The sequence below is a fragment of the Anomaloglossus baeobatrachus genome, chromosome 4, assembly GCF_048569485.1.
Source record: "Anomaloglossus baeobatrachus isolate aAnoBae1 chromosome 4, aAnoBae1.hap1, whole genome shotgun sequence".
Classification (NCBI taxonomy): domain Eukaryota; kingdom Metazoa; phylum Chordata; class Amphibia; order Anura; family Aromobatidae; genus Anomaloglossus; species Anomaloglossus baeobatrachus.
This window is the reverse complement of record NC_134356.1, coordinates 347,706,722-347,816,288: the sequence shown is the minus strand read 5'-3', so window position 1 is coordinate 347,816,288 and position 109,567 is coordinate 347,706,722. Positions and strand designations below refer to the sequence as shown.

Here is a 109,567-nt window from a genome sequence, read left to right as displayed (position 1 = left end):
AGATGCTTTGAGATCAGGTATGCAGAGGGAAACACAAAGGGCACAGGGAACAGAAGACAAGACCGGAGGGTGAGGAGACACAAACACGGGAAGGAGGATGAACCAGGATGGGTAAACAACTGACAGGAGCGGGAAGTTAGGGACTGGGACAGACGGACGAATGGGGGTGGATATAGGTCAGGGCACGGTAACAAAGAGTCAGATCAAACAGGAAATCTCACAAGAGCCAGTCACAGGCTGCAGAGCAAAACTATAACCAGTACTGGACTGCTGATGCAGCAACCAGATATACTGCCTCCTGAAACTGGAATGAGGCTGATGGGAGTTAACCCCTGACATGACCAGGCCGGGTCTGGGAAACTCAGGAGTGGGGAATACCAGTCCTGGATCATGACAGAAATGCTGTGAGTCACCTTGTCATAAATGTGGATTAAGGTTTATTTTACACCTGGAAATTTGGGTGTTCAAGAAGGGTTCAAAGCAGTCATTAGATACAAAAGTACTTGTCACACCAAAATGAATATAAGGACTTTATTGTACAGGCAATCCCCAAAAAATGTTTACACCTCTATATTTGAGTCTTCATCAGACACAATTGATTCTTGTATAGGGATATGACATTAAGATGGTGATAGTGTGAAAATCACCATGAGATTTATAGATAAATCAGATTACGGTACTGTATAGATGTGATGGCGCAGTATGGCAGAGTAAAATATCTGAGATAACATCTGTGAATCCAAGTCCCTCATACATATACAGATTTAGATTTTAATTATTTTGGTAAGATGCCCATTTCTAATTAGTTTAGTCTTGTAATTGTTTATCAGGCAGCACAAGAACCCTTGAAGCTTTCTATTAGTCCTTCAATCAAATGTACAGATTGACTATAGTATTCTACACATATACCATATGTTTCTTTTAAATATGCCAACTTTCCTATGTAAGCATGTGTGAGATTGACTTTGGCCAATACTTTATTAGGTTTGGACACTAAAACTGTCAGTTATACTTTTTATTTTACATATATAAATATAGATATGTTTCTATTTTCCATTATATAGTAAATAATAATGTAATTAATAATAAAATTAACAGAAACATTATTTTTCTATATTGACTCATTGTTACAGGGAAGAACACAATCAAATCAATAAATAGGTGATCAGGGTACGGAAATCTGCACGTAATTCTCTAGTGCATATAACATCCATAGCCATAGCACTCAGTATACAAGGGAGCTACTAAGCAAACTCGATAAACCAAAAATGCATGTGTGGAGTCTTCTTAGGCTGGGTCACAGGTAGCATCACGGTTTTGTGTTGCAAAGTATTAGCCACAAGGTTTTCAAAGCGTTTCCCAGGTATAAACTGCACTGCCAAAAAAAAAAATCACAATTAACACAATTCATACCAAAATATACTCAGTTTTGTCACATAGCACGCTACTGATCTTGACAAGAAGTAACATACAGCACTTTCAATTATTTACTGATTTACTTAAATGGTTGTCCAATACAAGAAATCGTGCCAGCACACATCGCTCTAAAATCTTCCACATTTATTACATTATATAGAAATCCACATAATAAAGGCTAGTTATAAGGATAGGTTTTCAACAAGTGAAAGGGAACGCGTTTCTAACGTCTTGGAAGATTTTAGAGCCACATGTGCTGGCTATATTTCTTGGGTTGAACTTGGTTGGAGAGTTATTTATGCTGTGCACCTAATAGGTGATCTCCTTTGCCAAGATAATCCATCCACCTTAGGGTACCGTCTCACTAAACGACGTACCAGCGATTCCGACCACGATATGACCTTGTCAGGATCGCTGGTGCGTCGCTACATGGTTGCTGGTGAGCTGTCAATCAGGCAGATCTCACCAGCAACCAGTGGCCAGCCACCAGCCAGCAGCGACTCGTGGAAACGATGCTGCGCTTGGTAACCAAGGTAAATATCGGGTAACTAAGCAAAATGCTTTGCTTGGCTACTCGATATTTACCCTGGTTACCAGCGCACACCGCTTAGCGCTGGCTCCCTGAACTCGTAGCCAGGGTACACATCGGGTTACTAAGCAAAGCATAGTTACCCGATGTGTACTCTGGCTACGTGTGCAGGGAGCCAGCACTGGCAGCCTGAGAGCGGCATATGCTAGTAACCAATGTAAATATCGGGTAACCAAGCAAAGCACTTTGCTTGGTTACCCAATGTGTACCTTGGTTACCAGCGTCCGCAGAAGCCAGCTCCCTGCTCCCTGCACATTCAGATCGTTGCTCTCTCGCTGTCAAACACAGCAATGTGTGCTTCACAGCGGGAGAGCAACGAGCAAAAAATGAACCAGCACTGTGTGTAATGATGAGCGATTTCACAGCAGGGGCCAGGTCGCTGCTTAGTGTCACACACCGCGAGATCGCTGATGAGGTCACTGGTACGTCACAAAACCTGTGACTCAGCAGCGATCTCGCTAGCGATCTTGCTATGTGAGAAGTACCCCTTACACATGTGGCATATCAAGATGCTGATTAGACAGTATGATTGCACAGGTGTGCCTTAAGCTGGCCACAATAAAAGGCCACTCTAAAATGTGCAGTTTTAAGACACAGTACAATGCCACAGATATCACATATTTTGAGGTATCATGCAATTGGCATGCTGACTGCGAGACTATCCATTAGAGCTGTAGCCTGTGCATTGAATGTTCATGTCTCTTCCATAAACCATTTCCAAAGGCATTTCAGAGAGTTTGGTAGTACATCCAACCAGCCCCAAAGCCGCAGCCCATGTGTAACCACACCAGTCGAGGACTTCAACATCCAGCATCGTCACCTCCAACATCGTCTGAGACCAGCCATCCGAAAAGCTGCTGCAACAATCGGTTTGCATTACCAAAGATTTTCTGTACACACTGTCAGAAACCATCTCAGGGAACCTCATCTGCATGCTTGTCGTCCTCATCGGGGTCTAAACTTGACTCCAGTTTGTCATCATAACTGACTTGAGAGGGCAAACGCTCACCTTAGATGGCGCCTGGCACGTTGAAGAGGTGTTCTCTTCACGGCTGAATCCCGATTTTTGCTGTAGCAGGCAGATGGCAGACTGCGTGTGTGGCATTGTAGTGTGAGCAATTTGCTGATGCCCACGTTGTGAATAGAGTGGCCCATGGTGGCGGTGGGGTTATGATATGGGCAGGCATATGTTATGGGAAATGAACACAGGTTTATTTTATTAATACCATTTTGAATGCACAGAGATACAGTAATAAGATCCTGAGGCCCATTGTTGGGCCATTCATCCACGACCATCACATCATGTTGCAGCATGATAATGTACGGCCCCATGTTGCAAGGATCATCCCATGGCCAGCATACTCACTGGACATGTCACCCATTGAGCATGTTTGAGATGCTTTGGATCAACAGTTCAAATTCCTGCTAATTTTCAGCAAATATGCACAGTTATTAAAAAGGAGTGGACCACATTCCACAGGCCACAATAAACAACCTGATCAACTCTATGCAAAGCAGATGTGTTGCACTTCGTGAGGCAAATGGTGGTCACACCAGATACTGACTGGTCTTCTAACCTCACTCGGACCACCCAATACTGTAAAACTGCACATTTTAAAGTGGCTTTTTATTGTGCCCAGCTAAAGGCACACTTGTGCAATAATCATGCTATCTAATCAGCATCTTGATATACCACACCTGTGAGGTGGAAGGATTATCATAGCAAAGACTATTGACTAACACTTGTCGGATAGCACTCGCTCCAAAGCTATACTGTGAGGCATGAGAATAAAGCGCAGCATGCTGTAAGTGTCAGCATATAATGGACGACGCACACCATCAAAAGTCTATGAGTGCATGCAAAACATTGGACTGCATTTGGATGGCATCCGAGTGCAGTTCGATGTACACCGACACAGACAAGGGAGAACGTGGAAAAATTAGGTTCTCCATCTTCTCCTTTCCTGTTCTCCAATTCTCGCATACAAGAGAATCTGATTACAGTAAACTGACACTCAGCTCAAACTCTGATCATAGTTTGAATAGAGTGTCATTACCAAAATCAGCTCGGTTCTCTTACATGGGAGAATGTATGCCAGTGTGAAGGAACCCTTAGGGGTACTTTACACACTGCGACATTGCTAGCATCGGCTAGCGATGCCGAGCGCGATAATATCCGCCCCCGTCGCACATGCGATATGTGGTGATTGCTGCCGTAGCGAACATTATTGCTACGGCAGCTTCACATGCACATACCTGCTCGGTGACGTCGAGGTGACTGCCGAAATATCCCTCCTTCAAGGGGGAGGTGCGTTCGGCGTCACAGCGGCGTCACCGCAACATCACTAATCGGCCGGCCAATAGCAGCAGAGGGGCGGAGATGGGCGGGACATAACATCCCGCCCACCTTCTCCTTTCCGCATTGCCGGTCGGACGCAGGTAAGGAGATGTTTGTCGCTCCTGTGGGTTTACACACAGAGATGTGTGGACCTGCAGGAACGACAAACAACATCGTACCTGCGGTCGACCCGACATTATGAAAATGTCCGACGCTACACAGATCACCGATTTTCGACACTTTTGCGATTGTTTATTGGCGCATCTAGGATTTACATGTTGCGATGTCGTTACCGGCACCGGATGTGCGTCACTAACGGCATGACCCCGACGATATTTCGGATGCGATGTTGCAGTGTGTAAAGTACCCCTTAGTGTCATTTCATTATATCAGAATTAAAGCCCCGATTCATCAAAGCATTTTCACCAGAATTATGGCATAAGTTGCTTTGAAAAGTGGCAAAATTTTGGTGCAACTCAATATAAATATGAATCAATAAATATTATTATATGAGCACAAGTATGAGATTTGTATACTTCTGACCACATTACGACTAGACATACTCATCCTTGCTGAATTTATTTTCCTTGAGTGAGGCCATGCAATATTATAAGTTATGGATTCTTACATGTGTAGAAGATCAGAACCAATAGCAGCACAAGAATATATCACCAGAACCACCAGCAGTACAGAAACACAGCATCACAACTCTCAACACTTCAGAAATACATCACGTGAACGACCAGCAGTACAGAAATTCATCATTACTGTAGAACCACCAGTGGTATGCAAACTTCTCATCAGAACTACGAGCAGTACAGAAACTCATCATAAGAACCATCAGCAGTACAGAGATACATCCATATAACCTACAGAAGTACAGAAACACAGCATCAAAACCCTCATCAGTACAGGAATACATTACAAAAACTACCATCTGCACATGGTGCTTCAATTGTAATATCAGGTCAGACCCATGTACATTTGTATCTCATGAACCTATAACTCCCAGTGTGTCTTTAACAGTGATAATAAGATACTGGGAGTTGTCATCAGTCATCATCAGACTGCAGTCCATACAGGAACTACAGTGCTGATGAGAATTAGTCAGTATCACAAAAATACATTTGTATCCAAGTATCTTATAAATAACATTGTTTCAGATCAGAGTCATTCTCTTTATTTTCTTCATCCTGTCCAGATGCCATGATCACTTTTCACATACACAGCTCGTCTCTGAAGACTTCCATTTTCTCCCATCTTGTGCAGCATATCCCGACACGATGCCCTTAAAAATAACAGACTGATGAGTGTAGTCGGTTATATGCAGAGACAGACCAGACATTTGAGAAGATGGAGAAATTATGCTCTCAATCTTCTCCTCACCTGTGCTCCAATTCTCACACGTGAGAGAATTGGACCACAGTTGAATGACACTCGGCTCACACTTGGAGCAGAGTTTGACTCAGGTGTCATTAGCATATCACATCTGATGATCTTGCATTGGATGTTGTATGCCAGTTTCTCCCCAGCCTTACCAATATACCCCTTACGACATTTCACCACATTGGAATACTAGAAAGGTTGTCCTTTTAAAAAAAGCTATTTGTATGTTACAATGATTACCCAAAACTGCCAATTTTACAACACATATTTTAGTATAATGGAGCCATGACAATCATTTCTACTCCTCAAGGTTGACTGTGCATCTAGAACCATTGGTAAACATGACAGATACCACCCAGCAATATAAGGACATTTATTCTGTTGTGTGTTTAGCTGTTTCAAGGTTGAAAGTCCTCATCAGAATGCCATGAAAATCATATTTCTGTGTAGATATGTTTGAGAAGCAATTATCTGTGACAACCATCTTCCTGAACCGGCTTAGCTGTTGGTCATTTTCCTGGAGCGGCTTCACAGGCGGGTGAGCCGTCATTTTTGCAGCAGATCTGCCATCTTTTTTTTTCTTTACTTCAAACTATAACTAGCTGGCAGCTTCTTAGCGGAGCCATCCAAGCGATGAACATTTCACTTCTTTTAAAAGTTTACACACTAAACATGGAACATTTACACAGTAATGTTGTTTTGATATTTATATGCACTTTGTTCATTTTGTGTGACGTTCCTGGCAGATGCTATGTGCACATATCGTAATAATTTTACCTGTTGAGCCCAAGATGTCCAAGTCTAACACTGAAAACGATGTCATGGTAATAATTTTGGATGTATAGTTAAAAGAATTTCCTACCAATCACATTTATTATTTTAGCGGACAGGTAATACATTTCTGAAGGCTGGGGACTATCTTATAAATAGGTGGTAAAAGTAATTGGTGAGAAAGCCTTGTCAAACAAAATGTAAATAGGGCCTAAAACCATCTGTTGGAAAAAGGCAATAAGCAGGAAATTACACATGGACTGTGCTTTATACAATTGTATTAAATTTCCTTGTTGGACTTTCTAGGTATACATAATTCTCTTCTACCCGCTAGATGGGAAAGATAAATCCCGTTCTTCAAAGGGTGCTGTTTTGGTTTCCTTGACTTATTCTTTTCTTTTGATGGAGACACCATTTATGACCAGTGCTTATGTCTAGTTCACCCTGGTTAGTTGCTCATATTTCATCTCTATTGATTTCAATGACAGATTCATGGACAACCTTAGATATTTCACTGTATGCCATAGAGCTTAATTACCTCATTTTCCAGAGCACAGCCCAAATTCAACAAATAGTTAATAACATGTATAGAACATGAGTAAAATATATAGGACCAAAGGTTCACTTTGTTATACACTACATTTATCACATTTGCCTCCAATTCATCAAGACCAGCATTGCACATCAGTATTGATAGTGGGGCATGTTGGATACAAATGTGCCTAATTCTTTAAGAGGACTGGAGTAAGATCTCATCATGAATTAGATGAGAGGGCATTGACATCCTGCTCCCAGTCTGACCCTGCTCTACCCTTTATTCCAAAATGACAAAAGTTGCCAATTTTTGCGCAACTCCGCATTGTGAAAAAAATCATGACTTTTTCAAAATGCTTGCTGTGTAATCGCTTTTGATGAATTAAGGCTTGTGTGTTCATTTTATTAGACTATATGTGATGGAATAATCCATATATTATTGTAATACTCATACATACTGACTTCACTTCTGCAAGGTGATCGTACTGATTTGCTATACAATGCATACAAGGTTTTCTTGCACTGACATATGGCACTTTTACTTTCACATGGACCAATCTTGAAGCACGACTCGGCAGACTCAAAGATGAAGTGTAGAGTTTATTTTTGTATTGTATTTTCTAATAACCTAATTTTTTATTTTAACAAATAAAACCATACATTCAGACTAAAGGTTCTGTTAAAATAGCAGTGCTTACTCTGGCAGCATTGTTGTAATAATGCAATTATCAAAGATCAAATACAACACTGCAGCAATAATGCTTTACAAATTATATCAGTACAACTGTATCACAATCACAACCTGTCAGTTTGGATACCATTTTCCCCGTGTTTACTGACAATCGTGTGTTAGTAGATGCTGTTGTTATTAGATTTGATGGCTATTTCTGCTACATAATAATTATACAGAGGTAGAAGTAGATTAGTGTTATAGAAAATGTATTATCTTATACTACCAATATACTGTAATGTTATGATTCTAAAGAATTTATCTATAGATAATACATTATTCTTATTATTATTATTATTATTATTATATGCAAAGTTATTTTTCAAAATAAAAGTTGCTGTTCAATTACACTAGTATGCTTAATAATATGCATAACAATAGCTATCAATAAACTTATTTCTTACAATCCGTATGTGTTTGATTGGATTATTATTTCCCATGTGCTATAAAAAATACATTAAACATCTATATGTTCTTTTGGAATTTAAAAAAGAAATGTCTATATTGTGGGAAATTATTAATAAACTATGAGTATGTAAAATGGAGTAATCTAAAGGTTGGACATAGGAACAAACTTAAGGGTGCTTTACACGCTGCAATATCGCTAATGATATATCGTCGGGGTCACGTCGTTAGTGATGCACATCCGGCGCCGTTAGCGACATCGCAGCATGTGACACCAAGGAGCGATGATCACAGAGCGCAAAAACGTGAAAAATCGTTGATCGTTGTCACGTCGCTCCTTTCCCAAATATCGTTGCTGCTGCAGGTACGATGTTGTTCGTCGTTCCTGCGGCAGCACACATTGCTGTGTGTGACACCGCAGGAAAGATGAATATCTCCTTACCTGCGTCCACTGGCAATGAGGAAGGAAGGAGGTGGGCGGCATGTTCCGGCCGCTCATCTCCGCTCCTCCTCTGCTATTGGACAGCTGCCGTGTGACGTCGCTATGACGCCGCACGAACCGCCCCCTTAGAAAGGAGGCGGATCGCCGGCCAGAGCAACGTCGCAGGGAAGGTAAGTCCGTGTGACGGGTGTAAGCAATGTTGTGCGCCACGGGCAGCGATTTGCCCGTGACGCAGAACCGACAGGGGCGGGTATGCTCGCTAGCGATATCAGTACCAATATCGCAGCATGTAGTAACATAACCCTTGATAAAGTACTTCTGTAAAAACGCATATGTTATGAATGTAAAAAGGGGCGCTGTTGCTTAAAGGGAATATGTCAGCAGTTTTTTGCTATGTAAGCTGAAACCAGCATCCTGCAAGGGTTAACACAAAAATTTCAAGCATGCTTGTTTTGTCACAGTCCAATCTTTTATTTGCTAAGTTTGTTTAAGCAGCAGGATCCTTATCTTTATAGGACTAGAAACTCACCTGCATGACAGTGTGACACGCCTACTGCTGTGATTGACACCTCACTGTCAATGTACCATCTTTATAGAGAGCCTGGTGCTGGCATGGACAGCCCTCTGGACTCTGTTACATGACTAACTAAAACTTCAGATTGTGTCAGAACGGCTGCAGCCCGTAACCTAAGTGATACATTGTTGGATTCAGAATCTCCTTGCCTACATCATGCTGTTCTCAGAAAAGTAGCAAAAACCTGTGAGACAAAGTACGGGGCACGACAGGGTGAACAAAAAACATAGACACATGCATGTGACACATGCATAAGAATGCAGAATGTTACATACATTATTTTTTCTGCTGGATTGTTTTAAAGGCTGCTAAAACTGAGGGGGAACAACAGGACCGTTCCAGAAGTCATATTACATATATATGGCATACATGTACAGCAGCAGGAGAAGAGCTCAAAGGGTGAAACAAGTCAAAACTACGATAAGATAAGATACAATAAGATTTTAACACTGTAAACCAAACTTGTGAATATTCCTGCTTGTTTTAGAAATATATCATTATTTACATTTTGCTCTGCTCATTATTGCAGGCTTCAGACTTCAATTTTCAGTGATATAATTAGTTATAAACTGTCACTCCAGCCCTCTGCTTCATTCATAGGAAGAGGAAAGCTGACAATACATTCTCCCTGAGGTTGATTGCATCTGTTCTTCCCCACATGTATCCTCATGTGACCTACATTCTGCTTCCATTACAGAATGAGTCACTTATTCTATACATGTTTGGATTGTGTGCAATATTGGGTTTCAACGACATGTAAGCTCTGTTAGCTCTCGTCTCTGTTTTATTAACAGTAAACCGAGTGTGTAGACACATCCTCACTGACAGAAGAAATAGTAACACCCAGTTGTCAAATGATTTATAAATTTATAGGAGGAATAACAGATGACATGGGCCAACGGAAGAAAAGTTGCTACAATATTTTTGTTTTATGGAACATGCACATATGGATTACGAGCATAATTCGTTCCGGGAGTGAGCTCTTAAACCAAGTTACTCTTATATCAAAGCAAATTTTCCCATAGCAAACAATTGAAACACAGACAATTCGTTCCACAACCCAAAAATATTTTCTGTATTTATACAAATTTATTACAGTAATACAAATTAATTTATTGTATTCATATAATCTTATTACAGTACACTAATACAAAATACTGTGCAGTACAGTAAAAAAAAACATAAAAAATTAAATTGCACTTTAGCTTACAATAAAATTGTTGGTGTGCGGGAGGTACAGTATAAGCAATGTGCTGCACTGGTTAGCAGAAAGAAAGTACAATACTGTATCCACAAATGCAAATGGATAGACATGTTATATAGTATATACTGTACTGTACAATGCTATATTGTGTACAGTATAAAGAACATATGTACAGAAAGTTACCTCCAGAGCGGGTCAGAGCGTGGTGAAAGGACAGAACCAGACATGTGCACGGTGAGTATTTGCTCTTATTGCAAAGCATTGCTCTTAAACCAAGTTACAAATTTGTAAAAAGCTTTGCTTGTCTTGCAAAACGCTCTCAAACCAAGTTACTCTTAAACCAAGGTTCCATTGTATATTCTAAAACATGTGTCAGGAAAGCATGCTTTTTCTTTATTATATGAAATGACCTAAAATGTCACAACTAAAGAAGTTATACAAGATTCTCCAGGCAATTATACAACAAAAATCATATTTAATAGTATATATGGGGCAACTCCCAAAAAGACAATTGAGAGCAAGAAAAAACCTGGAGTTTTAAACATCCCTATGGTATCAAAGATCATATTGAACTGTCCTTATAAGAATCATGAGATGGTTCTTTAATAAAAAACAAAACAATATCTTTATTAAGCAATTTTACATAAAAAAAATTCTGAACAGACATACAAAATTTACAATTACAAAAAATAATGGCCTAGGAAAAAGTGAGGACGAGAAAACCCCCCAGAAAGGACATCCACAGAGTAAGACTTCAATTGAAGTCAGAGTAGCAACAGCCAAAACAAACAGATGACTAGTGTATCACAGGAAACCTCCATATAAGAGCATTTAAACCTATATTCACTATTCACCACGCGTGTTTTGCACTTGGCTTTCTCTGGCGGCCCCCAGAGAAAGCCAAGTGTGAAACACGCATTGGGGCGCATCCTGGCACTGTGCACTTTATGGATGAGTAGCTATATGGCTATGTCACGTTGTTGTTTCTTATCCTCCATAGGGAATATTGTGTAACAGCATTGTAAACCATGGGCTTAGATTGCCTTTGTTAGTGTTAGTTTAAATGCTGTTATTTGGAGGTTTTCTGTGAGCTTCAGGCAGAGACTGAGCCGTCATCAGCGGTGACATCATTCAGGTAAGTTGTGGGCACAGCTGGAAGTTCCCACGGTCCTCCACCTGTGACTGCAGTTAGCCTGACCCAAGGTGACCTCAGTGACCCCACCTCAGGTGGAGTCACTGAGTTTAATGAATCACTAATGATTCCTCAGCACCAAAATAACAAAAGAGTCCATGTATGTGAAAAATATGAAAAGCAGTATGCAGTCTGTATAAAAGTTCAAAATATTATTTTGTATTATTAATTAAATCCGCCAAATAGGAATATATCCCTTGCTATAACGAATTATTCATATGAAAAAAAATTTAAACAGCAATAAGGTGCGACATTTCGGCCTATCTTTGGCCTTTGTCAAGCGCTGTTCAGGTGATGAGATTCTATAACTTGGATCTGTGGATTATGGCAGCAGGGTGTGCGGCGTATGGTCTAGATGGTGTCAGGCGTGTGTGGCGACAACCAGGTAAGGAGTACAAAGAGAAATGTGTCTTGCCTACAATCAAGCATGGAGGTGGAAGTGTCATGGTTTGGAGGCTGCATGAGTACTGTCGGCTGTGAGGAGCTACAGCTCATTGAGGAAACCATAAAATCCAACATGTACTGTGACTCCCTTCTGTGTTCCAGAAATTTTTATTAATTTTAAAGGGGTAAGATGATACAGGAAAGAAAAGGAATTATCCGTTAAAACACATTTTTCCAATAAACAAATTCCTTGAAGGGCAGTGGGTGGGAAAGGAAGGGGGGATGGGAAGAACTTTAATAAAGGATGGGAGGAGGAGGAGGAAGATCCCCTCTCTTCTGAAACTGGGCCATAGGGCAGTATTCCAACATGATAATGACCCCAAACACATCTCCAAGATGACCACTGCCTTGCTAAAGAAACTGAGGGTAAAGGTGCTGGACTGGCCAAGCATTTCTCCAGACCTAAACCCTATTGAGCAACAGTGGGGTATCCTCAAATGATAGGTAAAGGAGTGCTATATATTAAACAATCACCAGCTCTGTGATGTCATCATAGAGGACTAAAAGAGGATTCTAGTGGCTCCTGTGAAGCTCTAGTGAATTCCATGCTCAAGAGAATTAAGGCAGTGCTTGAAAATAATGGTGGCCACTAGCGATTGGTGAGCAGTAAAATGCTTGGTAATCGAGTAGAGCAGGTCAGCCACTCTGAAAGGGCTCAACTTAAGTAACGATTATAATGGAAGTCAAAGATTCAGCTGTTTGGCTCCATGCACACATACAGCCAGCCATAAAGAGAGCATTTCGAGGCAATTGAGTTTGGGATTTTTTTTTGTTTTTTTTCTTTTGACACACTACATTTGAAAATGCTGTTTTAACCCCAGTGAGAGCCATTCAGAGACTGCAAATGGCTTCCACTGGAGTGCCTGCTGACATCATGCAGTAAAGCAAGCCTGTGCTTTGTGGTTGCTTTTTCTTGGATGACACATCCAAGCACCCGCGATACTTGGCCAGGTACCAAAGTGACTGAGCACCCATTTCTCAATCGAGTATCGAGGAGTGGCGAGCACTTTTGCTTAGCATTAATGGCCACATAAAATATTGACACTTTTTGGCAAAATGTGGCTATTTTCTGTACTCACTTTTGTTGCCAGTGGTTTATAAATTAATGGTTGTGAGTTATTTATCTGGCACGCTAAATTTTTACTGTTCTACAAGCTGTACACTGACTACTTTACATTCACCAAAGTGTAATATCTTCAGTGTTGTCCCATGAAAAGATATAATAAATTATTTATAAAAAATGTGTACTTACTTTGTGATATACTGTATATAAAGTGCCTTGGCATCTTTTGTGTTTTGCTACTTCACAACCCCAAATTTCTCTGTATTTGTCATGATTGACTCCTGGCTCAGCTGGAGCTGAGCCTTTTTTTTTAGTTTCACTTCTGATGCAGGTCACGTTAGGGGTTAATCCTTTCTGCCTCGTTCTGGAGGTCAGGCTACTTTATTAGGGCACTGTTTCTCTGGACTTCGCCAGTGATACTTCTGGCTCTGCTGTGTTCTGCTCTTGAGTGACCTGTTGTCTGCCCTGCCCCCTCCTGACCTCCGTGTTCACCTGACCTGTTAACCTCCTCTGTTGTCTGTTTCCATCAGTGTCTCTCCCGCTGTCTCCCTGTTCGTTCCTTATCTGTTTCCTTAATTCTGTCTTGTCTTCCCACTCCCCCTCGCTTCTAGGCTCTGATTTCCCGGCTACTGACTATTTGCTTCCCTCTGACTACGTTTAGACTTTGCCCTTGTGTACTTACAAGACCTCATGTTGTGACACGGCTTTCTGATGATTCTATTGCCATCTGGTGGGCTTGACTAGTATTACCTCTGCTAGGGAATTCCCTGCTCATACGTTTCCTCCACTTTTACGCCCCCTAGTGGTTTACCAGCTAACTACCTTCTCAGATAGTTTCAGGAATCCTCTCAGTCCCACATTACTGCGCTGTACTGCTATTGTACATCTTAAGAGTACAGCGTGATATTATCACTGGCCCTTACATTTTTACCCCTATGGATCCGTTACGTATCCTTATGGATCAGATGTCTAATTTGACTCAAATGATCCAGGACTTATCCATTGAGCATAGAGCCCTAGCCTCTTCCCATACTCAACTCCAGGGGGAGCTTGCTGCTGCAGTAAAGGCTTTCCAGGGTTCCATGACTCAATCACAGCCCGGTCCCGTAGATGTATCATTCCATTCTCCAGAACCCACGCTCATGCTCCCAGATAAGTTTTCCGGAGAGAAGGAGAGGTTTCACACGTTTCGGGAGAGCTGTAAATTACTTTTTTCTCTTAGACTCCGTTCCTCTGGGGATGATAGTCAGCGGGTGGGGATAATAATTTCCTTGCTTAGGGAGGGACCTCAGACTTGGGCCTTTTCTTTACCTCCGACAGCCCCTGAGCGTATGTCTGTGGATAGGTTTTTTGACGCCCTAGGACTTATTTATGATGAACCAGACCGGGTCATGGTGGCAGAGGACAGGATCATGGGTCTCTCTCAGGGTAGACGCACTGCAGAGTGGTATTGTTCTGAGTTCAGGCAGTGGTCTACGACGGTTTCCTGGAATGATTCTGCTCTGAGATGCCAGTTTAGGAGAGGACTCTCTGATCATCTCAAGGACGCTCTGGCCCTTCATCCTCCACCCAGTTCTTTGGAGGAGGCCATGACCCAGGCAGTACGGATGGATCGGAGGTTGCGGGAGAGAGGAGTGACCCTGCGGGAAACCTCATTATGCCCGGTCAAAGCTGAGGTTGTTCCACTTGCGGAGCCCATTGAGGTTAGTGCCACAGATTCCAAGGAGAAGGAGAGGAGACGACGACGGGAGTGGAAATTGTGTTTCTACTGTGGAAGTCCAGGACATTGGAGGAAGGACTGTCCTACCTGTCCTCCTGCTACTAAACAGTCGGGAAACGCTTAGGTCTGGGTGATGTTCGAGGAGGTCACCCAGACCCTCAGGTACCCTTTTCCTCTTTCCAAAAAATTTTGCTTGAGGTGGAACTTGTAATAGGCGACTGTTGTATTCCAGCCTCTGCTTTCGTGGACTGTGGTTCCTCCATGAACTTCATTGACTCCAGTCTGGTTTCCAAAGCTAAGATAGGGACAGTTAGGCTAGAGACTCCGGTTCACATTATTGCTACTGATAGGACACCATTGTCACGAAATGTGGTTGAATTTGTCTGTGGGGAATTTTTGCTTAAAGTGGGGTCCCTTCATCAGGAACTTATTTCATGTTATATCATGGATAATCTCCATGCAGGACTGGTGCTGGGATTCCCCTGGTTGCACATGCATAATCCTGTAATTGACTGGGACTCTCACGATATTGTTAAATGGGGTCCTAAATGTTCTAATGGTTGTCTTATCACTGTTCAGGTGTCTTCAACTAATCTGGAGGGTATTCCGGAGTACCTGAAGGATTTTGGAGACGTGTTCTCTGAAAAAGAGGCTGAGGTCCTGCCACCACACCGTCCTTACGATTGTGCTATTAACCTGTTTCCAGGTGCCAAATTACCCAAGGCCCGTTTGTATAATCTTTCTGGCCCGGAACGCACTGCCATGAAAAATTACATATCCGATAGTTTACGTAAGGGACACATCCGTCCTTCTGTCTCGCCTGTTGCTGCTGGGTTCTTTTTTGTTAAGAAGAAGGATGGTGGCCTACGCCCTTGCCTCGATTTTCGGGAACTTAATAAGATCACGGTGAGAAATACCTATCCACTTCCACTCATCCCGGACCTCTATAATCAGTTATCTGGAGCTAAATGGTTCTCCAAGCTTGATCTTAGGGGAGCCTATAACCTCATTCGCATTCAGGAAGGGGATAAGTGGAAAACGGCATTCCTTACATCAGAGGGCCTTTTTGAAAACTTGGTCATGCCTTTCGGCCTTACTAATGCAACTGCAGTGTTTCAGAATTTTATGAATGATATTTTCTCTGAATTTATTGGCCGTTTTATGGTTGTGTACCTAGATGATATTCTTGTCTTCTCGTCCAACAAAGAGTCTCATATTGATCATGTACGTACAATACTTCATAGGTTACGGGAGAATTCCCTATTTGCTAAACCTGAAAAATATACTTTTGTCCAAGAAATCACCTTTCTAGGTTTTATTCTGTCTGCTGATGGTTTTCGGATGGATCCCAGAAAAGTACAAGCCATTTAGAATTGGGTGCAACCCAGAGACCTCAAGGGTCTGCAGCATTTTCTGGGTTTTGCCAATTATTACAGGAAATTTATTAAAGGGTTTTCTCAAGTGGTCAAGCCACTCACGGATCTCACTCGCAAGGGGGCTGATCTTAGGGAGTGGTCACCGCAGGCGATAGACGCATTTCTGAGGTTAAAGGAATGTTTTATGACTGCTCCTGTACTTGTTCAACCTGACCTCTCTCAGCCGTTTATTGTGGAGGTTGATGCTTCAGAGGTGAGTGTGGGGGCGGTGCTCTCCCAAGGACCCGCTACTTTAACTAATTTAAGACCGTGTGCCTTCTTCTCCAAAAAATTTTCTTCTGCTGAGAAGAATTATGATGTGGGGAATCGAGAGTTGTTGGCCATAAAGTTGGCCTTCGAAGAATGGAGGCATTTTTTGGAGGGGGCTGTTCATCGGATCACTGTTATTACAGACCCTAAAAACCTGTGTTACATCGAGTCTGCTAAACGGTTGACTCCTAGACAGGCTAGGTGGTCACTTTTTTTTTCCCATTTTCACTTTTCCATTACTTTTTGGCCCGGTTCTAAGAATGTTAAGGCAGATGCGTTATCTCGCAGTTTGGATCCGTTTTCGCCTCCCGAACCTCCTTCCTCCATTCTTCCTCATGGGGTAGTCGTTGCTGTTTTATCCTCCGGATTGGAGGCTGAGATTCGTGTTGCACAGGCATTGGCCCCTCCTTCATTGCCCGATGCCAAATTGTTTGTTCCTGTCCAGTTTCGATTACGGGTCCTCCAGGAATTTCATGACTCTGTGCTTGGTGGTCATCCGGGGGTCTCAGCTACTCGTAAGGCTATTGCCAGGTTGTTTTGGTGGTCCTCTATGTACTCCGATGTCGCCGTGTTTGTGTCTGCTTGTGATGCGTGTGCACGTGCTAAAGTTCCTCATAACCGGCCGGCCGGGGAATTAGTGCCCTTACTAATTCCGGATAGGCCCTGGACTCATTTGTCCATGGATTTTATCACCAATTTACCTGTTTCCGCTGGCAAGACTGTTGTTTGGGTGGTGGTGGACAGATTCAGCAAACAGGCGCATTTTGTTCCCTTGTCGAGATTACCTAATGCTGAGACTCTGTCCAAATTGTTTATTGAACAGGTGGTTAGATTGCATGGCATCCCTGTTAACATTGTGTACGACAGGGGGGTTCAGTTTGTTTCCAAATTTTGGAGAGCATTTTGTAGACGGCTGGGTATTGAGTTGTCCTTTTCTTCATCTTACCATCCCGAGACCAATGGGCAGACTGAGAGAACTAATCAGTCATTGGAACAAATTCTGCGGTGTCTGGCTACGTCTCAGCAGGACGATTGGTGTTACTCACTGCCTATGGCTGAGTTTGCTTTCAATAACCGGGTCCATCAGTCCACGGGTACTACTCCATTTTTTTGTAACTATGGATACCATCCCCATTTCGGTGAATTTTCCAGACTTGATTCTGGGTGTCCTGGGGCTGATTCTGCAGTTCAGCAGTTGGAGGAGGTTTGGAGGGAGGTCCGGCATAATGTTGAGGTGGCTTTAGGGCGGCAAAAGCGCTCTGCTGACAAGAGACGATTGGTAGGATTTAATTTTCAGGTGGGGAATAAAGTTTGGTTGTCTACCGAAAACATTCGTCTGAGAATTCCTTCCACTAAGTTGGGTCCAAAATTTATTGGTCCATATGAGATCATCGAGATTGTCAACCCAGTGGCTTTTCGTCTGCGGTTACCGCAGTCCTTTCGCATTTCTAATGTGTTTCACAAATCTTTGCTCAAGCCATTGGTTCCTTCTGTTTCCGAGTGTCCTCATCCCCCTCCTCCCGTTTCGGTGGATGGTCAGATGGAACACGAGAATGAGCGCATCATCGATTCTCGGCGGGTCCGTAGTTCGCTTCAGTACTTGGTACATTGGAGGGGTTACGGACCGGAGGAGCGATCCTGGGTTCTGGCACGATCTGTCCATGCTGACCAACTTACTCGTGCCTTTCATAGAAGGTTTCCTGGGAAACCTGGGGGTCCGGTGGCCCCCCTTGAGCAGGGGGTACTGTCATGATTGACTCCTGGCTCAGCTGCAGCTGAGCCTTTTTTTTTAGTTTCACTTCTGATGCAGGTCACGTTAGGGGTTAATCCTTTCTGCCTCGTTCTGGAGGTCAGGCTGCTTTATTAGGGCACTGTTTCTCTTGGACTTCGCCAGTGATACTTCTGGCTCTGCTGTGTTCTGCTCTTGAGTGACCTGTTGTCTGCCCTGCCCCCTCCTGAGCTCCGTGTTCACCTGACCTGTTAACCTCCTCTGTTGTCTGTTTCCATCAGTGTCTCTCCCGCTGTCTCCCTGTTTGTTCCTTATCTGTTTACCTTAATTCTGTCTTGTCTTCCCACTCCCTCTCGCTTCTAGGCTCTGATTTCCCGGCTACTGACTATTTGCTTCCCTCTGACTACGTTTAGACTTTGCCCTTGTGTACTTACAAGACCTCATGTTGTGACACGGCTTTCTGACGATTCTACTGCCATCTGGTGGGCTTGACTAGTATTACCTCTGCTAGGAAATTCCCTGCTCATACGTTTCCTCCACTTTTACGCCCCCTAGTGGTTTACCAGCTAACTACTTTCTCAGATAGTTTCAGGAATCCTCTCAGTCCCACATTACTGCGCTGTACTGCTATTGTACATCTTAGAGTACAGCGTGACAGTATTTTTTAATGCTTTCATCAGCTCATGTCAAGAACATGCCTACAACTGTGAATATTTGGTTTTCTTTTTATTGTGAAGCAAACAACAAATAGGACAAAATAACTGAAAACGTCAATGTGCATAACTATACTCCCCCCTAATGTCAGCACTTTTTAGAGCCTCCTTTCATGGCAATTACAGCTGCAATTCGCTTTGGATAAGTTGCTATGAGCTTTCCACTAGGATTTTTCCTATTTCTCAAGGCAAAACTGCTTCAACTCCTTCAAGTTAGATGGTTTCCTCTGGTTAACAACAATCTTCAGATCTAACCTCGGCTTCTCAATTGCTCTGTGTTACGCGGGAGGACGGTTAGAGCAAAACTAATAACAGCTCAACCATCTCCCAAGGTCCTCTGGGCAGATGACACAGCTACAGATGGACAAGCGGCCGGACGGCACAACTTCAAAGGAACACAAAAATAAAAAACACCATCAGTGGTGTTAGCAGCATACCCACTGAGTACCTGACCTCCCCTGTTAACGGCACAGGGAGTCCTGCGGGAAACTGTCCATGTGCGTAGAGGGCAGAACAGGACAGTATGTGCAGCCCAGTTAGACTCACTGAGCTGCCACAGTACGATTGGAAGGGTAGGGCGGATGCTTGATAACTGGCCCTGGCTGTGCCTCACCGCGAATCTTGGCGCGATGGGCACCAGACGCCTAACCCTGCCAACCACTTCCAGAATCACATGCAGCCCTGTCACAAGCACTACAGGGCTCTTTGGCACAATGGCCGCTATATGGCTGCACTTCTCTGTGCCACAAAAACAGAATGACGCTCGCGCAGCCATGTGCGTCATCCAGGGTCTTTTAAAGACTAAGCCCTGCCTCAAGCCAAGCACCAGATGACAATGGCACTGGCAGCGGCCACTCAGTGACTGCCACATCACTAATGACGTCATTGATGGACAATCAGCAGCCGCCACGTCACCGTTGACATCATAGACGGACAACCAGTGGCCGCTGCGTTATCGGTGATATCAGCATCGGCCAATCAGTGACCACTGCGTCACCGGTGACATTTCGCGCATGCGCTGTAGCGTGAATCCCGCACTTAGAGCCAGGAAAGGCAGCAAGAACCCGCTCATGCGCGGTAGGGCAATACAGGGACTTAGCCTTAGAACGAACAAAGACCCTGGACATCTAACACTTAGCAGCCAGGCGCCTGGAGCAGTGGACAGGAGGTGCAGATGAGCCAGCCGACACCACAGCCAGAAATGAAGACTCAAGGGCGGTTCGAGGCTCGGGAGAACACCAAACCATAACAGTCTGGACTTTAACTAGACTACTCCAATACATTTACGTGTTTCCTCTTAAACTGCTCGAGTGTTGCTTTAGCAGTATGCTTTGGGTAATTGTTTTGATTGGAGTGAACCTCCATGTCTGTCTCAAATCACTGACAGACTGAAACAAGTTTTGCTGAAGAATATTCCTGTACTTCACATCATCGATAATCTCCTCGACTCGGACATTTTTCCCTGTCCCTACTGCCAAAAAACATCCCTAAAGCATGATGCTGCCACCACCATGTTTCACTGTGGAACAGTGTTCTTGGGGTGATGAGCTGTGTTGGTTTGGCACATAGCGGTTACCTTGGTAGTCAAAAAGTTAAATTTTGGTCTCATCTTACAACAGTACCTTCCTCCATACTTTTGGGGATTCTCACACGTCTTTGGCAAAATTAAAACGAGCCTTCCAATTTTTTACTTAAGTAAAGGTTTATTTCTGGACATTCTTCCATAAAGGACAGCTCTATGGAGTGTATGACTTATTGCGGTCGTATTGACAGATACTCCAGTCTTTCCTTGGGAACTCTGCAGCTCCTTTTTAGGGTTATCTACAGTTTCTGTGCTGCCTCTCTAATTAATGCCATCCTTGCAGGAGCTGAGAGTTTTAGTGGGCATCCCTCCCTTGGCAGCTCTGTTGTTGTACCATTTTCTGATGATAATGAATTTGATGGTGCTCCAGGAGATCGTCAGAGATTAGCATATATTTTAAGAACCCAACCCTGACTTGTACTGCTCAACAACTTTGTCTCTGACTTGTTTGGAGATCTTCTTGGTCTTCATGGTGTGTTTGGTTAGTGGTGCTTCTTGCTTATTGGTGTTGCGGCCTCTGTGACCTTTCAGAAAAAGTGTGTTTTTACCGACAGACCATGTGACACTTGATGGCACACAGGTGGATTTCATTTCAGTAAACATGTGACTTATGAAGGTAATTGATTGCACAATAATTTTTTAGGGTCTTCATAGCAAAAGGGGTGAATGCACATGGCAATTTAAATTTATTTTATCTCATAAATTGAATTTTTACATATATTTTTCTCGCATCACTTCTCACAAATCGGATTGTAAAAATATTTAAACACAGATTGTAATGTAACAAAATAGCTAAAAAGCCAAGGGTGTTATTGAATATTTACATATAAATGTAAGCTCAGACAGAAAATCTCTTTAATTATGAAAATCACCAAACAGAAATGACCATTCTGAACGCAAAAGAAATTTTAAGCGTCATTTTATTTTGTTGTTTACGAAAAATGACCAATGCCCAATGATTTTACGTGAGCAGAATTAGGTTGGAACAATATTTGGCAGCTGATTTGTTATTTTAGTTGCCAACAAACATGATAGTACAATACCTACAATCTGCATCAATGCTAGTCCAAGGGCAACAGTAGCAATGAAGAACATGTTGTCACTTACAAAATCACAGACTTTCTTGAAGCAGCCCTCTCTATGGATAATCAGGGCTTCCTGTAACAAAGGACTATTGCGGCATCCCTTGCGGGTCTTGCAGCAGCTGCTGGGTACTGAACCATTTTTGTGTCCAAAATGCGTTTCCTGTTGCTCCAGGGACCATGGTGACTCAAACCAGTCATGGTAGCTATGTACGCCACAACAATGCAATGCCCTTTGTAGTGCATCCAAAGCATCTGCTTTCTCCTCATCTTCTGAATAAGATAGCACTGCATTCTGTAATCCACTTTGAAAACCATCTGCAATGTCCCTAATGCAGGATAGATAAATAGATATGAGCAAATATTCTATCATATTGTATTCACCAAAGTATAAAAAAGTGTCTTTCACTTGGATGACACATTAAAGGGAATCTGTCAGCAGGGTTTTGCTAAGTAAGCTGAGGACAGCATGCTGTAAAGCTGGTGTCACACATAACGACGACGACAACGACGTCGCTGCTACGTCACCATTTTCTGTGACGTTGCAGCGACGTCCCGTCGCTGTCGCTGTGTGTGACATCCAGCAACGACCTGGCCCCTGCTGTGAGGTCGCCGGTCGTTGCTGAATGTCCAGCTTCATTTTTTGGTCGTCACTCTCCCGCTGTGACACACACATCGCTGTGTGTGACAGCGAGAGAGCGACGAAATGAAGCGATCAGGAGCCGGCACTGGCAGCTGCGGTAAGCTGTAACCAGCGTAAACATCGGGTAACCAAGGGAAGACCTTTCCCTGGTTACCCGATGTTTACGCTGGTTACCAGCCTCCGCTCTTGCTGCCAGTGCCGGCTCCTGCACTGTGACATGTGGCTGCAGTATGCATCGGGTAATTAACCCGATGTATACTGTAGCAAGGGGAGCAAGGAGCCAGCGCTAAGCAGTGCGCGCGGCTCCCTGCTCTCTGCACTGTGACATGTAGCTGCAGCACACATCGGGTTAATTAACCCGATGTGTACTGTACCTAGGAGAGCAAGGAGCCAGCGCTAAGCGCGGCTCCCTGCTCTCTTCACATGTAGCACAGCGACGTTATGATCGCTGCTTCTGCTGTGTTTGACAGCTAAGCAGCGATCATAACAGCGACTTACAAGGTCGCTGTTACGTCACCGAAAATGGTGACGTAACAGCGACGTCGTTGTCGCTGTCGCTTAGTGTGACACCAGCTTTAGAGTTAAAAACAAAAAGCAACTGTTCTTCTCTTATCTGTGAGCTATTAGTTATGTAAGCTAATGGTTTTATTACCCTGTGATTAACATTACAAGACTACAAACTGGCATGCAGGACAGTCTAACACGCCCCCTGCTGTGATTGACACATCGCAGTAAATGCACAATCTCTATTGGGAGCCTAGTGTGGGTGGGACAGCTCCCTGGGCCCAGCTACAAGCTTAAAACTCAATTCTTTGATTGTAACAGAACTGCTGTACCCAGTAATCTATGTGATACACTGTTGGATTCAGGATCTCCTTGCCTACATTAAATTGCTGTCAGATGAGGTAGCAAAAACCTGCTGACAGATTCCATTTAAAACATTCACATGTATAAATATCATGATAGAGTGAAAATAATGTAGATAATTATTAAAGGGTTCTAAAAAATTTTTAAATTACACAACAGTCTAAATGGTTTATTGGTGACTTTATTCATGAATTTGTCCTATCCAGGTGATTGATGTCTTCCTAATTCTGACACCATTAAATTAACCATGTTCATATATTACATTATCCGTTTATTCCAAGATTGCTTACCTTCATAGCATTTATAAATTGAGGCTAAAAATTAACCTGGAAACTAAAGGTCATTCATTTTAACCTCTAGTGCAGGGGTCAGGAACCTTTTTGGCTAAGAGAGCCGTAAACGCCACATATTTTGAAATATAATTCCGCGAGAGCCGTACAATATGTTTAAAGGGCCATTGACAGATCAATCGCTCCAATGTTCACTTAGTACAGCAAGGAATGCTCCTCCCTGCTGTATAAAGCCACAACTGGACTGAAACAATGGTAATTAGCAGTAAAAAAATCAAATAAATAACTTACATTGTGAACTTGCGATGCATGACATCAGTCCAGCAGTCTGGCTTCTTCTTTTTCCTGCGCATGACTGGAAGCTGGCATTCTTCCCACCTGATGTTGAGAGAATGCCAGCTTTGAGGCATTCGCAGAAGAAAGAAGCTGGAATATTGGACATGTCACACAACGCATTGTCAGTTATGTCAATTATCTATTTTATTATTTTACAGCGAATTATTGTTTAGGTCCAGCGGTGGCTTAGTGCAGCAGAGAGGAACACTCCTTTGTGTACTAAGTGACCGCTGGAGCAATTGTATCTGTCAGTGGCCCAGACACCCTGCTTCCCATACAGCCTGCACCCCCCATATCACACACACACACACTGCTTCCCATACAGCCTGCACCCCCCAGATCTCACACACACACACACTGCTTCCCATACAGCCTGCACCCCCCAGATCTCACACACTACACCCCCATATGTCACATACCCTGCTTCCCATACAGCCTGCACCCCCCCATATCACACACACACACACACACTGCTCCCCATACAGCCTTCACCCCCCATATCACACACACACACTGCTCCCCATACAGCCTGCACCCCCCAGATCTCACACACTACACCCCCATATGTCACATACCCTGCTTCCCATACAGCCTGCACCCCCCCATATCACACACACACACACACACACTGCTCCCCATACAGCCTGCACCCCCCATATCACACACACACACTGCTCCCCATACAGCCTGCACCCCCCATATCACACACACACACTGCTCCCCATACAGCCTGCACCCCCCATATCCCACACACACACTGCTTCCCATACAGCCTGCACCCCCCAGATCTCACACACTACACCCCCATATGTCACATACCCTGCTTCCCATACAGCCTGCACCCCCCCATATCACACACACACACTGCTCCCCATACAGCCTGCACCCCCCATATCACACACACACACTGCTCCCCATACAGCCTGCACCCCCCATATCACACACACACACTGCTCCCCATACAGCCTGCACCCCCCATATCCCACACACTACACCCCCATATGTCGCATACCCTGCTCCCCATACAGCCTGCACCCCCATATCACACACACTACACCCCCATATCTCACACACCCTGCTTCCCATACAGCCTACACCCCCATATCTCTCACACCCTGCTTCCCATACAGCCTGCACCCCCCATATCACACACACACACACTGCTCCCCATACGGCCTGCACCGCCCATATCCCACACACACACACACACACACTGCTCCCCATACAGCCTGCACCCCCCCATATCACACACACACACTGCTCCCCATACAGCCTGCACCCCCCATATCACACACACACACACTTCTCCCCATACAGCCTGCACCCCCCATATCACACACACACACTGCTCCCCATACAGCCTGCACCCCCCATATCCCACACACTACGCCCCCATATGTCACATACCCTGCTCCCCATACAGCCTGCACCCCCATATCACACACACTACACCCCCATATCTCACACACCCTGCTTCCCATACAGCCTACACCCCCATATCTCTCACACCCTGCTTCCCATACAGCCTGCACCCCCCATATCACACACACACACACTGCTCCCCATACGGCCTGCACCCCCCATATCCCACACACACTGCTTCCCATACAGCCTGCACCCCCCAGATCTCACACACTACACCCCCATATGTCACATACCCTGCTTCCCATACAGCCTGCACCCCCCCATATCACACACACACACTGCTCCCCATACAGCCTGCACCCCCCATATCACACACACACACTTCTCCCCATACAGCCTGCACCCCCCATATCACACACACACACTGCTCCCCATACAGCCTGCACCCCCCATATCCCACACACTACACCCCCATATGTCACATACCCTGCTCCCCATACAGCCTGCACCCCCATATCACACACACTACACCCCCATATCTCACACACCCTGCTTCCCATACAGCCTACACCCCCATATCTCTCACACCCTGCTTCCCATACAGCCTGCACCCCCCATATCACACACACACACACTGCTCCCCATACGGCCTGCACCCCCCATATCCCACACACACACACACACACTGCTTCCCATACAGCCTGCACCCCCCAGATCTCACACACTACACCCCCATATGTCACATACCCTGCTTCCCATACAGCCTGCACCCCCCATATCACACACACACACACACTGCTTCCCATACAGCCTGCACCCCCCAGATCTCACACACTACACCCCTATATGTCACATACCCTGCTTCCCATACAGCCTGCACCCCCCCATATCACACACACACACACACACACACACACACACACTGCTTCCCATACAGCCTGCACCCCCCAGATCTCACACACTACACCCCCATATGTCACATACCCTGCTTCCCATACAGCCTGCACCCCCCATATCACACACAATACACCCCCATATCTCACACACCCTGCTCACATATCTCACCCTGCCTGTACCCCAACTTACCCCTCTCAAACACTCTGCACCCCTTCACATCCTTCTGTCACAGTCTGCAGCCCTCATATGCCCCTCACCCTGCAGCCCCCCTCACCCTCATGTCCCCTCTTTTCTTATTACCAGTCATGTGTCCAAATCTCCTTCAGGATTCAGTTCTCTTGCTTTCTGCCCGGCCTCCTGTGTCTCCTCCCACACAGTCACATGGGCGTGACATCATCGCTGGTCCTGCAGGATGGCGATTCCGTCTGCTGTGCAGGTCAGGACTAGCACTCCTGCAGCTCAGACACGGCTGGTGGCCTCTCCAGGTCAGGGGCCCCTCTACTGACACTGGGCTCCCCTGACTCACAGGCCGGCCACTACACAGCAGCACTACACATAGACGCAGAGCGGCTGCCGGGCCCCTATGTGTACTAGTGCCGCTGTGTAGTGGCCGGCCTGTGAGTCAGGGGAGCCCAGTGTCAGTAGAGGGGCGGCTCACTTCTCGTTCCCCCGCTGATCCGGTCTCCTCGGCGCGTCGTCCATTGCTGTCGCTCGCTCTGACCTCTCAGCAGGCGCGCAGTGATGACGTCACCGCGCTCGCTGCAGAGCTGTCAGAAGAACGCCGACAGTCACAGCGGGGAGAATGATAAGAGAGAGAGCGCGCCGCTCACTCTCTCATCATTGCTCTCAATTGTGCTGGCGCCGGCCCTGATCCTTCCCATAGACAGGTAGGAGCCCTGTCTGCGAGCCAGATACGGCCATCAAAAGAGCCATATCTGGCTCGCGAGCCATAGGTTCCCGACCCCTGCTCTAGTGTGATGAAAATCTTTGAGGGTTTTCTAAGAGACGCTGTCCTGGAGTATCACAATAAAAATAACATCATTAGCATCAATATGGATTTATGAGACCTGTCAATTGTCATACTAATATGATCAGCTTCCATGAGACAGTAAGTTCCATAGTGGACCAGGTTAAGGCCATGGATGTCTTCTGACTGAACTTTTCAAAGGAGTTTGATATAGTGCTACGTAAAGGTTGGTCACACGCTGTACAAAGGCTAATAAGGCGTAGTACAGCGTAATCCCCACTAGATGGCAGCAGAGTAGTGAAGGAGAGACAAAGAAACACTAACGAAAATTCAGCTGAAGTACAGCAGACTAACTTCAGCAGGCAGTAAACATACGAACCACCAGGGGGCAATAGAGTAGTCAAACAGTCAGGGTCTAGCCAAGAAAGTCGAGTCACTGCAAAGGGAGGATCAATATTTAAGTCAGAACACAGAACCAAGTGAGAAGTTGGGAGATCAGGAATGCAGAGGGAACATAAACAACATGCAGGAGAGGGAAATCAGGGACTGGGACAGGCAGGTGAACGGGGGAGGGTAAAAGTCAGGACACAGTAGCAGGGAGGCAGACCACATCGGGAACACTCACCATAACCAGTATACACGCTGCAAGACAGAAATATCACTGGCACTGCCCCGTAGGTAGAGAGGCAATATATAGCGTTCTGAGATCCAGAACAAGGCAAGGGAACTTAACCCCTGACATGACCAGGCCAGAGATGGGTGTAATCAGCAGAAGGGAAAAGCCGGCCTGAATCATGACAGTTGGTATATAAAATGATAGCAATGGGGCTAGGGGAAATGTGTATAATATTAGGAAACAGAGGGTGGTTATTAATGGAACACAAACTGAATGGCTGACAATTAATAGTGAGTAACACAGGGGAGAGTATTGAGCCCTTTTCTTTTTAAGATATTTATTAATGACCTTGTAAAGTGTATACAGAATAAAATTTCAATATTTACAGACGATACTACACTCTGCAAGTTAATCAACATGGAGAAGTATAGTTTAACATTACAGAGGGATTTATGTAAACAGGAGGCTTGTAGATAAAGGTAGATGTAAGGTCATGCATGTGGGCTGAGGAAATATGTACAAGTAAGTTCTAAATCGTAAAACACTGGGTAAAACTGTCACTGAAAAAGACGGGTGTACAGTTGGACAGCAAACTCAACAGCAGCTGTCTGGCACTACTCATTAAAGTAAGGTCAAATAAAATAATGGGATGCATGAAAAAAGCATAGTTGTTCATGACAAAAACATAGTTTTGCTTCTATAAAAGTCATTAGTTAGGTGTTAGGTTACCCTTGGAATGCTGTGTATACTTTTGGGATTTAATGAATACGAACAACATAGCTGAACTAGGATGGGTGCAGAGAGGAACAAACAATGTTATGAAGCGAATAGGTGAACTACAATACTAAGACAGGTTATCAATCTGGGGTTTATTACATTTGGAAAAACAAAGGCTTAGGGGCTTTCTTATTACAATGTACAAATATAAGAATGGACAACATAGAGACCTTTCTAATTACCTTTTTGACGCTTAGCGACGATGACAAGGGGACATACTCTACGTTTAGAGGACAGAAAGTTTAATTATCATCACAGATGGTGATTCTTTACTGTAAGAGCTCTGATATTATGGAACGTTCTGCCACATGATGTTGTAATGGTTGATTTACTAAAAAGAAATTAAAGGAGGCCTGATTCTTGAAAAATACAATATTAACGGTTATGGATACTAAATTTTATGATGGACCTTGATCCAGGGAAGCAGTCTGATTGCCATATGGAGTGGTGGTAAGGATTTTTTTCCTCTTATATGGGGCAGTTAGCATCTGCTTCATGGGGCTTTTGCCTTCCTCTGGATCAAAATGTTAAGTTATACGTTGAACTCAATGGATATATATCAAACTTAAAACCAATCAAAATAAGGAAGTTTTCAATTGAGTTACTTTTTCTATTTGCTTTCATTCTCCTGTTGTTAGATCTTTATCTTACAAAGAACTAGTTGCCAAGTAGATCAGCCACCATAGCTTTGTGAGTATGCACAGTAGATACAGTGCAGGACAGAAGTTAACTCTTGAAATGCCAGCCACTTATCTTCAGTTTATTGATTTCTATACAGCAATTAGCTGCTCACTTTCCTTATCTTCCCTGTCAGTTCTTGACCTGTGATCTGTCATGCAAAATCACCAGAAAAGGTGAGGTTTTCAGAGCAGTTCTCCTAATTAATGCTCTGAGGGGTACTTCTCACATAGCGAGATCGTTAGCGAGACTGCTGCTGAGTCACAGGTTTTGTGACGTACCAGTGACCTCATCAGCGATCTCGCTGTGTGTGACACTAAGCAGCGACCTGGCCCCTGCTGTGAGATCGCTGATCGTTACACACTTCTCTGGTACATTTTTTGCTCGTTGCTCTCCCACTGTGAAGCACACATTGCTGTGTTTAACAGCAAGAGAGCAACGATCTAAATGTGCAGGGAGCCGGTGTCTGGAAGCTGCGGACACTGGTAACCATGGTAAACATCGGGTAACCAAGTGAAGCGCTATGCTTGGTTACCCGATATTTACCTTGGTTACTAGCATACGCCGCTCTCAGGCTGCCAGTGCTGGCTCCCTGCTCCCTGCACACGTAGCCAGAGTACACATCGGGTAAATAAGCAAAGCGGTTTGCTTAGTAACCCGATGTGTACCCTGGCTACGAGTGCAGGGAGCCAGCGCTAAGCGGTGTGCGCTGGTAACCAAGGTAAATATCGGGTAACCAAGCAAAGCATTTTGCTTAGTTACCCGATATTTACCTTAGTTACCAAGCGCAGCATCACTTCCACGTGTCGCTGGTGGCTGGTCACTGGTCGCTGGTGAGATCTGCCTGATTGTCAGCTCACCAGTGACCATTTAGCGACGCACCAGCGATCCTGACCAGGTCATATCGTGGTCAGAATCGCTGGTACGTCGTTTAGTGAGACGGTACCCTTACTTTCTTTAGTTAAATAGAAGTGCAGACTTCAGAACAAGCACTGACATACCTAAGTGTAGCAGGATAAACGGAGCACATAGATGAAGCTACTGAACCAGAACCGTCAGTCAAGGGGGAGTATCCACCCCTCAAATGACAAGGAAGAGAAGGGATGTGCAGCACTGTGCTGCTGAACACACAAAATTAAAAATAACCCTTTAACCACAGCATTGAAGAGCTTTACCAGTTGAGATCAGAGTTATTTCCTCAATTAATGAGATTTCTTCATTCAACTCACTGCTTAATTGTAAATTTACAGCTTATGACAAGAAGGGATTAATATTAAAAAGAAGGATCCTTGACCCCAGACACTGTACCATTTGTAACAAATATATACAATAGCTCCTGTTCCAATTGTGTTTTAAATATTCTTATTTTAGGACGTTATTTCAAATCGAACAAGTACATTAAATGTTGCTGAGTATTTTCTTAAACAAGTGAGTTAATAATAAAGACAAAAATAGTAAGTAACATGATAATATATTTTACCTATGTAAATGTTTTTCTCTTTGGTGGCTTGTTATAGCCACCAAACAAAAGGGTAGATTTTAAACTCATAACATATACTGAAACATATCGTGTTACTTCACATATCACATAAGGCATCAGGCAGCAGTTACAAACATTGGAAGTGATAATCATATATAGCAGTCAAGAAAAATCAGGCAACATTTCACTTCACTATTAAAAAATTAAAATCAAAGAATCTTGACACAAAAGTTTGACTCACTACAGGTTTGCAATACTAATATTGTAGTGCTACAGTTGAAAATATTTTTTTTAAATGTAGCAACACTTAAAAAATGAAAATCAATTGAATCCCAGACAGCTGTGAACATGATGGGATGGGGTTAGCAAACAGAGTGATATAGATAATGGTTACCTCCGATAGAACAGACCCGAGAGTCCGGCAGCAAGTCCAGCTAACAGCACTGCTAACTGAAAGAGACCATAGGTGCGTAGAAGGCATTGCTTCTCTACTGCAGCACTGATGCATCCTAGAAAGCCCCATAGCAGCACAGCGGCCCCGCTCACCAGCAGGATGAGTGCAGTGTTTGGATAATTGTTGGTGGATAACACCAAGTATTCTTCTAAGGAGATTTTTGCCCAGATTCCTACTGTGAGCATAGCCAAACCTGCAGCCCAAAATATGAAGCTGAAAGCCATTAGTGATATCTTTAATAAAGCCATTCTACTTTTTGTGCATCTCTTGTTACTCTGCTTGGGGGTCACCAAGGACCTAACAAGGTTGTCATCTTCATGATGTATTCCTACTGCTACATTGTGTGGTGAAGTAAACTGATCTTCATCATCTAGTGGATATGCAGGGAGCATCCACACACCATTTTGGTTGCTTCTCAAAGGAATCTCAGTAACGATGGAGATTCTTCTGTCCCCACGTACTTCCCAAATTTCATTTCCGACTGCAGAAGGTTTCCTTGGATGCACCAGCTCTGCTATTCCATCCGTCATGGTCCTTAGCCTCTGCAGATTTTTACAGCCTCCCCCTCTTATCACCTCTATAGAAAGCTAATATTTCTCCCTTGGCCCAGCAATAAATGTCATATAGTAGACTCCTATTCGCAAGATGTATCAGCTTTTGTCTCCGCCTGTTTAAATAGAAAAAGCAGCTTTATATCTGTCTTACTAATAAAAATACATTTATCCAGAGATGCAATTATTATTTTATATTTTCATAATAAGAATCATAAAAGTACTGCCATATTTTAATGAATAGTTCAATTATAAAATACTTTATATGTTGTAGAAAAAAAACATATATAGTGTAAAAACACCAACTTTGGCTGCTAACAAATGTCAGGAGCCTGCACAATGGGAATAAGTATCCACATAAAAGGATAGCACAAAGAACATTGCAAAGACAATCTGAACTTGCTCTTTTATGTACTTGCTTAGGATGAATTTAGGCACCTTTAAGATCCATTTATAGATCAAAGCAAGGTGTGCATTGTAAGGGAACAAACTCTAATCCATGGTATAAAGAATTATATTTTTTGAATGCAAAAAAACAAACATTAGGAAATATTTAAAGCGTACCTGTCGTTTTAGATGATTTTTCACAATAAGCTATAGTTTGTACATGAGGATTAACACTACTTAAAGCCAATAGATATCTTCTACCCTACATTTTTCTCACCATTGTCCCCCCATATAGTTGTCACGGTACAGTGATGTAGGGGACAGAGGCACGTGGACCAACTGTTCCCAGAACCAGGCTTACCCTGAGAGGAGCGTGACTAAGTGCTTACCCAGTCTTCACCAGAACTTATGATGGTGAGGATGGACTTGTCTGGCAACAGGTACCACTCCAGGGCAGCTACTGATTGACATGCTTCATTAAGGTCGGTGCAAGGCAAGACAAGAGAAAGGATAAACTGCCACTAGGGAAAGATAGGGAGGGGCAATCCCTGACACTTGCCCTCAGCAGCCCTGAACTACCTGACGTACTTAGACAGGTTCTTTTACCCCGAGCGGCGATAACATTCCTATCTCTGTTTTTTCCTAAACACAACTCTGTACTGTGGAGGGCAGCGGAAATGCTAGTACTGCTTAAGGTTAGGCCCTTTCAGACGTCCGTTTTTTAATCAGGTACAAGACAAGCGCATCGGTATGGTCATACGTGTGTCATGTGTGTCACACGTGACATCTGTGTTTGCATACATGTGACACGTCCTTGTGAAATAAAAAGATTTTCGAAATTCACCTTTATCCAGGGCTGTTTTCTTTGGCTCTGCTGCCTCCTGCTTCTGACCCCCGCTCATTATATTCATTGATTATTCACTGCACTGAGGACCTGGAAGCCGGAGCATTGCGGGAACAGCATTGCAGGGACAGCGGTGACAGGTGAGTATCCAGTCAGCAGTGTGTGTGCAGTGACGTCCAGGAGGGTCATTGGACACCTCAGTATTCTTCCAGTAGATCCCCAATGCCTCTGAGTACCTGCAATAAGAGTAGGCAGAGGCTATGTCCTTGGTGTAGAGACAGTAATATGGATGCAGACTTATCTAGGTACTTTACTGGTATTATAATTTCTTTTCCTTACACTTCTCATTCCCCATGTTTGGCTCCATTAAAAGAAAAAAGCTTGTATTCACTTCCTGTGCCAAGGCCATCTCAGTGATGCTGGCGCTCGCGTTCCCAAGGCCCACATGAGGTTAATATTATTATTTATTATTATAGTGCCATTTATGCCATGTCGCTTTACAGGTAAAAAGGGTATACATAAAAACTAGTACAATAATTATGAACAATACAAAAGAGACAGTTACAGGAGGAGAGAGGACACTGCCCGCGAGGGCTCAAAGTCTACAGGGGATGGGTAAGGGTACAGTACGTGAGGACAGAGCTGGTTGCGCAGTGGTATATCAGACTAAGGTTTACTGCAGATTGTAAGCTTGTTGGGAGATGTGGATCTTCAGGTTCCTTTTGAAGCTTTTCACGCTACATGAAAGTGTGATATGTTGTGGTAGAGCGATCCAGAGTATGGGGGAGGCGCGGGAGAAATCTTAGATGCGATTGTGGTAGGAGATAATAGGGGAGTAGAGAATGAGATCGTGAGATCAGAGGTTACGTGCAGGTAGGTATCGGGAGACTAGCTCATAGATGTATCGATGAGACAGGTCGTGGATGGCTTTGTAAGTCATGTTTAGTTTTTTGAACTGGAGTCTTTGGACAATGGGAAGCCAGTGAAAGGATTGGCAGAGTGGTGAGGCCAGGGAATAGCGAGGAGACAGGTGGATTAGTTGGGGAGAAGAGTTTAGGATAGATTGGAGCGGTGCAAGAGTGGGGAGACCACAGTAGGAGGTTGCAGTAGTTGAGTTGGGAGATGATGAGGGCATGCACTAGTGTTTTTGCTCATTCTTGGTTAAGGAATGCATAAATCCAGGAAATATTTCTGAGTTGGAGTCGGGAGGAGGTGAAGAAAGCTTGGATGTGTGGCTTGAAGGATAGAGCAGAATTGACGGTTACCCCGAGGCAATGAGCTTGGAAGACTGGGGAGAGTGAGCAGCTATTGAGGTTGTGGTGATACGCGCGCCCCGCGCCCAATCACCAATGGCTTTCCTTTTTCCACTCTGGACTTATGAGTAATCAACAAGTGAGTGTTGCGGCTGCCACACGCTTTCTGTTGATAATGCATACATCTTTAGGCGAGGAGAAAGATAGCGGTGATTGTGCATGGGACTCACGTTTCGCCACATCCTCACGTGGGTGCAGGGAACACGAGCACCAGCATTGCTTGAATGGCACATGCACGGTGGAGTATAAGCTTTTTTATTTTAACAGTGCCAAATACTGGGAATGAGATGGGGTTTACTAAGTAGTATACAACCCCTTTAATAAGTCTAATAATAAAACACATACAGAGAAATCTACAGTGTGACACAACAAACATTATTAAATAAGCCATACCTCTCAACCGTCCCGGATTCAGTGGGATTGTACTGATTTTAGGACTGGCTCCAGCAGTCCCGCTGGTGACTGCTATTGTCCCGGCTCCTCCCCTCAGTGTAGTAAATAAATTAACTCAAGACAAGCAGTGCATAAATTAGGTTCTCATCTGCTCTGATTTATCAGGACGGGGATAGACTCAGCAGCAGCTCTACCATGGAGCCACTGCATGTCCTGAGAGGCATAGGAGAATTTGGTGATCTTGACCTGTGTTGCAGGCACAGAAACCAGAAGCAAATTATTCAGCTACACAGAGATATAGATAGATATATACTGCACCACTATGTTGGTAGAACAACAACAAAAACAGCGTGGACATTCATTTTTAAGTGTAACGGGCACTTCCCCTATGCATATACATAGTTTATAATCAGCTGGCAAAAAAACAGGGGAAATTTAAATGGCCAATATATCTACCCCCACTATATACCAGTAATAATCAATCAGGAATTGTTTATAAATAATTGCGATTTTTATTAGAATAGAAAAAAGACAATACACAATGATAAAATTTATCCCCAGTGGGGTTACATAGTAGAAAAATATTGATATCACAAGCAAAACACTCAAGATAGACAAAGAATCGTGAGGACTACAGAAAAAGCCCCAAAACAGACAGCACACGGGGACCCAGGTCGAGCACAAAAAATTACCAGAGGGATGTTATATATATACTGTATATATATATATATATATATACATATACATATATATATATACATATACATATATGAGGACCATTCAATGGAGTAAAGGAATAGTGTACAATAAAAAAATCCAACCCTAGGAGGCGCTAAAATAGTGTCAAAACCCTCTATGTAGGTGAAGGAAAAATTCAGATTCTTTTGATGCTATAAAACTACTATGAAGAAATGGAAAAAAAAAAAAGAGAAAAGCATAAATTTATTTTCAGCCCCATGAAATCAAACCAGTAAGTTTCATACACTTTACAGCTGCCCTGGCTGTTAAGCCACAGGCTCTGCTGGCACATGAGAGAGGATTTTATACAGCTAAAGCAGCAAAAACTACCTCCACGTCTAAGTGTGGAGAGGCGGCTAGGGCACATTCACATGCCGATTTGCCCCAGCCAGGGCCTATGTCCAGTGTTTCGCCTAGTGAGCATGCTCAGCCTGTCAGCCTGATAGTGCCATTCATGGGGCTAAGTCCTCAGTTCAGGCTACTGAGCATGTGTAAAAGGTTCCGCTATGATACAGGACAGATGAGTTTTCTTGAAAACGATGGTAAAACAATAACAAGATTTATTATCACAAAACTCGCCCCTGTTTGTATGGGGAAGGAAAAGAAACTAGTAATATAAACAATGAAAATCAAACAACTTGTACAAGTGAATTATGTTTCTCGTTTTCTTACCAGAACAGCCACATACTCTTGGTCCCTAAAATGAGATGTCTTCCCTGGGGCCAATAATACCATCCCCTCCCCTAAATATGTCTGGATCTACACAGGGTTAGTTCCAAAGGGGAAACTGTAATATGTGTCTTTTCTGCTGGATCACAATCTTAACACTATCCCCAATCAATAAACTCCCTGGGATCCCAATATGACCAAACTCAGCTGTACAGCTAAGCTGTACAGCTGTTTACCAACCAAGTTTACCAACAAGAATAACATATAAAATAAGTGACCATATTAAATTTCCATTTACAAGAGATACAAAGATTAACAATTTCTTTTGATTAACATGCTCTGCGAGACAATCCAATCCAAGCAGTAGGGTGCCTTGTGGAACTTCACCATGGACTGTGGCCTTTCTGAACTTCGCACCCTGGTATCATCAGTCGTTGAGAAGATGAATACAGTTTGTGCCTCACTAACAATGTCCCATAGAGACCAGTTATTTAGGTAGGTCCAAACACCTAGCTAACCCTAGCTAAACTCATTGGACCGGTCAAGGAGAATTTAAAATAGAATGATGAACATGAGGTACCTCCTCCTTGTTATGGATATAGAGTGCTTTACCCATCCACGGGCACTGTGTCACACTTCACAAATTGGCCGTCTCTTTTCAATGACCTTCCGTTGTTGGTTTTCTTTCTTTTTCACGCTCTTCACCGAACGGAAATTGAGGATTATTGTCCCAGACGTCACCAGTCACAGGAACACACAAAAAACACAGCTCGTCTCAGCTTCGTCACCATGGCAACCAACCAACTTCTATTCACAACAAAACTTTATTCGTCCTCAACTTGACTGACGGAGCAATTGTGCAATAAAAGTATTTTATAAATCAAGCCTCAAAATCGCATTTTGACTGCATAGTTCGGCTATTATTTACATCACAGTATTCACAAAATTATTCAAGTATTATTTTGTTAACACTTAATAAAATTTAGAACAGCGAGTGTCGCTGATATCTAGTGGTCAGATGTCATCGTTACAGGTGTGTCTTTTGCTCATAGTCAAGACCAACACATATCTCTATACACTCTCCTACACATGCTCACACAGTGCGAAATGCCTCTTTGCTCGAGTACGTGGACTTCGTTCTGTGTCCAAGTCCTGTGATGTGCCTACTGAGCATGCTCAACCATGATTTCAAAGACAAAGTCTGTGGTTCCAGCTACTGAGCATGCTCAGGCACTTCGTGCATTGGAGGCTAAGTCCGGTAAGGACTTCACTGGGCATGTTCGTGAGGTGGCAGGCCCTGATAGGCTGTATAGCATCAGGTGTCCTGCTGATGTGGCCACTCCGGACTGGTTTGCGAAGGCCCACCCGTATGACCTGGCACCTCATCATTGGTCATCAGACGATGACTGGTAGGGTGTTTGGGGCGGTGCTGCCCATGTGTCATCAGTGATGTGGCGGTTCCGGATAGCCCGCTGGTGACGTCACTGATGATGTGGCAATCCGCTATTGGCCTCTGGAGGCGCCATTGTGGCTCACCCTGGGTTTGGGGCGGACCCTAGGTGATAAAAGGGTTTGGAGCGTGCACCATGGTGCGCAATCTTCACACATGCTCATCCAAGTTCTATTGTTTGAGCCACATTGCAGCCTATAGATTGAAATGCTGTTGGGTTAAAGTTTTTGTTGTTTTTTGATACAAAAACTTCCCATCTGAGGAAAAAGAAAACAAAATATATAAAAATAAAACAAAACAAAACATTGCAGCCTATAACCACTAGTTCTGGAAGCGGTAACTAGGGTTAGGCGTCCGATGCCTGTCATGTCAAGATTTGTGGCTCAGCATGTTAGGAAAGGAAGCGCGTCCCCTGACCCTATCACTCCAGTCCTGTTGTAGCAGCCCAGTGGAGTTAACTGGGCTGCGGCTGCTGCGCCGACTGTCCTGGTGTGCCCCCTATGTAAACGGACAGTGTACCCCAGGACCCCTGTGGTGTTAACAGGGGAGGTCCTGGTTGGGGGTGTGTGGACCCTGTTGCGTGAACAGGGATCAAAGTTATCCTGATCCAAGTAACGTTTAACTCAGATCAGGTTGATGTTATTTCAGAGGCACCCAGTTCTGTATTATCCGCCTGACCTACGGGTTGCCAGCAGCTCCTTTACCATCTTGGTGCGCGGAGGACCCCGACTGGCGATTGGGATATACATCACCTTTACCCTAATGCGCCAGTCCCCCCGTAACAATTGTTATTGTCTAATTTGGTGCAGACACCTGTAGAAAACAAAAAACACAGGATTTCTGTAACGTGTCGACACTGTCTTAGGCCCTGTGCACACACTGCGGTTTTTGCCATGGTTTTCGCAGCAGAAAAGGTGCGGTTTCTGTTCCTAACCTTGCTGCAGTCCTTCCCCAGCAAAATCTATAGGAAAAAAAAATTGCTGTGTGCACGCTGCGTTTTTGTCCCCCTACAGGTTTTGCTGCAGAATTTCTGCAGCAAAAAGAATGAGCATGTCACTTCTTTTCTGCAGGTACCTGCGTTTTTTGCCATAGAAATGGTAAAAAATCACAGGGAACAACCCACGGCAAAACCGCAGGTACGTAATTACTGTGGTTTTTGCCCCGGGTGCGGTATTCTGCCAGAGGGTGGGGATTTATCTTAAGAAAAAGTTATTTTTCAGTGTGCACAGGGCCTTATAGACACAAAAAAGTAACATGTCTGATAGTGAGGCCACATAAAGATGAGAAACTTCTGGCTAATATGACTATGAATAAAGAGTCCGGGGCATCTACTCAATACCCCTCACTGCCAACTGGGTGTGGCTGTGGGCGTGGCCAAAATTTACTGCTGCGCGCACCGCATGCTTTATCCCTCTGTTTTTCAAAAGTTGGGAGGTTTGCACCAGACCTAGTGCTGCCTGTCATGGTGCTCCCTAATAGCAGAGGCCTATTAGCAGCATATACTCAGGACTGCACCAGGGAAGAGTACAGCGTGTGTGCTCCGTCCTGACCTCGGCCTGTGCACAGGGCAGTGCCGTGTGCTGTCACCTACAGGTGCAGGGCTGGCTGCCTGCCTACTGGTACACGTGACTGATCACATGGTCATGACATCATCAAAGGTCCTTGAGCTACTACCGGTAGGATCCTCCATGAGCTGTCAGCCAGACAGCAACGTCATCACACACGTGACCTTGCAATTCATTTCCCCACCTATTTACTCTACTAGTCCAGCTCCGCTTCTGATTGGCTGCAAGTTCTGCTGACAGCACCATCTCTAACTGGAGGCTCCCTACAGCTGAGGCTGCGCCGCGAGGCATTCTGGGTGTTGGAGTCTTGTCTAGCTGATATATATCTCAGAAGGATGAGCACTTGGGCTGTGTAAGGACTACAAGCCCCGTGAAGCTGTGCGGCGCCGCTCCTGGCTCCCTCCGGAGAGATGACTAGTGCAGCATGTTGTGCCGTGCTTTAGCTCCAGCTGAGTGCCTGCCCGGGGATCCCACAGAGTGAGCGGAGCGGGAGCAGAGCCCGGATCCTCTGCCTGATTCAGTGAGTCTTTTGTGCGCTCCCTTATGGCTCTCGTGGAGACTCCTCCAGTGGCGGCCACAGGTGTTGTGTGCTGACCTCAGGGGCGGTGAGGTGCGGTATCCGGGGCTGAGGGAGTTCTGTGGAGTGGTGGAGAGCCCAGGCACAGCCCACAGTCCGCTCCTGCCTTGCGGCTTTCTTACAAAAGTGATGTCATGGAGGGAAATGGGCAGAAGTTGTGGCTCCTATGGCGCAGACACATGGGCGCAGGCTGAATAACTGCTTCCACTCTCCACCTCTGTCTCAAGGGGGATAGAAAGCGGAACAGCTCTGTTACAGGGGTTGTCTGCTGGGACTTGTAGTCCTCCAGTGCCACTCTGATGGCTGTGTGATACCACAGTGGGAGCAGTCGTGATGCTTGGATAATCTCTTACTCCTATCTACTCACAAACCATGGGTAAATGGGTAAAAACTGTTCTATAAATACATACCCCAGAAGAAGCTGTGATGGCGAAACCACAGGTCACGCCGGAGCCTGCCACGCCATTAGGATGCCCTTCTTTGTATGGTTTTTTTTTTTTTTTTTTTTTTTTAGCACTATGCATGTATATGAATAAATAACCTCTTATCCAAGTGTGGCTTCTACTGCCCAGTGGTACTTTGCTCAATACACACCCAGGGCTATCAGGATGGGACTACAAACCCCAGCGGACTACCATTTTAACAGATCTGCTTTGGCGACCTGTGTGTGTGTGTGTGTATATATGTATGTATGTATGTAGCAAGTGGAAACCGCTCTTTAAAAAGACAGTTTGTGCCAAGTGAGCCGCAGCAGGACCACTGTAGTCCGATTGCACATTGTAAGTGACTGTAGATGTTCTTGTATTTTCTCTGTTGTTTCATTGTAATTTTTTAGCTTGATTTTAGGTGGGTTTTAGCTTCATTTAGGTGGGAAAAAGTGAATGCCGCTCTCTTTTGGCCATAACCTGGGGGTGACCCGTGTCTGCAGTTGTAAATTTCCTGCTGGAATGATTATCACAGGGCAGCCAGACCATGGAATTAGTACACACAATGGCCAGTGGAGGTGCTGTCTGCCACTGCCCTCAGAACACTTTACAGCAGCCTGTATTCTGCATGTATTGGAGGAGAACCATTCAGACTTCCCGTTTTTTAGAAGTGTCCTCTCTGAGGATCTGACTCTAATCTAATTTGGCTGAGCCTGAAAGTGCCTGTGGGTACCCTGCCCCTTAGATGATAATGGATGGCTCCAGCTATGGTGACACCAGTGCTGCATGCTTTTGCCAGTCTAGGTAGTCTGAGCACTTGCCCATTTTTGGACCGCCCATGGGGCACTGTCAGCAGGCCGCCCCCAGCAGCGCTGACAGTCTTTTTATATACATGCCCTGACCTGCCCCATTGTTACATAGTGGGCAGACTGTTAGGAGGGTGACGGGTTCTGCTGTACTCCTTTTTCTTTATTAGCCGTTCAGGTTAACGATTTTTGACTTCAGATTTCCATATGTTTTTTCTTCTAATTGGCCGTAGATGGGCTTCAGTAAGCGCAGAGCAGTGTTACCATTTACTGCTCATTTTAGAACATTGCATATAGTGTTCTACGCTGTTGGGTAAAGTGCCCTCAATGAGGTTTTGGTAACTTTTCAATATTGCATATTTTTGATGCACAAAAATTGCAACATGTCATTTTCATGACCATGACATACCAAAGAGACAAATCGCAGTGTTAAAAGCACAAAGTACATGTAAAAGAAAAGTGCAAGTAACTTAACGGTTGTCCACTACGTTATCATTGATGGTCTATCTTTAGGATAGGTCATTAAAGAAGTGGTTCACCCATAATATCGTTATAGCCAATAATAAAGATGTTGAGAAGCAAGGCTTCTCTCAAATACCTCGTGTTGCTGTTGCAGTCCGCTCTTCCCCCATCGTGTGACCTCTGATGTCCGGTGATGTCTCGTCAACTTCCTGTTCACCTCACATCCCTGCCGCCGACCCCAGCCTCCATGAGTGACTGGCCTGTGGGCTGAGTTTCACCGCTCGTCACAGGCCAGCATCGCTCCTGCTTGCAACGTTCTGCAGCGAAGGAGGAGTGAGCAGGGAGGTGCTGCGCTGTGACGAGCAGTGAAATTCCGCCCATTCACTCACGGAGATTGGTACCGGTTGTGGTCAGGTCAGGTGAACAGGAAGTTGACGTGACATCAATCGATTCCCCCGAGGTCACAGAGCCCAGGGGTCAGGTGATGGGGAAGAGTGGACCGCAAAAGTGACGCTCACAGGTACTAGTGGCAACACAAGGTATATGAGAGAAATCTTCTTTCTCAACATATCGTTGTGGCCAATAATGAGTATGGGTGAACCACCCCTTTAATGTCTAATCAGCCAAGGTCCGACATCCCACACCCCTACCAATCAGCTGTTCACAGTGCCAGTGCGCAGCAGGCACCTGGAAATGCTCCATTCTGGAGCTGCTCAGTCTTCTGATTATTGCCAAGGCGGGGTACTGCACAGCCGCCTCCCATTCAACACAATAGGAGACGGATGTGGAGTAACCGGCTACGACCACTATCCAAAGACGGGGCAGCTGCGGAACTGAGCATTTCTCTAGTCCCTTCCACGACAGCATAGGAGGTTGTCTCTCCACGCCCTAATTGGGACAGGAAGTTCAAGAGGTTTAAAAGGACCCTCCCACAGCCAGTGTCTTTCCTGTCCCCATGGGGCATGGAGAGGTTTTTATTTTTCTCCTATGCTGTGGTGGCCGGCGAACTACAGTATATATTTTTTTATTTTTTTTTCTTCTTCCCCTGTTACCTTAAGCCGGACAGCATCGGTCGGGCCTTCACCGCTCCTCCCTTGCTGTTCCCTCACGCTGTTGGGGACCGCTGCTCCAGCCTTCCGGAACCTCCTTAGGGGTGATGCAGGCTGTTGAGCTCCCCGGCCGGCGTCCTCCCTGAGCCGCCGGCCGCTTCCTGCATGCACGCTGCCGGAGCGATCCGGAAGTGCTCCCGGGGGCGGGACTTCCGGTCTTGCGGACTTCCGGTCGAGCGCTTCCGGTTTGCGGAGGCAGCGTGGAGGACACGCCGACGGTGACACGGCCTGTCCAGGACCGGATGCGGGAGGCGGGGAACGTTCACCGTCACTGGGGGGGCAGGCCCTTTTGCATAAGGGCTGCCACGAAGACATCAGATCATGGTAAGCAACCGTGCTCCCTGTCATGTCTTCCGCTGCAGCTGCATCTGCAGAACCCAGTGTGCCCCCTACTACTGTAAGTATGGAGGGGAATGGTCCCTTGGACATAGGTCTCATCAGATGATTTATGGCTCTCTGGTCTGTGTTTTCTAGGAGGACAAGGCCACCAAGAAAACTGACAAAAATGAAAAGTCAGAGAAGCCTGAGAAGTCAGAAAAAGCTGACAAGTCCGATAAGCCTGATAGACCTGACAGAGTGGAAAAAATTAAAAAATGTCCTATCTGTATAAAGAAGCTCCCTGCAGTATGGGATAAAAAGCTTTGCCAGCAATGTACGGACCAGATTATTAGGGCCGAACAACCGTCCCTGATAGACGAGTTGCGGTCCATGATGAAACAGGAGATTAGGGCCTCTCTGGCCTCCCTTCCTGCTCCTGGCCCTGCTCCTGGCCCTGCTCCTGGACCCTCTCCTCCAAAAAAGAGGAGACTCCAGTCGACCCCATCTGATCAGGAGGACGCTGATTCCACCTCTGAGGGTCCTGATGAAGGATTTCCCTCTGGGGGGTCTGACCAGTCCTTTCTGTTTCTCTCAGAAGAGTTGGGGGATCTTATTGGGGCAGTTCGGAGCACTATGGGATTAGAGGAAGTGCAGTCTCTTCCCTCAATCCAGGACGAAATGTTTGCTGGCCTGAAGTCAGTCAAACAGTTGGGATTCCCAGTTCATGCCAATGTTTTGGATATTGTCTCTCAGGAATGGGAATTTCCTGAGAGGCGGGTACGGAGTGACCTTAGACGCCGGTTTCCTCTGGAACCTTCTGGATTACATTGGGAGGTCCCAAGAGTAGACGTTCAGGTGGCTAGGGTAGCTAAGCAAACGGCTCTTCCCTTTGAAGATACTTCCCAACTGAAGGATCAGATGAATAGGAAGGTAGAGGGCCTGATGAAGCGATCCTGGGAGGCATCGTCTTCTTCTATTCAAGCTAACATTGCCTCCACCTGTGTATCCAGGTCCCTAATTAGGAAGGCTACCTGTTTTCTGGCAGATACCTCGGTGGAATCTGTCCGCCTGGCGGCCAGGACCTCGGTTCTTTCTAACTCTGCCCGACGTGCCCTCTGGCTTAAGGCCTGGAGCGGAGACTCCACCTCCAAAATGAGGCTTTGCTCCCTTCCGTTTAAAGGGGATTTAGTGTTTGGGCCTGCCCTGGATGATATTCTGGACAAGGCGACCGATCGTAAGGCCTTGCCCGATCCTAGACCTAACAGGAAGCGGTCCTTTCGTCCCTCGATGCCTCAGGCCTCCCAGCCCAGAGGGAAAGGGAAGGCAGGCAGGTGGAGCTATCCCAAAGGTAGAGGGAGAAACATCCTCATCCCTCCCCATCAGCAACGTCCTCAGCAGGACAAACAGTGACTCGGCCCGGGTGGGGGGACGACTCTCAGCGTTTCTTCCCCAGTGGCAGTCCATAACCACTTGCCAATGGGTTCTGAAGATCATCTCGGAAGGTCTCCTCATAGAATTCCTCTCCCCCCCTCGTCCGGGTCTCCAAGTCACTGCTCTGGCGTCGCAGGTTTCACAGGCTCTGTTGTACACAAAGATTATAGAGCTAGTGCACTCGGGGGTCGTTTCCCCAGTCCCGAGTCAGGAAGAAGGGGTAGGACACTACTCCCGCCTCTTCCTTGTCAAGAAGCCGTCCGGCGACGTCCGAATAATTATCAATTTAAAACGTCTAAACCGTCAGGTCAGGTACCGGCGGTTCAAGATGGAGTCAGTAAAATCAGCTATTCCCCTGATAGGTCTACACCACCAGATGGCATCTATAGATCTGAAAGACGCCTACTTCCATGTACCCGTCCATCCGGGGCACAGGCAATACCTCAGGTTTGCGGTGCTACACGGGGAGGTAGTACTTCATTTCCAATTCAATGTACTTCCCTTCGGGATCTCCTCGGCTCCACGGATCTTTTCCAAGATCATGGCAGAGGTGGTCGCCTTCATAAGATTGCAGGGTATCTGTCTGGTTCCATATTTGGACGACTTTCTTCTCATGGCTCCATCTGCTCCAACCCTCCGGAGCCATGTGGAAAGGTCTTTGGGAATCCTTCGGTCCCTGGGATGGATTCCCAATCTCAAAAAATCACAGTTAACCCCCTCCTCCACTCGGCAGTTTCTCGGAGTGCTGCTGGACTCCGACAGACAGGCATCTTTTCTCCCAGAGGGCCACAGGGTAACTCTGTTAGCCAAAATATCAAAGCTTCACAGACAGGCTCGCCCGACGCTTCGAGCGGCTATGTCAGCTCTGGGTTCCATGACGTCCTGCATTCCCTCAGTCAGGTGGGCTCAGGCCCATTCTCGGTGTCTCCAGGATCATATCCTGGCACATTGGGACAGACTCCCGTCATCCCTGAATAGACGGTTTCGCCTCTCGGGGTCCGTCTCCTCATCCCTTCTCTGGTGGCTGCGTCTCGCCAACCTGCAGGTGGGGGTTGCCTGGACTCAGAAACCCCTGGTTACACTGACCACAGATGCCAGCCTACGAGGATGGGGGGCAATGGTGGCAAATTCCCCATTTCAAGGGGTCTGGAGTCCTTACGTCAGCTCCCAATCCTCCAACTACAGGGAGCTCAGGGCAGTCAGGGAAGCCCTCCTTGCGGCTCAGGACCTCGTCCGGGACTCTCACGTCCTGGTGTATTCAGACAATGTCACAACAGTGGCACATCTCCGCCATCAGGGCAGTACACGCTCAGGCGCCCTGAAGTCAGTATCCTCCCGAATCTTTCAATGGGCAGAACGATCTCTGCTCTCCCTTTTCTGCGGTCCATCTGAAGGGCTCCCTAAATCTTCAGGCGGATTTCCTGAGTCGTCGGGATGTTCATCCAGGGGAATGGAGCCTGGATCAGGCGGTGTTCTGCTCTCTAGTGGCAAGGTGGGGTGCACCAGAGGTGGACCTCTTTGCCTCGGCAGGGAATCGCAAGGTCGCAACATATTTCTCCCTGAACCCACGGGACGAGGCGTTCGGGGTAGACGCTTTCTGCCACAGTTGGTCCTTTCGCCTCGCTTACGCGTTCCCCCCCCCCCCCCTCTTCCTCTTCTCGCAAGGGCCCTGAGGAAGATCAGAGACGAGGGGGTCCCAACTATACTGGTAGCCCCGCTGTGGCCCCGGAGGAGTTGGTACAGCCTGGTCATGACGCTAGGCATCGACGGCCCAGTCCTCTTAGGTTCGGACCCCAGCTTACTGTCACAGGGTCCGATTTTCCATCCGGCTCCCCAGAAACTCAACTTGGCTGCCTGGCTTCTGAGGCCCGGGCACTGAAGGCCCAAGGGCTTTCTGACAAAGTTGTGGCTACCCTACAGAAGAACCGTAAACCTGTGACTAATAGTATTTACAACAAAATCTGGAAGAGATTTTCCTCCTGGTGTGGTTCTCGGCCTCCTGACCCACTTCGGCCTAATATTGCGCAGATTCTGGACTTCCTCCAGAGTGGTTTGGACTTGGGTCTTAGGCCTAGCACCCTGAAAGTTCAGGTGTCAGCGCTCAGTGCAGTCTTTGACACGGCTCTGGCAGATCATCGTTGGATCCGTCGGTTCTTTGTGTCCGCTAGTAGACTCTGTCCACGTCAGAGGGTCCTGACGCCTCGCTGGGATCTCAATGTGGTCCTTACCGGACTATCTCAGTCTCCGTTTGAACCTCTGTGCTCTTGCAACATTCGTTCCCTTTCTCACAAGACTGCTTTTCTTGTGGCTATTACATCTGCTCGCAGAGTCGGAGAACTTCAGGCTTTGTCTGTTAGGGAACCTTACCTGACCATCAGAGATGACAGCATTGTTTTTCAGCTGGACCCTTCCTTCCTACCCAAGGTGGTTTCGGATTTTCACCGTTCGCAGTCCATCGTCCTGCCTTCCTTCTGTCAGAATCCTCGGACTCCGGGTGAGGAAGTGTTTCATTCTTTGGATGTCCGTCGGATAGTGTTGCACTACCTGGAGGTTACTGCTTCTTGGCGCCTTGATTCTAACCTGTTCATCCAGCCCTTTGGCCGCAATAAGGGCAAGAAGGTGGCTAAAAGTACCGTCGCCAACTGGATTGTGCGGGCAATTAGAGATGCACACCTCGCTCAGCATCTCTCTCCACCTACTGGATTCACGGCGCACTCCACCAGGGCTACCCCCCCCCCCCAAAAAAAAAACAAACTCTATGCTACCTTTTTTTTTTTTTTTTTTTTTTGTTTCACTTTGACTTTAACCTATCTGACTACACTACAGTTGAACCTTTTTTCTCCACGGATACCAGGTGGGCTTGGAGGAAGTATACAGGTCAGACATTTGACTTTTATAGACCTTGCACAGAAGAGGAGAATGTAATCTTTTAAGTTTTTATGCCCTTAAAGGCTTTGATTGCCTGGGCTAGCTTTGTATTTAATGCTCTTAACCCCTTAATGTGATGCACATTTTCGTTGCAAGTCACGTGCTGGATGTAATTGGAGCTGAGCCTGCTCCATTAGAGATGAGCGAACCTGAGGTTTAGTTTTCAAACTGAACACCAACTAAAAAATAGGGTTCAGAGTTCAGATGCTTTACGTGCGAACTTAAGTTGGGTGAGCAACGCTGTGCTGAGGTATGCTTAGTGCTCATCTATGTGCTAGCCGCTTAGTGTTTCAGCAGCGCACACTGTGGGTATCCTCAGCCTGATCGGATGTAGAGTGCAACAAAATGTTTTATGAAGACCAATCCGAGTCCGACGTAATCCAATAAGGGGGGTTCCCACGACAATCCATACTCGCTGTCCCAGTCAATGAAGAACAGCACGTTCTCCATTGGCTGGGAGAGCAGTGCAGTGATCTGAGCGAACATCAATAGCTCAGCACAGGTAACTGTAGGGCATGACTAGCGTTGACTTCAGAAGGTTAGCTAGGTACATTACCTGCAGTGATGTATGCCGCTGCACTCCTGACGTCGGTGCTTGTCACTGACTTTTATGCCTGCCGCGTTCTCGGATCACCTCTCGCAAGCTGCCCATGATGTCACCGCTAGTTACACTATCGGGCCGCCTGTGAGAGGTCATCTGATAACGCGGCGGGCATAGAAGTCAGCTGAGCTGCTGCTGACTTTAGCTCTAGTCTTTCCACGAAGAACTCTCCTCTCTGCAGCATAAATTAACTTTCTGCAGCGCCGGATGTCCATTTATGCTGTGAAGAAAATAAGCACAGTGGGCACGGGATTTCTAAAAATCCTTCCACTGCGATTTGTACTGTACAACGCAGCAAAAACACAGCGTCTAAAACGCTTAAAACCCTAATCGCGGGCACGCAGCCAAAAAAAGCTAGGATGGATGGATACAGGTGTCAAACACATATATAATGTCCTACCCCCCCCCCCCCCTACATAGTCTAAGCTGACACCCTTTAGTGACTTTTATGTGGCACTAAAGGGTTCTTAGCCTTGTATTTTGCCAAAAAAGAAATAATTAAAAAAAAAAAAAAACAAATGACATGGGGTCCCCCCATTTTTGATAGCCAGCTAGGGTAAAGCAGATGACTGTAGCCTGCAAACCACAGCTGTCAGCTTTACCTTGGTTGGTGATCCTATTTGGAGGTCACCCCCCAGGCTCTGTTTTTATAATAATTTATAAATAATAATAATTACAAAAAAAGTAGGGTCCCCCCACCCAAATTGGATCACCAGCCAAGGTAAAGCTGGCAGCTGTGGTCTGGTATTCTCAGGGTGGAAAGGTCCATAGTTATTGGCCCTTCTCGGCCTCAAAATGGCAAGCTACAGCCGCCCCAGAAGTGCCGCATCCTTTAGATGCACAAATCCTGGTGCTTCGCCCCAGCTCATCCCGATGCACTTTTGCGGTGGCAAACTGGGTAATAAATGGGGTTGATACCAGCTGTAAGATCACCTGGCATCAAGCCCAGCAGTTGTGATGTCACGGCATCTATCAGATACCCGACATCACAAACTGTCAGTACTGAAAAAAAAATTAGACAAAAAAAAATTTATTTAAAAAAACACTCCCCAAAACATTCTCTTTCACCAATTTTATTGTAAGGAAAAAAAATCCGGTCCCCAGTAATCCAATAAGGGGGTCCCACGACGACTCTTGACCTTCTAGAATATGGGGGGCACACTCAGAGAATGTATCCCCCATTTTCTAGGAGTGCAGACCCTCCATGTGAGGAGTGTGGGTGCAATGAATCTGCACCTACCCTCCCCGGGTCACAGCAGCAATGTGCTGAGCAACCAGCGCAGCTCACACTGAACACAAGAAGCTGAGCAGACAGCCGCGCTCTGCGCATGTGGCAGCGTCTATTGAGAAGGAGGGACCGTGGGGGATCAGAGCTGCACAAGTTTATAAACTGCAGATCAGAGTAAGTACCCTATTCTGCCGCCGTTTATCTCCGTAAGGCTGTTGTAATGGGGTTAAATGTTTTTTATTTTTAAATTTTATTGTATTTACTAGTCCCCTTAGGGGACTTGAAGCTTTGATCTTCTGATCGCCTGTGCTTTATTGAGCAAGGCATCAGCACTGCTCAGTATAGCACAAATGACAATCTTCTATGAGTCACAGGAGGATAGTCGTAAGACACAGGGGTCATCAGCTGACCCCTGACATGACAACTTATCAGGGAATGAAAAGATTCCCACCTGCACATGTTAAATACTGTTGTCCATTTCTGACAGTGGGAATGAACTGGTTAATGCCCACGGGCAGATCTCTGATCCACCCGCGGCTGTTAGAAGCACATGACAATTGATTGTCAGCCATCATATTCGGAGAAAATGAGCTCAACGAGAGAGTCCGCATCAAAGGTAGGGACACGACCCTTGACGTAAATGTGTGTCAAAGATTAAGAAGGAGTTAATGTGTGTCTTTGTACTGTAATGTGTTTACCTGTTTGGCCAACATAGCCATTTTTTAGAATTCTTTAAACAAAAGTTGTATTATTAGGACCCAATATTTCTGCTATAGCACTTGTGATATCTATTTGGGATTTGTTTTTAGTTTGTCCCTGGATGCTTGACTTATGTATTTACAGTGCTGGCCAAATGTATTGTCACCCCTGCAATTCTGTCAGATAATACTCACTCTTTCTTCTTGAAAATGATTGCAATCACAAATTCTTTGGTATTATCTTCATTTCATTTGTCTTCAGTGAAAAAAAATAAAAAATTGTCATAAAGCCAAATTGGATATAATTCCACACCAAACATAAAAAAGGGGGTGGACAAAAGTATTGGCACTGTTTGAAAAATCATGTGATGCTTCTCTGATTTGTGTGATTAACAGCACCTGTAACTTACCTGTGTGGCACCTAACAGGTCCATCTCCAAAGACCTGAAAGTTCCTGTGTCTATGGTGCGCAGTGTCATCAAGAAGTTTAAAGCCCATGGCACTGTGGCTAACCTCCCTAGATGTGGAAGGAAAAGAAAAATTGACGAGACATTTCAACGCAAGATTGTGCTGATGGTGGATAAAGAACCTCGACTAACATCCAAACAAGTTCAAGCTGCCCTGCAGTCCGAGGATACAACAGTGTCAACCCGCACTATCCGTCGGCGTCTGAATGAAAAGGGACTGTATGGTAGGATACCCAGGAAGACCCCACTTCTTACCCCGAGACATAAAAAAGCCAGGCTGGAGTTTGCAAAAACTTAACTAAAACGTTTTGGAAGAATGTTCTCTGGTCAGATGAGACAAAAGTAGAGCTTTTTGGGAAAAGCAATCAACATAGAGTTTACAGGAAAAAAAGGCATTCAAAGAAAAGAACACGGTCCCTACAGTCAAACATGGCGGAGGTTCCCTGATGTTTTGGGGTTGCTTTGCTGCCTCTGGCACTGGACTGTTTGACCGTGTGTATGGCATTATGAAGTCTGAAGACTACCAACAAATTTTGCAGCATAATGTAGGGCCCAGTGTGAGAAAGCTGGGTCTCCCTCAGAGGTCATGGGTCTTCCAGCAGAACAATGACCCAAAACACACTTCAAAAAGCACTAGAAAATGGTTTGAGAGAAAGCACTGGAGACTACTAAAGTGGCCAGCAATGAGTCCAGACCTGAATCCCATAGAACACCTGTGGAGAGATCTCAAAATGGCAGTTTGGAGAAGGCACCCCTCAAATCTCAGGGACCTGGAGCAGTTTGCCAAAGAAGAATGGTCTAAAATTCCAGCAGAGCCTTGGAAGAAACTCATTGATGGTTACTGGAAGCGGTTGTTCGCAGTTATTTTGGCTAAAGGTTGTGCAACCAAGTATTAGGCTAAGGGGTGCTTCACACACAGCGAGCTCGCTGCCGAGATCGCTGCTGAGTCACGCTTTTTGTGACGCAGCAGTGACCTCATTAGCGATCTCGCTGTGTGTGACACTGAGCAGCGATCTGGCCCCTGCTGCGAGATCGCTGCTCGTTACACACAGCCCTGGTTCGTTTTCTTCAAAGCCGCTCTCCTGCTGTGACACACAGATCGCTGTGTGTGACAGCAAGAGAGCGACAAATGAAGCGAGCAGGGAGCAGGAGCCGGCGTCTGACAGCTGAGGTAAGCTGTATCCAAGATAAACATCGGGTAACCAAGGTGGTTACCCGATATTTACCTTAGTTACCAGCATCTGCAGCTCTCACGCTGCCTGTGCTGCCGGCTCCGGCTCTCTGCACATGTAGCTGCTGTACACATCGGGTTAATTAACCCGATGTGTACAGCAGCTAGGAGAGCAAGGAGCCAGCGCTAAGCAGTGTGCGCGGCTCCCTGCTCTCTGCACATGTAGCTGCATTACACATCGGGTTAATTAACCCGATGTGTACTGTAGCTATGGTAGGAGAGCAAGGAGCCAGCGCTCAGTGTGCGCGGCTCCCTGCTCCCTGCACACACAGCTGTGCGCTGGTAACTAATGTAAACATCGGGTAACCATACCCGATGTTTACCTTAGTTACCAGTCTCCGCAGCTTCCAGACGGCAGCTCCGTGCAAGCGCAGCGTCGCTTGCACGTCGCTGCTGGCTGGGGGCTGTTCACTGGTCGCTGGTGAGATCTGCCTGTTTGACAGCTCACCAGCGACCATGTAGCGATGCAGCAGCGATCCTGACCAGGTCAGATCGCTGCTGCATCGCTAAGTGTGAAGGTACCCTAAAGGTACTGTCACACATAACGAGATCGCTAGCGAGATCGCAGCTGAGTCACCGTTTTGGTGACGCAGTTGCGATCCCGTTAGCGATCTCGTTATGTGTGACACTTACCAGCGATCAGGCCCCTGCTGTGAGATCTCTAGTCGTTGCAGAATGGTCCAGGTCATTTTCTTCAAAGGCGATGTCCTGCTGGGCAGGACACATCGCTGTGTTTGACACTGTGTAACAGGATAACAATGACTGCTGAGATCGTTATACAGGTCGCTACTGCGATCTGTATTGTTCTGCATCGCTGGTAAGATCTCACTGTGTGACATCTCACCTGCAACCTCCCAGCGACTTACCTGCGATCCCTATCAGGTCGCATCGTTTTTGGGATCGCAGGTAAGTCGTTATGTGTGAAGGTACCTTAAGGGTGCCAATACTTTTGTCTGGCCCATTTTTGGAGTTTTGTGTGAAATGATCAATTATTTTGATTTTTGTTTCATTCTCTTTTGTGTTTTTCTTTGGTATTATCTTCATTTATTTTGCTTACAAAGAATTTGTGATTACAATCATTTTCAAGAAGAAACTGAGTATTATCTGACAGAATTGCAGGGGTGCCAATACTTTTGGCCAGCACTGTACCTACAAATAAGTGTCTTATAGGGTCTAACCACAGACTTGTAACGCTCCCATAGAACTTCTAATTGAGTACCTTTTTGAAATTTTGTGTTTTGTCAATATATTTCTAATTCAAAATAGAAAATAAAAGTATTCTGTATTTGTGGCCTTGCACAAGTTCTGGAATGGTTGAGGGGCTTTTCTGTGTAATTTACTGATTAACTTCTCCATTAAGGTACCGTCACACATAACGAGATCGCTAGCGAGATCGCAGCTGAGTCACCGTTTGGTGACGCAGTAGCGATCCCGTTAGCGATCTCGTTATGTGTGACACCTACCAGCGATCAGGCCCCTGCTGTGAGGTCGCCGGTCGTTGCAGAATGGTCCAGGCCATTTTCTTCAAAGGCGATGTCCTGCTGGGCAGGACACATCGCTGTGTTTAACACTGTGTGACAGGATCACAGTGACTGCTGAGATCGTTATACAGGTCGCTACTGCGATCTGTATTGTTCCTGCATCGCTGGTAAGATCTCACTGTGTGACATCTCACCTGCGATCTCCTAGCGACTTACCTGCGATCCCTATCAGGTCGCATCGTTTTCGGGATCGCAGGTAAGTCGTTATGTGTGAAGGTACCTCTACATTTATTTCTCTTATCTCAAGAGCTTAATCAATGTGGCAGAAAAAACGTCTTTTGTGAATTGAATTATATGGTACTTGTGTTTGATAAGTCTGACACCTTGTCCAACAAAGAAGCTTGGCTTATCAGAAATGGGTTCTGGTCTACCTCGCACCAAATTTCTTAAACAAAATATCTGTGCTCAATAAGAAAATAAGGAGTTGGCAGAACAAAGACACAATTGGATAACCTGGTCAGGACTTGTTAATGTCAGTTTTTCTTCATCGTGAAACCAGATCAATATTAAAACTAACATGACTAACAAGACCTCAGACTTTCCTGCCCCCACCTAGTTGGTTTTCACATGACTTGACCTATCAACGGTGGTTTTGTTATTTTAAAGGACAACTTTTATTTATTTTTTTTTTTGTTGTTGTCAATGACTACCATAAGTGTTCTGAGCATGATATAAATGCTATTATCACAAAATGTAATCTCTGAAACACATCAAGTGTCTGTACATTTGTATCTCTGTGGACTATTGTCATTCATGATGATAAAAGCTAGATTGTTTTTATAAGGCAGACTGAGTGCTGGTCTTTCTTGCCTTGCCTTTGATCTCTGCATCGGAGGATGAAGATTTTCGAGTTTAGTGAGCTGTAATTTATCTACAAATGTTGTAATGTTCTACATAAATCTCACTTGTACTAGTCTCAAACACCTAAGGCTATGTGTGCTCGCTGCGTTTTTTTGACGCTGCGTTTTTGTGCGTTTTTGGCCTCTATACACACCCGCGTCAAAAAAACGCATCAAAACGCATGCGTTTTACCGCGATTTGATGCGTTTTTTGCTGCGTTTTTGATCTCTGCGTTTTTCTGCGGTTTTCCAATGCATTGCATGGGGGGGAAAACAGAAAAACACAGGAAAGAATTGACATCTCCATTTTTTTTTTTTTTTTTCTTTTTTTAAGCTTAAAAACGCAACTTAAAAAAACAGTTGTGTGCGGACAGCAAAAATGAAAACTCATACTTTGCTGGGGAAACAAAGTAATGCAGTTTTGAGGCCAAAAACGCACCCGAAAAACGCACTCTGCGCACATAGCCTAAATGCTTTTCTTTATTCTCGTAGCTTTAGGCTATGTGTGCACGTTGCATCTTTTTCTGACCACAAAGTGTTTTGGTGCGTTTTTGGCTGCATTTTGCTGAGTTTTTGTTCACTGCGTTTTGCGGCGTTTTTCCAATGCATTGCATGGGTGGAAAAATGCAGAAAAGAATTGACATGTTGCTTTTTTTTTTTTTTTTTATTTTTTTTTTCCCCCACCTCAAACGCAGCTAAAAAAAAATCCTGTGCTGACAGCAAAAATGAAAACTCATAGACTTTGCTGGGGAAGCAAAGTTATGCAGTTTTCTGACCAAAAAACGTGCAAAAACGCAGCGTGTGCACATAGATTGAGGTGCCGTGTGTGGTCCTAAACTGCATGTATGACCTTCCCCAGCAAAGTCTGAGAAATCCAAAAGGCTACGCACGCGTTGCTTCTTTATTGCCTGCAGTTTTGGTTGCGGAAAAAAGTTTTAGCATGCCACTTCTGTTCTGCGTTTTTCCATTGAATATAGTGAAAAAACATATGGGCAAAAGCAGCATGTGGATTTTTTTCGGTCAGAGGGTGCGTGTTTTGCTCAAGAAACAAAACTTCTGTGTGCGCACGTACCATTAAACCTTCTTTCTTCAAGAAATGAGGATGGCTTCCTGGGGCAATTACGGTATATACTGATGGTGTTATTAGACAGGAGGTTTTTTTATTTAATTTCTTTACCATAAGTTTTCGCTCATCAATCGCTATCACGTTGTACAAGCTCCTTAAAAAAACAGCAAATGTTACCTCAAAAGATTACTGTTGCGATTTGAAGAAAAGTCGCTAGTCGTTAAAGCATGATTACAGCTTTTAGCGACTTATTACACTAAAATTTTATGCCGACCGACAAGTGATGATTTTTCAGCAAGTTGAAAGATCTGGTTTCTTGAGACTCAAACGATATTATGATCGCTAGTAGCGATTACACATTGCAATATCGTTCTGAAGAAAATATCTGCAATTTTACGCTCAGTTTTTGTCCCATGTCTTAAGGCCTTAAAGAGAACCAAACGGCAGGATTTTCATATATAAAGTAAAGCCAGTGCTATACTGTCGCTAGGATGCTGAATGTAACCATACCTTTTGTTCTGAGATTGGATGTTTTTATTTTAAAAAATATGTGCAAGTAAAGTTCCAGCAACGCACTGCTATTTGACAGGTGCAACAGGGGCAGGAAAATGTGGGTTGGGATTTGCTATCTATTCCCGCCCCTATTTTCCTGCCTGGCCTTCCTCTCCCTGTCGCCATCATAGACATTAATTCCGACACCTGCGCAGTATCATTTATAAGTATTGCAGAAAACTAAGATGACGTGTGAGTCGCCACCTGTGCATAGCGCCATGTTTGTGAAGACTGTCTTCCTGCATCGGACCATCGTGTGTACTATGCAAAGGCAGCACATGTTTGCTTAGATATCTTATATTTCCCAGGAGAACTACAAGATTATCTCAAGATATTACTGGTGCCTACCTCTACTTTACATGACATGTTTTCCTTTCACAGCTGCTATATGCTGGGGCTGTGCATGTACCATTAGCTCATATACACCCGGCTGAAATTCTCAAGTATCCACCCTTTTTGGGTTGCTGCTTTTGATTTGCATGAGATCAACCTGAGATATGAATGTCATTGTGCAATATTCTTATCTCGCTTAATAAAAAAAAAATTCCAGACTTGGGTATTTCCATGGTTGAACTTAACCATATTTATAAAAGGGAAGAACGTTCTTGTTAATCTTTAGAGAAACTCCAGGTCTAAATCCATGTCTAACCTGTATTGAAAGGGAGTTGATCACCTCTAAAATGCAAACTGAACTAATGTAGGTAACTTGGCCCCTATAAATAATAATAATTTTACCAGTGTACATTTCTCTGTAATTTAATTTGAAAACTTATAGAGCATAAGTGGGCTTTGGTGCACCCCCCCCCCCTTATTTGCGTACACTTTTTTTTTTTTGTGTGTGTGTTTTTAAAGGGACATCAAAATGGAGGATGCCAGAAACAAACAGCTGAAGACTCAGTTCTTTTTAAGCAATTTTTATAGAGACCTGTTAATTCTTCGGGTGACAGAAGCAAGCTACTCTAGCAGATGCCATCTACTCTATAAAACAATTTTCATAGTATAGAGTGAAAGTCATCTGCAGCGGTTTTCCAACAAGAACAGCAGCGCCACCAGTTTAGTTGCTTCAGGAACACATCCGTCAGTGTCTTCCTGAAGTGGCTTTGCATGGAAAAACTTGGGCATCTTTGCCAGTGTCAAAAATATGCCATGATCACATGGCTTTGAGGAGAACCTTTCACTAGTTTGAGTATTGTAAACTGGCCACATCTTGGAATAGTGGTTGCAGAGCTGAACACATAATAGCATTTAATTTCTCGTCACTGTTGCATAGATATTAGCTTGTTTAAATTTAGGTTATAAGTTCTGATTCCATTTGGGAGTTGTAAGAGATTGGTCTGTCAGAGCTTGTTCCTTGGTAACAGTCATGCAGGGGATATTGTTAAGCACGAGGCATCATGCAAGGGATAAAAAAAAAACACATGCCCTCATCTTTGCAGCAATAGTGCAGTATAGAGCAGAGCTGAATGTGATTACAAACACTTCCAGATCTCCTCCTCACAGCAGTCAGTGTGGGGAAGAGGGAGGATAATACCACAGCGCTGCGTGCCATTACAAATACATCTGCATCTCTCCTCTCCCAGGGATGTCAGCTCTACCTTTCCCTCCACATTTATGCTGTCCTGAGAGCTGAAAGTGTTTAATCACAGTGGGCTCTGCTGCATCCCCCTTTCCACACACAGACTGCATTGAGAGAAGATCTGAAAGTGTAATCACACTCAAGTCTGCTATATTCTTCCTCGCCCTACACTGCCATGCGAGGATATTTGGATGTGTTTGTGAATGTAAGGACACAATTGGTTTACACATCGTTCTCTCAGCCATTTCCCTACATGACGACGACTTCCATATGATTGGTAAAAGTCATGCATGGGACCAAAGCGACTGCTCCCAGAGAGGAATATCTTTTATTGCACAGGTGGTGCACCTTATGATAAATAGCTTTACTTTGCAGTGATTAGTTGATAAAGTGTACTGCTTGCTCCAAACTAATGATTGACCATAAAGAGCATTTTTTAGAAAAGTGTTTGAAGTGTTAATTTATACTTAACTGATTATACATGACTCTTCTGTATCTCCAGGCCAATCACAAATGACCTAATTTTCCAACTTCCATTAAAGTTCAGCAGATGTGTTACCAAATTCAAACCATTCCTGCCTGACTAGGCTCAATGGGGCTTGTATATGAAGGCTTTTATGACAAAAAAGTAGGACAGAAGACTTGGGGTATGTGCCCACGATCAGGACTCGCTGCGTCTTGGACGGAGAGGGTCCGCGAGTCTCCTCCACAGGAGACCACAGCTGCTCGTACCCACAATTGGGGTTCAATGCACTGCGGTATGTTAGCAGTGTCAAAACACTTTTTTCTAGGTGTTTGATTTAGTAGATTTTCTCAGTTGGGTAGTAAAGGTGTTCCTACCACTTTATATACATGAGCAGTGTGTGGAACATCTATGTAATGTAGAAATTGCAGTCCAACTCCTGGACGGATTCTAAAATAAGTTCTTCAAAACTGGAAAATGGAGGAGTATGAATACATTGTTACAAAAGTAAATCCAGGGTAGCTTTTTCATATTCGGCTATGTAATGGTTGCAGAGAATCCATTAACAAATATAAAAATCTAGTACGTTACTGATAAGCCATTACTTTACAGTTGGTGGGGCCTGACCTCTTGGACCCTCAGAGGTGCTGGGAGTGAAGTGGCGGCAGCTCTAGTTTAGTGCTGCATTCCCTTCTGTTTCCAGCTTGGTGGATCTTCTCCTTGCCCTATTCACTTGACTGTGGCTGTGCCGCATAGTCTAGTGCTGTACCAGCATTTTAATGAAGCCAAAGTAAAGGGGCCATTTTAAGAAAAGAATAACTCTATAATTATTGAATTTTTTTTTTTTTTTTTTTTTTTTCATTGACTGTTCAAAGGAGAGACTAAAATTTAGATACTATTTTAAATGCTGCTTAGTACCTTTTGTATGCTACATAAGATGTTCCCTTTTATACAAATGTTTGAGAAACGAATTTTGTATATTTTACAATGCCCAATATACTTTTTGCCAGTGAGGGAGGAGGGGGGGAGGAGGGTGTAAGTATTCAAATGGACAACATGAATGGTCGGGAAATTTACTGGCAGCCACTCAGTAGCTGTTCTTATCTGCTGTGTATTGTATTCAAGTTTGTTCTATGTAATAATGCTATCTATTAACTGGAGGATTTATGGCTCCTGTAGGCTCACCTGAAACTTGAAGCTGCTGGTTGAAGCAGACATCTGTTTTGCAATGCAGGACGGCCAACCGCAAGAGGTAAGGTGGTCCAATTATTGTAGCATTCTCTAATACGCTCACATCACAGATGAACCCATCTTCAGATGTCCTGACTTGGTAGTTTGTCACCTGTGCTGTGTGAAGGGAGCTGGCTGAATGCTCAATTCACTAACTAAGCCAATATCCACCCCCCACCCCCTTCTTCTTCTTTTTTTTTTTTTTTTTTTTTTTTTTTTTATTACAAATCTTTTGTACATCCTTTAGTTCATCAATGGTCTATTATCTCCAGTAGTGGCTGGATGTACACATTGAGCAGTTCTGCTACATGGTTTCAAAGTGTAGCGTAAGTTGAGAACTGCAGATCAGGTGATCTGTGGGGATGCCAGTTGTCAGACCCCCCACTAGTGTGATATTGACAACGTATCCTATGCACAAGTCCTTAAATATGCACCCAGAACCACGAGCAGTTCTTGGTGAATATCGCTCATCCCTGCTCAACCGTCCCTGTATACACTAGCATAGATACAGATCTTCACAAAAAATATTTCTAAAGATCTTTTATCTTATGATAATGAGCGTGGGGACTAGTCCCAAGGGCGTTATATGCCTCAACTAGTTTGCCCTCTTAGCATGGTAGTATGCCTATGCTATTCAGTGATGCAGCGTCACCAGCGGTGCTGCACATACATGTGTTTGCTGTCAAAGCTTCTGAGTGCTGGTCACTTCCAGTCATGCGCAGTGGACCTCTCTGAAGCCGGGATACGTACACCCGGCTTCATACGGCGCATGACTGGAAGTGCCTGGCATTCAGAAGCACAGTCGCAGCGAACACGGGTACGTGTGTCACCGCTGGGGACGCTACATAGAATAGCTTGTTAGTTACGCCCCTGTGGGTGTATGGTTTGCCAAGAATGTGGACTAGTTCGGAGATGACGCCCTTGGGAACAAGTGCCCTCGCTCTTTAGCATAAGATAAAAGATCTTAAGAAATACTTCTAAAGATCTTTATGCTGGTGTATATAGGGACGGTTAAGCAGGGATTAGAGATATGCACCCAGAACTGCCCTTGGTTCGGAGTCCACATTGCACCTGACAGGTTCCCTTTTAATGTCCTGATCAGAGAAACCCTTTTAACTAAAGAAGATTGCTGTCTTTTGTATCTGTCTATTGTTATAGTAGCTTTAACAAATTGGCTAATGAAGGTCTACTGACCAAAAATGTTCTCAAATATCTAAATTGTGTTGAAAACTTTTCCTTTTGAATCAATTCCTAACATTTAGTATATCACAAGTGAGTACACCCCACATTTTAGTAAATATTTTTATCTTTTCATGGGACAACACTGAGATATGACACTTTGATACAATATAAAGTAGTCAGTGTACAGCTTGTATAACAGTGTAAATTTGATGTGCCCTCTAAATAACTTAAAAACACAGCCACTAATGTCTAAACCACTTGCAACAAAAGTAAGAACACCCCTAAGGGAATATGGCTAAACTGTGCCCAATTAGCAATATTCCCTCCCCATTGTCATGTGACTCATTAGTGTTACAAGGTCTCAAGTGTGAATGGGGAGCATGTGTGTTATATTTGGTGTTATCGCTCACACACTCTCTCATACTAGGCACTGGAAGTTCAACATGGCATGGCAAAGAATTAACTGAGCTGCAGCATGGTGGCTAAGACCATACAGTGGTTTAACCAGACAGGTTCCAATAAAAACAGACCTTGCCATGGTCGGCCAAAGATGTTGAGTGCACGTATTCAGCCTCATATACAGAGGGTTGTTTTTTTGTTTTGTGTTTTTTTTTTTTTTTTTGTTTTTTTTTTTTTTGTTTTTTTTTATAAATGGATGTATGAGTTTTACCAGCATTGCTGCAAAGGATAAAGGGGTGAGGGTCAACCTGTCAGTGCTGAGAAAGCACGCTGCATCAAATTGGTCTGACATGCATCCTACTCTCTCCCGCCTCATGCATCCTGCTCTCTTCTGCCTCTTTACCGCGTATTTTAACAGGATCCACCTGACTCCCAAGTTTTGCCTCTCTGCTATATCTTTTTGCCCACAGGGCTTCAATATTGGATGACACATACTCTTCTGTTTTTAGAACTGGGAAGGAGAAGCGGTGTGATACATTTATAGGTGTCAGATATCAATGTCAAGTAGTCTTTTATGTTTCTAGACTTGAAATTCCGCTAAGTTCTCATATTATACACACCTACACTACACCCAAAAAGTTAGGGCTATTTGGCTTTCGGGTGAAATTTAGCTAAAATGTTCATGCTACAATATTTTATCATGACAGTAGGGCATTTAAGTAGAAGCATGCAATGTTGATTTCCTAATCTCAAACAATTTATTGAAACAAAAGCCAACAGTGGTTAGTATACCCCCAAAAAATGACAATGTCTCAATAATTTGTCTTGTGGACTTGAGCACCAATTACAGCTTGACATTTCATGCTGTTCACAAGTCAAGTTGTCTGCTGAGGCATGGCATCCTCTTCTTGAAGATCGGCCTTTGTTATTGGTTCTGGGGTAGAGAGTTCCAAGCCTCTACACGGCGACTCAAGCTGATTCCATAGGTTTTCTATAGAATTCAGGTCTGGAGAAAGTGCAGACCACTCCACTTGGGCTACGCCAGTCTCCAGTAGCTGTTCCCTAACTATGCTCCAGCTCATCTGGTCGCATTGTTGTCAATGAAGATTAAATTAGTCCTGTGTTGCTTGTACTGAGGCACAATGACTGTATTAATAATTTTTTTTCTTTTTTTTTTTTTTTTCCAAGTAATAGGGGCTTGTCATTGTACTATTCACAAAGTGTAGGGCAGTTCTGTATTGACTAGACACATCTGCCCATAATATAACACCATCACAAAAGGCTCTTCTAGTGACAACAGTGGCTGATGCACAGCACTCTCCTTGACGTTTTCAACATCGTTAGCTGAATATCCTGCTTGAAGCCTTGCGATGGCGATGTACTGCTTAACAATTGTTAGGTGTCGTCTTGGGGTACCTTCACACTTTAGCGATGCAGCAGCGATCCGACCTGGTCAGGATCGCTGCTGCATCGCTACATGGTCGCTGGTGAGCTGTCAAACAGGCAGATCTCACCAGTGACCAGCCCCCAGCCAGCAGCGACGTGCAAGCGACGCTGTGCTTGCACGGAGCCGGCGTCTGGAAGCTGCGGACACTGGTAACTAAGGTAAACATCGGGTATGATTACCCTATGTTTACCTTAGTTACCAGCTCACACCGCTTAACTTAGCGGGAGCAGGAGCCGGCGCTGGCAGCGTGAGAGCTGCGGAGGCTGGTAACGAAGGTAAATATCGGGTAACCACCTTGGTTACCCGATGTTTACCTTGGTTACAGCTTACCGCAGGCTGTCAGACGCCGGCTCCTGCTCCCTGGACATTCAGGATTGTTGCTCTCTCGCTGTCACACACAGTGATGTGTGCTTATCAGAGGGAGAGCAACAATAAAAAAAACGAACCAGGGCTGTGTGTAACGAGCAGCGATCTCACAGCAGGGGCCAGATCGCTGCTCAGTGTCACACACAGCGAGATCGCTAATGAGGTCACAAAAACCGTGACTCAGCAGCGATCTCAGTAGCGATCTCGCTGTGTGTGAAGCACCCCTTAGTCTCATGATGTCAAAATGTGAACAGCTAATTTTCTAATTGAACCTTGAAATTTAGGGTTACATAAAGTTCAGCTGATAAGTTTAGAATGCATTTTAGTATCATCCTGAAACTTCGCTTGAAAGCCAAACATCCCAAACTTGTTAGTAGTGTGTTTTTAATAAATGTGACTGTTTTCCATTTTGTACATGACCCAGCTTTTTGCAGTTTTGTGGCCGGGAGGATTTTAATGTGATAAGTGGTTTATTCTGAAGCAGTATCTTGGGTTTTCCGCATTTATGAAATCTAACTGTATACAATCAAGTTGTTGTTGCTGTAATTATACGGACCTCCACAAGCGTTACCATATCATTTTTTACCCCAGAGAAATATATACAAATAAAACCTGAGCAACAATAGCTATTACTTTACAAAATTCTCCCTACCCCCACCCCCACCCCTACCCCAACTCCATTTCTAGTAGATTGTGATCATTGGTGTCATGACAAAAAAAAACAAACCTAAAGAAACATATGTTGATCATGAGTATTGCTTTCATCAGGTTGGTGCCCAGATGGCAGCGTCTGAAACAGCGGATGATGGACCAAGTGATTCATCGGATTTGCCTCACAATATCTGTCAGTATACAGTAGGATTCACAAGCCATTATGTTTTTCTAGTTTTCTTTGTTTCCTTTGCTTCCATTACCACGGGGGTTAATTACTTGCTGATTTCTTCAATTTTTAGCAGATGTAATTGGCCAGTTGAGTGGGACTTGGTAAAAGAAAATGTGTCCCAAGCTTCACAGTAAATGGTCTGCCCAATTGTTCGGCTAGTAGCAATTTGGCCAGCTCTCACACAGGGGCTATCGTTCTGTGAGTGCATTCGTCAGACGTATCTCTGGAAGTACGATAGGCAGTCTGAAATTGGATATATAGGATAGATCTATTCCCCACAATGAATTGTCCTGGGCTCCCATACACATCATACCTACTGCCAAACCAGTCTATTTGTGGGTTTGGCTGATATTGGTCTGTGTTTGGTGGGGGAGGCTATGCTGTAGGCACAGCTTTGGGGAAGTGCTTGTGCCTACATTAATCTAAAGCTAAAAGATTGTGATGAGCAGGAGGAGGAATGGCTGATCTGGCATATAGAAAGGGCCAGAACAACTTATTTTGGTGCCCCATGCAGATTGTATTTCTAATCTTGCATCAATTGGGTGTTTTAATGTAGTTTTCAATCAGTAATCATATTGCTGCAGCTTATGTAAGAGAAGACAGCCCTGATCAGATGTAGTTAGAGTAATTATTTTTATATATATATAATATATATATATATATATATATATATATATATATATATATATATATATATATATATTTAATAAATATATATATATATATTTAATAAATATATATATATATATTTAATAAATATATATATATATATTTAATAAATATATATATATATATATTTAATAAATATATAAATATATATATATATATTTATTATATATATATATATATATATTTATTATATATATATATATATATATTTATTAAATATATATATATATATATATAATAAATATATATATATATATATATAATAAATATATATATATATATTTAATAAATATATATATATATATATATAATAAATATATATATATAATATATATATATATATATATATATATATATTTAATAAATATATATATATATTTAATAAATATATATATATATTTAATAAATATATATATATATTTAATAAATATATATATATATATTTAATAAATATATATATATATTTAATAAATATATATATATATATTTAATAAATATATATATATATTTATTTCCAGTAACTTGAAGGAGACATCTTCATATTGACACTGAGGCAAGATAGGTGTTTAGTATCTATCTCTAGCATTCACTGCTGTCTAAAAATGCATGCAAATCTGCAATCCTATTCAGACCTGCATTTTACAGAGGTTTAACTGACTTCATTTAAGTCAGTGGGTGGAAAAAAAAGACTGCAAATCTGTAAGTCACAAATAAGCAACATTTACATGACCCTTCAGGATTCTCATTGACTTTGTCACAATCCTGAAAGGAATCATGAAGCTAACAAATCTGCACTAGAGTTGAGCGAGTACCTAACTATTTGTACTCACTATACTCATAACGAGTACTGTCTAATACTCATATATTCATTCCGAATAGCATGTGCAATGCAAGTCAATGGGGAATACTCGCAATGTAACAAGTAACCGGAATGTCGTACTATTCGTGCGAGTAGCAAATGTGGAATTCGGGTTACTCATTACTTTGCGCGTTTTTGTCCCCATTGACTTGCATTGCACACACTATTCTGAACGAATACGCGAGTATTAGACAGTACTTGTTATGAGTATAGCGAGTATGAATACTTAGATACTCGCTCAACTCTTAATCTGCACTAAAAAAAAACAAAACACACAAGCGATTTTTAAAAAAGCAAACCTGTGAAAACTGCTATAAAGAATAGAAAAAATTGTTTAAAAGAACAGAGAGTCCTCAGTGGTTGATACCTTTTAATGGCTAACTGAAAAGATGGTAATAATTGCAAGCTTTCGAGACTACTCAGGTCTCTTCATCAGGCATGGTATAACACAAAATCTGAAGAGTCACATATTTATACACAACAGGACTATAAGAGGTATCAACCACTGAGGACTCTCTGTTCTTTTAAACAATTTTTTTTATCTCTACTGGCTAACACGGTACAAAGATATATTTTACTTGTATAAAGAATAGGTAATTTTCAGATGAAACATTCACTTTAAGCTTTTTCATTAATCTATTAAGGGGGTGAGATGCACTAGAATTTTTCTCTACATAGGCTTCTTATTATGCAGCTTAAGAAACACCCAAAAATTATTCAAACAAAACCACAATTAAACGCCTTTTTAAAAAAAAAATAAAAATGAATAAATTAAAAGGGGGGGTGGGGAAATCATTTACACTGGTGTGTTAAAGTGCAGCAAAATAATTCTTGCTTCACCCTAAAGCCTAGGTCACACGTAGCGACGCAGCAGCGATCACGATGACAATCAGACCTTATCAGGATCGCTGCTGCGTCGTTACATGGTCGCTGATGAGCTGTCAAACAGGCAGATCTCGCCAGTGACCAGTGACCAGCCCCCAGCGAGCAGCGACACGTGGAAGCGATGCTGCGCTTGGTAACTAAGGTAAATATCGGGTAACCAAGCAAAGTGCTTAGCTTGGGTACCCGATATTTACCTTGGTTACCAGCGGCCGTAGAAGCCGGCTCCCTGCACATTCAGTTGTTGCTCTCTCGCTGTCACACACAGCGATGTGTGCTTCACAGCGGGAGAGCGACGAGCAAAAAATGGTCCAGGACATTCAGCAACAACCGGCGACCTCACAGCAGGGGCCAGGTCGTTGCTGGATGTCTCACACAGCGACATCGCTAGCAAGGCCGCTGCTATGTCACAGGTGCTGGTGACTTAGCAGCGACATCGTCGTCGCTGTCATTGTGTGTGACATGACCATAAGTAGTGAAAGCAGTTGTCCAGAACTTTTTTTTTTTTTTTTTTCTGTGGGTCTAAAAGTTAACAAGCAGTTGCAAACTAGATTATTAAAATAGTTACTATTTATCCATCATAGTACAGTGGGGTTTTATTTGTGGTTTGTTTTTTGTTTTTTTAAGACCTCCTCATTAGTCTTACCATTGGGGCTCACAATCCTAAATTCCCTATCAGTATGTTTTGTGTGGGAGGACATATAAACTACTTGCAGATGCTGTGGATTGTGAACACCAGACCCCTTCAAACCGACAGTTACTAACCACTGATCTGTGCGACTCCCATCGACAGATCAGGCTGATGAGCTGCCTTGTGACTAGGAGCAGCTGAGCTACCGGCAAGAGACCCCCACTTTTGTGCCTGGCACCGGTGTCTGCTGGCACAAAGACAGGTACTTGGCAGCTACCTGCTTGTTAATTCTCAGGCCCATAGTTAAAAAAAAAAACAAACAAACAAAAAAAACCCCACAATGCCCCTGATAACCCATTTATAAATTTTGCATATTAAGACTTGGTAAAAACTAATAGACTTTAGACTTGACCTTCAGTGATCTCTGCAGTTAAGACACCTGCTGAGATTTACATTAGCTGTTGACCTTATACTGGAAGAATATAAATGATTCCCTTTTAATTAATGGGGTGCGTGCTGTTCTCATCCTGCCACATACCTGGTAATTCTTTCTCTCATGTTCCTTTTTTATGTATTGTGTGTTTTTTTTTTTTTTTGTTTTTCTTAGCGGATGCTGATGCATTTCGGATACTTTGGGAAATGAAAATGAAGAAGAGGCAGAAAACGCCATCCCTTCCAGAAACCGTGACGGTACTTAGCACAGAGGAGGGAAGTAAAGTTTACATCGTGGGCACAGCTCACTTTAGTGACAGCAGTAAACAAGATGTAGTAAAGGTAATCACCGGACGAGCTTCTAAAGAGGAAGTACTGCTTCCCCATTTCACGCCATTTCCTTTATATCTTTGGCCTAATGAGATTTTATTTTTATTAGGTCATTTTAGATGTCTTGGCAACTTCCACATGTTAGTTTACTTATTTTGATTTACAAATACTGATGCAATTTGCAGATGTGGACAAAATGTACTGCCTGGTGACAGAAAACGTGGTTTGAGCCGCAGGTCATGGGTCCTCCAACAGGATACTGACCCAAAACAAGCCGCTAAAAGCCTTTAAGACTAAGGAGCAAAGCAAGTAGTCAGTGAAAATACCTGTGCAGAAGTATCATTTAGAATTAGAAAAAATGTTTTGTTTTTGCAGTGATAACTTTATGAAGCAATGTAACAAAATATTAACCCATTCACAACATCTGCTGTACATGTATAGCGCCCTGGGAAGTGCTCATATGCAGCGCTTATGAAATCATCCAGCGGGTGTCACCTTGGTGTCATAGCTGACACCCTGCTAGAACGCCCACTAGCACCGCAGTCACAGCTGTCATTAACCTCTTATATTACCCCGACTGACACCGTACCAGGGCAGTCATAATGAGCGGGGTTAAGTGCCGGAATTTGCGTATCTAACGTATGCGACCGTTCCGTGGTGGCTGAGGGCTGCTATTTTTTGAGGCTGGGGAAGGCCCAATATCTATGGGCATCACCAGCTTGAGAATATCGACCCCCAGCTGTCTGTTTTATCTTGGCTGGGTATCAAAATTGGGTGGACTGCATGCCGTTTTTTAAAAATTTATTTAAATAATGATTAGGGAAAAAATAAAAGCTGCATGGGGACCCTCATATTATGATACACAGCCTAAGTAACGCGCACAGCAGAGGACTGCAGCCTGTATCTGTCTGCTTTGTCTGTGCTGGATATCAACATTGTGGTGAATATACATGAGTTACTGTTCAACAAAAATTCTAAATCAATATGATTTTTATTAGGAATTTTTACATGCTTAGCTTTAACAGAAGGGTAACAACAATTTTGTCCACATCTGCATACTAGCGTGAAAGTGTTCAAAAGTATCTGGTCAAGATAAATGTGACCTGCATTACAATGCATTAATGACTTGTACAGTACATGTATTTAAGACATTGCTTTTTCACACATGAATTATTTTTTCTTAGACCATACAAGAGGTTCAGCCTGATGTAGTAGTTGTTGAACTTTGTCAATACCGAGTGTCCATGTTAAAGATGGATGAAGAGACTTTACTCAAAGAAGCCAAAGAAATAAACTTGGAAAAACTTCATCAAGCAATTAAACAGGTAACGTTACAAGATCTACCATTCTGTATATCCGTATATTTCTCTGCTCTTAAAAATGTAAAGTGGTGTTCCCAATAAAGCGCTTTTACCATTAATAAAGTTCACTTTATTCAATAGATCTTGAAATAATAATAATTTCCACAATTGGATGTTTAAATAAAAAAAAAATGCCCCTGTGCTGACACAATCTTATGTGTCCCTGCTGTGTACTGTGTAATGGCTGTGTCTGACCGTACAGGAACATGGTCTGATCATACCACAGCTCCTGTGCAGGGGAGGAGGTAAAAGTGAGTATAGATAGCACAGCATGGAATCTCAAATACGGTAATTATTTGAGGTAAAATATTTTTTTAAAAACAGGAAGAGAAATATTTTACCTCACAGAAATAAGGCTAGGGGCCCACTTTGTGTTTTTTTTTTTTTTTTTGTTTTTTTTTTTTGTTTTTTTTTTTTTGTTTTCCTGCGTTTTAGGTGCTTTTTAGGTCTGTTTTGAGAAGTACCTTTTTCATGCCAAAAGGCATGCGTTTTGATTTACCAGCAAAGTCAATGGAAAATGTGGATTTTCCGACCCCACTTTGCGTTTCAAAACGCACCTTAAAATTTGCATATTTTGTGGCAAAAAACATGCGTTCAAGGAAGCAGCATGTCAGTTGTTGCCATTTTTGGTCTGTTTTGCTAACATTGGAGTCAATGAGAAATGGCAAAAACCAAGATTCCTTCAAATTTCTGCGTTTTACCTGCTTTTTCAGTGCAGAAAACATGCGTTTTGGACATCAAAATAATGATTTCATATGTCCCTTTACACACACAGTCCGACAATTTAAATAAAGGAAATTAATACTTTATTGCTATTTTTACATAAAATATCATATTACTGCAATAATTTAATGAACAAAATTTATTTTTTTTTCTATGAATATAGATTTGATTCTTCCCATTTTTTTCAAAGATTTTGACTATTTAAACTTTATTAAGCAGTGTCTTTATGTTCAAAACGCAACTATCAGAACGCAGGTAAAAAGCGCTGAAAACTCATCAAATACGCATACGTTTTCAGCGCTAAAGTTCTGAAAAAGGCAACTTTGGTCAAATCAATTAAGCCCAAAACGTGTGTTCTAAACTGCAAGTAGGTGAATGCAACTGGGTCCCTAGCCTAAGCATCTGTGAACCAGTGTTGTGATGTCTTTATACTCTTGTGGCCTCCCCGGCCCAGAAGATGTGGTGTGATCGGATCTCCTCCCCTCCCTCCCTCCCTCCCTGCCTCCTCCCTCCCTCCTCCCTCCTCCCTCTTTCAGTTCACATCTATGGGAGTTACAAAAATGGCCAAGAAAGCAATAAATCCTCATTTTTAAAAATGGAATACCTCTTTACGGTGACCATGCACACTGAGGCTATGGTCACACAGTGCATCTTTGCTAACCACAAAGATGCAGCATTTTTGGCCCAAAAAAAGGCACTCTCGGCAAAAACGCATAAAACGCTGGGTTTTTTCAGTCAAATCTATTGACTGGAAGGGCTCATACACTGGAAAAACGCACAAAGAATTGACATGCTGCATCTTCAAAGATGCAGCCAAAAAAAGATGCAATGTGTAGACAACAAAATAGAAATCTCAGTCTTTGCTGGGGGAAGGAAATGCATGCATTGTTGGTGCATCTATATGACCTCAAAAAACGCAATAAAAGATGGTGTGTGTGTGTGTGTGTGTGTGTGTGTGTGTGTGTGTGAACATGGCCTAAAAGAATGTCGTCCAAACCCAGTAGGACAGACCAAGCAGCCATTTGTTGGTGTCATGATTCTTCCACGATAGCAGATGTTAGAGAGAACTAGCATGTATCTTCCTCTTCCCTATTAGTGTACTGAGAACACATGCATGTTTAGCAAACAGCTATTCAACATGTATGGCCATATTTTGAATTAGTAAGATGTTCAATAGCGGCTTCTCCTAAATATTTGTAAGCAACTTGCAGTCAACCAAAATGTGTTTTTCCAGTGGAACACTGCTGTCTTAAATGCTATTTCGTCTGTACATTATACTTTCGTATTACATAGACTTTTTTTCTTTGGACTCTTATTAATAATTTGATTTAGTCTTCTTTGTACAGGCATGGCCAAAAGAGTTGACACCCTTAAAATTGCTCCAGAAAATGAAGTATTTCTCCCAGAAAATCATTGCAATTACACATGCTTTGTTATACCTGTTTATTCCTTTTGTGTGTATTGGAACAACGCAAAAAAGGCAAATTGGACATCATTTCACACACCACTCTAAAAATGGGCTGAACCAAATTGTTGGCACCTTTCCAAAATTGTGGGTAAATAACTGTTTGAGCATGTAATGCTCATGCAAACATGCCTTGTTTGTGTCCACCACACTAAGCTTGGAGTACAAAAAGAAGAGAACTGTTTGATGAATTGAGAACCAAAATTGTTGAAAAAGATCAACAATCTCAAGGGTATAAGTCCATCTCCAGAGATCTTGATGTTGCTTTATCCGTGGTGCGAAATTATGTCAAGACGTTTTCAACCCATGGCACTGTAGCTAATTTCCCTGGATGTTTACAGAAGGGAAAATTTAATGAAAGGTTGCAACACAGGATAGTCCAGATGCTGGATAAGCAGACCCCAGTCAAGTTCCAAAGTAAAGGCTACTTTACACACTGCGATATCGGTCCCGATATCGCTAGTGTGCGTACCTGCCCCCATCTGTTGCGCGACACGGGCATATCGCTGCCCGTGGCGCACAACATCGCCCAGAGCCGTCACACATACTTACCTGTCCGGCGACGTCGCTGTGACCGGCGGTCCGTGCGGCGTCACAGCGACGTCACTGAACCGCCGCCCAATCGCAGCGGAGGGGCGGAGATGAGCGGGACGTAACATCCCGCCCACCTCCTTCCTTCCGCATAGCGGCCGGGAGGCAGGTAGGGAGACGTTCCTCGCTCCTGCGGCGTCACACGCAGCGATGTGTGATGCCGCAGGAACGAGGAACAACCTCGTTACTGCTGAAGTAACGATAATTGGGAATGGACCCCCGTGTCGCCGATTAGCGATTTTTCACTGTTTTGCAACGATGCAAAATCGCTAATCGATGTCACACGCAACGGCATCGCTAATGCGGCCGGATGTGCGTCACGAATTCCGTGACCCCAACGACTCCGCATTAGCGATGTCGTAGCGTGTAAAGCCCGCTTAACTCAAACTGTCCTGCCAGCTCTGGGTGCATCAGTGTCAGCACAAACTATTTATTTATTGATATTTCAATGAAATGTAACTCCTATGGCAGGACATTCAGGAGTACCCCACTGCTGGCACTGAGACATAAAAAAAAAAAAAAAAAGCTAGACTACATTTTGTGGACAGATGAGGGCAAGATACAGCTTTTTGGTAAAGCACATCATTCTACTGTTTCCTGAAAATGGAATGAAGCCTACAAAGAAAAGAACACCGTACCTACAGTCAAATAAGGTGGAAGTTCAAATATGTTTTGAGGTTGCATTGCTGCCTCTAGCACTGGGTATCTTGACTGTGTGCAAGGCGTCATGAAATCTAAAGATTACCAAAGGATTTTGGGCTGCAATGTAGTGCCCAGTGTCAGAAAGCTGGGTTTGTGTCCTAGGTCATGGGACTTCCATCAGGACAATGACCCCAAACATACATCATGAAGCACCCAGAAATTGATTGAAACAAAGCACTGGAGAGTTCTGAAGAGGCCAGAAATGAGTCAGAATATAAATCCCATTAGACATCTATGGAGAAATCTTAAAATTGCTGTTGGGAGAAGGCACCCTTCAAATAAGACACCTGGATGAGTTTGCAAAAGAGTGGTCCAAAATTCCAGTTCAGAGGTGTAAGAACCATGTTGATGGCTATAGGAAGCGATTGATTCGTTTTTATTTATTTCAAAGGGTGTGCAACCAAATATTAAATCGAGTGCCAACAACTTTTGTCCAGCCCATTTTTTTGGAGTTTTGTGGGAAATTGTCCATTTTTTTTTTTTTTTTTTGTGCTGTTCAAATACCCACAAAGGAAATAAACGTGTATAACAAAATGTGTAATTGCGATTAATTTGTGTATGGTAATGTATATGGTATGTATAGTGCTGGCTTCTCTATAGTTTTCCTCACGTTTCTTTCTATTTGTGCCAGAATGGAGTTATGTCCGGCCTCATGCAAATGCTTCTGCTGAAGGTGTCTGCTCACATCACTGAACAGCTAGGAATGGCTCCCGGTGGGGAGTTCAGAGAGGCTTTTAAAGAGGTGAGAATGCTGCATACAATTAGAATGTAAGAATAGAAGCCTGTTTTAAAGGGACTCTATCACTAGGTATTCCCATCCATCACCATTGATCGCACGAGGGATCTGCCTGATCGCTGGACAGGAAGCCAAGAGCACAAAATAAAAAAAAACACTCCCAATTCCACCAATGTCCTTGTTCAGGTAGTTTTAGCATAACAGGGGACATCTTATTTTATTATATTTATTTATTATTTATTTTTTTTTTTTTTTTGCTGTAATTTTCTGTTAGGCCGAGGCCACACGGGGCACTAGTGCGATGCTCGCATGACACGCGGCTTGCGCTGGCGGCACAGCAGGAGCTGAGTGTCATGCTAGTATCCATGCGACTGAGGTCCGAGCGTACCTCAGCTGCGGGGGGCCGGCCGGCACTGGGGAAGGAGGGATTTCTCTCCCTCTCCTCTATAGTCGGCTATTGCGGCTTTCGCTGTGCACGAGCGGTACACCGATGTACTGCGAGTGCAGTGCGATTTTTATTATATATATATATATATATATATATATATATATATATATATATATATATATATATATATATATATATATATATATATATATATATATATATATATATATATATATATATATATATATATATATATATATATATATATATATATATATATATATATATATATATATATATATATATATATATATTATACATTTTTTTTTTTCTTCACCCCATTCACTTGAATGGGTGTGAGAGTAGAGTCTTGCATTAGTCGCAGCATGCTGTGATTATTTTCTCAGCCCTAATCGGACCGAGAAAACAAATCACTTATGTGCGCTGACACACAGGCTAATATTGGTCCGATGTTTTATCGCACTCCACTCGCACCGATTTTCTCGCCGTGTGGCTTAAGCCTTACTTGTAAGTCTTGGTAAATGTTCTATTTATGTACCAGCTGGTTAAACATGTTAATGCTAAATAAACATTCACCTCTTCCGCCGCCCATGCCCTCTGTGCTGCATTGCAATCCTCGGACTGGCCATCTGCGCTCCTTGCCGGAGAGTGAACACTGCATAAAAATACATGCTGTCACTCTTGAGTCAGGAGATCTGCTGGTTAGTCCGTGGACTACGATGCTATTCTAAGGCAAGTAAAGGAGCAGTCTGACTGCACCAAATGAGGGGTGGGCAGGGAAAGGGATGAATTTTCTTTTTGCATTAACATATGTTTAACTAGCCGGCGCGCACTATTAATTTTTTCCAGAGCATACAGCACCACAACGGGGCAACGTACAGCAATGTTACATATCCTGAAAGGGCTTCCCAAGCCCTATTTCATGATGCTATTAGTATGTATACTTTATTGAGTTTTATGTAAAGTGAAATACAATTTTTACAAGTTATGTTGACAACATGCAAAATAAGTAAATTATAGTAGTGTCTGTATAAGTTTAAAATTTCATCCAGGGGTGAGGGGAGGAAAGAAAGGGAACAAAGGGAGGAGAATTGTGTAGGAAAAGGAGTTCTGAAATTTGCTTAACTTGTAGTTGTTTTTGATACTATTAGTATGAAGAACCACAACTAGGGCTTATTTAAATCAAACTACAAAAAGCCTGAAAAATCCTGCTTGGGCTTTATTTTTGGGTTTGGGCTTATTTTTGGGGAAACTCATAGTTGGAGTTGTAAAATGTACATGGTTGTACCAAGCAGAATGAAATCATTTTAAGTCCAGTTAATCCTAGGCATAAGATGGTCTTGTGGACTTTAAATTGTTAAACTTTCAATGCCTCAATCAATCCTCCTAGTTTGAAGTGGTGAGATGAGCTTGATTGCACAAAGTCTGGTGTCACTATTCCAAATACCAGTCTGCCCTCCTAGTCTGCAGTCGCAAGTTGGACTTGTCTATATTAGGTTGGCTAAACTTCAATATCAGTCTAGCCAGCTACCATTAGATAGATCTAGTATAACCATGTTAGTTGTATGACAAATATTCCAAGCTGGGAAAATCCTCCTGTTTCGAGTTAAAAGCTGGGAGTATTTAACTCAATCTGGTGAAATCTTTAAAGTTCTCATAGGTGCTTTTATGGGTCATGGGGAGGGGGGATAATTACTTACCGGTAATTTTGATTTTCCTGAAACCCAGGACACCGCACTAGCGATGAGTGAGTGTGTCGTTTCTCAATCAAGCATCGGGTTTCTGAGGTGCGACTCGAGCACTGGGTGTAATAAATGTCAATGGGGAAACTCAAGCATTTTTAAACCGATGGTCGATTGAGTAATCGGCAGTGGTGCGTAAGCACGCTCATCACTACACCACACCTACTTAATCTCTTCCTCTGGCTTAGGCTACTTTCACACATCTGGTTTTTGCTCTGCGGCACAATACGGCGCTCTACAAAAAAAGCAACGGTTTTTTTTTTTTTTTTGCCGCCGGTTTTTTTTGCATACTTACATTAGTGCCGTATTGTGCCGCATGGGCTTGCGTTCGGTCCGGTTTTTGCCGCATGCGGCAGATTTAGCCGATGCCGCGGCCGGATGGAACGTTGCCCGCAACGTTCTTTGCTCCGGCAAAAAAAACGCATCGCGCCGCATCCGGCCGCTGCGGCGCATTTTTCAATGCATGCCTATGGACGCCGGATGCGGCGTGATGCGGAAAAAAACGCATCCGGCCGCCACATGCGGTTTCTTCCACTGCGCATGTTCAGTAGCGTGCCGCAACCGGAAAAAACCGGAGCGGCGCATGTAAAAATTTATGCATAGGATGCGGTGTTTTCAACGCATCCGTTGCATAGGTTTCACAGCCGGATTGAGCCGCACGGCTCAAACCGGATGTGTGAAAGTAGCCTTATGGTTGAGGTTTTCATTTATATATATTTATTTATTTATTTTTTTTATTTTTTTTTTTCTTCTCCTGGCAGTGAAGAATGAGCTTGCGTTAATATATAACTAGTAAGAAGAAAAATTTAATATAAATTTAGGTGACTCCTACTTAATTATTTGGAAACCACATTGAAGGTGGAAGAGGGAGTTGACGTAATAATAATTTCTACTCTTGGCTTCCTGTCCAATATTGGAGTGGATCTCTGGCCTCTCTCAGGTGCTGTCATTCATGGAGTATGTGAAAATTACTGGTGAAAAAATTATATATGCTGTGTAATCTGAGATTAACATGAGTTGAGGACAGAAACGCTAATTCCAGCGATTTTTATCACTTACTGGACTACATTTTATTTTATTTTTTTTTTCTAAGATTGTATTAGTGACCTTTATCCACTGTGAACTGCTGCAAAACACTTATTTACTGTTAATTGTATGCATTGTTACTGGCCAGCCACAAGAGGCCGCTGTTTTGCATCTGCATTCGACTGTTTGGTTACTATAGCAACATCTCAATGGACTTCTCTACTGGACTTTGAGGGCTGAGGTGTGTGTGTGTGTGTGTGTGTGTGTGTGTGTGTGTGTGTGTGTATATACTGCAGAAACATTTAAGTGAATTGGGAGAAAAATTCGTGTTCGCGTTTCGCGAGGGGGAACGTGATACGTGTGATATCTCCTGTGCCGGAGATTCATCATTCTGCAGTTGCTGGCTATAATGGTTCTCCGTGAGAGTATCTCAGTCTCTTATTATGGCAGCTGGACACCATAGTACCCTGGTACAGTAGACTGGGCCCAGACCCACGTGCGCGCTACACTTAGGTGTTTTGGTACCAAAACGCATATCTGTTCTGGTTAGGCCGACTATATACACACAGCAAGACTTGCCGGCTCTGTGGTGTCAGTTTACAGTTACATTTAAAATCTTAAAGGGACAGCGCCACACGTTTGCATTGACTGTTGCTCTCCAGGATTGTGTTGCTGACCTGCAGGGTTTTCCTTCCCACTATTACCATCTGCCTTCTCTGTGAGGCTTCAGCAATTAAGGGTATTCAGGGGGTTTATGGGATTTTTGTTTAGCTGGATAGGTTTAGCTCTTGTGCTGCACCACTTGTAGGGCGTTTTCATGCACACAAAATTACTCCTGCTTTCCAGAGGTGTTACTAGGGGACTGTTCACAGTCCGATGGTTAGGCAAAGGTTGGTGAGAAAATGACATAAATCGCAGCTATGGGTGGCGCAATATAGGGGCATCAGCCTTAGGCCTTGTATGTACATTCTTCTGTTTTATGGATGTCTTTCTGTTTTTGTAAAGTAAAGCAATCCTCTATCAACCCAACTGCCTAGAGTTGCTTTCCTGGTGTATAGTTTTGCTGTATACTGGTGAGTCCACCCTGTATGACTTACAAGATCACGATTTTCTTTGCTGCAGATCCCCAGAACTTTCAATACTGAGCTCTGCACAACCCCCACCAAAATCACTGATGGCCATCTTTCTGACAATCAGTGTTGAGGGTGGGGTTATACAGAACAGGAGGACTAAATCACACAGGTCTTCTAGTAATAATCTCCTGCTGATAAAACACTGGGCTGTGTGTTGTAGTTTCAATAAACCCCACCCCCCAGTAAGTGACACATCACTGGAATCCGGGTCTCTACACCTACATCATGCTGCTCTAGGATTACAAAGCAAAAACCTCTTAATACATTTTCTTCTAAGAGTAAATGCTTGTTTGCAACAAAATCTGGCACTGATACAGTTATTACCATCGGTATCAAAATATATATCCATGAGACTTTATTTTTATTCGAGTTGCTTTTTGATGTTTACTCTTTTCTGACCACCAGTTAACAATGCTGTATATTTAATACTGTTTTTGTATTTGTTGTATTTGTATGTCCTGTTATGCTTCATCTTTGCTGACACATCCGTGTTTAATAAGTTACCCACATTTGACTCCTATAAAAGCCTTCTAAAATCCTAGCATATGTAGACTACCCCCACATCAGTTGTGTCCGGAATATGGTACTAATAATTTATATGGGTTAAATTTACAGGCCAGCAAAGTGCCTTTCTGCAAATTTCACCTCGGAGACCGACCTATCCCAGTTACCTTCAAGAGAGCCATTGCTGCACTTTCATTCTGGCAGAAGGTCAAGCTCGCCTGGGGTCTATGTTCATTATCTGATCCCATCAGGTACAGAAACCTGCTTTATTTTGAAGCTTGTATGTATGTAATACAATAGGATAAAGAGTTGCACACCAGTCACAATGTATAGGGGAATGATGAAAAGCAGAACTGCTATGGGAATACTAGACTGAAAAATACAATGGACTATCTGAAAAAATGAAAAACCTGAAAATAGAATATGCATAACTGCTATGAATAATAGGAATATAAGATATTTAGCCATTGTATTGATCAATGCAAAAGCGTCCCAAACCCACGCCAAGGTAATCTCTAGTTTTGGGGTCCCTAACTTATGTGTAACCTCACCTGCAGTTAAAAAACTTGCTCTGAAACATAGCTAGGTCCTTTCCTTCCCATACAGAGCAAGTTTATTAACTGCAGGTGAGGTTACACATAAGTTAGGGACCTCAAATAGATTACCTTGGCGTGGGTTTGGGGCTCTTTTGCATTGATCAATACAATGGTTAAACATCTCATATTCCTATTATTCATAGCAGTTTTGTATATTCCATTTTCATGTTTTTCACTTTTTCAGATGGTTCATTGTATTTTCCAGTCTAGTATTCCCATATACATTGTGACTTGTCTGCAACTCTTTATCCTATTGTATAGTTATGTTTTTGAGTCTTGCACCATGTTCACACCATTGATGTTCCAGACCACGTACTTTCTTTAATCAATTAGTATATATGTGATAGACCTCTTACTCCGATGTGATTGTATTTGTTTAGAATGGCATTTTGATTCATTATCTGCCTTGAAATTCTGGTTTCAGTGAGGATGACGTGGAGAAATGCAAACAAAAAGATCTGTTGGAGCAGATGATGGCCGAAATGATCGGAGAATTTCCTGATCTCCACCGCACTATTGTCTCTGAGAGAGATATTTATCTCACCTACATGTTGAAGCAAGCGGCTAGAAAAACTGAACTACCTCGTGCCTCTGAAAGTAATTTAGGTTTTTACTATACTCTTGATCACAAAACCTTACTATGTTTTCAGTGGTAGCTGTCATGCGTCCACGGACATCCACATGTCACCATTACATTTTATATTCATCAATGCTGCCTGGGTGAGGAGTATGACATGTGGTGCTATGTATAGAAGAAATGGAATGACCTCTATACTTGGTAATGACATGTCAAACTTCAGCTTTGTCCTTTAAAGTGAATCTGTCAGCAGGTTTTGTTATGTAATCGGACAGCAGCATAGGGTAGGGACAGAAACCTTGGTTCCAGTGATGTATCACTGATTACTTGGTGCAGAAGTTATCATTGCCAATTTTCTCTGCTGCAGAGCTCAGATGCTGAGGTATGTATAAGCCCACCTACATCACAGCTTTGTGTTCTTTGTATATTGACAGTAAACTGCTAATCAATACTTGGCTAGGATGTACAAAGACAGTTGTCTTGTAGTGATAATCTCCTGCTGATAAAACACTGTTTTTTGTATAGAAAGAACAAAACTCAGCCCAGCAAGTGGCATCACTGTAATTGGTAACCACTGCTCCTGCATTATAGTGCTCGGATTACATGGTAAAAATCTGCTGAATGAATCCCTTTTGATGAGTTGAGCCACGTTTTAAAGGGAATCCTTTAAATCAAATTTCTATGTTAAAACCTTATTTTGTGGACTTCTGGTAAAGTTTTAATTACATTTATATCCTTATCAATGTTAAAATATTAGTTTTCCCTCTTCCACTTGAGTTTTATAATAGTCTGACAGTTCCTGTTCTGCAAGTTTTTACTTTTCAATAAGCATCCAGTGTCAGAAGCAAAATTACAATGAAATGTAATATCTATATTTAAACAAGAGACTAGGAGTAATTTCACATTTTTATAATAAATTTTATTATTATGATTAAGTACAAAAAAAGTGAAAATTTACAGGACATATACAGAACACGTTAAAAAAATGCAGTGTTACATGATGTTGACACACAAGGATGTGTGGGACGATAGCGCTTGATTAGAAATATTAGATGATTTTCAGATAATAAATATTATAATTTCATAAGACTCCTTCAAATACAAAATATAGAGATATTAGCCATGAATATACACATCGTTTATACTATGCTGGGTTATAAATAGGTATCCTGTTCACAGCCTTAGATTGAAACATAGATGTGCATTTGTCACATTGTGTGAGTAATGTTTAAATAGCATGTGCTGTCTTATATAGGGATAACTGGCTGAAAGACCGCGATTGCAGCTTGAATGGCCGCGTTGTGTGGATTACTAAATGGTTGAGTAGAAATTTTCAATCAACATAAATTGTAACCTCCACAGCTACAGCCTCAGTTTTATCAGTGCAGAGTATCATGCAAAAAAAATCACCATTCTGCAAATAACCAGAAAATTTTTTTTTTTTTTCTTTTCGTCTACTACAATCTTATAGCCTTGCAACAAATGACAGTGGCTCAGAATAATCAGTCATATGGTTATGTATAAATTTGCATTTGTCGCACTATATAGATAGTGTTTTAAATAGCATATATTTTCCCATATAGAAATAGCTAGTTGGCTGATAACAGCGATTGTAGCTTTGAACAGCCAAATTTTGTGGATTACAAAAATGGTTAGAGGGGAGTTTCAATCACCACAAATTATGACCTCCACAGCTACCACCACATTTACATCGATACAATATGTCATACAATAAATGTCATCTCCATTCTGCGGGTAGCAGGGAAGTCGGTCTACTATAATCTTACAGCCATGCGATCAGCACACTGTGATCCTCTACTGCTATTACTGCCACTGCAGGCTATTAGTTCTAATTTAGAAACACAGTGCACTCATGCAAGTGAATGGCTTTGCAGCTAATAGCAGTGGTTCAAAATAATCAGTTAAAGTCATATGGTTGTGCTATAAACATGAAAACCCATTATTACATGGTAAATAATGATATGAATTACCAAAATAAGGCGTCATTCAAGGGCATATCGTCCTATACCCCTATGTACATTTCGCAGTTGTAGCTTCCTCAGGGGGCTGTAATGTAATATCTGTATATAGATCACACAAGATCCACTACAATACAAGATGATCACCGCCAGCCAAGAGATCAAGATGACAGCCATCTGCGAGCCACACAACACATGGGCGCGAATCGCATGTGGCTCCCGAGCCACAGATAGGGGATAGTTTCTATAGAGGATATCTCTAAAAGCTGCTACCAGAAATGCTGGATAAATGGCTTTCCCCTATAATCATGTACACAAAATTTGGGGGGAAAAAAAAATCCACCTTCTTAGTTAATGGACAGTGGCCTGGTTTCTCCACTTGTGGGGTGCAACACAATAAGGCTATGTGCACATGCGTTTTTGGCGCGTTTTTGGCTGCGTTTTGCTGCGTTTTTTGCTCACTCGTTTTTTTCTGCTTTTTTTTTTTTTTTTTTTTTTTTTTTTATCAGTGAACATTGTCATTAAAGATTGTTGAAAAAAAAAAAGGTCTGTCATTTCCTTCTTCCATATGTTTTTCATTCTCCACTAGTGTATGCAGGAGAGCAGACAGCTGCAGAACTACAAGGCTCAGCATACTCCATCCATTTCATGAAATTAAAAAAAAAAAAAAAAATGATGTGGGCTCCAAAAGGCCACCAGGGGGCACCATACCACATGTGCAATGGCTAGAGACGAGCATTTTCATTTTTCATATTCAAATTTGGAAGTTCTTTGCTAATGGTGTAGTGTCATATTAAGTATTCTAGTCTTGCTCCACTATAACATTCTATTGTTTGATTTTTGCATTTTAATTAGGCCATAGTCTACCTTGTTTTTATGTCACAAATGTGAGAACTGCTTGTATTTCGATTACTGATGCTCTAGTAGTAATTGGCACTTTTTCACTTTTTTTTCTTCTTTCTAATCTTTAGCTGAGCCTAGAAAAAGTGTCCCTTCTATTGTCGTTGGTGTTGTTGGGATGGGACATGTACCTGGTATTGAGAAGAACTGGAATAGCGATGTAAATATTCAAGAAATCATGAGGTAAAAATTTAGATGAAAAATCTGTGTATTCTTCTACATATAAAATTGTTTATAAAGGCAAGCTTGGACCATCCGAGGGGTCTTTCTTCACTCCCTACCATTCTACTTCATAGAAGTAGCTATACATGGGGATTGCTGGGATTAACTGCCTGCGGTAACCATTTCTAAGGCACTAGTCTGGATTGGTATTACTAGACTAGCAGATAAAGTTAGGTCTAGAAATATTTGGACAGTGATACAAGTTTTGTTATTTTAGCTGTTTACAAAAACATGTTCAGAAATACAATTTTATATATAATATGGGCTGAAAGTGCACACTCCCAGCTGCAATATGAGAGTTTTCACATCCAAATCTGAGAAAGGGTTTAGGAATCATAGCTCTGTAATGCATAGCCTCCTCTTTTTCAAGGGACCAAAAGTAATTGGACAAGGGCTGCAATTAACTCTGAAGGCGTCTCCCTCGTTAACCTGTAATCAATGAAGTAGTTAAAAGGTCTGGGGTTGATTACAGGTGTGTGGTTTTGCATTTGGAAGCTGTTGCTGTGACCAGACAACATGCGGTCTAAGGAACTCTCAATTGAGGTGAAGCAGAACATCCTGAGGCTGAAAAAAAAGAAAAAATCCATCAGAGAGATAGCAGACATGCTTTGAGTAGCAAAATCAACAGTCGGGTACATTCTGAGAAAAAAGGAATTGACTGGTGAGCTTGGGAACTCAAAAAGCCCTGGGCGTCCACGGATGACAACAGTGGTGGATGATCGCCGCATACTTTCTTTGGTGAAGAACCCGTTCACAACATCAACTGAAGTCGAGAACACTCTCAGTGAACTAGGTGTATGTGTCTCTAAGTCAACAGTAAAGAGAAGACTCCATGAAAGTAAATACAAAGGGTTCACATCTAGATGCAAACCATTCATCAATTCCAAAAATAGACAGGCCAGAGTTAAATTTGCTGAAAAACACCTCATGAAGCCAGCTCAGTTCTGGAAAAGTATTCTATGGACAGATGAGACAAAGATCAACCTGTACCAGAATAATGGGAAGAAAAAAGTTTGGAGAAGAAAGGGAACGGCACATGATCCAAGGCACACCACATCCTCTGTAAAACATGGTGGAGGCAACGTGATGGCATGGGCATGCATGGCTTTCAATGGCACTGGGTCACTTGTGTTTATTGATGACATAACAGCAGACAAGAGTAGCCGGATGAATTCTGAAGTGTACCGGGATATACTTTTCAGCCCAGATTAAGCCAAATGCCGCAAAGTTGATCGGACGGCGCTTCATAGTACAGATGGACAATGACCCCAAGCATACAGCCAAAGCTACCCAGGAGTTCATGAGTGCAAAAAAGTGGAACCTTCTGCAATGGCCAAGTCAATCACCAGATCTTAACCCAATTGAGCATGCATTTCACTTGCTCAAATCCAGACTTAAGACGGAAAGACCCACAAACAAGCAAGACCTGAAGGCTGCGGCTGTAAAGGCCTGGCAAAGCATTAAGAAGGAGGAAACCCAGCGTTTGGTGATGTCCATGGGTTCCAGGCTTAAGGCAGTGATTGCCTCCAAAGGATTCGCAACAAAATATTGAAAATAAAAATATTTTGTTTGGGTTTGGTTTATTTGTCCAATTACTTTTGACCTCCTAAAATGTGGAGTGATTGTAAAGAAATGTGTACAATTCCTACAATTTCTATCAGATATTTTTGTTCAAACCTTCAAATTAAACGTTACAATCTGCACTTGAATTCTGTTGTAGAGGTTTCATTTCAAATCCAATGTGGTGGCATGCAGAGCCTAACTCGCGAAAATTGTGTCACTGTCCAAATGTTTCTGGACCTAACTGTACATGAAGTCTCTGTTTTAGTCAGTTTCATGGTTTCTCTAACTGGTGGAGCTGTCATGTTGAAATCACTCCACTCCAGTGACTAGTGGACCCCATTGACCTAATAAGGTGTAATAGATTCTGCTAAATTTTAGCGGATGTAGTGCTATTTATCTATTACACCCATATAATTAATCCAAGTGTGCTTCTGCCAGAGAAAGGACTGTGCCGTTTCTGATCACTTTTGTCAAATCTATGAACTGCATCTCGTCCTCAGGAATATATCACCTCACAAACTACGGTAGGCCCGTGACACACTAGGTAGATCAGCAGGATTTCTATTCTACTTGTGCACCTACTGTCTCTGTAAATTAAATATTTATTAAAGGGATTCTCTGAGAATGTAATAAAGGCCGCCGTCACATATTTCAATCTGTAATCCATTCTTGTCTTATTTAGAGTGCCATTTCTTGGGTCATAACCCATCCTGTCGTGTCTCAACTGTCACAGGAGCAGCATCATGAACAAATATAACTCATCTTCTCAGAGGGAGAAAATAAAGGAATTCTCCTCAGCTGACTCCTCCTGCTTCAGTCCTTGTCCCTGCTGTCTCCATGTTCTACTAATTCAGAGCTTTACAGTATAACAGGTTTACAAATAAGCTCAGAACAGGACTGAAACTAGAGAGAAAAGGCCTACTCTTCTGAGTTGGTGAGAATTTTTTCTCTTTTCCATTGCTTCATGACTGAGCAGATTGATCATGTTTGTTGACGATGCTGCTCCTCAGCCTGACAGTTGCGACACGTCTCCAGCGGTGAATCTGGCCCATTTGACAAATGACTAGGACAGGTTGCAGCTTGAACTGTTATTATGGCCAGTTTCTCGGAGAACCCCTTTTAAATCTTTGGTATAGTTCCATTTTTTTGTTTGTTTTTAACCCCGGTTTAACTTCGGTGAATGCTAAGTGTTCTGTTTTTTTCTTTCTTACAGCGTGCCTCCTCCCTCAGCACTGAATAGGATTATTACTTTTACTGCAAAAGTGACGTTTTTTGGACTTTTCGGTTACGGTTGTTTCTGTGTTAGTAGAAGGACTGTCCAATATATCCTCTCAGTGCCAGCCACACAGTATTGCCTTCAAAGACTGAATGAAATGAGAATCTGGAAGTTTTAGATTACCGCTCATGGATGCTAATTATTATCTTTCTACGTGACCGATTTACTCCATCTACCCTGGGTGTTTATCCAAGGAATCGCCAAAAATCAGCCACTGATAATAGTAAATGGCAGCTACTGTAGGCTCTGCAGGAACTGCCGTACTTTTAAAGGGGTTATCTTAAGTTTTTAAATGGGTAATATTGCAAAGTGCTCGTAAAAGCTAAATACTTTGCAATTTTATTTCTTTAAAAATTACCTCTGTTCTTAAGAAAAGAGGGATTTATAAGTCAATATTGCACAGTTTGTTGCCAAGGTTAGCGATCACTCTGTGGTCAGAGAATGCAGTTTCCATGCTTTAGAGCAGTAGTTCCCAAACTTCAATCAAGGCCACCCCCCTCCCCAACACATTGTTTTCAGGATTCCCTTGCCTTGAATAATTATATCACCTGTGTAATACTAAGGAAATCCTGAAAATATGATCTGCTGGGGGTCATGAAGGCTAGAGTTTGGGAAATACAGCTTTAGTGCCTGCACTTGCTAGCCGGATCCTGTGGTTTCAGACCCCTTATTCTTCTCCCATGCTACAGAAGCTGCCTCAGTTCAGACCACCAGCACGACCATGCCGCTGATCAGAATTGTCAATCTTCAGAAGAGGAATCCCTCCCCAGCAACTGAGAATTGAGAAAACCCCTTTAAATATGATGTTTCATAAGCAACAGGCAACAAAATGTAATTAAGAGTATTGCATATAACCCCAACTCTGTAGGAAAAATCTTCTTTGGTCATTTTTGAGGGCTATAACTTTTTTAAAGATTGTCACACAATGCTTTTTACGGTGCAGTGCTTCCACCAATCTCTTACCTATTTCATTAATGAGAATATTGACTATTGGCTAACCAACCACAAGGGTTGGTTAGCCAATCCTACTGTTCCTATGTGCTATTTACCAATATCACAGAATCTAGTAACGGAGCAAGCGATGTCCATAGATATAGTAGCTTTTTATTCACTTTTAAATAATTCACTTGTATTATGCAAATATATTGTGTAACTTTCTGCCACCAAATTTGTATTAAACCAAATCACCTTCACACTATTATGTAATATGCCCGGGTGTTTAAAAAATTAATTTTATCTTATTTTTTGCATTGCAGCACAACTCTGTTCCAAAAATGAGAACTAAAATTTTCCACGGATACTCAAAAGATGAATACACTTTCTTATTTTATAATTGCACTTTCCATTTTTTGGGGAAGAAATTGACTAAAATATTAATTTACAAAGTTACTGTATCTTAATGGGGAAGGTTAGCCTTATTCTTTTTGGACTAAATTTACATGTGAAACGTCCTTTTGTTACAAATGGATATTTCGCGTAATACTTTGGTCATGGTGAATATTGCATGTCCTGTCCTCTCTAATTTTACTAAATAAGCACTGTTAAAAGGAACCCCACAGCTTTTCCAGGCTCCCCAAATTGCCACCATGTATTTATTGTTGCATTTACTTTTCCCAAAAAGCCAGTTTATAGTCTTATTGATTACTACATTGGTCAAAAATACATTTTAGAACTGTGCTATTTAGTGGGCGACTAGTTTTGGGTGTGTTGTCCCCAGACTATTCATCCTGCTAATCCAATGTATGCCTCTGTGTGCGTGAATGACATTATTTGCAAGAGCGATGAAACCGCCATTTATTTGCACATCTCTGCGTCCCTGAAAAGACTCAATAAAGCCCAGGTGTACGAACCCCAATGCACTGTGCATGCCTAAGGAAGCAGCATTGACTCTGGACTTGGCCACCTAGCACTACCGACTCTGTAAATCTCATGGCTGGCTATGGCCCTTGTCACTGCTGCCCCCCCCCCCTCCTCTTCCCCCTGGGCATGCACAGTGTACTGATGAAGCTGGGGTATGTACACCCAAATTTCTGTGCATTGACAGAGGCAGAGAGCCGGCCGGCAGTGACACTGCTCTTGTTAATCATGTAACACTTGCCCACATTGCTGGGATAAAATTGTTATTGGGATGACTACTCTAGGGATAACAGCGTCAAATGGTTCGTCACCTGCTAATTCGCATATTGCCGACCCAGGGAAAAAAGTTTTTGGGCATATACAGTAATCAATAGGACTATAAAATGTAAGGACGGTTATAAGGTAGCAATAAATACATGGTGGCGGTTTGGGCGGCCAGAGGGAAGCGGTCAGGTTCCTTTTTTTTAAGGCACTTTGTAACAGAGGAGTTGCTCTTTGTAGAATTATGTTTGCTCTATTTAGAGGTTGCAGCCGAGATTTCCCAAAGTGTGGAAGACACATCTGGCCGGGTATGTAGTGGCATACATCGAGTCAGACTTGTTAGAGATGCTGCAATAGCATCGGTAGGTTGTAACCCAGATTGTCAGAAAACTGGTTAAAAAAGAAAAAAAAAAAAAAAATGCGGCTGATTTTCAGTTCGATTTTGTTTTTGTAAAAGTAAAAATATCTAGTAGCATAAGCTTATCTTGTTGTTTTTCTTGTCCCTATGAATGTCTGCTTGACCACAATATGACATAGGAAGGGGTGTTTGTTGTTTTTAACACTTTTTTTTTTTTTTAACCCTTTCACCCTCCAGCAACTCTTAGTTTTTGTTTTATTTACTCTCATTCTTCCAAGAGCCATAACTTTTTTATTTTCCATCAATATAGCCATATGAGGGCTTGTTTTTTGCGGACCAAGTTGTACGCTTGCGGTGAAATTACATGAAATTACAAAAAAAAGTGCATTTTTTTTTTATTCACCATGTTCACTATATGGTAAACTGTCCTGCCATTATGATTCTCCAGGTCAGTACCAGTTCTTAGATACCAAACATGTATACTTCTGAATTTTTTTTGTTCACCCCTTAGATAAAAGTAGAAGTTTGAAAATAAAAATTGGACTTTAGTTACTATTTTCCAAGACCCATAGTGTTCTCATTTTTTGCAATCTGGGGCGGTGTGATGGTTTGTCGTGTCTTGACCTGATGTTTTTATGCATACCATTTTTAAGTAGATGCGCTGTTTTGATTACATGTTATTGCATTTTAATGCAATAGTGCATGACAAAAAACCCCCTTAAGTTTGATGTTTGGATTTTTTTTTCTTCATACTATGCTCTTTACCGATCAGATTAATAGATTTCATATTTCGATAGATTCTACATTTCTGAATGTGTCTCTACTAAATGTGTTTTTTTTTTTTTTTTTTTTTTTATAAATTTTATTCTCAGTGCGTCAATGGGGGTGATATGAACTCTTCATGGTTTTGTTTTGGTTTTTTTAAATATTTTTAAAACTTTTTTTTTTTTTTTTTTTTTTCTTTAGACTGACTTTACTAATCCCCCTAGGAGATGTTATGCCTGCAGTGTGTGATAAGGAGAAATGCTGCTCTCCTGTGAATGCTGTCACTGTGCTGGCACTCAGGAAGTCAGTTATGGCAGCAATGGGGGGGGGGGGGGGGTCATGATCTCACCCCGCTCCACCATGCCAACCCATTGGCACCCTGTGATCATGTCACAGAGCCACCAGTGGTGGCAGGGAACAGTGCAATCCTTGCCAAAGCACATTGGAACATGCTGTTAGAGTTTGACTGTTCGATCTAAGAGATTAATAGGTGCAGGTGGATTGGAGATCCGCCCGCACCTGTTAGCTACACATGTCTGCTGATCAGGTCTGAAGACATGTGCGGAAATGACCCCGGGCTTGTCGCTCGATAACTGGAAGGAGGTGACCTAGGACGTACATACACGTCCTAGGTCATGAAGGGATTACATTTATTGAAATGAGAAAAAAAAAAAGTGGATGCCCTTAACAATATATGACTGCAGCTTTCATTTGAGGATCACTGTTGGAAATAAAAGCTGTGCATTCTGGTATTTCCATTTCATAAATCTTTGCCTTTCTCCTTTTTTTTTTTACTATACACCATTTAACAGATATGGGCTTTTTGGGGATTTTGTTTTTTAACTTTGCATTTTTTGACTGAAAAGTAGAACGTTCTTAAAACTGAAGGCAGAAATACTTTAATCTTCTAAAGCCTCGGTATACCACAGTATATAAAGGAACTATGATTACCATCTGGTTTATCAGACAAGCTTACTTCTATGACGAAATGGAAGTTGAACTTTAATGTGGTCATGAATTGTCCCTATACCATCATTCAGTGTAACAAGGCATACATATTCAGCCGTCACATTAGCTCACTGATGGATTTGACTATTTTTGTGATGCCACGATTTTCTTTAAACCCTTCTTAATGCATACATTTTAACTAAAGTGTTTTCTCACTAGTTTTCAGAAGTGCACCACTTGCCAGGGAATGGGGCTTCAGCCCTTAATGGCAGTTTGGACCAGCGAAATCATTGATCAGGGCTACTGATCCAGTAATCTGCTCAACAGCAAACCGTGCGCTGTTTGCCTAGGAGACCAGCCACTTCTGATAAGACTCCAATGGTGGCCGCTACCCAACACATCTAGCTGTACACAGTAAAACTAAAATTTCCCCAATTCTTGAGACCAGAAAACTTTTGTAAAAACAAGCAACCTTCAATGAACGATTTCCAAGAGTATAAAATTAATTGTTTACTTAAAGGGGGAGTTCAAATTTAAAGGGATATTCCCATCTCCAAGATCCTATCACAATATGTAGTAGGTGTAGTAATACCTCCAATTATAAATATAGTATAGTTCTAATGATTTAGCCATGTCTCTTACCTCATATGCAAGGCATTGCAGCTTGGGTATCCATGGTTTATATCCATGAGTTATTTGGTCGTGGACTTAACCATGAATACCTAAGCTGCAATGCCCTTCACATGATGTAAGAGACATGGCTATATCAGGAGAATTCTACTACATTTCGAATTTAGAGGTATTTGCTAATAATATTATTACACCTACTACATATTGGGATAGGATCTTAGAGATGGAAATACTCCTTTTATCACTTGCTGTGGATTAGACAGGACTGAAAGTTTTAAGTGCATATCAAACTAAATTTAAAAAAAAAATAAAACCAAACCCTGGTGGGTAGCCATTTTTGAGTGGTCTTGCACAATTTTCACTTTCTATTTTACCATCATGTTTAACTGTAATGATGCAAGAGATCCTTTTTCTTTTCTTGCAGAAGCATTTAATGCAATCCATTAATCTTCATATCCACTGTTTTGACAGTTCTCTTACTGTTACACACACGTTACTTGGTCCCGCACGGCCTACAGTGTGCATGTTATTACTGTTCCCAGTGCCACCATGTAATGTCACACATTTATTGCAACCTAGACGTGTTACCCCGTCGCAGAAACTCATTATTTAACATTTTTCCAAACCATTAAAAGGCAACCACAATGTACCAATGTTGCCTAAATATGTGTTGAAAATAACACCGGCATAAAATACGCAGCTGGTTATTTTATTGGTTTGGCTTTAGATGTTACGCTTGATTGTGGCTTGTGTTGTCTCAAATAGCTTTTTGTCCAACCGTGTGTGTGTGTGTGTGTGTGTGTCTTTGGTCTCAGGAATTTCCTAACTTTGTGTGAATGACTGGTGCCATGTGTAACATCTGTTATCCATCCTGTGTAAGATCAGCCATTGTGGTTTTTTGTTTTTTTTTGGCAGATGTACATGACTTGGTTTAACAAGCAAATATTCATAGCTTCAGCGTATTGTTTTTCATGTTGCTTACACTCCTGATTATTTTCATCTGTACAGTGGTCCCACCAGTTTACCTCATTCCCTGCTAGTTTTATGCATTATATATCATAAAGGGAACCGGTCAGGTGCAATATGCACCCAGAACCATGAGCAGTTCTGGGTTTATATTGCTATTCCCTGCCTAACTGTCCCTGTGTGCACTAGCATAGATAAAGCATCTTTAGAAATACTTTTTATAAATATCTTTTTCTAAAGATTCTTTATAATATGCTAATGGGCCAGCAACTAGTCGTGAGGGCATTACTTCCCTCAACTAGCTGCCCTCTAAGCATGGTTGTATGCCCACAGAGGCGTGCGAACATGTTCAATGCAGCGTCACCAACGTACTTGTGTCTGTGGTGAACGCTGAGCTGAATGCCAGGCACTTCCGGTCATGCACAGTATGAAGCCGAGTATATGCGTCCTGACTTCATACAGGTCTAGTGCGCATGACCAGAAGTGCCCGGCATTCAGCTCACCGTTCACCGCAGACTCGGGTACACTGGTGATGCTGCATTGAATAGCCTTCATATAGAAAAATAATCTGGCACTCAGTTGAATTGAAAGCAAAAAATCTCTTTAATTGGGTAATTCAAGTAGCGGTGTTTTAGTTTTGACATTTCGGTCAATCAATGACCTTCATCATATAAACACTGTCATGAATGTTAGATGGGGTCTGCTGTGAGGCGCTGCTGAATACTGCAGCTGTATAATCAGGTCTGATGGAGCCGGTCGGCGTGGGGTGCAGCGAAATCGCTATGGTGCTTGGCGTCCGCATTGAATAGACTGTTAGCACGCCCTTGTGGGTGTACGAACATGCTAAGAGGGTGGCTAGTCGGGTGGAGGGGGGGGGGGGGAGTAATGCCCTCATGACTAGTCCCTGACTTTTATTAGTATATGATAAAGCATCTTTAGAAATACTTTTTCTAAAGATCTGTTTATTTATGCTAATAGATATGTAGATACAGTGTCGGTTTAGGCAGGGATTAGTAATATGCACCCAGACCTGCTCGTGGTTCTGGGTGCATATTGGACCTGACAGGTTCCCTTTAAAATTGATGTTTGAGATTATGGGGTATCTGATGTGTCCCAGCATGGTGTAATGATGGCCACACTGATCTTGGAGCTCTGACACTGGAAAACGAATGTTTCACTAGGGCAAGCAGCGCATTGCACAGGATAAGGAGGCCAATGATCTAATCGTTCTCACTGTCCTCCTATCGCTAATTAACAGGGTCTTCTATTACTATGCATTCAGTAAAAAAAAAAAAAAAATCAGTATCGAGATGGTGGGGTAATTATTGGACTCCTTGCTGTAGTGCTCGCACTGCAGTTTAACTGAACACGAAGCAGACTGATAGCTGGAAAAATGTAACTGCTTTATTTTCTGCTTTGATCCATATTCCCAGCATCTTAAACTGATGACCACTGTGCATTTAACAATGCTTTAAAGCGTTTTTAGTCTTTGCATTTTTTTTCTTTAAGCTTCAATATGGAATCTGGAACACATGCATGTAAAAAAAAAAAAATACAATTTCAAATTGAGGTGGAGAATCCCAGCGTTTGTGCACTTGATGCATTTTTTTCCCTTTTTAATGTGCTCAACATAACACAGGAGATTGCGATTGTTTGCTAAATAAGTGACGTATTCTTAGGGGAGCACACAATGTGTCAAGTGTGAACTAACTATCTATAGAGAAGCATAGAAGCTCAACCGCCTTACGCAATTAAATATATAATCCTGGCCTTGGCAAATAATCACTGATTTTCTTGTTTTCCAGCAATGTTTATAGGCTATGGCTGAAAGCTAGTTCTGAACATTGTATTTTGTGTAATGCACATTTATTGTTAATTGGAGAGGATAATCTTAGATGTTGCCCACTACTTTAACACTGATGGCCTACCCTTAGGATAGGCCATTGTCTTATTGGCTGGAGTCTGACACCCGGCACCCCTGCCAATCAGCTGTCCTCGTTGCCAGTGGAGGAAGGTAGCAGGCGGTTGGAAATGCTCCGCTTCGGAGCTGCCCCATTTTCTGTTGGCAGCAGTGGCCGGCTACTCCACATCCGCCTCCTATTGTTTTTGAATGGGAGGCAGATGTGCAGTATCAACTGCTCCCAGGTGACTGCCAGAAATGCTTTGTTCCAGAGCTACTCCGTCTGCTACTGCTGCTGGCAAAGAGGATAGCTGATCTGTGCGATTGCCAGGTGTTGGTCCCCTGCCGATAAGACATCAATGTAAAAGTAGTGGAGAACCTCTGAAAATATTTACAATAAACAAACGCTTTTTAACCCCTTAACGACCGCCGATACGCATTTTAACGGCGACAAATTAGGGTACTTCTTCCGATCCGCCGCTTTTTAACGGCGGTCGGAAAAAAGGGTCTAGCGCCCCCCAGAGTCAGAAAATTTTCGGGGTCTCAGCTGCCGGGGGTAGCTGAGACCCTGGAGATCATGATTCTGGCCGGTTTTTCCGGTCCCTGCTCCCCTGATGACCGGTATACACCGTATACCGATGATCAGGTTACAGTAAATGACCGCGCCGGTAAAAAATCATTTATCTCCCATCTGGCATGAACAAACATGTCAGATGGGAGATAAATCTCATCCCCCGCTTCTCTCCGGTCCCCCGGAGTCGCCAAAGTGTCCCCCCACCCCTCCTTCCTCCCGATAATCTAACATGGCGCCGCACATACCGGCGCGCGCGCGCGCGCGCGCGCACAGCAGCGCGCCGGCCGCATTTCCCCCTTTCGTATGGTTTCTGTCGCATGTGCTATGACACATACGACAGAAACCTTCTCCCCAGGCCCTGCCAGGTCACCCCCTATCCCCACCCCGGTGTTCCCCGGTGTCCCCCGTACCTGTCAGCTCTGATCCCCCGCGGCCCCCTCCTCCTTCACAGTGCACGCCGGTCACACTGCAGAGCGCGGCTGTCAGCTTCCTGTGTCTGTGACTCAGACGCTGGCTGCTGCTGCACGGAGTCTGCAGCTGTGACCCGGGGAGAGTGGGTGCAAATTCTTTGCACCCACTCTCCTCAAATGGAGGGTCTGCACTCCTAGAAAATGGGGGATACGTTCCCTGAACGTGCCCCCCATATTCTAGAAGGTCAAGAATCGCCGCGGGACTTTCACAATGGATTATAGCAGGGACCCGATTTTTTTTCTTCTTCAATAAATTGGCCAAAGAGGGAATGTTTTTCAAATTTTTTTTTTTGTTGTCAATTTTTTTTTTTATTACGGTCAATTAGTTATGTCTGGTATCAAATAGATGCCGTGACATCACTAATTGCTGGGCTTGATGCCAGGTGACATTACACATCTGGTATCAACCCCATTTATTACCCCGTTTGCCAACGCACCAGGGCCCGGGATGAGCTGGGGCGAAGCGCCAGGATTGGCGCATCTAATCAATGCGCCACTTCTGGGGCGGCTGCAGCCTGCTATTTTTAGGCTGGGAAGAGTCCAATAACCATGGCTCTTCCCACCCTGAGAATACCAGACCCCCCACTGTCAGCTTCACCTTGGCTGGTGATCTAATTTGGGGGGGGACCCTATTTTTTTTTTTTTTTTTTAAATTTATTTATTTTATTTATTTATTTATTTATAATTAAAAAAAAAAAAAACAGCTTGGGGAGCCCTCCAAATTGATTACCAGCCAAGGTGAAGCTGTCAGCTGTGGTTTGCAATCTACAGCTGTCTGCTTTACCCTAGCTGGCTATCAAAAATAGGGGGGGACCCCACGTCATTTATTTTAATTATTTTTTTTTCTTTTTGGGCTAAATACAAGGCTAGGCACACTTTAGTGCCACATGAAAGGCACTAAAGGGCGCCAGCTTAGAATATGCAGGGGGTGGGACGTTATATATGTTTGACATCTATCCATTCATCCATTGTGGGCACACAGCCTAAAATGCTACAATCAGGGTTTGCAGCGTTTTGGGCGCAGAGTGTTTTTCCCTGCGTCCATAACGCTGTGTTGTGCAGTAGAAGCACAGTGGAAGGATTTTTAGAAATACCATGCCCACTGTGCTTCTTTTCTCCGCAGCATAAACCGACCTGCGGTGCAGCTTCCCGAGCCTCAGCATGTCAATTTATGCTGCGGAGACAAGAGTGCTCTCTGCACGTAGAATAGAGCTAAAGTCCACAGCAGCCTGAACCCAAATCGTGGGCATGGCCAGCTGCGTTCTCCCATGGACAATACTCACATCTCTGCAGGAAGGCTGGCACTGTGTACTAGATTCCGTGTCGCTGGATCATGGCCACATAGCCTAAGGCTTTGTGCGCACGTTGCGTACTAGCCCTGCAGAAATTTCTGCACCGATTTTGAAGAGCACACGTGCGCTTCAAATCGCTGCAGAAAATGTCCGTAGAGAAAAAAAAAAGCCGATTCCATGTGCTCTGCTTGCAGCTCCTGCCATAGACCGAGCAGGAGCTGCCGGCAAAGCGCACGGAAGAAGTGACATGTCACTTCTTAGAACGCAGCGCTTCGAGAAGCAGCCGAAGCGCTGCGCTCCAAGACGCCACGTGCGCACGGCCCCTGCACAATCTCCATAGACTGTGCAGGGGACGCAGGACGCATGCAGTTACGCTGCGCTACAAAGCGCAGCGTAACTGCATGTATTTACGCAACGTGCGCATATAGCCTAACAGTGAGAAATTTATTGCACATCAACATTTTTGTGAAGTACTTGTGGATTCAAAATGCTTACTATACTCCTGAATAAAATCCTTGAGGGGTCCAGTTTCCAAAATGGAGTCACTTGTGGGGGGTTTCTAATGTATAGGTACCCAAGAGGCCCTGCTAATGTGACAGGGTGCGCGCAATTTATTTCAACTTTTCCAAAATTCAAATGGTGCTCCTTCCATTCCAAGCCCTCCCATTAATCCAAACAGAGGTTTTTGGCCACGTGGGGTATCCCTGCGCTTACAAGAAATTGGATAACAACCTGTGGGGTCCACGATTTGTTGTTGCCTCTTGAAAAAGTGAGGAATGTGATGCTAAAGAAACATTTTTGTGAAAAAAATGAAAATTTTCAATATGGCAACCTAAGCTTATCAAATTCTGTGAAGTATTCGTGGATTCAAAATGCTCAATATACACCTAGATAAAAGCCTTGAGGTTTCTTGATTCCAGAATGGGGTCACTTGTGGGGGACCTCCACTGTTTAGGCACTTTTAGGGGCTTTCCAAATGCGACATAGCGTCCACTAATTATTCCAGCCAAATGTTCAGTCAAATGGCACTTTTTCCCTTCCGAGCCCTGCTGTGCACCCAAACAGTTGATTTCCACCACACATAAGGTATCAGCATACTCAGGAGAAATTGCACAATAAATTTTATGCTCCTTTTTTTTCCTTTTACTCTTGTTAAAAAAAAAAAAAAAAAAAAAATGTGGTTGAAGTAACAATTTTGTGGTAAAAATGTATTTTTTTTTATTTTCACAGCTCAACATTATAAACTTCTGTGAAGCACCTGGGGGTTCAGGGTACTCGCTAAACATCTAGATAAATTCCTTGAGGGGTCTATTTTCCAGAATGGGGTCACTTGTGGGGGACTTCCACTGCTTAGGCACCTCAGGGGCTTTCCTAATGCAACATGGTGTCCGCTATTGATTCCAGCCAATTTTGCAGTCAAATTTCACTCCTTCCCTTCCAAGACCGGCCGTGTGCCCAAACAGTTGATTTCCACCACATATAAGATATCACCAAACTCAGGAGAAATTGCACAATAAATTTCATGGTGATTTTTTTTTCCTGTTACCTTGTGGAAAAAAAGCTACCTGGTTGAAGTAACAATTTTGTGGTAAAATTTTATTTTTTTTTATTTTCATGGCTCAACGTTATACACTTCTGTGAAGCACCTGGGGGTTCAGGGTACTCACCAAACATCTAGATAAATTCCTTGAGAGGCCTAGTTTCCAAAATGGGGTCACTTGTGATGGTTTTTTGCTGTTTACGTACCTTAGGGGTCCTCCAAATGCGACATGGTGCCCGCAATCTTTTTCAGCCAAATTTCCTTTCCAAAATTCAAATATTGCTCCTTTCGTTCCAAGCCCTCCCATTTGTCCATACAAAGGTTTCAGACCACATGTGAGGTATCACCGCGCTCATAAAAAAGTGGGTAACAAACATTTGGGTCAAATTTTTGGAATTACCTCTTGAAAAAGTGAGAGAATTGATGCTAAAGAAACATTTTTGAGAAAAAAAATGACAATTTTCAATATGACAACGTAACGTTATCAAAATTTGTGAAGTACCTGTGGGTCCAAAATGCTCACTATACCTCTCGATAGAAGTCTTAAGGGGTCTAGTTTCCAAAATGGGGTCACTTGAGGGGGGGTTCCTGCTGTTTAGGGGATCTGTAAATGCAACATGGTGCCCGCAATCTGTTTCAGCCAACTTTGCTTTCCAAAATTCAAATATTGCTCCTTTCATTCCAAGCCCTCCCATTTACCCAAACAGAGGTTTCTGACCACATGTGGGGTATCTGCGCGCTCATAAGAAAGTGGGTAACAAAGTGTGAGGTCCAATTTTTGGTGTTACCTCTTGAAAAAGTAAGAAAATTAGTGCTAAAGCAACATTTTTAGGTAAAATGTTTTAATTTTTATTTGTTTTCATTCCATATTACTTTAGTTCCTGTGAAGCACCTGAAGGGTTAATAAACTTCTTGGATGTGGTTTTGAGTACCTTGAGGGGTGCAGGTTTTAGAATGGTGTCACTTTTGGGTATTTTCTGTCACCTAGGCCTCTCAAAGTCACTTCAAATGAGATGTGGTCCATAAAAAAAATGGTTTTGTAAATTTTGTTGAAAAAATGGGAAATTGCTGATGAACTTTGAACCCTTCTAACTTCCTAACCCCAAATAATGTTGTTTCAAAAATTGCGCTGATCTAAAGTAGACAAGTGGGAAATGTTATTTATTAACTATTTTGTGTGACATAACTCTCTGGTTTATGGGCATAAAAATAAAAAGTTTGAAAATTGCAAAATTTTTAATTTTTTTGTCAAATGTCAGATTTTTTTCACAAATAAAATAAAAAAAAATCATCCTAAATTTACCTCTAACACGAAGCCCAATATGTCACAAAAAAGCAGTCTCAAAATCACCAGGATCCATTGAAGCGTTCCAGAGTTATAACCTTATAAAGTGACACTGGTCAAAATTGCAAAAAATGGCCTGGGCATTAAGTACAAAACTGGCTTTGTCCTTAAGGGGTTAAACAACTTTTAAGTTTTGCAGATTCACCAGCGATCAGTATAAATTGGTGGCAAATGTGGGGAAATAATTCTCAGAACCTATGTTAGGTTTTTCCACAACTCCGCGGAAGTGACTGGAAGCTCAGTAGGAATTATTGACATTAAGTGTTATCCACAATGAAACCAAGTGCATCTTAATTTTATCTTCGAAGTAATGAGCAATAATGATTCCTAATTTGGACGTTTCGTAAATGGGGATGTTGGACCTAGTGGTTTAAGTGTGAAAAGTAACCTTGCCCTATGGCTGAGGTGTAGTTTGATCAAAAATAGCACGTTTCTACAAAGCAGGTTTCCCATGGTTATCTAGTACAGGTGAAGTACATGGGGGAAGTCAAATCTGCATGTCAGGAAATTTAAAATATGGTATTTGTAAATCCACTAGGTACAAAAACCCGCCCCCCCTCCCCCTCCCACCCCAATAAAAAAAACCATGTACACGCACCTCTTGCATTTAAATGTCAGGAATAAGGCAAGAGACCCATATAAAAACTGTTAACATATAACATTACATATATGAATGGTATTAACTGATATGTTGGGGGCTTGCAAGTCTTTATACGTTCTTCCTAGTCTGGTGGTATAATACTTCAACATTATCCTGTTTTTAATTTTTGTGAGATATACATACACTACTTTTTTTTTTCTTTATATGGCTTAAACAATTTGGCTCTCCTTATCTAAAAACAAAATTGTGAAGCCGTAATGTTTATTTGGCCCTACTCTTAAAAAGGTGTACATTTGCTTTGTAGCATTTGTGTAATATTTTTATTTTTTTGCAATTGCAGCGTACCTTTTTTTTTTTAAAGGTTTATCGGAACATTGTGATTTATACTATTCAAATAAAGAATTGTAACAAGTCTCATTCTAATATTTCTTACAAACATTTACAAATATACATTCAAGAAATTGAAATAAAAGGCTACACACCCATTTTTGTTTAAAAGCATGTAGAGTATTTCCCCTTAACCAGAAGAGAGGATCTACCTACCCCAAACGACAGGAATTCGGCAGCTTTGAAAAGTGGAGTTTCTCTGTATGGGTTTCCTGTCCTTTGGAGGAGACCTACAGGTGCCCGGCGCTGCCAGGGAAGATTGAAGATTTGGAGCTTACCTGAGCAGCCATCTCTGGGAAGGGGTGGGAGCACGGCCTGGTTTGGCGTTAGTGTGTTCCTGGCGCAGGCCCCTGGCGACAACTGGAAAGAGGAGCACGGCCTGGTTCGGTAGCGTCAGTGACTCTTAGGGAACTGGGCCGGCAGGCAGAAAGAAGTATCCTGGGCATGCAGCAGACTGGGAAACTAGTCGGAGCTACTATGAGAATAGAAGATGTTAGGGAGCCTAAATCCATGCAAGATTTTTTTTGGGGGGGCTGGAAGTATGAAAGCACAGATGCTTTTCAGTCCATAAAAATATAACTGTGTTTAATTAAAAAAAAAAACCGACCAGATAGGAAAGCCTTCATTACAAAAGAAATGAAGAGAAAATATCCCTTTGACCCAGAGGGCTCAGAGATCTTAGAAAAGGTCGCAAAGATAGAGGTCATAGTTTAAAAAAGTCTCTCGAAATACAGCTCTCCTATTAGATGACACTGGTCGATTTAAAAGACCTTTTGGGTGGAAAAGTACATAGCTTCCTTTCCTGAAAAGGGCTTGGGAGATGGGAGCTGCGGCCTTTAAACCAAACATAGCGGCCACATGTACAGCGAGGTTGCTTGGTGTATGGCTCAATCAGCTGGAAACTCAGATTAAGAACAATTGCCCAAGGGATCAGTTACTAGCAAACTTCCCAGTTATCACAAAAGCAGGAGATTTTGTGGCTGATGCATTGGTAGATATTACACGTACATGCTGGCTTTCTAACTCAGCCAGGAGGTCTCTCGGGTTCAAAAATTGGAAAGAGTACTTTCAGTTCAAGTTAAGACTCTGGTGTCCCTTGTGAAGGGGAATCTCTTTTTGGAAGAGCCATAGATGACATTTTAGAAAAAGTTGATTCAAAGAAGGGATTCCTGAAGTCTGACTTCTTGAGCTTTTAAAGATCTTCCAACCTTCAAGAGGAAGCAGACAGCACAGGGCCCCGAAATCAGAGATGGAAAGGGAGCGGTTTCAAATGGAAGGATTCCAAGACAGTGGGTTTTTTTCTTTTTATTTCCTTGGGGCTTTAAAAAAAAAAATCCAGAAAACAATGACGCCAGGACCCAGGGATTTGGGAGGCTTCTGTCCTGCCTGGGAGAAGATTTGGGCGAGCCATTGGGTTCTGGACACAATAGCCGAGGGATTAAAACTCGAGTTTACCATCTCTCCCCCAGACAGATTTATAATCACAAGTACCCATGGCGTGGTGGCAAACAAGCTTTAGAAAGCGAAGTCAGGTTATTGCTGAAGAAAGGCGTGCTCGCCCTGGTTCTAAGAAAAGAAGTAGGGAAAGGGTTTTACATTCCACTGTTCCTAGTAAAAGAACAAAAAAAAAAACATTCAATTCCAGGCCCTTCCATGGGGGCTCTCAATGGCTGCCAGGGTGTTCACAAAGTTAGTGGCCGCTCATTTCAGGAAAAGAAATATCCTTTTCATACCTTGACGATTTCTTAATTGTGGGGAGATCAAAGTCAAACTCCAGAGACGCAAGAAGTCAAGTCAAGGATATTTTAGTCCCCTTAGGCTGGGTAATACAGACAAATCCAGGATGGCTCCAAGGGAAAAACAGATCTTCTTGGGAATTAGGCTGGACTCTACATGTCAGAAGGAGTTTCTTCCGGGGGAGAAAATAAGCAAGATGTGGGAATTGGTACTGAAATTAATAGCCAACCCAGTCATCACTCTGAGTGAGAAGTAAAATGTCTGTACTGGGATCCTTAACATCGTGCATCATGGTGGTTACTTGGGCCGGATCTATTTTCGGAAACTGCACTGGGAAATCCTAAGGTTGGTAGAGGTCAGTGGAGATCTAGACAGAAAGATCGCCATCTCATAGATCACCAGAGAATCCCTGCGGTGGTGGCTAGAAAGAAGCAACCTCTCCTCTGGCATCCTGGGGGAGATTTAATAAAAAAAAAAAAAATCCAGAGTCATCACGACAGACAAGTCTCTCAGAGTGGGCTTCTCACACTGATTCTTTAAGGGAACTGGCCACAGCATATGAAGGATGCATCATAAAACTTAAGGGAGTTGTCAGCCAGCCATAAAAATAGCACTCCAGGGGACCCTGCCTGTTATAATTCAGGGACTGGGGAGGATCAAAGAATGCGGAATCCCAAAAAGGTAACAGAGTGGCTGGAAACTTAACGGACTGCAGACCTGATCCTGACACACAACTAACAGTAGCCGTGGGACAAGCCTACAATGACCTGGACGCCTCGACAAAGCCAGAGAACTAAATAATCTCACAGATAGAAATATAAAAAAGCTAATCTGCCTCAGAGTAGTCCCCAAAGATAGCCCCCCCCACATGTAAAGGCTACGGTGATATAGAAAAACACAATACAAAGCCAGAAATGACAGATTTCAGCAAAGGTGAGGCCCAAACTATCTTTATAGAAAAGGATAGGAAAGAACAACAGTCTGCAGCCATAAAAACCCTAATAAATACCAGCACTACTGATATGGAAAAATCCTGAGGTTACTAAACCTCTCGCCCACTGTACCACCACTCAGATGTTACTGGGATCCAAAAAACACTAATACAGATGAGGGACTGAATAATACCAATCATGACAAAACACAAATCTTGCAGAATCATGGCGCTAAGTATACAGACACTCCCAGCAGGGAATGATCTCATTCCACCACGAACTCCACACAGACAAATTAGGAATCATGCATAGTATTAATGCAGAACAACAACAAAAGATGGTAATCAGCAGAGGTAGAAGACCACTTATCTGAGGGAAGTTGTGGAAGTGAGCAGAGCTGGTTGCAGAATGTCCTTAACACACAGGAGCAATTGAACACCGGCAAGTAATAAGAGAAAGCTACTAAGTTAAATAGCCCAATCTGACACTGATTGCCAGTCCTCTGCAGGTGTCGCTTCCATTCCACACATCAACTGCACTGCCAGCACTGACCACAAGAGGGAGCTCCAAACTGGAAAACGTATTCACAACACCTGCCTATGTAAACAAGTAGGGGCACAAGATCCAAGAAGCTCATGGCAGTGGCAGAGGAAATATCAGTCTTAGCTAAAGAAATTTTCTATCCCTATCCGCAAATTTTCTGAAGAGGAAAGTAAATACAAGAGCAGATTTCCTCAGCAGTCATCAGTTAGGTCACGATGATTGGTCCCTAAATCTGGAAATTTTCAACAAGATTGCTCACAGATTGGGTAAACTGGTATTAGATCTATTGCCAACCGATCAAACAGGAGTCAGAAAATGTTTTCCTCTAAGGGTGCGACCGCACTTTGATTTTTACCTGCTTTTTTACTGCAGCGTTTAATGTCAAAATGGATGTGTTCTGCTTTTCAAGCAAAGTCTTTGGGAATTTGGGTTTCTAAACCGCACTATGCAGTTCAAACTGTCAATTGTTTTTGCCATTTGGGTTTTGCACTGCAAAGCTGAGTTTTTGACCAAAGTTCTGCAACAAAAAGGCTGCAGTTTGAACTGCATAGTGCGGTCTAGAAACGCAAATTCCCATAGACTTTGCTTGAAAAGCAGAACACATCCATTTTGGCATTAAACGCTGCAGTTGAAAAAGCAGCAAAAAAGCAGGTAACAAGCAAAGTGCGGTCGCACCCTAAATGCAAGAGACACTTCCCAGGGGGTAGATGCCCTACCTCAGGAATGGCCTAAATGGTTAGTCTACGCCTTCCCACCCATAGCCCTAATCCCGTTGGTTCTAAGGAAAATTTGGAAGGTTCACGCAGAAGTGATTCTTATTACTCCTTTTTGGTCCAGAGGAACTTTGGCTCACCTGGCTCCGCCTGATGATGAGAGGGGACATCCCAATCTGAAGAACCTGCAGCTGACAGCATGGCATTTGAGCTGCAGCTTTTAAGAGCCAGGGGTTTTTCAGAAAACCTGTTAACCACATTGATAGAAGGTAGAAAAAAAGTTTACCACTAATATTTATGGTAGTGTGGAGGAAATTTTTAGAATTTTCAGGAATTAATCCTCTTGAAAATGAGTCGGTACCCTGGTCAGCCATCTTACAATTCTGACAGGGGGTTGAGAGATGGGGTTAAGTTTAAATACACTTAAAGTCCACATCTCAGCTTTGAGGCTTCTTTAATTGTAAAATAGCAGATCACTCATGGGTAGTAAGGTTTGTTAAAGTGGTGGGTCGATCTACACCGGTGCCCCAACCTCTTCTTCCCCACTGGAATCTAAATCTAGTGTTAAAGGCTTTGACTAGAGCTCAGTTTGAACCCTTATAAGAGTGCAGAGTCAGGACATTACCTTTTAAAACTGCACTGTTAGTAGCCCTCACGTCGGCTAGGAGGTTAGGAGACTTACAAGCTCTTTCAATAAATAAGCCCGTTACAGAAATTCTCCCAGTAGAAGCCAGGTGGCGTCAAGAGGGTCTCTAGCCAGATGGCTCAGATCAGGGATCTCTCTGGCATACAATCAGGGGGTCAGGATTCTCCTTCGGGTTTTAAAAGCACACTCTACCAGGGCCATATCCACCTCTTGGCCAGAAAAGGTTTTCACCTTTTCCAGACACTATGTGTTGGATTTGGGTGCTAATTACCTTTTCCTTTGGTAGGAAAGTTTTATAATAGGTAGTCACTCGTGAGGGATTCTTTTGAAATCTCTCCTGGGCCCTGTTGTGGGGAAGGGAAAAATCAGGATTACTTGCCGGTAATTAGATTTTCCAGTCCAGTCCCATTGCAGCACAATTTTTTTTTTTTTTCCTCTTGTTCCATTCTTGTTTGACTCTTGGTGATGGTGTGTTACACTAGTTTGTGGTTCTTTCCTTTCTCACAGGGTGAAGCAAAAAAAAATAAATTGGTGACATATATGCCAAACATGCATATGGAATTAAAGTGGTGTTAAATATATATATGTGTCATACTGGGTAATCAGAGATCGTATTCGTAGGTAAAAATGGTTGACCTCGGGGAGATGAACATCCAACACTGCGGAGACACCATCACGTGTTTCTCAGTGCAGTGATATTAGAACAAGGCCCCCTGGGAAAATATGCAAAACAAGAATGCCGCGGAGACACCATCACATGTTTCTCAACGCTGGCAGGAAACTAGCCAGGTCTTTCACCGGGAAGGAACAACCACGGGAAGGTCAATCTCCAGTCAAGGAAACTGCCTATACCAAAACATGGTATCCATCTACAGACAGCTGTTTTGGGGTATTTGCCCCTCATCAGTGTGGAGTAGGAAACTGGCTAGTGGGAGCAATGCCTAGTAGTAACCACTTCTCGTGGTTGTTCCTTCCTGGTGAAAGACCTGGCTAGTTTCTTGCCAGCGTTGAGAAACATGTGATGGTGTCTCCGCGGCATTCTTGTTTTGCATAATCAGAGTTCGTGTCATGCTTTGTAAACCACTGAAGCTTACAGAGAGACTCTACCTTTTTAAAGCTGCAGGTTTCCTGTTGTTTCGGGTGGGTCTGGAAAATCTAATTACTGGTAAGTAATCCTGATTTTTCCAGCTCCCATGACTGCACCACGAGAGAGGGGATATGCTCTTCAAGGACAGGAAACCTCTAGAATAAAAAGGGGTGGCACCTCTCCACGCATCAGTTGGTTTCCCGTCCTTGAACAGGGAGCCTCCAGGAATCCACTAGGATTCAGGATTATCCTGATGGGCCGAAGATAAAGATACCGGCACCCGGCTGACTCTGGCAGAGGCACGGGTCCTACTTTGGTCGACCGAGGTGCTGTGGAGCAGCCGCAGCAGACCCACGCAGTTCAGGACTGCGAGCAGCACACCCTCCCTACCATGGACATCGGAGTAACCCTGCAGGGGGAAGTGGTGTGCAGCCTGCGAGGACCAGGTAAGAGCCGATCGGCCGCAGCGCTGTACCGCCACAGCAAACCCACGGGGGTCCTGTCTGCATGCGGATCATCTCCCTCCCACCCCTAAAGTGCTGGGATCAGGCGGCAAGGGAAAGGATGGACAGGCTGCTGCACTTAGTTGCGGTGGCATCCTCGCGGCTGCAGACACTGCGGCACTTCCGAGTTGTGAGGGAGCGCCATGCTGGGTGTGGTAAGCGAGGTGTCCGGGCAATGCGCATGCGCAGGGCGTCCCTTCCTATTGGGGCCCTGTTGGTGACGTCATCTCCCAGAAATCGATGGGAGGGGTTGCCGGCTCTTTTAAAAAAAATGAGCGGCAACCCTCCCAGTGGTGTCTGCAACCTGCCACACTTCAGAACATGGCTGACAAGTGGTTGGCTCTGTCTCCTTTGCCTCCTTCATCCCCAAAAGCACACTCTGATCAAGATGCTGCCTCCCAGAAGAGGCAGCAAAGAGGTAGACGGAATAGCAGTACCACAGGCTCTGGAAACAAGCGGTCCGGGACGAGAGATGGCCGGTCCAGCCAATGAAAGGCGGATTCTGGCACCCCTGACAGTAAAAGACCCTCTAAGGGAGGGAAGTCAGATGACGTCCCTACTGACCCAGTACAATCTCTTGCATCTGTGGGTGAGTGATGGCTAATAGTTCATCACCTTATAAACCAGCAGTCGTGTGTTTTTTTTCTAGGATCGGAATAGGCCTAAGAAGTGTTTGTCCAAGTCCAGACATAAAGAATGGGCCTTGTTTAGTAAGGAACTATCCAGTTCCTGGACTAAAGGGTGCTTTACACGCTGCAACATCGCTAGCGATGTCGTGCGCGATAGCACCGGCCCACGTCGCTGTTTCGTCATGGGGTTGATCCCTACCGTAGCGAACAATATTGCTACGGCAGCGTCACATGCACATACCTGCTTAGCGATGTCGCTGGAGACACCGAACAATCTCTTCTTTAAGGGGGAGGTGCATTCGGCGTCACAGCGGCGTCACTAAGCAGCCGCCCAAAAGCAGTGGAGGGGCGGAGATGAGCGGCCGGAACATGCCGCCCACCTCCTTCCTTCCTCATTGCCGGTGGACGCAGGTAAGGAGATGTTCGTCGTTCCTGCAGTGTCACACATAGCGATGTGTGATGCCGCAGGAACGACGAACAACCAGCGGCATGCACCAACGACGATATTATAAGGAGTGACGTGTCAAAGATCAACGATTTTTGATGTTTTTGTGATCGTTGATCGTCGCTCCTTTTAGTCACACACAACGATATCGATAACCGCGCCGGATGTGCGTCATGAACACTGTGACACCGACGATATATCGTTCGCGATATCGTTGTGTGTAAAGTACCCTTAAGAGATTGTGCAGGGACTGCATTCAGCAGACTCTGTCCAAGGAACAGCCGGGATTTGCCTCTAATCTGAGATCTATCATAAGGGAAGAGGTCAGGGAATCCCTTCGATCCCTGTCCGGGGTTAAAAGCTCTGTGACACCTAAGCCCCCCTCACCTACCCACGAGGACTCTGATAGGTCTGATGGGGAATGTGATTCTTCCGGCTCTACTTCGCGCTCCTCTTCATATAGCGACTCAGGAGGTCGCCAGTGCTTCCCGATCGAGAATATGAGGAAGTTAGTTAAGGCAATGTGGCATCCCTGACGAAAAACCCGAAAAATCTATCCGGGATCGGATGTTTGGGGGGCATGGAGCAGAAAAAACTGTGCTCCTTACCGGTCGTAGATAAAGGGCAAGCTTTAATTACCCGAGAATGGAAGAAACCTGATAAGAAGCGTTCCCTTCCTGGCGCCTTTAAGAGGAAATAACCATTTGAGGACATTAGTTCCTTGAAAGACGTGTTAGATAAAAAAAAGCAGATCACTTCCTGAAAAATACCTGGGAGGCTTCTGCCAGAGGACTGAGACCCGCCATTGCTGCTACCTGAACGGCAAGATCCCTGCCACTATGGATCGATGAACTAGAAGACCAGTTTAGATCAAAGGCACCAAGGGAGGAAATTGCTTCGTCCCTTTCCAGGTTGCGGGGAGAGGTGGCCTTCCTTGCAGACGCCTCGGCGGACTCCACTAAGTTGGCAGCAAAGTCGGCATCACTCTCTAATGCTGCTAGAAGAGCACTTTGGTTAAAATTCTGGCCGGGAGATATGCAAACAAAATCTAAGTTTTGCAACATCCTTTGTCAAGGAGAATATCTATTCGGGTCGGTTCTGGATGACATCCTAGAAAATACTAGTGATAAGAAAAGTGGCTTTCTCTTTCCATCTTCAAGGCGGTCCTTTCGAAAGAAGCAAGTTCACCGGAATGCCCCACAAAGGGATTGGAATACCTGGTCCGGTAGAAAAAAGGCGGGAAAGGGTTTCATGTTCAAGGGACCCTCTAAAGACCAGAAAGTCATCCCAGTGACTCGCTTTCCCAGGTCGGAGGGAGGCGCTCTGATTTCCTTCCAGCTTGGGAAAAGATATCGCTCGTTCATGGATCCTGGGCCTAATAAGATCAGGCCTCCAGCTGTCCTTCCATCACCCTCGTCACCCAACAGTTTATGATTACTCCTCTACGACGATCTCCTACAGAACTGGCTTTGGAAACAGAGATCCAACAACTCCTCTTCAAAGGGGTTCTCATGGAGGTTCCCCAACAATAACAAGGGGAAGGATTCTACTCCACCCTCTTTCTGGTGAGGAAGCCCGACGGTTCATATCGAACCATAATAAACCTGAAAGCTCTCAACCAGTTCCTTCGGATAGACAGCTTCAAAATGGACTCGGTGAGATCCATAGTGAAATAACTATAACTGTATCCCCAATGTCACATGGCAGTCATAGACTTGCGCGATGCATACTATCATGTCCCAATCCACTCTCTATTCCAAAGCTTCCTCAGAGTAGCCCTGCACATGGGCAGTCGTGTCTGCCATTTTCAATACAAAGCTCTCCCCTTTGGTCTAGCAATAGCCCCAAGGATTTTCATGAAGCTAATAGCGGAAGTGACTGCTTATCTGCGGCAGAGGGAAATCCTTCTTATTCCTTTTCTGGATGACTTCTTGATTGTAGGCACGTCAGCTCAACATTGTGCAGCCCTTCTACAACAGGTGCAGGCTTCCCTGCTGGAATTGGGCTGGTTGATCAACCAAGAGAAGTCCAGATTAATCCCGTCCAAGGTTCAGCTGTTTCTGGGACTCTCTTGGGAGTCAAATACTCAAATGTGTCACCTACCAAATTCCAAAGTGGAAGCTCTCCAGACCCGGATAGAACGGATTCTGCGGACCGATCGCATATCTCTCAGGGGTGCAATGTCCCTTCTGGGCTCCCTGACTTTGGCCATCCTGGCAGTCTGATGGGCTCAATCGCATACCAGGGTCCTACAGTGGGATGTCTTGCAACATCAGGACGCTCGGGGAGATCACCTAGACAGTCTCATTGTTCTCAGCCCCCGCACGCTGCAGTCCCTCTATTAGTGGTTAAATCCAGTCAATTTAAAAAGGGGGAGTGCCTGGGATAGTACCAGAGCCAGTGGTGGTGACAACCGGCGCAAGCTTGTACGGTTGGGGAGCACATTTGCGCAGTCATTTCATTCAGGGAAGATGGTCTGGAAGAGAAGCTCAAACTTCCTCGAATACAAGGGAATTTCTGGTGGTAGAAAGAGCATTAGGTCACTTCCTTCCATCCCTGATGGGTCACCACGTCAAAGTTCTGTCAGACAACCAGGCAACGGTAGCATATTTCAACCGCCAGGGTGGTACTCACTCCAGGCATCTTATGACCATTGCAAGCAGAATCATGGCTCTGTCAGAGGCTCACCTAGAATTCCTATCGGCCGTACACAGAGGGAAGGAGAACACTATGGCAGACTTTCTTAGTCGCAACCGGTTTCACCAAGGAGAATAGACTTTAAAACAGTCCGTTTTCAACAGGATATCGGAAAGGTGGGGGGTACCAGAGATAGACCTCTTTGCGACCAGACACAACAGGAACGTTCAAAAATTCTGTTCCCTGGATCCGAGGGATCATCCTTACTCAGTAGACGCCCTATTGCTCAGATGGGACTTCCCCCTCGCATATACCTTCCCTCCAATCACCCTCATGCCTGCAGTACTAAGGAAGATACAGGAGGAACGAGCAGCAGTGATTCTCATAGCTCCCTTTTGGCCAAAGAGACCATGGCTTGGTTACCCGATATTTACCTTAGTTACCAAGCGCAGCATCGCTTCCACGCATCGCTGGTGGCTGGTCACTGGTGAGATCTGCCTGATTGACAGCTCACCAGCGACTATGGAGCGACGCACCAGCAATCCTGACCAGGTCAGATCGCTGGTGGGATCGCTGGAGCGTCGCTAAAGTGTGACGGTACCCTAAGTCTCGCATAAGGTCATTGAGTTATTTTTGGTTTAATGGTTGAGGCCTGGAAGAGCTTTCCTCAAATGCACTTCAACTGTTACTACCTGCCATACCCTCCAATCCCTGCCTCTCTTCAGAGTCCAACAGTGGATGTTCTGGTAGTCTGATAAACACTTGTCATGTGTCTGTGCCCTGCTCTGGGTGGGATCTCTGGTGGTGAATTTGGGCCCATAAGGTTTGATGAATGGTGGATAGATTCAGTAAAATGTCACATTTCATTGCTCTACTTGCTCTCCCTAATGCAAAAACATTAGCCCATCTGTTTCAGAGATGGTAAAGCTTCACAGGGTTCCCTCTGATGTGTTTGTCGCTAAATTTTGGAAGGCGTTTCGTTCTAGTCTGGGGGTGCACCTGTCTTTTTCCTCAGTGTTCCATCCCCAATCCAACGGGCAGACTGTACGCTTAAATCAAAGTTTGGAGACTTGCCTAAGATGTTTTGTTTCCAATAACTAGAAAAGTTGGTGGTCTTATCTACCTTTGGCTGAGTTTGCGTTTAAATAGGCTTTGCAATGAATCCACTGGCAAGTCACCAAGTACGCCTATTGGTATTTTTTTGTGCATTCAGTAGGGAAGGGTCTTTGGGGGTTCCTGGGGAGGAACGATTTTCCTTGTCGCTCTCTTCTATTTAAAGTGTCAAAAGGCAGACAAAAAGAGATTGCATTTGTTATCACACACGAGAAGTATAGGGGGAATGCATTTTTTCATGGATGTCCATTATCTCAAAAACTAGAACCAATTCAGCAACGGTAATAGGAATTTTTGAATACAGAACCCTCAAAAATACCTTAATTTAAAAAAAAAACATTGGCACCTGAAATTTTTGTTTGTAGACCTGTGAAGGAAGGCATGGAGGCCTGGCTGTATGGGTGCAGCTCTCCTTTGTCAAGGAGACTGTGTATGGGTGTGACTTCGGGTGGAATGCACGACACTTGCTGTTTCTTCAGGCTGGTGTCCATCTCCCAGCTGCCGGTGCTCGTCGTACATGAAATGGTAACCCACACAATACCAGAGTTCACTTTACAACCAAACTTTATTCTTCACACCGTTATGACGGACATGGCCCCACTCGTCACTGTTCTGATTCTACTTTTTCTGGGTTCTCTTTCTTGACCTAACCCCAGCAATCTTGGGCCTTGTCCTC

The 109,567-nt window shown here is 43.5% G+C and overlaps 2 protein-coding genes across 2 annotated transcripts; one reads left to right on the top strand and one right to left on the bottom strand.

Moving 5' to 3' along the window:
• Positions 1 to 21,451: 21,451 nt before the first annotated feature.
• On the bottom strand, positions 21,452 to 31,217 carry LOC142301530 (tetraspanin-7-like). Its single transcript, XM_075342544.1, has 2 exons — positions 30,910 to 31,217; positions 21,452 to 21,928 (listed from the first exon to the last, which is right to left on the bottom strand). Exons 1-2 carry the CDS (start codon positions 31,215 to 31,217, stop codon positions 21,493 to 21,495), a joined length of 744 nt encoding a protein of 247 aa, XP_075198659.1. The 3' UTR covers positions 21,452 to 21,492.
• Positions 31,218 to 39,251: 8,034 nt separating this feature from the next.
• On the top strand, positions 39,252 to 85,126 carry TRABD (TraB domain containing). The gene is made up of 10 exons (XM_075342543.1): positions 39,252 to 39,399; positions 58,377 to 58,449; positions 62,590 to 62,665; positions 66,353 to 66,519; positions 67,692 to 67,832; positions 71,981 to 72,091; positions 77,011 to 77,150; positions 77,920 to 78,092; positions 81,023 to 81,134; positions 83,950 to 85,126. Exons 2-10 carry the CDS (start codon positions 58,426 to 58,428, stop codon positions 84,128 to 84,130), a joined length of 1,125 nt encoding a protein of 374 aa, XP_075198658.1. The 5' UTR covers positions 39,252 to 39,399; positions 58,377 to 58,425; the 3' UTR covers positions 84,131 to 85,126.
• The last annotated feature ends 24,441 nt before the right edge of the window (positions 85,127 to 109,567 follow it).

What these genes read in the sequence shown, in the direction of transcription:
- LOC142301530 (XM_075342544.1), bottom strand. Translation starts at nt 31,217, where the DNA reads ATGGCTTTATTAAAGATATCACTAATGGCTTTCAGCTTCATATTTTGG. An exon ending in TCGGGTCTGTTCTATCGGAG is followed by an intron (nt 21,929 to 30,909) that starts GTAACCATTATC and finishes ATCCTGCATTAG; the next exon opens with GGACATTGCAGATGGTTTTC.
- TRABD (XM_075342543.1), top strand. Translation starts at nt 58,426, where the DNA reads ATGCAGGACGGCCAACCGCAAGAG. An exon ending in GGATTTGCCTCACAATATCT is followed by an intron (nt 62,666 to 66,352) that starts GTCAGTATACAG and finishes TGTTTTTCTTAG; the next exon opens with CGGATGCTGATGCATTTCGG. An exon ending in TTCATCAAGCAATTAAACAG is followed by an intron (nt 67,833 to 71,980) that starts GTAACGTTACAA and finishes TATTTGTGCCAG; the next exon opens with AATGGAGTTATGTCCGGCCT.